The following is a 132,731-nucleotide window of genomic DNA, read 5'->3' as shown; positions in this document are numbered from 1 at the left end:
GGTGTATTAGTCGGCATTGTCACACAGTTATTAGGTAATGGTATTATTGAGAAAACATCATATAAAAGTTTGAAAAATAAAGTTGAAATAAAACTTAATAAAAAGTCAGTTTGAATGACACTGAGGGGCAGTGTTTTTACAGCTAATGCCGGTGTGCCTGAGACTGATGCCGTGCAGGTGTTTGTCCACATGCGTATACACATACTCTCATTCAAATACACACATACACACACACACGTAAATAGTGCCAGACATGCACTCAAACATATACATTTGGCCTTGCTGTTATGATTGTAGTTGTCCTTGATGTCCTTTGTTTTTTTTTGCATTGTTGTTTCCTGTTTTCCTTTGTCTTTTAATTTTTTCTCTTTAGTCAATTTTCTTGGTTGTTGGTGCATTGGTGGGGGGGTTCTTAGGGCTTTTTGTAAAATATTTGTTGTTATTTATTTTTCTTGGGGGTGGGGACTGTGGAAGGGGTCTCAGATGGTTGAGGGGCAGCTATTGGGGAACTGTGGGGGATCTTGGAGGGTTCGGGTCCCCGTGTTTGGCCTTGTGGGAGATCTGTCGACATGCCCTTGAGCAGGGCATTGACCCTGGATACTTCTGTGTGTCGCTCTGAATGGGAGTCTGTTGGATGACTGGTGTGGTGTAGTTGCTGAGCAGTGCAAGTATATTGTATGTTTTGGATTGTCCCACCCTGACCATAGAGAGCCTTTTTATTCTCTATTTTGGTTAGGGTGTGACTAGGGTGGGTAATCTAGGTTGTTTTATTTCTATGTTGGGCTGGTATGGTTCCCAATCAGAGGCAGCTGTTTATCGTTGTCTCTGATAGGGGATCATATTTAGGCAGCCATTTCCCCACTATGTTTTGTGGGATCTTGTTTATGTTGTAGTTGCCTGTGAGCACTCCATAGCTTCACGTGTCGTTTGCGCTTTATAGTTTTTTTTGTGCGATTCACTTCTAATAAAATGTCGAACCGATTTCACGCTGCTCTTTGGTCCGAATGTTATTACGACAACCGTGACATGGATTCAATAAAAAAAGTACCTTACTGTGATTGCTTTCAATAAAAATGGTCAAAAATTAACAAAAATAGCTTCTTAGCAAAGAGCAATTTCTCAAGCAAGAATTTTGCTAGGACTTTCTGAAAGTGGTCTGACTGGAGAGGGGAAAACTAACAACTAACTGTTATTAGCAGAGAAATGTGGAACTCTTTCTTATTGGTCTATTAACTAATTTACTACCTGGTGATGTCACCAGGCAGACCAAAACTCCACCCCACCAAAACAGGCTGAAATTTCAGGCTGTCTTTTTAAACAGCTCTTACACTAAAAGGGCATTATCATAATTTTCACAATTTCACAGTATTATTCCAACCTCATAGTGTGTTTAAAACACAGGAAATCAGGATTTTGACTGCACTGGGCCTTTACCACAGATTTGAACTTTATGCCCACTCTATGGTTTTGTCTCACACAGATGTGGTGCCACTTTAACAGACTTAAAGCAATGTTTGTGATTCTTGAGGTCAAATGTTAACATTATTCCATGTGTAACTCTGTTGTTTGATTCGCGCTGCTTTGCTTTATATTGGCCAGGTCATAGTTGTAAATGAGAACTTGTTCTTAACTAGCCTACCTTGTTAATTAAATAAAATTAAAAAAGCACCATTGCTTGTAAGTGCCCAGCCGTGTTTCGTTGCTGCCTTGGTTAGACAACTCAAGCTTGCAAAGCCAGTGTGGCTCCAAACACCAAATCTATCACTTGCAAATAATAGGCATTCCCAGCAGTACAGTTTGCAGTGCTTATCGGAGCCTGTGAGCCATTGATAGCGCTCGTAGTTGGAACTTTGAAAGTGGCGAACGAACCCATTTTCCGCCTGTGACAGGCTTTGTACCTCTCCTGACAATGTTGAACTTTTCTTGAAAAGTTTGTCTTGAGAATGGCGTTATAATTATATCCTCGACCAAATCGATATCTTCTCCTCCTTCCGCCATTGTGGGTAAAAAAAAAAAACAGCTTAGTAGTACGCAAATTAATTAGTTTATCAAATTCAGTTTCCTAGTTCTGAGGTTTGCACAGACCTGCCCATATAGACCTGCCTCTCGATATTGGTAATCCAATCAAAAGACGTGCACGCACTACGCCTGCTAGCTGGCTCCTGTGTAACAATGGAACCAGCCAGCAGGCGTACAATAGCCAACTCTAAAGCTGATTGGTTGACACTAAATTTTCATCTCCATTCACTTTAAGCTACAAGCGCCCGCACTGTTGATTCTGAAGGCCTGAGGGCAGATTTGAGACCCCTGGCAACACATGATGGCTGAATATGATTGGATAAATGATCTAACATAAAGACCAGCCCTCCAAATCTCAACCTGGGGCTGGAAGCAGTGCAACCAAGAGGAAAGCTATGAAATGAAGAGTATAACTCTTACTCTGGGGAATAATTTAATACATATTTGTGGGAAAATATATTTACAAATTTTTTTTTTTATTCTGATGATGTTTAGGCCAGCAGAGAAGGCCTTGCTGGACCTGACGGCCCACCACTGGGTAGCTGGTAGGGTAGGAAAGACATTTCAACTTATGATATCTACCAGTAAATGCTAACTAAGGTAACAATGAAAAAGTTTATTCTGAAGTGTAGGTTTGTAGGCTATTTGTGATGCGCAATTATCATGATTCGCTGTTTGCATCAGAGGCGCAGATATGGATGGGCCTGGGTGGACACAAGGGAGCCAGGCCCACCCAATCAGATTGATATGGTTTTAACATTGTTGTGGACTTAGACCATCACATTTTTTTTCTATAAAAATAAAGTTGTGATTTTGAGAATGAAAATCAGAAAAATCTATAGGAAGACTCAAGAACGCAGAAATACTGGACATTTTGATCTCTTATTATGGTGGGGATTTGACACAATTACAATCATGGTCTTGAATTGGACTCACACTTTTCTGGTCTCAGTCTTGACTTGGTCTTGACTTGGTCTCTGACCCCTTGGTTTTGTTGTGCTGTCTGGTTTGCATAATATAAGGAATTTTAAATTATTAATACTTTTACTTTTGATATTTAAGTACATTTTAGCAATTCCATTTACTTTTGATACTTAAGTATATTTAAAACCAACTACTTTTAGTCTTTTACTAAAGTAGTATTTTACTGCTTGACATTCACTTTTACTTTAGTCATTTTCTATTAAGGTATCTTTACTTTTACTCAAGTATGACTTTTGAGTACTTTTTCCACCACTTATTGTTTGGTTGTGTTTAATTTATTCAGGTGTTTTAGTGTCATATAAAGATCAAATCTATTGTTGGGATTGAACAACAAATAGTCAACACAGCAGGTTGTCCTATGCCATTGAGGCCTTTGTCCTATACTGTAATGTCCATACATTTCCACCCAATTTATGAATACAGTTCTCAACAAATTATTGATGACCCAATATGAATATGAATAAATGATAACCACTGGAGTATACGGACGTCGTATTGTACAATTTGCGTCTCCCCTTTTCATGGTCATGGCTAGAAGGGATCCAGCTTCTGTAAAATTAACGTCATATATGATATTTCGTAGCAGATTAGGAGAATTTCGGCAGCAGGTTAGGATAATTAGGCAGGTTAGGAGAATTAAGTTAAGGTTGCTAAAATGCAAAAAAAAAAAACTTTAACAATTTGCTAAAAGCTGGATTCCTTTTAGCCAGGAACCCTTTTTCAGAGGCCTAGATTACATGGTTGCATTCAAGACAAGGTCATTTTTATTGTATCTGTTGTCAGTGTCAGAAGAGTAGGCCTAGGCTAACGTAAACTCACTCACTTTTGTACATCACCTTGATCCGTACAATTGACCTTATTTTAGCGCCCCAAAAACGTAATACTTCCAGATCAACTGTAATGTCAATACCATTGTAAAGCACAATTTCCAACAGAATCAATTACATTACCCCCACGCTGCCCGTTTCTGCATGATTCAAGAAGGAAATGAGCTCTTTTTAAAAATGGCTGGTGGGGAAGCGAAACTAATGCGTCATAGTGAGAAGGACAGATCTCGTGTGGGAAAACTTATTTTTTCACTCGATCTTTCCAACTTATCACCTTATCATCCTCTAAAATGTAGATAAAACACTATAAAGAGTTTATATAATGTGTCATTACATACCTATTTGAAGTTTTGTGTCGAATTTAAATCAGGTTTTTAGGGCGGTGCGAAAGTGATCTTCAGAAGTAAACAGCGGCTTTGAGAGTCATGATCGCATGCAGTGATGACGCAAAAAATGACTAGGTATCCCCACCCTACCCCGTCACTGTCCATTTCCTGTTTTTAAACAATGAGAGAAGTGCTACACCTGGTGGAGGAGAGATTGTAAGAGAAATGGTTGCTTTATGCGTGCTGTACGTTACGACATGACACGTCATGATGTAACAGAGGGTCCGTTTTTTCAACTTTTCTCCAATACTATAGAGCCATTACCATGTCGATCAACGCTTGAATAGAAACCGAGTTTACACCCCAGATTTTGAGGTCAACACAGTCGCTACAGTCCCATTAGTTTTCTTTGCAGCCTCGTTTGAATGTCGCGGTTGCGCACATTTGTACGGAATGGGGTGAGTTTACGTTACCATCGTATTAAAAAAGTGTATCATTTAAAGTGTAGCAGAATTGCATTAAATGTTTTTCAAAGGCCATATTTTTCCTGTGCAAAGGAAACATCTTTGATATAGCCTATAAACCTATGTCACTACGCGCTTATTAGTAGCCTAAATTATACTATCCAAACTACTCATAACATTAGGAATATTAGGCTTACATTTGTCTGCAAACGCGATGATGTTATAAAGGTGATTTTTTTTTATGGTGAAAAATAGCTTCCCCAAAACTTTAAACACGCTACACATGCTAATTGCTAGACTACAAGCTATCTAGCTATATAATTTTGGCAAATTTAGTGTTGTTGTTAACACCTGGTTAGCATAACAGCTAAACTAAACTCGAAATCAGACTTTTAAATTATTTATTTTTTTACCAGATAAGTTGACTGAGAACAGATTTTCATTTACAGCAACGACTTTCCAGTGATGAAATGATCATAGCACACACGTTACTGACAGCTGTCTGGGTTCAGGTCTGCACTGGAAAAAGGTTTCTTCGCTTTTTTGACAGTTCTTGAGTCCTATCTTGGTGTCACCAATGGTGTTTCATGATTGCGGGGAATCTGTAAACATATTTTTTTCTTGTTGTCTTTCCTGTCTTGAGCAGACAAATATTCTACAGAAAATTATTGTGGGTGATGAATAACTAGTTTTAGGCAGTTATCATGCAGTTTGGGGTAGCCATTCTGCTGTTGTTGTCAGAAGAATTAATGCGGTGGTCTTCCAACATCAAATCAAATCAAATTTATTTATATAGCCCTTCGTACATCAGCTGATATCTCAAAGTGCTGTACAGAAACCCAGCCTAAAACCCCAAACAGCAAGCAATGCAGGTGTAGAAGCACGGGTGGCTAGGAAAAACTCCCTAGAAAGGCCAAAACCTAGGAAGAAACCTAGAGAGGAACCAGGCTATGTGGGGTGGCCAGTCCTCTTCTGGCTGTGCCGGGTGGAGATTATAACAGAACATGGCCAAGATGTTGAAATGTTCATAAATGACCAGCATGGTCAAATAATAATAATCACAGGCAGAACAATTGAAACTGGAGCAGCAGCACGGCCAGGTGGACTGGGGACAGCAAGGAGTTATCATGCCAGGTAGTCCTGAGGCATGGTCCTAGGGCTCAGGTCCTCGGAGAGAGAGAAAGAAAGAGAGAATTAGAGAGAGCATACTTAAATTCACACAGGACACCGGATAGGACAGGAGAAGTACTCCAGATATAACAAACTGACCCTAGCCCCCCGACACATAAACTACTGCAGCATAAATACTGGAGGCTGAGACAGGAGGGGTCAGTAAGCCAGTGACTCAGCCCCTGTAATAGGGTTAGAGGCAGAGAATCCCAGTGGAAAGAGGGGAACCGGTCAGGCAGAGACAGCAAGGGCGGTTCGTTGCTCCAGAGCCTTTCCGTTCACCTTTACACTCCTGGGCCAGACTACACTCAATCATATGACCCACTGAAGAGATTAGTCTTCAGTAAAGACTTAAAGGTTGAGACCGAGTTTGCGTCTCTCACACGGGTAGGCAGACCATTCCATAAAAGCTCTATAGGAGAAAGCCCTGCCTCCAGCTGTTTGCTTAGAAATTCTTGGGACAATTAGGAGGCCTGCGTCTTGTGACCGTAGCGTACGTGTAGGTATGTACGGTAGGACCAAATCAGAGAGATGGGTAGGAGCAAGCCCATGTAAATGCTTTGTAGGTTAGCAGTAAAACCTTGAAATCAGCCCTTGCCTTGACAGGAAGTGTAGGGAGGCTAGCACTGGAGTAATATGATACATTTTTGGGGTTCTAGTCAGGATTCTAGCAGCCGTATTTAGCACTAACTGAAGTTTATTTAGTGCTTTATCCGGGTAGCCGGAAAGTAGAGCATTGCAGTAGTCTAACCTAGAAGTAACAAAAGCATGGATACATTTTTCTGCATCACTTTTGGACAGAAAGTTTCTGATTTTTGCAATGTTACGTAGATGGAAAAAAGCTGTCATTGAAACAGTCTTGATATGTTCATCAAAAGAGAGATCAGGGTCCAGAGTAACGCCGAGGTCCTTCACAGTTTTATTTGAGACGACTGAACAACCATTAAGATTAATAGTCAGATTCAACATAAGATCTCTTTGTTTCTTGGGACCTAGAACAAGCATCTCTGTTATGTCCGAGTTTAAAAGTAGAAAGTTTGCAGCCGTCCACTTCCTTTTGTCTGAAACACAGGCTTCTAGCGAGGGCAATTTTGGGGCTTCACCATGTTTCATTGAAATGTACAGCTGTGTGTCATCGCATAAAAGTGAAAGTTAACATTATGTTTTCGAATGACATCCCCAAGAGGTAAAATATATAGTGAAAACAATAGTGGTCCTAAAACTGAACCTTGAGGAATACCGAAATGTACAGTTGATTTGTCAGAGGACAAACCATTCACAGAGACAAACTGATATCTTTCCGACAGATAAGATCTAAACCAGGCCAGAACTTGTCCGTGTAGACCAATTTGGGTTTCCAATCTCTCCAAAAGAATTGATGGTATCAAAAGCAGCACTAATAAGGTCTAGGAGCACAAGGACAGATGCAGAGCCTCGGTCTGATGCCATTAAAAGGTCATTTACCACCTTCACAAGTGCAGTCTCAGTGCTATGATGGGGTCTAAAACCAGACTGAAGCATTTCGTATACATTGTTTGTCTTCAGGAAGGCAGTGAGTTGCTGCGCAACAGCCTTTTAAAAAAAAATTGAGAGGAATCGAATATTCGATATAGGCCGATAGTTTTTTATATTTTCTGGGTCAAGGTTTGTCTTTTTCAAGAGAGGCTTTATTACTGCCACTTTTAGTGAGTTTGGTACACATCCGGTGGATAGAGAGCCATTTATTATGTTCAACATAGGAGGGCCAAGCACAGGAAGCAGCTCTTTCAGTAGTTTAGTTGGAATAGGGTCCAGTATGCAGCTTGAAGGTTTTGAGGCCATGATTATTTTCATCATTGTGTCAAGAGATATAGTACTAAAACACTTGAGTCTCTCTCTTGATCCTAGGTCCTGGCAGAGTTGTGCAGACTCAGGACAACTGAGCTTTGAAGGAATAGGCAGATTTAAAGAGGAGTCTGTAATTTGCTATCTAATATTCATGATAATTTCCTCAAAGAAGTTCAGGAATTTATTACTGCTGAAGTGAAAGCCATCCTCTCTTGGGGAATGCTGCTTTTTAGGTATCTTTGCGACAGTATCAAAAAGGAATTTCAATTAAATAGGATGATCGAGCAGCAGTAAGGGCTCTTCGATACTGCACGGTACTGTCTTTCCAAGCTAGTCGGAAGACTTCCAGTTTGGTGTGGCGCCATTTCCGTTTAAATTTTCTGGAAGCTTGCTTCAGAGCTCGGGTATTTTCTGTATACCAGGGAGCTAGTTTCTTATGAGAAATGTTTTTAGTTTTTAGGGGTGCAACTGCATCTAGGGTATTGCGCAAGGTTAAATTGAGTTCCTCAGTTAGGTGGTTAACTGATTTTTGTCCTCTGACATCCTTGGGTAGACAGAGGGAGTCTGGAAGGACATCAAGGAATCTTTGTGTTGTCTGTGAATTTATAGCATGACTTTTGATGTTTCTTGGTTGGGGTCTGAGCAGATTATTTGTTGCAATTGCAAACATAATAAAATGGTGGTCAGATAGTCCAGGATAATGAGGAAAAACATTAAGATCGACAACATTTATTCCATGGGACAAAACTAGATCCAGAGTATGACTGTGACAGTGAGTAGGTCCAGAGACATGTTGGACAAAACCCACTGAGTCGATGATGGCTCCGAAAGCCTTTTGGAGTGGGTCTGTGGACTTTTCCATGTGAATATTAAAGTCACCAAAAATTTGAATATTATCTGCTATGACTACAAGGTCCGATAGGAATTCAGGGAACTCAATGAGGAACGCTGTATATGGCCCAGGATGCCTGTAAACAGTAGCTATAAAAAGTGATTGAGTAGGCTGCATAGATTTCATGACTAGAAGCTCAAAAGACGAAAACGTAATTTTCTGTTTTTGTAAATTGAAATTTGCTATCGTAAATGTTAGCAACACCTCCGCCTTTGCGGGATGCACGGAGGATATGGTCACTAGTGTAGCCAAGAGGTGAGGCCTCATTTAACACAGTAAAATCATCAGGCTGAAGCCATGTTTCAGTCAGGCCAATCACATCAAGATTATGATCAGTGATTAGTTCATTGACTATAATTGCCTTTGAAGTAAGGGATCTAACATTAAGTAGCCCTATTTTGAGATGTGAGGTATCACTATCTCTTTCCATAATGACAGGAATGGCGGAGGTCTTTATCCTAGTGAGATTGCTAAGGCGAACATCGCCATTTTTAGTTTTGCCCAACCTAGGTCGAGGCACAGACACGGTCTCAATGGTGATAACTGAACTGACTACACTGACTGTGCTAGTGGCAGACTCCACTATGCTGGCTGGCTAACAGCCTGCTGCCTGGCCTGCACCCTATTTCATTGTGGAGCAAGAGGAGTTAGAGCCCTGTCTATGTTGGTAGATAAGATGAGAGCACCCCTCCAGCTAGGATGGAGTCCGTCACTCCTCAGCAGGTCAGGCTTGGTCCTGTTTGTGGGTGAGTCCCAGAAAGAGGGCCAATTATCTACAAATTCTATCTTTTGGGAGGGGCAGAAAACAGTTTTCAACCAGCAATTGAGTTGTGAGACTCTGCTGTAGAGCTCATCACTCCCCCTAACTGGGAGGGGGCCAGAGACAATTACTCGATGCCGACACATCTTTCTAGCTGATTTACACGCTGAAGCTATGTTGCGCTTGGTGATCTCTGAATGTTTCATCCTAACATCGTTGCTGCCGACGTGGATAACAATATCTCTATACTCTACACTCGCCAGTTTTAGCTTTAGCCAGCACCATCTTCAGATTAGCCTTAAGGTCGGTAGCCCTGCCCCCTGGTAAACAGTGTATGATCGCTGGATGATTCGTTTGAAGTCTAATACTGCGGGTAATGGAATCGCCAATGACTAGAGTTTTCAATTTGTCAGAGCTAATGGTGGGAAGCTTCGGCGTCTCAGACCCCGTAACGGGAGGAGTGGAGACAAGAGAAGGCTCGGCATCTGACTCCGACTCGTTGCTTAATGGGGAAAACCGGTTGAAAGTTTCTGTCGGCTGAATGAGCGACAACAAAGAGAGAGGCAACAAAGAGATCAAAGATAACCCTGAAGAAGCTGCAAAGCTCCATGGAGGAGATTGGAGCATCTGTCCATAGGACCACTTTAATGCTTTCCGTTTGAGTTATATTAGGTTTTATTTTCATCGTCGGTACAGTCGGTAGTCATTTAGGGAGGTTACCTTGGGCACAGGGACAATGGTGGTCTGCTTGAAACATGTACTGTAGGTATTACAGACTCGGTCAGGGAGAGGTTGAATGTGTTGTCAGTGAAGGCACTTGCCAGTTGGTCAGCACATGCTCTGAGTAGGGGCTCAACTTTCACTGGGGACTGGGGGGAATTACTGTTTGATTACTGTTTGACTGAATAGAAAAAAGTATTTATTCCCAGTGCTGAGCTAGTAGTATAACTGACATGTAATGTTAGCTAGTGTTTCATCCCCTCTCAACAGGAGTTCTGTCTGAAGTGAATGAACCAGCTAGCTAGCTAGTAGCTACCACAGCCAGTTCAGCTCAAGCCTCTAGCTATCTGTTAGGTAGCAGTGTCTAACAGCTGTTGTATGTGAAAATGTTTTGTAGACCCCCCCCCCCCCCCATTTCAACAGAAGTTAATGAACTTGGCTCATTTTCTCCAGTTGATATACCATTAGAGCAGACAAAAGTTGTCTAACAGTAGATATTAGTTTTGCCCCAATTACAGTCAGTATAGAAATGTAACATGTATCTGTCAGCTTCCCTAGCTATTTCCCTACTTTTCACACGGACATGGTATAAACAGCTCTACAGGCTTCACTACACAATTCAGTGCATTCAGTACACAACACTATGCTCATAATGTCCCAGCAGGGTCAGCCAGCCAGTGAAGACCAGTCTCGGAGCACAGGTCAATTTTGCAGTATATTTTAACAATCAGTAAATTAATGCAAAGTTCCATCTTGAGGTGATGGGTAGACCACAGACTGGGATTGATAAATATTGATTCCCTTCTTGGATAAAGAGAGGGGTCTCGGCAGGTCAGGCAGCCAGGAAAGACCAGTCTGTCACGGCACTGAGGTGAACTTTTGCATATGCAACACTTTATTCTATCTGTGCAGCAAACACTGGACAAGCCAGAAGTGTCAAATAACAAATAGTTGTCTTGGAAATGTTGATACTGGAGACTGTTATCAGAAGAAATTGTGTAACCTAGCATTTATAGCGGCTAAGAAATGCATTGCCATTAATGGAACGTTTGTTATCCTCCCACAATGTCACAATGGATGGCAGAAATGTTGAGTTATGTATCACTACAAGATTACGGGTATACTTGGGCAACTTTCATAAGGTCTGGATGCCTATTGAAAAGATGCCCACGTCAGTGGAGATACCTATTTAGGCAATCCCTAGCTGCTATGCTGCTCAGTCCTGACCCTCCCGTACTGTTGGTTGTCACTCTGGCATTGGCCTAACACACCTGAAACCAATAATGAATGCTTCACTAAGACCCTAAAGCTGAGTGGGGTGTGTTGGGTTGGGGCACTGCAGGATGGTGGACCCCTAGGGGCAGCTATATTGTGTGCAAGTAAAAAGAGCTCTAGAGTACTATTAGCCCTATGATATGAAATACAGTGCACTCCGTAATTATTATGACAGTGAATCATTTTTTCATCTTTTGGCTCTGTACTTGAAATCAAACAATGACTATGAAGTTAAGTGCAGACTAGGGGAACTGTTTACAAATGACAGCCCTTGTTGTACATAGTCCAACCATTTTAAGGGGACAAATGTATTGAGACAAATTCACTTGTATGTGTATTAATGTAGTAAAAAGTTAAGTATTTGGTCCCACATACATAGCATGCAATGACTACATCAAGCGTATGACTCTACAAATTTGTTGGATGCATTTGATGTTTGTTTTAGTTGTGTTTCAGATTATGTTGTGCCCAATCGAAGTGAATGGTAAATAATGTATTGTGTAATTTTAGAGTCAATTTTATTGTAAATAAGAATATGATATGTTTCTAAACACTTCTAAATTCATGTGGATGCTCCCATTACAGATGATAAGTGAGAAAGTTACAGACGCACAAATATCATACCCCCAAAGACATGCTAACCTCTCACCATTACAATACCAGGGGAGGTTAGCATTTTATATCATACCATCAAGACATGCTAACCTCTCACCATTACAATTACAGGGGAGGTTATGATATTTGTGCATCTATAACTTTCTCTGTCATCATTATTCACATTTCATTCAGGATTATCCATAATCATGGTAGCATCCACATTCATGTAGAAGTGTTAAGAAACATATTCAACAACATTTTTCAAATCTACCAGCCACTCAGATATTTTACCAGCCAAAATAAAGTTTCCCCACAAAAATAACACCAACAAAAAAATGGATGAGCATGCTTTGCAATGTTTCTTAAACAATAAATGTATTACCAGTAAGAAGTAATATGATATATTGTTTAATTTCATGACATTTTTTCTTTTAACCGAAATATCACAGATGAGACAAAAAATATTCACCTGCCCCTTCAAGGGCGGGATGTTACTGTGGTAACATGACTGAGTCATTTTTGTGCCTGTGAGTACTGGTGCATAACTCCAGGATTATTGGAGTCGACTCCGACTCCTGTGATTGGAGTCGAAAGGAGTCGAGCAAGACGCGACTCCACATGAGTCGGAGTTGAACAAGAGTCGACTCCTTTCGACTCCAATCACAAGAAACGGATGCGCACACACATACACGCCTTCTCATTATTGCAGTCCTACTAGGAAGACGACATTTGCATTCTAGAGGACTAACATGAGCATGATGCTTCCCATTTGCCTATAAAAGGCATTTTTTGTTTGAATATAGAAAGAGGGTGATGTGTAGGAACTAGAATAGTATTTAACCTTTAATATTATTATTAATAATATTAATAATATAATAATTAATATTAATATTATTTTACTAGGCAAGCCAGTTAAGAACAAATTCTTATTTACAATGACAACCTACCCCGGCCAAACCCTAACCCAAACAACGCAGGGCCAATTGTGCGCCACTCTATGGGACTCCCAATCACGACCGGTTGTGATACAGCCTAGAATTGAACCAGGATCTGTAGTGACCCCTTTATCACTGAGATGCAGTGCCTTAGACCGCTGCGCCACTCTATTCTGAAAAAGCCTGTTCTTTGCCATGTTATATCCCTATTCGGACAGATATTACTAGAGAAGTTGGTTTTGTAATTATTATAAAAACGTGGTTTTTATTCTAGGTGTGAAGTTATTTCAACATCATGTCTAGACAATAATAGGCTACACTGATAACTTGTGCATGGCTGCTGAACGTATTGTCTCCCCATCATATTTACATTGATGAAGTGTGATCATAATCATTATTTTAGCGATCCATCCATGGTAGACGTCCTTCCTAATAACAATTCCCCACATTCTGCTGATTTGAGCTGCTGAACCGTATTTGCACTTGACTGTGTTTACTGATGAGAAAGTGAACTTGCCATTTCCCAAAATGTTCACTGGCACTATGAAGAATAGCTTAGCCATACTCATTGATAGCCTAATATATACGTTCATATACTTTTGTTTAAAATTACGAGGCATTGCTGAATAAAGATGACGTAAAAACAGGCCCGCCTGCTCTTCTCCTCTCTACCCAACTTCCCCCCACAGTCCCTTAAGTCCTGTTTGTTTGGCTGCTCAGTTATCCCTCACCCATCACAGACCTGCCATTCCCAAACAATCAGAGCGGGTTGAAATGCGCATCTGGACACTGTACCCACCCACTCAGGTCAGAGTGTTATAGTCGTCCGAAGGGAGACAATGCATGTTTTTGATCATTTTTTGGGACAGTAACACGAATGTCTGAATGTTGTGCGTGCATCGAAATGTAAGTTGCAGGGAGGGTTATTGGGGTTTCCACATTTTGTGTGATAATATGTACTGTGCTTTCGGAAAGTAAAAAAAACCCCATTCTCATCAATCGACACACAATACCCCATAATGACAAAGCAAAAACGGATTTTTAGAAATGTTTGCAAATTCATTACAAATAAATAAACGGGAAAATCACATTTACATAAATATTCAGACCCTTTATTCAGTACTTCGTTGAAGCACTTTTGGCCTTGATTACAGCATCAAGTCTTCTTGGGTATGACGCTACAAGCTTGAAACACCTGTAGTTGGGGAGTTTCTCCCATTCTTCTCTGCAGATCCTCTCAAGCTCTGTCTGGTTGGATGGAGAGCATTGCTGCACAGCTATTTTCAGGTCTCTCCAGAGATGTTCGATGTCCGGGCTCTGGCTGGGCCACTCAAGGACATTCAGAGACTTTTCCCAAAGCCACTCATGCATTGTCTTGGCTGTGTGCTTAGGGTTGTTGTTCTGTTGGAAGGTGAACCTTGTCCTCAGTCACAGGTCCTGAGCACTCTGGAGCAGGTTTTCATCAATGATCTCTCTGTACTTTGCTCCATTCACCTTTGCCTCGATCCTGACTAATCTCCCAGTCCCTGCCTCTGAAATACATCCCCACAGAATGATGCTGCCACCACCATCCTTCACCGTAGGGATGGTGCCAGATTTCCTCCAGACGTGACGCTTGGCATTTAGGCCAAAGAGTTCAATCTTTGTTTCATCAGATAACTGAACAAATAAACCTTTCACACCACCGTGACCTCCGAACTGCATCTTGTTTCTCGTAGTCTGAGAGTCTTTAGGTGACTTTTGGCAAACTCCAAGCGGGCTGTCATGTGCCTTTTACTGGGGAGTGGCTTACGGCTGGCCACTCTACCATAAAGGCCTGATTGGTGGAAGGGTGCAGAGATAGTTGTCCATTTGGAAGGTTCTCACATCTCCACAGAGGAACTCTAGAACTCTGTCAGAGTGACCATTGGATTCTTGGTCACCTCCTTGACCAAATATTTGTCATTATGGGTTATTGTGTGTAGATTTTTTTAAAATCCATTTTATAATAAGGTTGTAACGTAAAACAAAGGGTGGAAAAGTCAAGGGGTCTGAATACTTTCTGAAGGCACTGTAATGACCACTAATTACTTACTGTTACTTTGATAGCTTTCAGACATATGTTCTACTGTATGGCTGTTACAATTCTTTCATGTTAGAGTTGCCAATACTACTTTGCTTATTGTTTATTGTATGTAGTATTATTCCGTATTGCCATAAGTGTTATTGCATTGGTTGCACAAGTACTTTTGCAGAAGTGGTTTAATTGTTGTATTGGTAAACATTGTTTTTTTGCATGCACACGCTACCACAGTGTTTTCCATAGTGGCCTTTATTAAGGTGTTTATTGCGTTGCCATGGGTGGGTTAGAGAGTCATCCCAGACAGCTCTTGGAACTTGCTCATGCGCAGAGTAATTTATGACCCTGTGGCGCCAGGGCAGATCTGATAAGGTCTCAGCCTGGTAGATTCTCACACAAGGCTGGAGAGAGAGGGTGCCATAAATCTTGACCCTTTGTCAATCCAAGTAATTGGTTTCTCTCTCTCTCCAAGAGGTGAATGTTTAAGTTTATGTTTATATTGATGCTGTGTTTATAGCCCCTTATAGACATGTTGTAAGTGTAATGCCATTTGCCATGTACATATATGTGCATTGCACAGTTATAACCCTTAACTAATGCTATTTACATGTGTGTATATCTTTGTTTTATAGAACCACAACAATAAAATTCCAAGTCATTCAGATTACCAAAACCATATCAACCTCTTCAAATGGAAACGGGTGTGTCTGTGTGTGTTGGTGATTATCAAGAGTACCGTGATGGGCCTCAACATCATGTTCTAACCGGACAACACTATTCACCTTATTTAAGAACCCAGAAACAAATCATGTCTGATGTTCTGTTTTGTGGAGGACTTCTGTTGTGGCGTTCTTAACGTTTCCCGAACGCTTGCTAGCTCAAAATGTTGTGCAATTATACCAAGACACCTTTCAAAGTTGAATGGCAAGTCTGTGCCACATCTGGGGATTATTCAAGAGTGGGAGGTCGATATGACAAAATGGCCACATATTACCTACGAAAACAGCTTAAATGATTTTGTCTTGTGTCTCAGTGTGGATAGGTCAGTGATGAGGAGCTTACAAAAGCACAGAGTCATATCAATACCTCCACAGCTGCAAACTTGGGCGGGTGCTTAAATCTTGAGGATGACAACCTGGTGTTCCGCAAAGCAGATGTCCAGCCCAGTCAGAGCAAAACGAATCATCATTCTGCCTGGATTCCTGTATCATCTGTCGACACGGTGCAGGCTGTTCTCGTGTTTCAGGGCAGGTCGAAGTCTTGCAGTCATGCAGCTTGGCTTACTATGGAAGTTGGCTAGCTCACTGGCTTTTTGTTTATCATAACTTGCCCTTTCTATGAGTCATACGTTTGATGTTAGCTAGTTACTTAGATAGCTAATTGGGAAGATACCATATCACAGACCAGAACTGATAACGGTAATTATTACAACATGCACACACGATTCTTGGTTTCAATGGCTCATTGTGTTGGTTTCAATGGCTCCTTGTGTAAGTATATCAGTCTAATCTTATATTGCAATGAGGTAGGTACAGAATCAAGGTGAGTTTTACAATCAAATAGGAAATTACCAACATAACCTAAACCTACTAATTTAAAGGGAACTGCGTAAACTAGTCAATTGTGAACAACATGTAAACTAGTGTTCTGTACTGTAATTGACTATTCAAATAATAGCTTTTTGAAGTTGCAGAATTCTACAATTCTAATAAAATACAGTGCAATTGAAGTAAATAAACCCCTCAACTTGCATTCTGTGACATTTGTATCAATAAAAAAAAATCAGTCCAGGAGACAGGGGTGGCCTGTACAGATGAACAATGCCTGTGGAACTTGGGGACACAGCGGAATTTAGCTCAAAAAAGGTTGAGCGGAATCTGTTGAGTTCTCTGACAGCCCCCGGCCGCTTCTCCATCTCTACCTCCAACTCCTGGGTACCACTCCCACAACGCACATAAGAATAGTTTGGAAGGGGCCAATGTTCCAATGGGGTGCCTTCTGCACAAGTGCATCAAAGCTCAACCAAACAGTCAGCAAGTTCCAGCAGCAGCCACACAGCTACAGCAGCCTCATGGTGAACACGGCATCAACAGTGTCAGAAATGCTTGTCATTTTATAACATTTATGTTAAGCTGGAGGAGTGTACATGTGCCAGCTTGGAGGTTGCAAAAACACAGATTGCCTCCTATGCGTGGTATGACGCACGTAAACTTCGAATCACTGCTAGCTCAGCAAAGAAGGTTCCTGTGTGCACCTCAACAAATCCTGACAACATTGTGCGGGAGCATCTCTTCCCCAGGTTCCATGGGAACTCAGCAACCACATATGGTAAGGAGAACAAGCAGGTGGCCTACACATGGATGGAGAGCTGTGGGTTTAGTCTGGAGGCACAGTAGTGAGTGTCAAGGAGCCATGGAAAACAAATGTCCTGTTCTGAGTAAGAAGTGTGAGTCTCTGACTGAACTGTTCTCTGGCAAACTCACCGATGTGACGCTGGTGGATGGGGGTTCCTCAGCTGCAACCTAATGGAGCCTTTGGGTACTACATGCAAGTGCAAATGGGCATGTTATGCACATGACTGAAAAGATGCAAACTGCTATCTGGGCTCCATCCAAGCAGGTTGTTATTGATATGCTTTTTGATGCGAAGTTCTGTGCTGATGTTATCTCTAAACTAAAGGCATATTATTTCACAGATATGCTGTCAAGGATATTATATGAGTTCCAGTCAGGTAGACTAAATCTATGCTCCAAATATGTTAATTTATGTGGTATCAAGGCTCAGGCCTAATAATTTGTTTGTAAATAGTGATTTTTTTGGTGTCTTGTAAAGTTCACTCTCAGATCTACCTTAATATCTAAGCATAACTCTTGGTGTTGTTTTTGTCTTGCATAGTTCTCTTCATGTGCACATTAACCTGATTATATTTGCATAATTCTTCTTGGTGTTTTTTATGTCTTGCCTTGTACAGCTCTCTTCATACATGTTTAACTCCTTATGATTTATGAATATTATATTGTACCTTGTATAGCTTTTTCTTCTCATATGGCACTTCATGAACTTATCTAAGCATACCGTAACTCATCTTGCTCTTGGCAAATTATGGTGTTAATAAAAACACAATGTAATTCAACTTTGTTGACATTTTCTTTTATACTTAACATTTTGAAATTAAGGATGAGGAGGCATGTCTAAGGGTTTGAAATGTGTTTTCAGCTTGATTCTGGGTTTGGTGTTCAAGGGCACAAATGAACAAAAGTGTGGCACTTGATAAACAGTTGTCTTCCCTCTTGGTCTGTTAGAGACATTTTGGTGTTGAAGAAAAGGTATTTTAAATACATTTAAGAAGGCATGATAGCGGCACCTAGTGGATGCCTGTAATTATCAGGAACAGGCAAAGTTACAGTACATTTCAAATGTAGGAACATTAAAATGATTCAGATTTAACAGGAAACTAATATAATTATATATATATATATATATATATATATATATCATGTGGATGAAATTATAATGTATAAAGTTACATTTCAGATTGATGGGAACAGTCTGGGAGAGGATTTCTAACACCTTGTGTGGTCTGATAACTCTCAACATGTGTACGCACATTAGCCATCCTCCTCGTCAGACAGCTGGCCTCCTTTCTGAGGGAAGGCTGCTACAGTATGGCATGGTTTATCTTCCTCTCATACAGCAGATCTCAGATGGTGAAGCAAGTGCCATAACTTCATTGCGAAGGCCTAATTCCAGGAAGACAGAGTTTTGGGTGATGAACTGGTCACTGCATCTGCCTCTATATGCAGGAGAAATGAACATAATGAGTTCACATGGAGCAAAGACAACCAAATACTGTAGAGTATTGCTGGAATAATAGTGGCTGTATGACCTCCCTCTGGAATCGATAATATGTGCTATCTGAAGAGTGTTTTTATAGCAATCGATGATACAAGTGGTGTTGGGGAACTTCTCTTTGAAGCACTGAGGCATTTTTTCTGGATTGTCTTCAGCCTCCATGGAATGTAGATCCTCATGTGCTCTTCCATTGTGCCAATCCAGTAGGAAAGGACTCTGCTCCCTACTCCCTGGGACACAGCAAAGCGTTCAGCAAGATCACCCTGGAATAGATTCAGCTTCATCAAGGTTATCAGTATTCGATCAGTGATATGCATGTGTCAAATTGCTGCAGAAATGCTACATGGTCAAAGAAACCACTAAGAGGAAGGCCAGTATACAACACAGAGCTAGTGTCATTCTTCAACATGGTGTGGGTCAATGGCTCTGCACCACCACATTGGGTTTGTTTGTGGCAGGTGGGCTTGTTGACTGGTTCTCTTGACACTTAGCTGTGATCAGTCAGTGCTGGAACCTCCCATTGAGTATCAGCCTCTTGATGCTGCGGTGGCATTGGCACACTCAGATCAGACGCTGCATCACCACAGTTGTCAAACAAACATAAGAGAGACCACGAGTTGAACAAAATATCATACACAGACAGCCTACTGGTCATGGTTAGGTAAAAAAAAAAAAAAAAAAACACTTGAACATTTAATCATTTACCTAGTTAGACATTTCATGAGCATCACCAGCAATGATGGGGATAATCATGGCATTGGGGAGACATAGTCAGACAGAAATCGTTGGACAGCTAACAATGTAGGGACTAACTAGCTAGGCTAGTTAGCGAGCAACACTGTATCAGATGGGCTGCCCACATGCTAGCTAGCTAAGTGAGTATGCTAGGCAACAGTTTGTTAGTTACAGTATGTTAGGACTTAGGAGTGGCTACCTACTACTAAACATAGTTAGTAAGCTAGCTAACTTCTGCTTGATTCAGGACAACCCATATGTGATGGTTAAGTAGCGAGTAGCAGCTGTTACTAACAGTAACAGTACCTGTATTTGTTGATGTCCTGATGAGACTTCTATTTCTGGTCTGTACTGGAGTAGGCTGGACAATAGAATGTCCAAATTCACCTAAGGCTGAAAAATGGCAAAATAACGTAGGCTAAACTGGAACACTATAGCGCGAGCCCATAGCAAATTAATCGCCTAAATGGCACAAAAAAATGTATCCTTTGTAATTTTACCACTATAATCTGTTTTTAGGATGAAACTGGTACCAAGTGTGCTTATGTCTGCATAATGAGGAAGTAGGAAAAAAATGGCAACTTCTGACTATTTCTGGTCTAGCAATGGATGACATCAGAGTATGCTGCCCAACCTTATGTAATTAGAAAGAGGAGATTATCCTGACTAAAATGGTGTTCGACTTGAAAAAAAAATCAAAATATACACATTGCAAGATATTTGGCGAAATATACCAGCATGCCTCTCTATAGGAAAACGATGGGGGGTGCTCAGCATTCCAAGGGAAAGGGGTATTTTGGGGCTAGCGTCTGATGACAACGGAGTACGCTGCCCAGCCTTACATAATTATAAAGAGGAGATTCTCATTATTAAAATGGTGTTCTATTTTAAAACATCTAAATATCCACATTGCGAGATATTTGGCGAAACAGACAGACATTCCTACAGTTGAAGTCGGAAGTTTACATACACTTAGGTTGAAGTCATTAAAACTTCAACCACTCCACAAATTTCTTGGGAACAACCTATAGTTTTGGCAAGTCGGTTAGGACATCTACTTTGTGCATGACACAAGTAATTTTTCCAACAATTGTTTACAGACAGATTATTTAATTTATAATTCACTGTATCACAATTCCAGTGGGTCAGAAGTTTACATACACTAAGTGCCTTTAAACAGCTTGGAAAATTCCAGAAAATGATGTCATGGCTTTAGAAGCTTCTGATAGGCTAATTGACATAATGTGAGTCAATTGGAGGTGTATCTGTGGATATATTTCAAGGCCTACCTTCAAACACAGTGCCTCCTTGCTTGACATCATGGGAAAATCACAAGAAATCAGACGGCTGAAGGTACCACGTTCATCTGTATAAACAATAGTACGCAAGTATAAACACCATGGGATCACACAGCCATCATACCGCGCAGGAAGGAGATGCGTTCTGTCTCCTAGAGATGAACGTACTTTGGTGTGAAAAGTGCAAATCAATCCCAGAACAACAGCAAAGGACCTTGTGAAGATGCTGGCAGAAACAGGTACAAAATTATCTATATCCATAGTAAAACAAGTCCTATTTCAGCATAACCTGAAAGGTCCCTCAGCAAGGAAGAAGCCACTGCTCCAAAACCGCATAAAAAAGCCAGACTACGGTTTGCAACTGTGCATGGGGACAAAGATTGTATTTTTTGGAGGAATGTCCTCTGGTCTGATGAAACAAAAATATAACTGTTTGGCCATAATGACCATTGTTATGTTTGGAGGAAAAAGGGGGAGGCTTGCAAGCCAAAGAACACCCTCCCAGCCGTGAAGCACGGGGGTGGCAGCATCATGTTGTGCGGGTGCATTGCTGCAAGAGGGACTGGTGCACTTCACAAAATAGATTGCATCATGAGGCAGGAAAATGATGTGGATATATTGAAGCAAAATCTCAAGACATCAGTCATGAAGTTAAAGCTTGGTCACAAATGGGGAAATGGCTTAAGGACAACAAAGGCAAGGTGTTGGAGTGGCCATCACAAAGCCCTGACCTCAATCCCATAGAAATTGTTTGGGCAGAACTGAAAAAGCGTGTGCGTGCAAGAAGGCCTACAAACCTGACTCAGTTACACCAGCTCTGTCAGGAGGACTGGGCCAAAATTCACCCAATTTATTGTGGGAAGCTTTTGGAAGGCTACCTGAAATGTTTGACCCAAGTCAAACAATTTAAAGGCAATGCTACCAAACATTAATTGAGTGTATGTAAACTTCTGACCCACTGGGATTGTGATGAAGGAAATACAAGCTGAAATAAATACATTTCTCTACTATTATTCTGACATTTCACATTCTTAAAATAAAGTGGTGATCCTAACTGACCTAAGACAGGGGATTTTTATTAGGATTCAATTTCAGAAATTGTGAAAAACTGAGTTTAAATGTATTTGGCTAAGGTGTATGTAAATTTCCGACTTCAACTGTATACAGTGTATATAAACTCAGCAAAAAAAGAAACGTACTCATTGTCAACTGTGTTTATTTTCAGCAAACTTAACGTGTAAATATTTGTATGAACAAGATTCAACAACTGAGACATAAACTGAACCAGTTCCAAAGAAATGTGACTAACAGAAATGGAATAATGTGTCCCTGAACAAGGGGGGGTCAAAAGTATCAAAAGTAACAGTCAGTATCTGGTGTGGCCACCAACTGCATTAAGTACTGCAGTGCATCTCCTCCTCATGGACTGCACCAGATTTGCCAGTTCTTGCTGTAACATTTTACCCCACACTTTCACCAAGGCACCTGCAAGTTCCCGGACATTTCTGGGGGGAATGGCCCTAGCTCTCACCCTCCGATCCAACAGGTCCCAGATGTGCTCAATGGGATTGAGATCCGGGCTCTTCGCTGACCATGGCAGAACACTGATATTCATGTCTTGCAGGAAATCATGCACAGAATGAGCAGTATGGCTGGTGGCATTGTCATGCTTGGATGAGCCTGCAGGAAGTGTACCATGTGAGGGAGGAGGATGTCTTCCTGTAATACACAGCGTTGAGACTGCCTGCAATGACAACAAGCTCAGTCTGATGATGCTGTGACACACCGCCCCAGACTGTGACGGACCCTCCACCTCCAAATTGATCCCGTACAGGCCTCAGTGTAACGCTCATTCCTTTGACGATAAACCTAAATCCGACCATCAACCCTGATGAGACAAAACCGTGACTCGTCAGTGAAGAGCACTGTTTGACAGTCCTGTCTGGTCCAGCGACGGTGGGTTTGTGCCCATAGGCGACGCTGTTGCCGGTGATGTCTGGTGAGGACCTGCCTTACAACAGGCCTACAAACCCTCAGTCCAGCCTCTCTCAGCCAATTGCGGACAGTCTGAGCACTGATGGAGGGATTGTGCGTGGGAAACATAGGAAACCGTGTTTAAACCCTTTACAATGAAGATCTGTGAAGTTACTTGGATTTTTATGAATTATCTTTGAAAGACAGGGTCCTAAAAAAGGGACACTTCTTTTTTTGCTGAGTATTTACAAATTCACCACATTTATGATTTTATATGGGAATCAAAAAGCTTTCATGAATGTTCACCATGTGCTGATGTGCTCAGCACTGTCAACAGACCCCATTATGACATCACAATGTAATAGAAGCCTTGTCATGATATCATTGCTGGTTCCATCTGACAAGCAACATTTCATTTCCACTCATTTCATGATAGATCTCTTACAGAGATCGGTTAAGTTCTTATTTTGAGAGTGTTTGTTAATATTTATCATCAATGGCTTATCGAGGAAGAAAATCAAGTGAGTTTGACAAACTCCAGAAGGAGAACTCTCAGATGAGGAGCGTCATTGAAAACTTGAGGAAGCAAAACATGGCTTTAAACCAACAGGATGACCAGCACAAGTTTTCAACTTTTGTAAGGCTCATCAGTTTTTCAAACATTTTTCAAAAATATCACTGTATTTATATCACTGTCAAAAATATCACTGTCAAAAATATCACTTTATTTTGTGGTTTCATAGACATACAATAGACTACATCCATAAAATCTTTAGCTTAAAAGCTTTTTATGACACACTGTAGAAACTATTTTGCCTACTTCACTTCTGCTATTCATTTCATACTGTCCCATTGTGATCCAGGGCTATCAGGAGAGATACCCAATCCCAGAGGGCCCTCGTGGCTTCATCAGTGATGCCAGACTTCTGCAGATGCAGAGAGCTGAGAGAGAGGCCATGGAAGCAAAGCAAAGAAAGATAAGTGCTATCCATGAGAATTATGTCCGGACTGCTCTCATCGGGGTTGGCAGCACCTTCGCGCACCACTTTGCCCCCTCTATTCAGTGTATTCCACGGCCGAAAGCTTCACCGAGGCCTTTGCCACGAAGGCTTGAACACATAGCTCTGGCCCCACTGAGGAACGTGGTAGGGGTGGACGGAGCCCAAGTTCGACCCGGATCTCACTCTCTGGAGTCCATCCAGGTAAATACGTCATTCAGCAGCAGTAGCGTGTGGCCTGTTCCTGTCCCTCCCAATGCAGCTCCCTCCAAGAGTGGCAAGAAGAAGAAGGGCAGGCAGGGAGTCAAAGCCCTGAAAGTCCAGTCGGACCAGGGCAACAACGGACCCATTGACCTGATGGAGGAGGTGAGGGACATCGAGGCTCATCTGAAGGAGGATAAGGTAAGATGGACTTCGAATTTATTGTAAATGTGAAAATTTGCAGTTCAGAATTATACTTGGACTGATAAATTGCCAAAACAGAGTGGTTCCATGTCTTAAAATCAAATCAAACTTTCTTTGTCACATGCGCCGAACACAAGTGTAGACCTTACCGTGAAACCAACAGTGCAGTTCAAGAAGAGTTAAGAAAATATTTACCAAATAAACTAAAGTAAAAAAAATCATAATTAAAGTAACACAATGACATAACAATAACGAGGCTATAAATAGGGGGTATCGGTACCGAGTCAGTGTGCGGGGGTACAGGTTAGAAAGGATGCTCTTTGACAGCATGATAGAATCTATCCTAGAATACAGGATCTCTCTGTGTATTAGTTTATGTATATACTAGTTCTATATGTATTTCTATGATGGGAGCATTCTTTTCTGGTCTACGCCAAAGGTAGTACATGAGATGAAGGCCATGGGCAGGAGAAGTTTGGGCTCGGCCATGTCCATGGGGGAAATTGCCACCAGCTCTCCGGGAAGCCTGAGCTCAGTGGATATGAACACCCCTGCGGAGCTCCGTGAGTACTTGGATGTCGGGACCCCGGTCAAGTCGCGTGACAGCCCACCCAGGCCTGCTCCCCCACCTACCAAGCCCAGGAGCAAACTGCCTCGGCCTATAAGGTTCCTTAGCCTGCCAAAGGCTGCCACCGACTCAGGTCAGTCCCTCTAATGTACTCACACTAATGTAAATTAGACAGGGAGATGAAGCTAGGTAGAGTGACAGAAAGACAGTAGGAAGGGAAGGGACACAAATGGCTTTAGCCCAGGTCTAAGACATTTTTCCACACCTGCTTTGCCTGTTTCACAGTGAGATAACCTTTACTCAAGGCTAATTGTACCCTGCTTCTGTGCAGGGTGACCACCAAAAAAAATGGTGCTAAATAAAAAATTATATGATATCATAATGAACTAAGATGTTCTAGTGTTTAAAGCTACACACAGATATGGAAATTGGTAAATACATAAATAAGTACATACAGTTCATAGAGATAAATGTCTGCTGTCAACCCATAGACAAGAAGGCAGCCAGTGAGCCAAAGGGCCAAATAAAGAACCAGGCCAGATTGCAGCCCCTGTCCAATCCAGAGCAGGCCCTGACTAAGACCTTCAAGCTGCTCCACTCTGCCTCTGATGACTGGTGAGCATTCACTGTAGACGAGACCAATGGAGCTAGGCTAAAGGAAGCACAGTGTAGTGTCCTTGGAAATATAGATTTGAGCTACAGAGCGTAGAAACTTCTGAAATTAAGAGATCAGAGTCCTAAATGATTAACATCATTATGTTTTCGGAAAATGTTGTGGAAATTGCTTACGTTTCTTTCACTGAATTGCAGGGAGAAGAAGATCGAGGGCTTGACCTCTCTTCGTGTGATGGCTCAGAACCACATGGAAATACTGATGCCTAAACTCCATGATATCTGCCTTGCCATTATAAATGAGGTAGCTGTATTCATTCACTGCCCTATTCATTCATCTGCACAAATCTGCTACATTTGGAGAACAAGTCAAATGATTGTGTCATGTTTCTGATGTTCGTGTGTTGTACTGCTCAACATTAATAGCTGGTCCTGTGTGTGTTATAATGATGATTCAGGTGAAGAACCTGCGTTCTGCAGTGTCCTGTGCTGCCATGGCCACACTGGGTGACATGTACGTTCACCTCCAGAGGGCCATGGACAGTGAGGTGGAGGGGACAGCACGCGTGCTGCTGCACAAAGCCAGCGAGGCCAACACCTTTATCCGGCAGGGCGCCAACTTTGCCCTGGGTCATATGGTGCAGAGCTGCACCCCTACCCGTGTCATGAATTCCCTGCTGGTCGGTGGGCTGAGGTAAAGAGGGAGAGGGGTCAATTAACACTCACTAAGGGTAGATCCGGACTTCCACAAATGTTCACTTTGTCTCACATTGAAAGTTTGACTCGAGTGGAAGTTAGGATTCACTCCAAATATCCATGATGTGACAATACAATAAAATAATTTATATGTAGTGAACTTTCTGGTGCAAAATGGTCACTGCTCACTTAGGCATACTTGTAATGTTCTTTGTCGGGCGAAAGAGAGGAGGACTAAAATGCAGCGTGATGATTATCCGTTTTAATAGAATACTTGAACAAAAAACAATAAACCGACAAAATGAACGAAGACGAAACAGTCCCGTAACGTGAACACTGGAAACAGGAACAATCACCCACACCCCACAATACAAAACAGGTTACCTAAATATGGTTCCCAATCAGAGACAACAACTAACACCTGCCTCTGATTGAGAACCATATCAGGCCAAACACATCGAAACAAACAAACTAGACATACAACATAGAATGCCCACTCATATCACACCCTGACCAACCAAAACATAGAAACAAACAACGCAAACTATGGTCGGAGTGTGACAATACCACACATTAGATTAGATTCAACTTTATTGTCATTGAACAAGCACAAGTACAGTACAACGAAATGCAGTTAGCATCTGACCAGAAGTGCAAATAAAAGAGTGCAAAAAATGTACAAGTAAAACAATTAAGTACAAAGTATGTTATTAAGTGGGATGTATAAATATGCAATGATGGCAAGTGCAAGGAGGCATGCAACTGAAATGCAGGGAAAGCAACAATGAGGTTACCGAGGTAGACATGTACATGTACAACTGAATTATGTCCTTAATCAGATTTTGCAAAGCAATGTCCGAGTCCAGTTGTACCGCGAAGAGTGCAAAGAGAGTAGTGCAACAAGGTCCCTGAGAGGCAGTACTAAGATGTGGGCGGGTGGATATGGCTAGTGCCGTGCCACAGAGTTCAGCAGGGTTACAGTAGCTGGAAAGAAACTGTTCTTGAGCCTGCTAGTGTGGGAATGTAGAGACCTGTACTGCCTGCCTGATGGTAGGAGGGCAAACCGTTTGTGGCATGGATGTGAAGGGTCCCTGATGATGCCGCTTGCGCTGGAGGTCTACGATGGCAGGGAGCTGGGCACCAGTGATGTGCTGGGTGGTTTTCACCACCCGTTGCAGCAGTGGGAAAAGTTCACCAGGATCTTGGGAGACAGGCAGGCCTTCTTCAGCCTCCTCAAAAAGTACAGGCGCTGCTGCGCCTTTTTGACCAGGGTTGACATGTTGAGGGTCCAGGAGAGGTCATCGGAGATGTAGACACCCACTTCATGATCGTGGGGGTGAGTGCAACAGATCGTAGGTCATTCAGGCTTGATGCGGTCGACTGCTGCGGCAGTGACAGATTGAAAATTAGTATTAGGGCCGGGACAATACCAGTATCGCAATATATTTTCAATGCCAAAAATGAAAACGCAAAGCAGATCTTACTCTTTGGTCCTTTAAAAACCTGCTGTATGTAAAATATTGTGTGATATAGCGTGAAAATTAAATGAATATTACTCAGGATGACAACATAATGATATTTGTCTGATTTCCTAAAGAAGTTAAATCCGCTTCGTGTTTTGGATACTGGTATTGTCCCGGAACTAATTAGCAGTGGATGTGTGTCATCTCCACACAAGAACATTTGTTAACACTTTATATGAAAGTGATGCTCCAGAGCAGGGCCGGCTCTAGCCTCTTGGGGAGATTTGGTTGGGGGCCCACCAAGCGGGCAAGAAACAAAAATGATAGCACCCTTTTTAACGGCGGCGAGAAACATGTGCATATTAAAGTTAATTTCCTGTAATTCGACACTATAGTAAATGGTGACCCCGATGTGATATATCATACAGATACTTTGGACTATATTTGAGTTTATTCTATTATATTATTCTATAGGGGCAGCAGGTAGCCTAGTGGTTAGCGCGTTGGACTTGTAACCGAAAGGTTGCAAGATCGAATCCCCGAGCTGACAAGGTAAAAATCTGTCGTTCTGTCCCTGAACAAGGCTGTTCCTAGGCCGTCATTGTAAATAAGTACTAAAATTAACATATATAATGAACATGTGGCCTATGTGAAGGCGAATATGCAAGCAATCTATATTTTTGAATTATGGAAATCAACTCGTATTAATGATTTGATCAAAAAAGGCAAGAATGTTCTCACATTTGATTCGAATAGGGATGAAATTCTTTAGTACTGGCAATATACATTGAGTATACCAAACATAGAGGGCGGGGGCGTCTGGTGAACAAGTCAGGGTTCTATGGCCGCAGGCAGAACAGCAGAAACAGGGTCAGCAGCACGACCAGGTGGACTAGGGACGGGGACAGCCAGGAATCGTCAGGCCAGATAGTTCTGAGGCATGGTCCTAGGGCTCAGGTCCTCCAAGAGGGGAGAGAGATATGGGAGAATTAGAGGGAGCATATATAAGATCACACAGGACACCAGATAAAACAGGAGAATTACACCGGATATAACAGAATGACTCTAGCTCCTCGTTCAAAGGCACTTAAATATTGTCCATATTGTCTCAATACTTAAAAATCCTTATTTAACCTGTCACCGCCCCTTCATTTATACTGATTGAAGTGGATTTAACAAGTGACATCGATGATTGGATTCTCCTGGTCAGTCTGTCATGGAAAGAGAAGGTGTTCTTAATGTTTTGTATACTCAGTGTATTGACATGCATAAGAAACAATACAAGAGAATGTTAATTCCAAAGCTTGCTGTGTTTTTACTCTGGAAAAACTAATAGCAACACAGCAAACTACTGATGAACTTCCCAGAGGACATCAGAGCGCAACATAGAGCAATTGCAAGCAGAACTTCAAACATACATAAAAGAGCATGATCTGACTAGGTCATTTCTACATGACGCGCAGCAAGATTTGTTAGAATAGAGCACAAATAGGCTCCAAAGCGACATGTCTGACTGAGATACAGATAGCTGCACAGTCAGTCCCACCTAGGGTGTGGTGTGAGCGGCCATGCCAGAGTATGTGAGCTGAGTGAGGAGTGGAGCTTGCCCTATTTGACTGGAGCATGGAGTGAGTTTCCCAGAGGCTGGAGCTTCGGTTGGAGCTTCGGCTTTCTCGCCCCCTCCAATTTCTCTCCAGTAGCACTCATTGTACAAGCTCAGGGCATGCCAAGCATGCATTTGTACTCTACTTGTGTGCTGCTGTAGCACCTTGCTTTAGCTACTGTCATCTAATATTCTAAATATCTTCATAAAGAATCTGATAAAACACACAGGTGAAAAATCAAGGTGACTTACAAAGATGAGGAGGACCAAGAGCAAGAGAGGTAGTGTGGTTATGTAGTATCCACAACTAAAGAATGAAAAGACAGGTATCCCGAAAGCATGTACTAACTATGTCTACATGCTAACTAACAGAAAGGAATGAGGTGGGTAGCTAGCTAAGTGTGTCATTTTAGCACATTATTTATAAACAAAAAATAATCTCTAAAAAGTTCAGTTAATTTTCCTTCTATTATCTATACAATAGGCCATCATTGATGGCATGTTAACTAACTCTATTACCTCTTTCAAGGAGCGTTCTGTTTTGATAGGGATATTTTACCTAAACTCCTTTAGGCCTACCTACAGAAAAAAATACAAATAACTATACATCCCTGCCCAGCTTGGCGTTAGTGGCCCAAACGGTGTTTAGCATCCCAAGTGGCTCTGCAAGAGCTGAGAGGGTATTCTCTGTGGCTGGCCTGCTCTCCAGGCACAATCACATGATCCTGAAGACTTTGGCCAAACTCATGTTTCTAAAAATGAATTCAAAGGCACTGTAGACTGAGCCTAATGAGGCATTTTTTCGTTTAATTTGCATTTAATCCTAAGTAAATCAAACAGCATGTATGTGCAGTATATAGACTATAATGATTTAATACAACAAAATGTTGTTCAAATGCCGAGTGCCTAATGTTCCTGCCAGCTTACACAGAACCCAAACTGGCTGCGCGTGTGTGCCATCGTGCGTCAATTTATTTTGTCCCCCTACACCAAAAGCGATCACGACACGCAGGTTAAAATGTGAAAACAAACTCTGAACCAATTACGTTAATTTGGGGACAGGTCGAAAAGCATTAAACATTTATGGCAATTTATCTAGCTAGCTTGCAATTACTAGCTAAATGGTCCTATTTAGCTAGCTTGCTGTTGCTAGCTAATTTGTCCTATTAAGCTAGCTTGCTGTTGCTAGCTAATTTGTCCTGAGATATAAACATTGAGTTGTTATTTTGTGTACAAGGTCCTCTACTACGACAATTAATCCACAAATAAAACGACCAACCGAATAATTTCTAGTCATCTCTCCTCCTTCCAGGCTTTTTCTTCTTTGAACTTATATGGTGATTGGCATCTAAACTTTCATAGTATTACCACCAACGACCGACAACACAGTTTTTCAATCACCCACTCACCTCAGTCTTTCAATCACCCACGTGGGTATAACCAATGAGGAGATGGCACGTGGGTATCTGCTTCTATAAACCAATGAGGAGATGGGAGAGGCAGAACTTGCACCGCGATCTGCGTTACAAATAGAACTGACTTCTATTTTAGCCCTTGGCATCTCAGACGTTTGTGCACACGACGCAAGCTGTGTAGTCAGGGTATCAGTGTGTCGCACTCGCAAATGCTTCACAACTGATTTATTTGTAGGCTATCGACTTGAAATAATTGAAACAATATAGCCTAAATAATACATTTCGTATTAGGCTACATGTCTGACTCCTGACCTATTTAGAGTGTTTATATGCTGTTTAATACGACATGTAGCCTATTTGAAATTATGAGGGCTTCTTACAGTCACCTTTTCCTGTTGTTTACTTAAATACTTAATTCAAATCATATGGTTTGGTTTCAATATTTCAACACCAAATGGTAGGTTATGTACAACGGCTTTCAGCCAATCAGCATTCAGGGCTCGAACCACGCAGTTTATAATTTCAATTATCTTATCAACCCCTTCGTCACCAGTCTGGGTAGCAGAGTTTCAGTTGTGTTTACATCTGCAGGTCTGATATCTGATTGGAAGTTCACTTTTATAGTACTCACAACTCACATTTGATTTACTCTAACAACTCAGAGGCTTTTAAAAGAGTCTTAGATTCATTGTCTCTCTCTTTTTCTTTGTTCCTGACCTGCGCTAGTGAGATACGCTCTCTCTCTCTCTCCACCCCAGCGACTCTTGGGGCATGGCCTTTCAGGCTATGACTTCTCTCCCTCTCTGATCATGCATAAGGTATTGCATTCTAATGTTTGTTCATGCCTTGTAGATGATTTCATAATGTTAAATACCTTTCCACTCTCAGTCCAATTCTTGCTAGTCAATGTTAACTCATTGCCTAATACTTGCTTGCATATTTTAAGTATCTTTATAGCGAAAAGATAAACATTTTAATGTATAAATAGTTATATATGAAATACTACCACACTACAAAGTCAATCAATTTAATATACACCACCACAAATATTCAAATGTTTGCATTTAGGCAGGTCTTAAGAAACATGATATTTAAACCTCTACGGGATCAGTGTCCCCCCCCCCGCGGGATGGTTGAGCTAATGTAGGCCAATGTGATTAGCATGAGGTTGTAAGTAACAAAAACATTTCCCAGGACATAGACATATCTGATGGGCAGAAAGCTTAAATTCTTGTTAATCTAACTGCACTGTCCAATTTACAGTAGGTATTACAGTAAAAGAATACCAATCTATTTGTTTGAGAGTGCACAATGTATTGATAAACCAATTAGGCACATTTGGGCAGTCTTGATACAAAATTTTTAACAGATATGCAATGGTTCATTGGATCAGTCTCAAACGTTGCACTGACACTGCTGCCATCTAGTGGCCAAAATCGAAATTGCCCCTGGGCTGGAATAATACCTTATGGCCTTTCTCTTGCATTTCAAAGATGATGGTACAAAACTCACACAAAAAAAACATTTACCAGATCTAATGTGTTATATTCTCCTACATTAATTTAACATTTCCACACACTACAAAGTGTTTCCTTTCACATGGTATCAAGAATATGCATATCCTTGCTTCAAGTCCTGAGTTACAGGCAGTTAGATTTGGGTATGTCATTTTAGGTTAAAATTTAATGGTCCGATCCTTAAGAGGTTCTTTCAAAACAACAGAGTAGCATATTTAGAGTTTAATTATGTTACTGTGCTTAGTTAGCCAAAGCTTGACTTCAAGTTCCGTCTGCCATCAAGTCGAAACGTTCATATGGCAATATGTTTTCACCGTAGTGAAGGAAAAGGGTTATTGCTTGAAAACGAATTTCAATCCAGGGATGGTAGGTATCGCTGTACTCCTCTTTGTCCCATTATCCAAGCCTCGAAATCGAGAAGATTGAAATACTTCTAGTTTTTAATTAACTGCCTTTTTTCATCAGCATGCTAGGTTATTCCACAACACTTCCGGCAGCAACTCACCCCAACGCTAGACGTCACATTTTAATGGAATCACTTTTTTTTTGTTATGTCTTATACTTCCTCGTGTTATGTACTTCTTATTTTACCATTGCGTTATTTCAATTATTTTTAGCCATTGGTGGAGAGGTACTGTCTACTGATGTATGCTAGCCATTGGGGAGTAACAAGTCATTTATAAACATTTATAAAGTATATATAGTGAACACTTTAGATTAGGGGCTATTTGTGAGGCACTGAGGTATTAGTAAGTGCATGTACTCACATTCATAAATGCACTCATTATTAAATACACCATTCGTGACATATGTAAATACATTTATAAATATTAAAACCGTTAATCAACCATTAACAAATGCCTTGTTAACTTAACTTAACTAACTTCTTCATAACTGGTTTATAGTACATTAGTAGTATTCAATCATTTACAAATTGTGAACATACTATGATCAAACACCTTATTAATTATCTGATAAATCATGAACAAATAATTTAAAATAGCGTTTATAAATGTGTAAATAACTATTTATAGATTTCTTATTGACATTTACAAATGTAGGAATAATGATGAATAAATGGTAAGTAAACTCTTTACAAACAGTTTATAAATGGAATATTAAGGGCCCTTAATACACTGCTCAAAAAAATAAAGGGAACACTAAAATAACACATCCTAGATCTGAATGAATGAAATATTATTAAATACTTTTTTCTTTACATAGTTGAATGTGCTGACAACAAAATCACAGAAAAATTATCAATGGAAATCAAATCTATCAACCCATGGAGGTCTGGATTTGGAGTCACACTCAAAATTAAAGTGGAAAACCACACTACAGGCTGATCCAACTTTGATGTAATGTCCTTAAAACAAGTCAAAATGAGGCTCAGTAGTGTGTGTGGCCTCCACGTGCCTGTATGACCTCCCTACAATGCCTGGGCATGCTCCTGATGAGGTGGCGGATGGTCTCCTGAGGGATCTCCTCCCAGACCTGGACTAAAGCATCCGCCAACTCCTGGACAGTCTGTGGTGCAACGTGGCGTTGGTGGATGGAGCGAGACATGATGTCCCAGATGTGCTCAATTGGATTCAGGTCTGGGGAACGGGTGGTCCATAGCATCAATGCCTTCCTCTTGCAGGAACTGCTGACACACTCCAGCCACATGAGGTCTAGCATTGTCTTTCATTAGGAGGAACTCAGGGCCAACCGCACCAGCATATGGTCTCACAAGGGGTCTGAGGATCTCATCTCGGTACCTAATGACAGTCAGGCTACCTCTGGCGAGCACATGGAGGGCTGTGCGGCCCCCAAAGAAATGCCGCCCCACACCATGACTGACCCACCACAAAACCGGTTATGCTGGAGGATGTTGCAGGCAGCAGAACGTTCTCCACGGCGTCTCCAGACATGTGCTCAGTGTGATGAACCTGCTCTCATCTGTGAAGAGCACAGGAATTTTCCAATCTTGGTGTTCTCTGGCAAATGCCAAACGTCCTGCATGGTGTTTGGCTGTAAGCACAACCCCAACCTGTGGACGTCGGACCCTCATACCACCCTCATGGAGTCTGTTTCTGACCGTTTGAGCAGATACATGCACATTTGTGGACTGCTGGAGGTCATTTTGCAGGGCTCTGGCAGTGCTCCTCCTGCTCCTCCTTGCACAAAGGCGAAGGTAGCGGTCCTACTGCTGGGTTGTTGCCTTCCTACGGCCTCCTCCACGTCTCCTGATGTACTGGCCTGTCTCTTAGTAGCGCCTCCACGCTCTGGACACTACGCTGACAGACACAGCAAACCTTCTTGCCACAGCTCACATTGATGTGCCATCCTGGATGAGCTGCACTACCTGAGCCACTTGTGTGGGTTGTAGACTCCGTCTCATGCTACCACTAGAGTGGAAGCACCGCCAGCATTCAAAAGTGACCAAAACATCAGCCAGGAAGCATAGGAACTGAGAAGTGGTCTGTGGTCACCACCTGCAGAACCACTCCTTTATTGGGGGTGTCTTGCTAATTGCCTATAATTTCCACCTGTTGTCTATTCCATTTGCACAACAGCATGTGAAATGTATTGTCAATCAGTGTTGCTTCCTAAGTGAACAGTTTGATTTCACAGAAGTGTGATTGACTTGGAGTTACATTGTGTTGTTTAAGTGTTCCCTTTATTTTTTTGAGCAGTGTATAAAGTCTTACCAAACATTTTCATTTATCGATGAGACTTCATCAATACAATCCATTATCATTTGTCTCCTAACTCATGTATCTCTATGACATGTAACTGATGTGCTCTGTTTTTCCTTCCTCAGCCACCGAAACGCTGCGGTGAGGAGCTGCACTGCTCGGCACCTGGAGAGACTGGCTGAGGTCATGGGGACGGCTCGTCTCCTGTCGGGGAAGAAAGACCTCACCGACCGTTTCTTGATTGCCGTCAGTAAACTGTCTGTGGACCCTGCACAGGAAGTCAGGTGGGAAGTACCTCCTGTAAAGTAGCTTGCTTCAATATAACAGTTAAGTCCGGGGTTCAATCCATGGCTCGCCATAGCACTAGATCGCCAACAATGCAGCTGTTAAAGGTAATTTACTCTTGAGTCAACATCTGCAGCATTTACCACGAATACAAATTGAAATTGCCTTTAAAAGCCACATTGTCGGATGTCTACAGCATCTATACTAAAGGGTGTCATGGATTGAATTGCGGATATTAGGTATTCCAAAACAACCACAGGTTCTCTTGGAGGGGAATAGTAATTGATAACATAGGAAAATCCAAGTCCAGGCACTCATGTTGGTTTGAAAGTTAAAAAGCCAAAAGCTTAGCCGAAGCCAAAGGCCGTCAGGGATGTTCCTATACCATCGCCAACTAGCGACCTCCTGTGGTGGGCGGGGTGCAATGCACGCTGACATGGTCGCCAGGTGTATGGTGTTTCCTCCGACACATTGGTGCAGCTGGCTTCCAGGTTAAGCGGGCATTGGGTCAAGAAGCAGTGCGTCTTGGCTGGGTTGTGTTTCGGAGGACGCACGGCTCTCGACCTTCGCCTCTCCAGAGTCCTTACGGGAGTTGCAGCGATGGGACAAGATTGTAACTACCAATTGGATACTACGAAATTGGGGTAAAAATGTCAAATGTAAATGAGTCCAAATATACCTGATTCAGTTTCCTTCCTTCTGTTTGGTGCCTAATGAGGACAACCCTACTTGATCACAATGGTCGGCCTGAGCCAAGCGCTGTGCAGATTCGCTAAGATTTTCATAATAACGAACGGTTAATACCCAGTTGTTAGATAGTTTAGATGATTTGTAGATCAGGTAATGCGGTGCATTACTCAAACCGGCCCTCTTGCAAATTCTTCCTCATGTATGTCTTATTTTGATGGGTTATTTTTTCTCAGGTTGCCAGTACTGTTTTTAATCACAGACATCAGAAATGATTTGATATGTTGCACGTTTAAGATGAAATTAATATCTTTGTCCACAGGCATCATGGTCGCAATATCTTGAGAAACGTGGCCACCAATGGCGACTTTGCTCAAATGTGGGACAAATTCGCTCCGAGGAAAGAGCGAGAATCCTTGAGGGAGGTCATCTCAAATGTTAACCTCAAAGAAAGGTACGTTCTCTCTGGATAATTAGAAGAAGTGTGACAAATGAGCTGATATGATTACAGAAATCCAATCCTACTGGGCACAGACCTCAGTTCAATGTCTAGTTTTGATTTAAATTTGGGAACTCAACCAAAATGTGAAATCAACCAAAAAATTTGGTTAAAAGTTCACAGTCATCACATAGATTTTTTGTTGTTGAAATGAGGTGGAAACAATGTTTATTCAACCAGTTTTGTCCCAATGGGATGAATATAATATATGGGATGGATTTAATATAATGTAAGCTTATATATTTCTGTCTATTCTCTTTTTCAACAGGAATATCTGAATAATCCCCAACTTGACTATATATTTGTATCTAAATATTTGCACATTTCCCAACTTGACTATTATCCCCCCCCCCCCCAAGTCCCCAAACTCCAATATTTTCACTAATTCTAAGAAATTTGACACTATCATCCAAACCCCCATGTAAATGCATCTTTAAACTGCATTGACTCCTTGTCCAAGTCCTAAATCCACTATAAGACAATATGAACCACATTCAAAGCACTAAATTACCTTTCCTCGAAGCTCCTATCTGATCTACCAGCTCAATAGTGGTCTACTGAAACCATACTCACCATCTCAGGGGGTGCTCAGATCATCAACCACTGACCTCCACACCATCCTCAAAACCAGCAGTCCTCTTTTGGAGGCAGATTGGTCAGTGCTCCTGTATGGCACCAACATTGTGGATTTTCATCCAATACTTCTGGACTATGAGAACATTCTTTGGACAATAAAATTAGGTGAAATGGAAGCTGGCTACAGTCTCAGTTTTATCCTCCAAGACAGTGTGAGAATGTGTAACAACAATACCTGAGGTTTAACTTGATGATCAGGGCCAGATTACCGAATGGGCACGCAGGGCCCCGACCTCCAGGGAATATCATCATAACATCCAAACCTAAAAGTATTGTGGATGTATATTACAGTACGTGGACGTTTTACAATTTGTGAGGTCGTTTCATAATTTGTAGCCATGTTTTACATACATTTGTGCATATTTTGTAGAAATTCGTGAGCATTTTAAAAAAATGTTGTGGGGATGTTTTATATCAATTTGCTTACTGGTGCTCTTCCATGCCGTCCCTAGGAGGGGTGCGTCACTTGAGTGGGTTGAGTCACTAACGTGATCTTCCTGTCTGGGTTGGCGCCACCCCTTGGGTTGTGCCGTGGCGGAGATCTTTGTGGGCTATACTCGGCCTTGTCTCAGGATGGTAAGTTGGTGGTTGAAGATATCCCTCTAGTGGTGTGGGGGCTGTGCTTTGGAAAAGTGGGTAGGGTTATATCCTGCCTGTTTGGCCCTGTCCGGGGGTATCATCAGACGGGGCCACAGTGTCTCCTGACCCCTCCTGTCTCAGCCTCCAGTATATATGCTGCAGTAGTTTATGTGTCGGGGGGCTAGGGTTAATCTGTTATATCTGGAGTATTTCTCCTGTCTTATCCGGTGTCCTGTGTGAAATTTTGTATGCTCTCGCTAATTCTCTCTTTCTCTCATTCTTTCTTTCTTTCTTTCCCTCTCTCGGAGGACCTGAGCCCTAGGACCATGCCTCAGGACTACCTGGCATGATGACTCCTTGCTGTCCCCAGTCCACCTGGCTGTGCTGCTGCTCCAGTTTCAACTGTTCTGCCTGCGGCTATGGAACCCTGACCTGTTCACCGGACGTGCTCCCTGTCCCAGACCTGCTGTTTTCAACTCCCTAGAGACAGCAGGAGCGGTAGAGACACTCTGAATGATCGGCTATGAAAAGCCAACTGACATTTACTCCTGAGGTGCTGACCTGTTCCATCCTCGACAACCACTGTGATTATTATTATTTGACCCTGTTGGTCATCTATGAACATTTCAACATCTTGGCCATGTTCTGATATAATCTCCACCCGGCACAGCCAGAAGAGGACTGGCCACCTCTCATAGCCTGGTCCCTCTCTAGGTTTCTTCCTAGGTTCTGGCCTTTCTTGGGAGTTTTTCCTAGCCACCGTGCTTCTACACCTGCATTGCTTGCTGTTTGGGGATTTAGGCTGGGTTTCTGTACAGCACTTTGAGATATCAGCTGATGTAAGAAGGGCTTTATAAATAAATTTGATTTGAAATTTGATTTGATGTATGCTCCTTAAAACCAATGAGGAGATGGCACGTGGGTATATGCTCCTAAAAACCAATGAGGAGATGGAAGATGCAGGACGTGCAGCATGTCCAGTGTCACAAATAGAACCAAGTTCTATATTAGCACCTGGCTAAGCAGATGCTCAGTGTGGGTGCAATGATTGAAAAACATATATGTACATTTATTTTGCAACGCACGCGACCCGTCTGGTCTGGTCAGCATGTTACAGAGATAGACAGGACTCCAGTCATGTCATACTGCAAAACAGCACTAGATGCCGGACATACCATTTGCATAGATGGGACTAACCGAGAATTCATGTGAAATCCATTCATGAGAAAATTTAAAGAAAGGAAAAGGGGGATAGCTGAGTTTGAGCACAAGTGGAAAAGCATAGTCACTGTTGGGGACAAAAATAATGTTTGCTTCTTTCCGCCACTGGATTTGGGCTTTGTTGCCCTTGTTTACAGTGACCTAAATAATGCTCAAGTAAAAGATGGTGCCCCACAAACACGACCACCCAGAGTTTATACCATTGGTTTCTACATCCAGCTTCTCATGGTGCATTTACATACAGGATTTACCCCAGTATTTTACCCATGGATAGACTTGCTCTCACTTGGGGCCAAGGCAATGCTCTGTGTTCTTTTCAGCTGTCTTTTACATAACAATGGCTAACTGAACTTTAACACCTTCTCACAAAGCAACAGACTTGAATGAGATTGTTAATGCCCTCGCCATAAGTCTTTAGAGCTGACATTAACATAAAACACTGGCGAAACCCTGGAGTATGGGTAAATCTATATGGAAAAACACCACTAGAGGGAGCCACAACCCAACATATGATCATGGATCCACAAATCTATCAGCCAGAGTCAAAATTCCTGCAAGGTCTAACAGTCTCTCATCAGAATTAGACGTTCATCCATGTTTCTCAAACTTCAAATTTCAAAGTTGTTCCAAATGTAAAATCTCAAAGTGATTAAGGTTAAATGTAGGGATTAACTCTGGATTTTAAGGTTAGGGTTAAGTTTAGGCATTAAACTTGGTTAAGGTAAGGGATAAGGTTTGGGATAGGCTGAAAACAAAACTATCAAAAATGACTTTCTATCGCTGGATTCAACCATGAAACCTTTGGAACCAGAGGCAGATGCTTTTCCACATCAACAATGTCCTAGAAAAAACCAAACTTACTTTAAGGTAACAGCGCTCACTGTTGCCCCTAGTGACCGGTTTCCGCGTCATATCCTGAAATCCTCAGCCATGGATGGATGTTGAATACAGACTTGTATCACGGGTGATCAGCCTGCAAAACTCTGATTCCATTCCAGTCTGGCTCAACCTCAGCAAATTTAGTAATTGGACATTTGAAAACGTAGAAAATCCAATTCAATTATATTGTTGTTTCCTGAACTGAGTGAACTCATGAACTGCATTTTAATTCATTTTCAGAGTTAATGGAGTTGAAATGGAATGAAGGTCAACCCTGCTAACCATGGTCCTTTTCCCTGTAAAGTCTAGACCTTTCCCATCAAAACCCCAAGCCCCCATCCTTGTCTACAGTGCCTTCAGAAAGTATTCATACACCTTGACTTATTCCACATTTCGTTGTGTTGCAGCCTGAATTCAAAATGGATTAAATATGTTTTTCTCTCACCCAGCTACACACAGGACACCATAATGAAAAAATGAAAACATATATGAAGAAATGTTTGCAAATGTATTGAACATTTGATACAGAAATATCTCATTTACATAAGTATTCACACCCTTGAGCCAATACTTTGAACAAGCACCTTTGGCAGCAATTACAGCTGTGAGTTTTCTGGGTAAGTCTCTTTCCACACCTGGATTGTGCAACATTTGCCCATTATTCTTTTCAATATTCTTCAAGCTCTATACCAGGCAGTGTCAGAGGAAGGCCCTAAAAGTTGTCGAAGGCTCCTGTCATTGCCAGATAGGGGAATTGTGGGGGAACCTGGGGTTTGGGGAGAAGAGGCCCTCTGTATGGGGCTAACCTGTCCCGGTGCAGTGCCACCTTTCTACCCCTGGGAGGAAGCTGCACCCGGGAAAAACCACCTCCCCTAGCCTCTCCAGGACACTGCAGGGTCCCACCCAGTGACTGTCCAACCTGGGGCATCTGCCTTTTTTCCTTAGGGGGCTGTAGACCCAGACCAGCTCCCCAGCCACAAAGTGCCTTCCCAGGGTGTGCACGTCATAGTTCCTCTTCTGCCTCCCACCTGCATTCACCAGCTGCTCTCTGGCGAAGGTGTGGGCTGTCTTCAGGCGTTCCTGGAGACTCCGGGCATACTCCGGCCTAGGGGGAACATGAGGGCTATCCAGGGACCGAGCAAACGCCATCTCCGCAGGGGTGCGGATCTCTCTCTCAAGCATGAGGAGGGCAGGCGTGCAGGAGGTGGAGTCTTGGATCTCATGCTGCACCAGATGAGTCTGACCCACATCCTCTTCCTCACTCAGCGCAAAGCTGTCTCTGAATTCAAACAGCAACTGCCACAACCGGGGTCAAGAACAACACAATTCCTCCCCATATCACCCTCACTGCAGACAGTGTCCTCTCCTCTCCCATCTGGGGAAGCTGGGCTGGGGGGGTGCGGCCCGGGCTCACAGAGGGCTGTGTCGTGGAGGTAGCTGGGGGAATGTAACACACAGCCGTAGGTGACTGGGGGGCTGGGGAGAAGTCACACACAGATGTGGGGGAGGGGGAGCAGCCATGAGTCGCTGCTGCTTTAACTGTTGGAGTAAAGGGTTTGGGTTGTGTGAATGTGACATTAGGGGGTGGGTGGGTGGGGGGGGGGGGTGCATGGTGACTGCAGGCCCTCCCTGGAAGCTCAGTGTGTTCCCATTTAGGTCTAACTGGCAGCCTGTGCCCCTAAGAAAGTCCTGTCCCGGTGCAGTGCCACCTTTCTACCCCAGGATACAAGGGCCCTGCACAGCCGCCACCCACACAGGATGACGCACAGTCCTGCTCCCCTACTGTCAGAGTCATTATTCCCTTCCCTTTCATGGGTGCCAGCTCACCTGTGACTGTGCAGAGTTGCGGGTTCACACTGAGTCCAACCTGGCACAATATCCGGCCTCACCAGGGTTACTGTGGACCCAGTGTCCACCAGGGTAGAGCAGGGCACCCCCTCCACAGTGACAGGGACATGACAAAAGTCCCCAACACAGGTCCGGCCCACCACAACAACAGGCTCCATCAGCTTGCCCTCTTCTGCTTCTGGTTGAAGTGGAGCCTTGCTTCGCCGTCTGTGCTGGTGGGCTCCTCTTGAAGATGGTGGTGGTTGGGAAAGAGAGCCAGGGGTCCGCACTACCCGGTCTATGCGGACCCCGAGCCGTTTCCCTGAGCTCTGGGGGACATGGGGCAAACCCGGCGCTGATGGCCTAGCTGGCCACACCCCCAGCAGACCCTGGGACCAGGGCGTGTGTTTCGTGCCGCCTGTAGCGACACAGCACGAATGAGTTCAGTCATTTCAGCCACCCATGGAGGCTTTTCCGGCTCTGGGCTGCTCTGCCGCACAGAGCGTCTGTCTCCCTGCACCCCCACCAAAGCCCCAGCCCACACCAGCTCCCTCTCCAAAGCCATCTCCAAGGCTATCTGCAATAGCCAGCTGGGTCTGTATGCGCAGCTCCGTAGGAGAGAGCGCCTGTATTAACTGGTCCTGTGCTAGCTCACTCTGCACGTAGGGGGGCATGTGAGCATATGCCCACCGAGAGACGCTCTCAATTTCATTAGCTAGCACCCGTAGAGGCTCTCCAGGCTGCCTGCATCTATTACTCAGTTCGGAGCACAGCAGCCCGGGCTGTACACGCTGTCCATAGCGCCTCCTCAGTACTCCCACTAAAGCGCCATAATCACGTCTGTCCTCGGGGCTAATCAATATCAAACCGGCCAGAGCATCATCCGTGAGGCATAAAGCCAACTGTAGTGCCCGATCTTAATTCGACTACCCCCTAAAATGAGCTAACAGTTCAAACTGAGCATGAGAAGCTTCCCAATCCGCCTTACACCCAAAAATTGTAGTCGACACCAGGAGTGGACGGACTCGATTCTTCTGAAGTCGACTCTGTACCACTACCTGTGAGATTGAGAGTCTGACTAGTAGCAGTTTTGTCTTTTCCTCCCTAGCAGTTGAAACTCAAACATTGAAAAACAACTAAATGTGGCTAAATGCCAGAGGTGATGAGCCAATAAGAGGAGTTACTATGAGTGTGACGTAAGAAGGACAAATGTAGAAAACATGTGTGCTGGAAGGCAGTTGTCCGGCTCGGCTTTTATTATGAAGTAATAAAAAGTATATTTGAACTCACATGCTCCGGTATTTGTGATTTGTGAATGAACTTTATGATTTAAAAAAATGCATAATCGTTTGTCTCTACATTAACTAAGATGCGATGGAACGGTTGACGAATTATACTATAGCTGAGATCCCAATACCCATGTAAACATAGCTTACTGTCAGATCTATAAGGTCAGATCCCATGTAAACATAGCTTACTGACAGATCGATAAGGTCAGATCTCAATACCCATGTAGACATAGCTTACTGACAGATCAATGAGGTAAGATCCCAATACCCATGTAAACAGCTTACTGACAGATCAATGAGGTCAGATCCCAATACCCATGTATTCGATGGTGACGTACTTTACACTTATTTCGACCGCGGTGGTTATTGGAGTCGTGGTTTCCTGGAAGGAACCGTTGTTGTGCATCATCTTTCAACGCTCCAATACCTAATAATGTACCAAACCTGTATTTGCTATTTGGGAATTAAACTTGAATTAACCTGAAAGCGTTGCTTCATAGTAGAAACATCTTTTGGGTTGGTAGAATGTGGAAAGACCCACCTCATTGGTTAATATTCCCTGCAGTAGAAACATCTGTTGGGTTGGTAGAATGTAGAAGTAGGTTTTAAATGCATATTTATTACAAATCTGCAGTTGTCTGACCATTGTATTATTATTTAATGAAAGAAATGTAAAAATTCATTTTTTGGTCTGGAAATAAAATAAACATTTATCTGCGTTAACCACTCCAGTCAACAAATGGCGATGTGCGTCTTTCAGGCGACGCGATCAGCGTGACGTATAATTTAGTGGACGGGACGCTTCTTCAATAACATCTAGTCAGCCACCGCGGTAATTTCCTAGCCGAAACATTCAAGCTGTTTAGACTGCATCGGTGCATATTTGCCTCTGTATTTTAAGCATCATTCTGTCATATAACTAATTTCCCCATTTAATGTCATATTTCCGTTTAGTCGGGTAACGGTAGCTGGCTTGATAAATTAGCCTATCACTAGGCTAGTCGCTAACTAGCAAGGTTAGCTGGCTACCACCTCCTACCATGAGCTCACCAATCTACTGCCCTCCTGCTAAAGAAGAGGAGGTCTGCTGGACGGAGAAAGAGGGTCTGTGGCTGAACATTGTCGTGAAAGAGGAGGATATCACAGTAAAACAAGAAGTAGAGGGTGAGGCTGTTACAGTGAAAGAAGAGGAGAAAGACGCGTTCAAAGTGAAAGAGGAGGAGGATGTTACAATAAAAGAGGACGATGCAGTTTTTGGAGTGAAGGAGGGAGAGATAACTGTCACATTGAAGGAGGAGAAGGAAGAACAGGAGGAGGAGGAGGAGACAGGCGATCTGATTAAAACCAGTAAGTACTGTCTTAAAAACAGGAGCACAAACTATTGTTTAACTGATGCATGGTTTTAAAACAGCATTCAGCATACTGAATGTTTATGCTTGAATATGTTATTATTTAATGTAGGAATTGATAACTACACTGTAAGATGTGTATACCACCAAAGAGCGGGTCACCAACAAAACCTTAACAATGGATTAGAAAATTCACAACTTTAATGTCACTCAGAATGGACAAACAAGTTATAAATGATAGGTGATGTGTGTTGCTATAGTAACCAGTGGGGGTGATGTGTGTTGCTATAGTAACCCGTGGGGGAAGTGAACACCCAGACAGTGAACATCTTTCAAAACAAAACCAGGAATGAACTTCTTCGTTACCCAGAAAGAATTTGAGGTTGAGATTTAAAATAGCTGCATTGGCCCTTTAATGTAAGATACGGCTTCTTATGTGTTTTATTTATCCAACATAACTAACTACCTTACTGTGATAGCTTTCAATTAAAATAGTCAACAAGAAACACATAATTATAATAACTTTGACTACATACACACTTCTAGCTAGCTGACCACCGATTTTTATTGCAATTCATGTAAGTTAAATTAGCTTATGAGAGTTTTATTATAACATTTGAATATACAACCTTTAACCTCTGAAATATAGCTGACGGGTTTGCTAATGTTGCTAGTTTAACGTAGTTGCTAAATGTTGATAGAACTGCCTAGTAACCAAAAAGGAAAAAAATTGTAAGTGTTAGATAAAACATATCATGGAAACAGCTGAATGTTGTCAAGCTATAGATATGTTAATAGACTGAGCTCTATTATCTGACATGATCTATTATTATAGAGCTTTGCTCAGCCTATAAACATGGCAGAATATATTATTATAGAGCTCTGCTCAGTCTATAAACATGACATTATCTATTATTATAGAGCTCTGCTCAGCCTATAAACATGACAATATATATTATTATAGAGCTCTGTTCAGCCTAAACATGACATTATCTATTATTATAGAGCTCTGATCAGCCTATAAACATGACATTATCTATTATTCTAGAATTCTGCTCAGCCTAAAATACGACATTATGTAGCCTGGCAGGTAGGAGCGTTGGGCCAGTAACCGAAAGGTTGCTGGATAAAATCCCAGAGCTGACAAGGTAAAAAGCTGTCATTCTGCCCCTGAGCAAGGCAGTTAACCCACTGTTCCCCGTCGCCGATGACATGGATGTCGATTAAGGCAGCGCCCCGCACCTCTCTGATTCAGAGGGGTTGGGTTAAATGCGGGACACACATTTCACTTGAATCCATTCAGTTGTACAACTGACTAGGTATCCCCCTTTCCCTATTTTAGAGCTTTGCTCAGCCTATAAACATGATAGAAAGATTTTATTTTATGTTCTACATTATTATTATTAGGGCGGCCACCAGGTTTTTATTAAAGTATGGAATGTTCTGAAAACTGACTTCAGGTTTTTGAGGAATCTAGCTTCACAGGAAGGCAGTTTTATTTTATGGAGCTTTAATTCAGTTCTCTGTTTAGTATTTAACTAAATACTCTGTTTGTCTTTGGTAGGAGAGGGACCAGACTCTCACTCTGACAGTGGGGAGAGTCCTGCAGGGGAATCGGACCCAGAGACGCCCAAACCAGCGAGACAACACCTCTGTTCCCAGTGTGGAAAGAGTTTTAAGTGGTTAAGGAACCTCAAAGCACATGAGAGAACGCATACAGGAGAAAACCCTTACGATTGCTCCCACTGTGGAAAGAGTTTTACCAAGTTAGGGAACCTAAAAGAGCATGAGAGGACACACACAAGAGAAAAGCGTTTCCAATGTTCCCAGTGTGGAAAGAGGTTTACCCAGTTACGGTACCTGAAACAACATGAAGAAATACACACAGAAGATAGGAAGACCTACCACTGCTCTCAGTGTGGAAAGATATTTACTGGGTTAGGGAACCTGAAAATACACATGAGAATACACTCTGGAGAGAAGCCTTACCACTGTTCCCACTGTGTAAAGAGATTTACTCAGTTAGGGAGCCTGAAAACACATGAGAGGGGACACACTGGAGAGAAGCCTTATCACTGTTCCCACTGTGAAAGGAATTTTAGGTGGTATGCGAGCCTGAAGGAGCATGAGAGAATACACACAGGAGAAAAGCCTTACCAGTGTTCCCGGTGTGAAAAGAGTTTTACCCATCGAGGGAGCCTGAAAGCGCATGAGAGAATACACTCAGGAGAAAAGCCTTACCAATGTTCCCGGTGTGAAAAGAGTTTTACCCGGTTAGGGAGCTTGAAAAGGCATGAGAGAAAACACACTGGAGAAAAGCCTTTCCAACATACTAATACACAGGAGGAGAAGACATACCACTGCTCTCATTGTGAAAAGACATTTTCCCAGTCAAAGGATCTGAAATCACACGAGAGAATAGAGAGGCTGTGTTCTGACTTGTGTTTTTGATTGAGAAATTGTGTTTTTGTTCATGCTACATTAAATCATATTGTATGAATGAAATCATACTGAAAAATAGGTCTACGTTTTCTTTTCCAGCTCAAAACATGATCATGTCGAAAGTCAGATTATAAGAGTTAACAAAAATATATGATGTTTTAATTATGAACTTAAGATTGATTGAATGCAAGTGTAAACCCTGAAATGTTGTTCACTATATAGTTGGGATTTTTCAAACATGTTAATTATTAAATAGATTGATATTAGTATTTATTCATTAAGATTGTCATTGTAAATGTGTATTGGTTCTCAATTGACATATCTGATTAAATAAAGGTGAAATAAAAGGGAAGTCTATTTGATTCTAAGTTCAGACATATAAACTATTTTTAAAGATGCTGCATAGTGATTCTCCAAACTCACTTCAAAAAGAGAGACTTGAGGATGGGACCTGTTTGTGACCTCACTGCTATTTCCAATCTGAGTGTTGCATTCAATCCTTTCCTCTATTTAGAATCTAATAGTGTTCCATTCAAGCCTTTCCTCTATTTAGAATCTAATAGTGTTCCATTCCATCCTTTCCTCTGTTTAGAATCTAATAGTGTCCATTCCATCCTTTCCTCTATATAGAATCAAACTATTCATTCCATCCTTTCCTCTATTTAGAATCTAATAGTGTCCAATCCATTCTTTCCTCTATTTAGAATGTAACAGTGTTCCTTTCCTCTATATAGAATCTAATAGTTTCCGTTCCATACTTTCCTCTATTTAGAATCTAATAGTGTTCCATTCCATCCGTTCCTCTATAAAGAATCTAATAGATTTCCATTCCATCCTTTCTTCTATTTGGAATCTAATAGTCCATTCCATCTTTTCCTCCATTTAGAATCTAATAGTGTTCCATTCCTTCATTTAAGCCACTGTAACAGTTGTGTTTAATCATGTTGACTGGCAAAGGAGACGTTACAGCATGCCTGCCAACTGTTTATAAAGTCAAAAGCTTGATATGTCGAATGTAACCAGGTTTGTGCAGATTGCTTTCAGAGGTATGCTGTACCCAGAGTAATGGAGGACGCTATATGTTTTGTTGAGTGCCCGGAATTATTATAGATAATCAAGGAGCAGGTGAGGATTTGAACTTTTAGTCCGGTTTTATTGTACAATCTTTTCCCAAGAAGTAAATAGAATATTTTCCTTATTTCATCAAAAGTAGATCCATAAAATTGGCACACTTCCAGCAATTTGCATGGGTTTTTTGGCAAAGTGTTTTTTTTTTACCAGGAGACTAAACTTTCGCAAAAGGAGCATGTGTTGGGCAGACCGCATCAGGCGGTATCAGTTGCCGTAACAGGCGGTGAGACAGCCTGACAGGATGCTGTCAATTGTGCATCTGTAAAGGTTTGTGAGGGTTTTAGGTGCCAAGCCAAATTTCTTCAGCCTCCTGGGGTTGAAGAGTCGCTGTTGCGCCTTCTTCACCACGTTTCTGTGTGGGTGGACCATTTCAGTTTGTCAGTGATGTGTACGACGAGGAACTTTAAACTTGCAACCTTCTCCACTGCGTCCCATTGATGTAGGTAGGGGGGTGCACCCTCTGCTGTTTCCTGAAGTCCACGATCATCTCCTTTGTTTTGTTGACGTTGGGCGAGAGGTTATTGTCCTTGCACCACACTCCCAGGGCACTCACCTCCGCCCTGTGGGTTGTCTCATCATTGCTGGTAATCAGGCCTACTACTCTTGTGTCGTCTGCAAACTTGATGATTGAGGCGTGCGTGGCCACGCAGTCATGGGTGAACAGGAAGTACAGGAGGGGGCTGAGCACCCATCCTTGTGGGTATCAGCGACGTGGAGGTGTTTTTTCCTACCTTCACCACCTGGGGGTGGCCCGTCAGGAAGTCGGGCAAGGTTCAGACCCAGGGCTTGGAGGGTACTATGGTGTTGAATGCTGAGCTATAGTCAATGAACAGCATTCTTGCATAGGTATTCTTCTTGTCCAGATGGGATAGGGAGAGATTGAATATGTCCCTAATATGTCTCATAGCAAAGGGTCTGAATACTTATGTAAATAAGGTATTTCTGTTTTTTATTTGTAATAAATTTCCGATAATTTCTAAAAACCTGCTTTTGCTTTGTCATTACGCAGTATTGTGTGTAGATTGATGAGGAACATTTTCTATTTAATCCATTTTAGAATAAGGCTGTAAGGTTACAAAATGTGGAAAAAGACAAGGGGTCTGAATACTTTCCGAATGCGCTGTAAACTAAAGTATTTTATTTATTTATTAAGTACAATTAAAATGAACTTTATCTGAAAATAAAATATTTCTCTCAACTGCGTTTCCCACTCCAGTCTGACCTAGACCTAGTTTGTTCATTATATACATCTACATGATGTATTGGTACATCATGCATTTCACTGTAAGGTCTACACATGTAGTATTCGGCACATGTGACAAATACAATTTGATTTGTTACACATGAAAACATGTTGTGAACCTGGTGTGAGATTATTGAAGCTGTGCGGACACCTAGTGGACATCAAGAAGACCTACACTACACACATATATATATATATACACACACACACACACACTTTAACCTTAACACAGATGGGAAATACTTAACACACCGGAAATAACTAAACCAACGAATGAGAAATGGTGGAGGCTACCAGAACGAAGAGACATTTTTTCCGAATAAACGTGGTGAGTGAAAAACGTAATTACATAGCTCACTCCCTACCCGGTATCTCATTCTACTGTTATACGACTCTGTATGCGTTGTTTGTTGGCAACCTTGATATTTACGAAGTTTTTGGAACGGATTCTTGTTGGAACGTTCCACAAATTATACCCACCCAATTAAATCCCTGATTTCTGATTAGCTGACAGCCATGGTATATCAGGTCGTATACCATGGGTATGACAAAACATGTATTTTTACTGTTCTAATTACATTGGTAACCAGTTTATAATTGCAATAAGTCACCCCGGGTTTGTGATATATGGCCAATACCCCACCGCTATGTTCTGTATCCAGGCACACTGCGTTGTGTTGTGCATAAGAACAGTCTTTAACCATGCTCTATTGGACATATACCACACTTCCTCGGGTCTTATTGCTTAACTGTAACATGTGTATACCATCAGAGCCCCCCCCACACACACACCGCAAAATCACAACTATATTGTCTCACAGAATGGCAAAATGAAACTTTTGACGTGTCTATTGTAGACCTTGCGTGGAGTGTGTATACCCGCAAAAAGCAGATTTCTAAATAATGTTGGAGAAATACTTAAAATAAGAACCGTTATTGACATGAAATGGACACGTGTTATGGGGAGACTGAACATATTAGCAAAAGGACAAGTGTTTTGGGGAGACTGAACATATTAGCAAAAGGACAAGCGTTTTGGGAAGACAACATATTAGCAAAAGGACAAGCGTTTTGGGGAGACTGAACATATTAGCAAAAGGACAAGCGTTTTGGGGAGACTGAACATATTAGCAAAAGTTTGTAAGTCTACAAAAAACATGGCCAAAATAGCCATTTGAAGGAAAGGCTGAACTAAAGAATGATCATTTAGAAAATATAGTAATTATTACTTTAGAGATGAAGTGGGCCACCAACAAAACGTTATTAACATTGGATCAAATGCAGCCTATAACATTGACTGAAATAGTCATATATATTATTATAGAGCTCTGCTCAGCCTAAAACATGACATTATCTATTATTATAGAGCTCTGCTCAGCCTAAAACATGACAGAATATATTATTATAGACCTCTGCTCAGCCTAAAACATGACATTATCTATTATTTTAGAGCTCTGCTCAGCCTATAACATGACATTATCTATTATTATAGAGCTCTGCTCAGCCTAAACATTACATTATATATTATTATAGAGCTCTGCTCAGCCTAAAACATGACATTATCTATTATTATAGTGCTCTGCTCAGCCTAAAATATGACATTATCAATTATTATAGAGCTCTGCTCAGCCTAAACATGACCTATAAACATGACAATCTCACCGTCACCAAGTTTTTGTTTAATGATGTAATGTTGTGGAGACTGACCTCGGGTTATTGAGGTATCTGGATTAAACCTCATAGGAAAACAGTTCTATTATGTGGAGATTTCATTCAGGTCTCTCTTTAGTATAAAACCAATTATTCTGTCTTTGGCAGAAGAGAGACCAGACTCTCACTCTGACAGCAGAAAGAGTCCTTCAGAGGAACCAGACACAGAGATGCCCAAACCAGCGAGACAACACCACTGCCCCTACTGTGGAAATAGTTTTACCCGATTACTACATCTGAAAGCACATGAGAGAATACATACAGGAGAAAAGCCCTTCCACTGTTCCCAGTGTGAAAAGAGGTTTAGGTGGTTAACGAGTCTGAAAAAGCATGAGAGGGGACACACATAAGAAAAGCTCTACCAATCCTCCTTGTGTGGAAAGAGTTTTACCAAGTTAGGGGGCCTGACACACACAGGAGGGGATAAGACGTACCACTGATCCCTGTGTGGAAAGAGATTTAACCGGTTAAGGCATCTGAATAAGCATGAAAGAATACATACACAGGGGGAGAAGACATACCACTGCTCTCATTGTGGAAAGACATTTTCCCACTCAGAGGACCTGACATCACATGAGAGAATAGAGAGACTGTGTTCCGACTTGTGTTTTTGACTGAGAATTAGTGTTTTTGTTTGTCACATTAAATCATATTGTTTAAATGAAATTAGACATGAAAATCTGACCAAAACAACAGGCCTTTTTCTGTTTATTCATCTTGATCTAAAATCAAATTAAATATTTTAACATGTGTATTTCGTTTTCATTATTTTCTTTGATTGGTTGTATACAAGTATAAACCCTCTGATGTAGTTCATAATATGATTTGGATATTGCTAAATGTAAATTATGATATAAGGAAGGAAGTAGCCTTGGCTTGTCTGAGCCAGAACGGCTCATAGTAGCAGGAGCTGTTTCTGCAGTGTGAGGCAGCTTGATGTACAAGTACTTCCCCTGGACAGGACTCTAGCTCCACTACTATACTATGATGGTATCCAGACCTTGTTATTGTACTAGCTCCACTACTATGCTATGATGGTCTCCACACCTTATTGTACTTGCTCCACTACTAGTACCACTACTATACTATGGTGGTCTCCACACCTTGTTATTGTACTAGCTACACTACTATACTATGATGGTCTCCACACCTTGTTATTGTACTAGCTCCACTACTACACGATGATGGTCTCCACACCTTGTTATTGTACTGGCTCCACTACTAGTACCACTACTATACTATGATGGTCTCCACACCTTGTTATGGTACTAGCTCCACTACTATATTTTGACGGTGTCCACACCTTGTTATTGTACAGCTCCACTACTATACTATGATGGTCTCCACACCTTGTTATTGTACTAGCTCCACTAATATACTATGATGGTCTCCACACCTTGTTATTGTACTAGCTCCACTACTATACTATGATGGTCTCCACACCTTGTTATTGTACTAGTACCACTACTATACTATCATGGTCCCACACATTGTTATTGTACTAGCTCCACTACTAGTACCACTACTATACTATGATGGTCTCCACACCTTGTTATTGTACTAGCTCCACTACTATACTATGATGGTCTCCACACCTTGTTATTGTACTAGTACCACTACTATACTATGATGGTCTCCACACCTTGTTATTGTACTAGTACCACTACTATACTATGATGGTCTCCACACCTTGTTATTGTACTGGCTCCACTACTATACTATGATGGTCTCCACACCTTGTGATTGTACTAGCTACACTACTACACTATGATGGTCTCCACACCTTGTTATTGTACTGGCTCCACTACTATACTATGATGGTCTCCACACCTTGTTATTGTCCGAGCTCCACTACTATACTATGATGGTCTCCACACCTTGTTATTGTACTAGCTCCACTACTATACTGTGATGGTCTCCACACCTTATTGTACTAGCTCCACTACTATACTATGATGGTCTCCACACCTTGTAATCAAATGTATCTTTATAAAGCCCTCTTTACATCAGCCGATGTCACAAAGTGATATACATAATCTCAGCCTAAAACCCCAAACAGCAATGCAGATGTAGAAGCACGGTGGCTCCTCAATTAAGGTTCCACCAGCCACCTATAGTTAAGAGGTAGTTCTGTAGTTGTATACATCCAGACTTTATACAACTACAGGGTTCATGTAGATTGTTGGTAGAGAGGTAGTTCTGTAGTATCTAGCCAGACTGGAAGGGTTCATGCAGATTGTTGGTAGAGAGGTAATTCTGTAGTATCTTGCCAGACTGGAAGGGTTCATGCAGATTGTTGGTAGAGGGGTCGTTCTGTAGTATCTAGTCAGACTGGAAGGGTTCATGCAGATTGTTGGTAGAGAGGTAGTTCTGTAGTATCTAGCCAGACTAGAAGGGTTCATGTTGGTTTGATGGAGGCAGTTTTAAGGGAATTAGGCACAGTGCCTGAATTAAGAAAGTGATTTATGATTGTATGAGTCCTGTGGGAACAGGGTTCAAGGGGCAGGTAGTTGACCTCATATTATGGACCATTTCAGAGACAGATGTTGGGGTTGTCAATGAGAATGTGGTGAAACTGCAGCTGGTAGGCTCAGTATGAAGCAGGGGGGCAGGTCTGAATCAAGGGGTAGATTGTACAGTGATGTAAATGCTCTTTATTTCAGATTTGGGGATTTGAAAAATGCATGAAAAATTGTACTTTATTCAATGGAGTGGGTAAAGGAGGAGTTAGCGAGTGGTTGAACTAATTTCTTTAATGCAGAAAATATAATTATGGGGTTCCGGTCAGCTGATGACGACGCTGCCATTGTGACGTATGTTCTAGTGGACGGGACACTTCAACAACAACAGCGAGTCAGTCACTTCAGTAGCTTGCTAGGCGACATAGCCTAAACATTCAAGCTTTTTAGCCTGTTTCAGTGCATATTTGCCTGTGTTTTTTAAACATACTTCTGTTTTACAGCTATTTGCCCCATTTATTTTCATATTTATGCTGTTAGTCAGGCAGATGTTTTACATTTGCATAGCGCTAGGCTAGTCGCTAATGCTAGCTAGCTAACATCCCCGACCATGAGCTCCCTAAACTTCTCCCCTCCTGTTAAAGAAGAAGAGGTCTGCTGGACGGAGAAAGAAGCTCTGGGGCTGAACATTGTCGTGAAAGAGGAGAAGGAAGAGGGGGATGTCACAGTAAAACAAGAGGTAGAGGGTGAGGCTGTTACAGTGAAAGAAGAAGAGAAAGACGTTACAGTGAAAGAAGAGGAAGACTCGTTCAGAGTGAAAGAGGAGGAGGAGGATGTTACAGTAAAAGAAGAGGAGGAAGAGAAAGAGGAGGATGCCATTTTTGGAGTGAAGGAGGGAGAGATAACTGTCACATTGAAGGAAGAACATGAGGAGGAGACAGGCGATCTGATTAACACTAGTAAGTACTGTCTTAAAAACAGGAGCACAAACTATTGTTGAACTGATGGGTAGTTTTAAAGCAGCATTCTACTGAATGTTTATGCTTGAATATGTTATTATTTAATGTAGGAATTGATAACTACACTGTAAGATGTGTATACCACCAAAGAGCGGGTCACCAACAAAACCTTAACAATGGATTAGAAAATTCACAACTTTAATGTCACTCAGAATTGACAAACAAGATATAACTAAAAAAAAATATATATATATATATATATAAAAGATATATATATATCACTGGCTTCCAGTTGAAGCTCGCATCCGCTACAAGACCATGGTGCTTGCCTATGGAGCTGTGAGGGGAACGGCACCTCAGTACCTCCAGGCTCTGATAAGGCCCTACATAACCTGTGGGGGGAGTGAACACCCAGACAGTGGACATCTTTGAAACAAAACCAGGAAGCTACTTCATCATTACCCAGAAAGGATTTGATGTTGAGATTTTTTTTAAACGGCTGCATTGGCCCTTTAATGTAAGATACATACGGCTTCTTATGTGTTTTATTTATCCAACATAACTACCTTACTGTGATAGCTTTCAATTAAAATAGTCAATAAGAAACAAAAATAATATACATACACCCTTCTAGCTAGATGACCACCGATTTTTATTGCAATTCATGTAAGTTAAGTTAGGTTTTAGTTAAGTTGGTTATGAGAGATTTCAAAAAAGTAATATGTACACATTTTGTGCTACATTCTGTATATTGTCAAATTCGACTGTGACACATTTAATATACAACTTTTAACCTCTGAAATATAGCTAACGGGTTTGCTAATGTTGCTAGTTTAACTTAGTTGCTAAATGTTGATATAACTGTTTAGTAACCAAAAAGGATAGAAATTGTAAGTGTTAATACAGATAATACATATCACGAAAACAGCTGAATGTCGTCAAGCTATAGATAGATAATAGAGCTCAGTCTATTAACATGACATTATCTATTATTATAGAGCTCTGCTCAGTCTATTAACATGACATTATCTATTATTATAGAGCTCTGCTCAGCCTATAAACATGACATTATCTATTATTATAGAGCTCTGCTCAGCCTATAAACCTGGCATTATCTATTCTTATGCTCAGCCTAAAACATGACATTATCTATTATTATAGAGCTCTGTTCAGCTTATAAACATGACATTATCTAGTATTATAGAGCTCTTATTATGACATCAAGACATTCCCTGAGAAATTACATTTGGAGCTCTACGTAATTTGTTTTTAAATCTCACTGTCACCAAGTTTATTTTTAATGATGTAATGTTGTGAAAACTGACCTCAGGTTACTGAGGGATCTAGTCTAGATTAAACCTCATAGGAAGACACTTTTATTTAATGCAGGTGTCATTCAGGTCTCTCTGTTTAACTAAAGAATCTGTTTGTCTTTGGCAGGAGAGAGACCAGACTCTGACTGCGGGAAGAGTTCCTCAGAGGAAACAGACCCGGAGACGCCTAACCAACACCACTGCTCCCACTGTGGAAAGAGTTTTAGGTGGTTAGGGAGCCTGAAAATGCATGAGAGAATACATACAGGAGAAAAGCCCTACCACTGTTCCCACTGTGGAAAGAATTTTACTCAGTTAGGGGCCCTGGTTGGGCATGAGAGAACACACACAGGAGAGAAGCCTTATCACTGCTCCCACTGTGGAAAGAGTTTTAGGTGGTTATGGGTCCTGAAAAAGCATGAGAGAATACACACTGGAGAGAAGCCTTATCACTGTTCTCACTGTGGAAATAGTTTTAGGTGGTTAGTGAGCCTGAAAACGCATGAGAGAATACACACAGGAGAAAAGCCTTTTCAATGTTCCCAGTGTGAAAAGAGTTTTAGGTGGTCAGGGAGTTTGAAAAAGCATGAGAGAAAACACACTGGAGAAAAGCCTTTCCAAAATACTAATACACAGGAGGGGAAGACATACCACTGCTCTCATTGTGAAAAGACATTTTCCCAGTCAGAGGATCTGAAATCACACGAGAGAATAGAGAGGCTGTGTTCTGACTTATGTTTTTGACTGAGAATTTGTCCACGGCCAATATTCACAGGGCCAGGGACACCTGAAAAGAAATCAGCAGCGGACACTTCTGAACGTTTATCCAACAGACCTGTACATCCATGAATGGATCTCTATAATGTGTAACTATTTCTGATCTATGTATTGTTTAATTGTACTATGTTCGGTTTATTTATCTGTGGTTTTATTTCAACAGATTTTACTGATGCTATTAGATTGCTGGGTGGGGGGAGGTTTATATATACAGTGCCTTCAGAAAGTATTCATGCCCCTTGACCTGCCCCACATTTTGTTGTGTTACAGCCTGAATTTAAATTGGATTCAATACCCCATAATGTCAAAGTGGAATTACGTTTTTGGAAATGTTTACAAATGTAATTAAAAGCCTAATTAAGTTCAGGAGTAAAGATTTAGCTTAAAATGTCACATGATAAGTTGCATGGACTCACTCTGTGTGCAATAATAGTGTTTAATATGATTTCTGAATGCATACCTCATCTCTGTACCCCATACATACAATTATCTGTAATGCCCCTCAATCGAGCAGTGCATTTCAAACACAGATTCAACCACTAAGACCATGGAGGTTTTTCAATGCCTCGCAAAGTAGGGCACCAATTGGTAGATAGAAGAAAGAAAAAAAAGCAGACATTGAACATCCCTTTGAGCATTATGGAGTTATTAATTACACTTTAGATGGTGTATCAATACACCCAGTCACTACAAAGATACAGGCGTCCTTCCTAACTCAGTTTCTGGAGACAAAGGAAACCGCTCAGGGATTTCATCATGAGGCCAATGGTGACTTTATAATAGTTAGTGTTTAATGGTTGTGACAGGAGAAAACTGAGGATGGATCAACAACATTGTAGTTACTCCACAATACTAACCTAAATTGACAGAGTGAAAAGAAGGAAGCCTGTACAGAAGAAAAAAATACTCCAAAACATGCATCCTGTTTGCAATGAGGCACTAAAGTAAAACTGCAACACACATTCCCAGTCAGAGGACCTGAAATCACATGAGAGAATAGAGAGGCTGTTGGCACTAAAGTAATACTGCAAAAAGAATTGGCAAAGAAATTAACTTTATATCCTGAATACAAAGCGTTATGTTTGGGGCAAATCCAATACATCACTGAGTACCACTCTTCATATTTTCAAGCATGGTGGTGGCTGCATCATGTTATGGGTATGCTTGTCATTGGTGTCACTAGAGGCGTAACTACAGTCCCTGGTTCTGATCCAGGCTGTATCACAACCGGCTGCGATCGGGAGTCTCATAGGGCGGCGCACAATTGGACCAGCATCGTCCAGGCAAGGGGAGGGTTTGGCCGAATGGGACGTCCTTGTCCCATCGCGCTCTAGCAACTCCTTGTGGCGGCCGGACGCATGCATGCATGCTGACTTCGGTTGCCGGTTGGACAGTGTTTCCTCCGACACGCTTCCAGGTTAAGCGAGCAGTGTGTCAAGAAGTACAGTGAGGCTAGGCAGGGTTGTGTTTCGGAGGATGCTTGACTCTCGACCTTTGCCTCTCCTCCGAGTCCGTAGGGGAGTTGTAATTGGATTTCACGAAAAAAGGGGTAAAAGTACAAGAAAATCATAATAATACGCTGGTACTGAAATTAGATGTTCGTTTTTCCACAATAATAAATCCATAATAAACCCCCAGGAAGAGTAGCCGCTGCCTTGGCAGGAACTAATGGGGATCCTTAATAAACCCGAGGAAGAGTAGCTGCTGCCTTGGCAGGAACTAATGGGGATCCGTAAAAAAAACAAGGAAGAGTAGCTGCTGCCTTGGCAGGAACTAATGGGGATCCATAGTAAACCCCAGGAAGAGTAGCTGCTGCCTTGGCAGGAACTAATGGGGATCCATAGTAAACCCCAGGAAGAGTAGCTGCTGCCTTGGCAGGAACCAATGGGGATCCATAATAAACCCCAGGAAGTTCACCGTCTCACCTCATACTGTATTGGAGCAGCAGCTGACTGCCCGGTTCAACGTCAGTTCACCGTCTCACCTCATACTGCATTGGAGGAGCAGCAGCTGACTGCACAGTTCAACATCAGTTCAACGTCTCACCTCATACTGTATTGGAGCAGCATCAGCTGACTGCCCAGTTCAACATCAGTTCACCGTCTCACCTCATACTGTATTGGAGCAGCAGCAGCTGACTGCCCAGTTCAACATCAGTTCACCGTCTCACCTCATACTGTATTGGAGCAGCAGCTGACTGCCCGGTTCAACGTCAGTTCACCGTCTCACCTCATACTGTATTGGAGCAGCAGCAGCTGACTTGATCGTTGATGCTAATCAGCATGTTTGAATCTCAGAGTAAATAGAGCCGACTACAACTCTAAAAATGAAGGGTTCAACTGGAGTTGTTTTCAGATCCCTTTAAGAACCGTAGGGTTGTTGGTCAATGAAAAACAGCCCCAAAAGGTTCTTCAAAGAACTTGTTAGAAGGTGGGTTCATCGAGGAACCTCCGTTGTTGCTGGACTTTGTTAACTAACTAACTAAGAACGGTGACCTGTCCAGACGAGATGTTACAACGAACTGAATCGTCAGTGGAGGTCTTCCTCTTTATATAGCCTGCTACAGCATGTAATACTATTAACTCACAAGGGGGCATAATGTTACATGGACAATACTATCCCATTTTGGAAACGTTATATGGACAATACTATCCCATTTTGGAAACGTTATATAGACAATACTATCCCATTTTGGAAACGTTACATGTACGCCCCCTTGTGGAGGGAAATTAATAGCTTAGATGAAAGCTGTAGATGGGATTCAAATGCATAATGGTATTAATACAGTGTCTAGACTACCTCTTCTGTATAAATGCCCTTCAGCAAAATGTTGCGTATAATCTAAGTCAGCCTGATAAAATATTGAACAATTTGTGTACAAAGATATCTTGAAATGTGACATTAGGCCTGTATGGCAGTACTGTATTGGATAATGCTTTCTCCAATATGTTCTTCTATTTTGCATTCAATTGTATGTCGATGCCATTTATCTTTCAATATTTATTTTATATATATATATATATATATATATTAATGCTTTTAAGACTATTCTTTGACACATTTTCTCGTCCTTTGAAATTCTTATTGGACAGAACATGGACACAATGCAATTGGGATCAAGAAGAAGGTACAGATATGTTGTAGGACAACTGCATTTGAAGTGTACATTTAACTTTCATAGCAGTCAATACTAACTGAAATCTAGTAGCATACAAATGTGTGCAAATGATCTTTTTAGATCTTCTCAGAAATGAATAAAGTCCATAGAATGGATAAAAAGAGAATTCAAGGACTATCAGAGGTAGAGAGGCGAGGCAGGGGTGAGGACATCATCCTGCTATTTTGACAGTCCCTGAAGGACAATACAGAAGAGGTATTTGCTCTTATTCCTTCCCTTTCTCTAATGTATTTTGTAATAGAATTAGCAAATGTAGTAAGATCATTGTCTTACTTTACTAGGACTGGAGACCACAGCAGCGATTCTACTCTTGCCCTACCTCTTCAAAGAGGACCCAAGGTATGCCTATGCACAAATCATATGTTTCTTCATAAACATAAGTGTGCATGCGTATATAAAACTGCAGCTGAACATTTGTTATGTTCTTTGTTAATTGTATGTGTATTAATCTTTCCTTACTTTTGTTGACACAGATTTCACCGCTCTTCACTCCTTTACTGCACATCGGTGGAAATCCATTTCACCATGAGAGTGAAATCCCGCTGGCCTTTGATGGGGAGAACATCAATGTCCTCGAGGACGTCCCCATGGGACTTGGGGCTCTGCTAGGGCTGTATTTGTTATTTTCCCTTAAATTTCCCAAAAATGTCAGAAAAACACTTATGTTCTTAAGTTACTGTGTTCTGGGGAGAAGAGAAGTTGGGGTGAAGTTAGGCCGGTCATAAAGATGGAAAACTTCCTAACATAACTAAGTGGATACGATATACACACTAAAGCTGAAAAATCTGTATTTAGCATAAAGTCTACAATATTGTTAGTTTACCTATGATTCATTTTTAATATATGTTGTTTTTATTGTACATCATCATTTCTATTTGTTTTAAATGTCATGAAAAGCACTATTAATAAATGTATTATTTATTATGGTCTGACATGTCTGCAGAAATGTTGCAATTTTGTAATGTGTTTTGTTTGGTAAATTGTTTTGTAAATATGAATTCACATTTGTGGTGCCACTAAATAAACAATGTTATTATTATTATTATTAAAATATGTTTTTATAATGGAAGGAGGAGGGTGGACAGGGAGTTTAAAAATGAACCCCAAAAGGTTCTTTGAGGAACCATTATAAGGGGTTCTTCAAAGAACTTTTAGGGTTTCAGCCACAGTTTCAATTTGAAGAACCCCTAAAGGATACTCCAGGAACCTTTACATTTTAGTGTGTATATTGATAAAAGTCACCTTGTCTGAGAGACATTTACATAGTTATACACAGCCCAATGTGGGATAACCACTCTAAAGTCCAAGCATCTGCCTCTAACCCTAGGAAGCTCTTTGCCACCTTCTCCTCCCTCCTGAATCCTCCTCCCCCTCCCCCCCCCTCCACCCTCTCTGCAGATGACTTCGTCAACCATTTTGAAAAGAAGGTCGACGACATCCGATCCTCGTTTGCTAAGTCAAACGACACCGCTGGTTCTGCTCACACTGCCCTACCCTGTGCTCTGACCTCTTTCTCCCCTCTCTCTCCAGATGAAATCTCGCGTCTTGTGACGGCCGGCCGCCCAACAACCTGCCCGCTTGACCCTATTCCCTCCTCTCTTCTCCAGACCATTTCCGGAGACCTTCTCCCTTACCTCACCTCGCTCATCAACTCATCCCTGACCGCTGGCTACGTCCCTTCTGTCTTCAAGAGAGCGAGAGTTGCACCCCTTCTGAAAAAACCTACACTCGATCCCTCCGATGTCAACAACTACAGACCAGTATCCCTTCTTTCTTTTCTCTCCAAAACTCTTGAACGTGCCATCCTTGGCCAGCTCTCCCGCTATCTCTCTCAGAATGACCTTCTTGATCCAAATCAGTCAGGTTTCAAGACTAGTCATTCAACTGAGACTGCTCTTCTCTGTATCACGGAGGCCCTCCGCACTGCTAAAGCTAACTCTCTCTCCTCTGCTCTCATCCTTCTAGACCTATCGGCTGCCTTCGATACTGTGAACCATCAGATCCTCCTCTCCACCCTCTCCGAGTTGGGCATCTCCGGCGCGGCCCACGCTTGGATTGCGTCCTACCTGACAGGTCGCTCCTACCAGGTGGCGTGGCGAGAATCTGTCTCCTCACCACGCGCTCTCACCACTGGCGTCCCCCAGGGCTCTGTTCTAGGCCCTCTCCTATTCTCGCTATACACCAAGTCACTTGGCTCTGTCATAACCTCACATGGTCTCTCCTATCATTGCTATGCAGACGACACACAATTAATCTTCTCCTTTCCCCCTTCTGATGACCAGGTGGCGAATCGCATCTCTGCATGTCTGGCAGACATATCAGTGTGGATGACGGATCACCACCTCAAGCTGAACCTCGGCAAGACGGAGCTGCTCTTCCTCCCGGGAAGGACTGCCCGTTCCATGATCTCGCCATCACGGTTGACAACTCCATTGTGTCCTCCTCCCAGAGCGCTAAGAACCTTGGCGTGATCCTGGACAACACCCTGTCGTTCTCAACTAACATCAAGGCGGTGGCCCGTTCCTGTAGGTTCATGCTCTACAACATCCGCAGAGTACGACCCTGCCTCACACAGGAAGCGGCGCAGGTCCTAATCCAGGCACTTGTCATCTCCCGTCTGGATTACTGCAACTCGCTGTTGGCTGGGCTCCCTGCCTGTGCCATTAAACCCCTACAACTCATCCAGAACGCCGCAGCCCGTCTGGTGTTCAACCTTCCCAAGTTCTCTCACGTCACCCCGCTCCTCCGCTCTCTCCACTGGCTTCCAGTTGAAGCTCGCATCCGCTACAAGACCATGGTGCTTGCCTACGGAGCTGTGAGGGGAACGGCACCTCAGTACCTCCAGGCTCTGATCAGGCCCTACACCCAAACAAGGGCACTGCGTTCATCCACCTCTGGCCTGCTCGCCTCCCTACCACTGAGGAAGTACAGTTCCCGCGCAGCCCAGTCAAAACTGTTCGCTGCTCTGGCCCCCCAATGGTGGAACAAACTCCCTCACGACGCCAGGACAGCGGAGTCAATCACCACCTTCCGGAGACACCTGAAACCCCACCTCTTTCAGGAATACCTAGGATAGGATAAAGTAATCCTTCTCACCCCCCTTAAAATATTTAGATGCACTATTGTAAAGTGGCTGTTCCACTGGATGTCTTAAGGTGAACGCACCAATTTGTAAGTCGCTCTGGATAAGAGCGTCTGCTAAATGACTTAAATGTAAATGTAATGTAATGTAAATAGTCTTCACTAGTTAACTAGAATCTGTGTTTTCATCCAGCTCGCGCAGATAGGGGCGGCAGGGTAGCCTAGTGGTTAGAGCGTTGGACTAGTAACCGAAAGGTTGCAAGTTCGAATCCCTGAGCTGACAAGGTACAAATCTGTCGTTCTGCCCCTGAACAGGCAGTTAACTCACTGTTCCTAGGCCGTCATTGAAAATAAGAATTTGTTCTTAACTGACTTGCCTAGTAAAATAAAGGTAAAAAAAAATAAAAAATAGCTGGCCCGGACCTCGTTACACCTCCAAGCTGCCCCCCTCATTCAGGAAAACACAGTCAGAGCCTACTCCCTCAGCCCGGTTTACACCTCCAAGGTGCCCCCTTCACAAAGGAATACACACTCATAGCCTACTGCCTCGGCCCTGTTTACACCTCCCTCACACAGAAATACATACTCAGAGCTGAAAATGGAATTTATATGTTTAAAGTAATGACTAAGGACTCCACCCTGAAATCATATAATTGTATGAAATGTGATAGAGTCATAATTCCATAATGTGTGTGACTAGACCATTGTGTCACTATGTGAGAGTTGAGACAACAAAGGACAACAGGAAAGAGGCCCCTTCAAAGGTCCCTCTAATCTAGGGAGGAAAGGAACGGCTAGAAACTGCCAGGCTGGTAGAAAAGTGATTAACTGTGTGTGTGTGTGTGGGTGGGAGTTATAATATGACTGTTTGCATGTTTTACTTCAGAGCTCTCTGAATAAAGAATTAACATTTTGCAGTATCTGAGACTTTGCCTAATTCTTATTTTGAATCCGGGATTTACAACCTCGGGTGAAATGGTCAAAGCTATAAAATAGTTTGGTTAGAACATCGGGAGAAAATTCTCATGACAAGAGCCTACGAGGCTTTTCTAAAAACTCCACTTGTTTCGCTCACCTTTCTTTTTTTTTAAACTACGCTTGAGATGTGGTATCCACTCTGCTCGCTGCCTCTCAGATCAAAGGTGGGTCCATTTGCTCCGTTCCAGAATTGTCTCCCTGGGACACCAAATTAGAGGGATCCCTCGTGCACCGTGCACCATTCACCATCAGGAGTCATTTACCAGGTCGTCAGTCACCAAGTGAAGATTCACATCCCCATCGCGAAATGTGGTTGTTAATTTCTTTAATATCAATTGAGACAAACTTATCACACAAGTCAGAGTTATTCTTAAACTAAATCTTTATTCATTTAATATGGGAGCAGGGCAATACAACGCACACATATAAAGTGAATCAATTGAGTCTCTGCGATAATGATGGCTGGTCGACAAATCACCCCCAGATGAAAGTACAAAGGTCTTTTACAGCCAAGAAACACCCCTTTCAACCTACACGAAAAACAGATGTATAGAACGGGTCACAAGGTTAAGATTTGTATGAAAGAGTTATAATTCTCAGCAGACAGTATCTGCTATAAAAACAGTACTCTTTGTGTAGAGACCAGGGGTCTGGCCCTGGGATCATCTCTCCCTGGCACCATATAGAATATTAACTCATGCTCTGGAATGTGGTATTTTTAGGTTTTAACACCCAAAAGACATTGTAAATCTCCTGTCAGTGTTTTCTCCCAGAGGCCCATCCTCAGTAGAACACAGACCCAATTGTTATAAGAACCCTCTATTCTGTTGCATAAAACAACAATTTGACGCAATAAAAGTATTAGAACATAATCTTGCAATTTTTGCTATCAGTGTCCACTGAAAGTTGACTAGTAATAACAACTGGGACATAAAAGTCCCCCACCATGAGACCCACTAAATCTGCCCAAGAAGAGGCAAACAAAAGAACTGGTGTAACACATACTGACTAACGAGGTGACACCAATCAGTGCGCCCTACGTGCTAATGAGCGAAATGTGCTAACGAGCTAGACGTGCTAAAGTCCAACCTCAAAACATAAATGGAAAAACCAAAGCCAGTAACACATTCCCCTTAAGACAACAACAAATATATCCTACATTTTTGATGGATAGGTTTGCACACCACCAACAGAAAACAACTTCCATTTCACATTATAATCAACTACAATGCTTCACCTTCTACAATATTAACATGGTGTCTACTGGCTGTCAACAATTAAAAACAATCAAATGTATTTCTAAATAATAATATACTATAGTATTATTTCTGACCTTTTTCTTTCTATAGAATCCTAAAGCTAATTTAGAAAAAAACTCCACTGTCTTCTAGAACTCTCGTCTTCCTAAAACTCACTAGCTTCTTGAACTCTCGTCTTCCTAAAACTCACTAGCTTCTAGAACTCTCGTCCCCTTGGAACGAGCTCAAACAAAAATAATCTCCAATAAGGAAAAACTTGCAGTCAAAATAAATTGTGATCCATGGCAATGCACATGCTAAACACAAAACTTTTTGACTACACCCCCCTGAAGACAATCAACAACCAAGTTGTCCTTACCACGGACATATCTGATTTCAAGAGGAAACTCATGCAATATAGTAGTAACTTTCCACCTCACCGTGGAGCTTCTCTCTCTTTTCAGGGTTCACGAGGTAGGCATGTTGTTGGATCTGGGCCCAGTCCCCAATGTCATGCTCTGGTACATTTGGGTTGGCACATCTGAGAATGAACCCTGATATTATAAAAGCAGGATAACAATGTCAATATAATTGTACCGAAAAAGTCGTATAAATAATTATGATTACGAAATGTAAATATGAACACCAAATGTACACCCCTTTGTTAATATGTATTGGCAATACATTCACTTAGTGGTGAGGGATGGAATAATAAAACATGTATATTTTGTCAGGCTGGATGTTTGAAATATGAGGTGATTTGAGTCATACTTCTTCAGTAGTGGAATAAAGACAATTAGCATTTAAATGTTGTCAAGAAATACTGGAGTGATGTAGGATTGTTAATAAAATTGATTATAGACCAATTTATTATACTGTGTCCATGTGTATAGGCTGCAAGTACATTGAAATTAAGTTGTTTTCAAGTCATTGAAAAACTACAATTTTACTAGGTGGGATAGCCCAATGTCAAAACACAGTTTTAACATGTCCCAATCAATAACCAATATGCAGAAACAGTTTGTGATATATTCAAAACCTAAACGTAAAATGTGCTATATACACAAACATCTGCCACAATAATCATATTACTTGTATTTATTTAAACAAGCTCCTTATAAACTGCACAAGCACCAAAAACGCTGTTGTTTTGACAAGTAGCAATAAATCACTGATATCGATTAGGGGGGAAATCAGGTTGTACATGCTGTTGAAACTAACACAACTAAAAAAAACACATAGAAATGGGAGATATCTTTTACCTCACTAGTTAGAGGACAACCTGCCGAAGACAGTCAGCTACATTTTGGAGATGCATTTAAATGTAGGGGTCGCTAAACAAAGGAACACAACACTTATTTGTCATAACTCATCAATATCATGTTGAAATCAATTGTGCAGAGAGGAGGGAGATGAGGTTGCACGTCCTGTTAAAACTAACAGCTCATAAACCACACGGAATTTGGGAATAATTGGAACATCCCTGGTTAGAGGCCAAATTAGCTACATTTTGATTCAAGTTGGTCACCAACATGGTAAGTGTAACGCAACACTTTTTTTGTTAGTCACTTTCTGTTAAATCATATAAATAGTACTCTTTCAATTGGCTGTTTAGCCAAGTAACACCATTCACATATTGATTACAGCTAAGAGATTTTTCTCCTGTGTGTGTTCTCTGGTGCAGCTTCAAAGTGTTTCATGTTGAAAAGCTTTTCCCACAATCTGAAGTGGTGAAGCTTCTCTACTGTGTGTGTGTTCTCTCATGTACTATTAGGCTGCTTGACTGAGTAAAACTCTTCCCACATTGATTACAGCTATAAGGTTTCTCTCCTGTGTGTGTTCTCTGGTGTACAATCAGATTGCCAGATGTAACAAAACATTTCCCACATTGATCACAGCTAAAAGGTTTCTCTCCAGTGTGTGTTCTCTGGTGCACTATCAGGCAGCTTGACAAAGTAAAACTCTTCCCACATTGATCACAGCCATAAGGTTTCTCCCCAGTGTGTATTCTCTGGTGTGATTTCAGGTTACTTTGCTGAGAAAAACGCTTTCCACATTGATCACAGCCATAAGGTTTCTCTCCTGTGTGTATTCTCTGGTGTGATTTTAGGTTGCTTTGCTGAGTAAAACTATTCCCACAGTGATCACAGCCAAAAGGTTTCTCTCCTGTGTGAATTCTTTGATGCATTTTAAGGTCTACTGAAGAGTTGAATCTCTTCCCACATTCAGAGCAGCAGTGAGATTTCCCTCCAGTGTGTATTCTCAGGTGAACTTTTAGTGAATCTGATCTTGAGAAACATTTCCCGCAGTCAGAGCAGCAGTAAGGTTTCTCTCCCGTGTGATTTCTCAGGTGTATAATAAGTTCTGATGAAGATTTGCAACATTTCCCACAATCAGAGCAGCAGTGAGATTTATCACATGTGTGAATTCTCTGGTGCAGTTTTAGTGAATCTGATCTTGAGAAACGTTTCCCACAGTCAGAGCAGCAGTAAGGTTTCTCTCCTGTGTGATTTCTCAGATGTATTTTAAGTTCTGATGAAGATTTGCAACATTTCCCACAATCAGAGCAGCAGTGAGATTTATCACCTGTGTGAATTCTCTGGTGTAGTTTAAGTGAATCTGATCTTGAGTAACTCTTCCCACAGTCAGAGCAGCAGTGAGATTTATTCCCTGTGGATCTCTGCAGGTGTTTCTTGAGATGTTTTGATGTGGAGAGACTCTGCTCTGCATCGTGATGTTGTTGAGGCTCCCCAGAGGATCCACAATAGTCCAGTCTCTCTCCTGTGTGAACAACAAAGTCAGACAGATGGTTAAAGGCCTACAACAACAGAAATCCACTGAGGTAAAAAGTGATGCCCAGAGCGTACCCATGAAGTTGTACAACAATTGACATCTGTTAAATTATTTGACAATTGTCTGAAGACAGGCAAGTGAGCAACAATATATTTGTCATATATAGTCATATTTTGTATCCCTTTACATTAGTAGTAAAATCGATGATTGTAAGGCTAGAAAAAAAGTTAAAGTTGTTGAAATCCTAAGCGGTGTGCCAGATTACTTTTGGTCCACAATATAGGCCCCTTTCTGTGTATGATAAAATTGGCACACGAGGGCGATGCCCACGCAATTTGTTTGCAGAAACTCCTCCATGCTAATGAGGAAACCAATAGCTATGGATGTAGTATATCTGCCTAGTTATACCAATACCATAAACATACAGTAGGACCCATAACTTCACCTAACAACAACATAGACATTGGACTATATAGCATTTAATATTTCAGGTAAAACATGGAAACTAAAATGTCTTTGTCATGACATTTCATAATCTGATCAGCAGATAATGTTGTGAATAATCCCACAACTCTGTAATGGGTTGTCATTCTAAATGTCCTGAATAAAGGAAAATAGCTCTGTGTGTTGTAAAATAGCCTAACCATCAAGGAACAGTTCTCTACACATTATGAGCTAAATATCTCTGTGTCCAAACAGTCTAACGAGACCCTACTGTAAATCAAGCAGACAATAACACATTATAAACATCCATTTGTTAGGGATGTTGGCTCCAACATGGATCACGGCATTACGGTCTTTACTGACGTAATGAATGAAGAGGCACTTTGGTTGTTGTTACATGTTGTGATGTTTGTCATTTGACTGTCATTCAGAAAATGATTTCCTGGATCAGCTGATCAATTTCAGATTTCCCCTTTTAACACCACACACACATCAGTCAAACACATGCCTCTGTTTTTAACATAGTAACGGTACCTACAGTTGAAGTCGGAAGTTTACATACACTTTAGCTAACTACATTTAAACTCAGTTATTCACAATTCCTGACATTTAATCCTAGTAAAAATTCCCTGTCTTAGGTCAGTTAGGATCACCACTGTCACGCCCTGGTCTTAGTATTTTGTGTTTTCTTTATTATTTTGGTTAGGCCAGGGTGTGACATGGGTTTATTATGTGGTGTGTTTTGTCTTGTTTTTTTTGTAGGTATTGGGATTGTGGTATAGTGGGGTTGTCTAGAATTGAGTGGTTCTCAATCAGAGGCAGGTGTTTATCGTTGTCTCTGATTGGGAACCATATTTAGGCAGCCATATTCTTTGAGTGTTTCGTGGGTGATTGTTCATGTCTCTGTGTTTGTTTGCACCAGATTAGGCTGTTTAGGTTTTCACGTTACGTTTATTGTTTTGTATCGTTCATGTTTATCTTTTTATTAAACATGTATCGAAATAACCACGCTGCATTTTGGTCCGCCTCTCCTTCATCGGAAGAAAGCCGTAACAACCACTTTATTTTAAGGATGTGAAATGTCAGAATAATAGCAGAGAGAATTATTTATTTCAGCTTTATTTCTTTCATCACATTCCCAGTGAGTCAGAAAATTACATACTCAATTAGTATTTGGTAGCATTTCCTTTAAATTGTTTAACTTGGATCAAACGTTTCGGGTAGCCTTCCACAGGCTTCCCACAATAAGTTGGGTGAATTTAGTCCCATTCCTCCTGACAGAGCTGGTGTAACTGAGTCAGGTTTGTAGGCCTCCTTGCTTTCAGTTCTGCCCACAAAGTTTCTATAGGATTGAGGTCGGGGCTTTGTGATGGCCACTCCAATACCTTGACTTTGTTGTCCTTAAGCCATTTTGCCACAACTTTGGAAGTATGCTTGGGGCCAGCTGACATCAGCTATTTAGCCAACTAGCTATGGTCAGCGAGCTGGAGCACTAACTACCGGAGACCAGTTAGAACCCAACTAAAACATGACTGCAGATCAAAAGAGCATATACATACAGAATGATGGCAGGGGTAATCCCCAACATCCAAAATAGATAGATTCCAGATGTCAGTCAGCTAGCGCGCTAGCAGTAAGCAAAGGTGGAAAAACATACAAAACTCCCGTAGTCTACTTCACAGAGAAAATGCTGAAAAGTAGTGATGGGGAACAACTTCCTGAAGCATTGACGCTTTCCAACCAATAGTGTCAAAAATTGTTTTTTTACTCAAAGCTTTAAGAATCACAGAATTCATAACAGCCAAATTATACCATTATTATAGATGACGTGCCACACCGTAGCAGCATAGCTTTTATGTCTTCTACTAAACCACTGGCTGTGTTCGAGAGCGTCAAAGTCCATGTTGCATTTTGGGTAAATGGTGACTGGCTGACTGATTTATAAATAATAATGAGTAGTTATTTATGATGCAAGGTGATTTGTAGATCAGTTAGTCTGCAGTTGCCTGCACTGTTCTGTTCTGAAATGAAGCTTCAGAAATCATTGATCACGTGCTGCTGATAAAGTGTTACAGGCATCGGCACACTGCTTTGAAGTATACTGCTTAGCGATTTTGCCACATGCCTCGTAGCTGTCGGTATCAAATGTAACATCCCTACCGAAAAGGTTTTAAAAAGAAAGGAGCAAACCGGTATGATTTTCTCTTTTGTTTTGAGCTCACAGCAAGAAGGCGCCCGAGCCTACCGTGCTAATGAGTTCCCTCTAGATAACACAACCGTCGAGTTAGTTATCCGATTTCATTTCATATTTACGGTGTTGCTGTTAATAGTCAGCTAGCGGGCTGGTTAAGTTAGCATTAGCCTAGCTAGCTAACATCTCCGACCATGAGGTCACTAAGCTTGCTTCAGAGTTCAAGTAACAGACACATTTCAACATCAACAGTTCAGAGGACCATCAGGCCTTCATGGTCGATATTGCTGCAAAGAAACCACTTCTAAAGAACACCAATAATAAGAAGAGACTTGCTTGGGACAAGAAACACGAACAATGGACATTAGACCGGTGGAAATCTGTCCTTTGGTCTGATGACCTGGCCTCCACAATCACCCGATGAGTTGGACCGCAGAATGAAGGGGAAAAAAGCCAACAAGTGCTTAGCATATGTAGTAACTCCTTCAAGACTATTGAAAAAGCATTCCAGGTAAAGCTGGTTGAGAGAATGCAAAGCTGTCATCAAGGCAAAGGGTGGCACCATTGAAGAAGTACCATTATTTTCTCATGCAATCACAGTAGGTTGTATCCAATTGGTTTTATCTCTCTAGGTCATGCCAGTAGGTTACAGTAGGTTGTATCTCTCTAGGTCATGTCGGTAGGTTACAAGTAGGTTGTATCTCTCTAGGTCATGCCAGTAAGTTACAGTAGGTTGTAACCAAGTGAGAACAATTGTCAACGCATTGTGGAAAGTGTCGAATTTGGTCAACAACAAAATGAATGGCTTATTTGCTACGTGAGGTTTACTTGATCTAACAGAAGTTTCGTAATTCTTAAGTTGTTATGTAGACACGTGATATACCGACAACTTTGATAAAAACACTATAGGAGTTGTCTCCAGATCGCGATGCATATTCATGCTAGTAGCTTAGCATCTCTCTCCATTGAATACAGGTGGTTGACAACAACAACCCTCGAGAATATAAACAATATATTACAATAATATGATGAATCCACCAATCCAAAGAAAGGATAGGTGGGAGCTAGACAACCCGCAGTGCCGCTTTGTGGACAACGACTCCCCTCCTTAGGACGGACAGACATCTTGTCACTATATTCATAATATTTGGTGTAGCCAACCCAACTCTCGCATGGCACTATTGGGGGGCACGGTGCGTAGTAAATCATCACTACATGAAAATCACAACATGCCGTGGACCCCAGTCTGCTGTCAGCAGATAGACCCTTCTCAAATATATATATGTTAAGTCACTTTTTGGAAACGGAACGGAGAAAACAAGGGGTCGCTTGTTCTCTACGTCGTCTGATTCTAGACATATCAGTCATCATCCTAGGACCCTCCGTTGAAGAGGTATTGATGAGCCAACTCCGAATATCCAAAGTTAAAAACAAATTTAAGGCGGTACTTACTGGTTTTAATCAGATCTCCTATCTCCACCTCTTCATCTTCATCTTTCAATGTGACAGTAATCTCCCCTTCCTTCTTCACTCCAAAAACGGCATCCTCGTCTTTCTCTTCCTCCTCTTTCACTCTGAACGCGTCTTCCTCTTTCTCTGTAACAGCATCACCCTCTACTTCTTGTTTAACTGTGATATCCTCCTCTTCCTTCTCCTCTTTCACGACAATGTTCAGCCCCAGAGCTTCTTTCTCCGTCCAGCAGACCTCCTCTTCTTTAACAGGAGGAGAGTAGTTTAGGGAGCTCATGTTCGGGGATGTTAGCTAGCTAGCTATCATTAGCGACTAGGCTAGTGCTAACTTAAACAGCCAACTACTATAGCTGACTAATACAAAATAACGTAATATTAAATTAAATAGGTTAACAAGTAGATACGACAGAAGTGTGTCTAAAACACAGTAGCTAATATACACCGAAAGCGTATAAATAGCTTGAATCTTTCGGCTATGTTGGCTAGCAAGCTACCGAGGTGGTTGACGAGCTGTTTCTGAAGAACCGTTCACTAGATTATACGTCACGCTGGCAGCATCGCCTGAAAGACGCACATCGCTGTCTGCTGACTGGAGGGGAAACGCATTTGAGGATCATATTTTATTTTCAGACAAAGATGATTTTAAATGGATTGAATTATATAATACTATTATATTGACACATACAAAGACAAGAACGTATTGATTGATTAGTGCGAATAAACAAATGTTTACTACAGCACATTTAAGGCAGTTTCATTAAGTCATACTAAATCTAAATAAGTAGCTAGCTACTGTAGGCCTATACTGCTCATACATGGTGTAACAATACATCATGTAGATGTATATAATGAACAGACTAGGTCTATACTGCTCCTACATTTTTGTATTATTTTTAAACATTTATTTCACCTTTATTTAACCAGGTAGGCAGTTTAGAACAAGTTCTCATTTACAACTGCAATCTGGCCAAGATAAATGTATTTGCTTTGTGTGGCATTGCCCGGCTATTAAAAGGGACAGGTGACTATTTGAGACACAGCCTCAGGAATGTTTGGTCACGTGGAATCAAGTGGTCACTAGATGTCTACGGTGCCAAAGAGATTGATAGTTGGGGGTGTTGGGAGTGTGTTGTTATAACCGTAATAATGTAAAAATTCCACTTTTAACAAACATCAGAATTGGTTAAAAAAGGTTATGCCCGGGTGGCACAGCATCACAGTGTTAGAGGTGTCACTATAGACCCGAGTGGTGCAGCAGTCTAAGGTACTGCACCGCAGTGCTAGAGGCGTCACTAGAGACCCGGGTTCGATCCCGGACTGTACCACAACCTGCTGTGATCGGGAGTCCCATAGGGCGGCACACAATTTGCCAAGCATCGTCCGGGTTAGGGGAGAGTTTGGCCGAGGGGGCGGCTTTACTTGGCTCATCTCGCTCTAGCGCCTCCTTGTGGCGCCTGCAGGCTGACCTCGGTCGTCAGGTGAACGAACGGTGTTTCCTCCGACATATTGGTGAGGCTTGCTTCCGGGTTAAGCGGGCGGGTGTGAAGAAGCTCGGTTTGGCGGGTCATGTTTCGGAGGACGTATGACTTGACCTTCGCCTCCCCAGCCCGTTGGAGAGTTGCAAAGATGAGACAAGTTTGAAATTGGGGAGAAAAAACGGCGGTAATTTTTTGTTTTTAAATATATAAAAAAGGTTATTAAAAAAAGGTTGCATCCCAACGTGGTAATAAACAGCGGGCAAAGTGACCGTGTCAGAACAAAATGAACTCAAACGTTTTTCCATTTGAACACTTGATGTAATTAAATCAAACGTTTTACCATTGGGACGCTTGATGTAATTAAGTAATTATTATTTTCGGATATAAAGACGACGCTGTATCAACAAAAAACGGATTGCAACTTGCAAAACATCTGGGAAGAAAATTACAGACGGAGGCGCACCAACTTCCAACTTTGTTCGACATTTGAAGCTGCACAAAGAACGGTAAGTCGTGGCTAATATAGCCGACAGCTATATAAAAAAAATATAGTATAGCATGTAGGCTAACGTAACATTAAATCAATGTGCCTCCACACAGTCAGTCAGTGCGGGAACGTGAACATTACACCCAAGATTGAGCTACAACTGTGGTAGCCTGGGCGATTGCGCCCCATAGCTTGTCTTGACTTGGGACTTGAGTGCTAAGACTTGAGACTTACTTGGGACTTGTAAAACAATGACTTGGTCCCACCTCTGGTATATACTGTATTCTATCCTATTCTACTGTATCTTAGTCTATGTATTACTCATCTCATATGTATATATTGTATTCTGTCCTATTCTACTGTATCTTAGTCTATGTATTACTCATCTCATATGTATATATTGTATTCTGTCCTATTCTACTGTATCTTAGTCTATGTATTACTCAACTCATATGTCTATACTGTATTTTATCCAATTCTACCTTATCTTAGTCTATGCCCCTCTGACATCACTCATCCAAATATTTATACATTATTAATTCCATTCCTTTAGATTTTGTGTATTGTTAGATATTACTTGTTAGATATTACTGGACTGTTTGAGCTAGAAACACAAGCATTTTGCTACACCCACAATAACATCTGCTAAACAAGTGTATGTGACAAATAAAATGTGATTTGATGTATATAGGTCTGGTGTTGGTCATTCTACACTCTGTGTTCTACTACCCAGGTCTGGTGTTGGTCATTCTACACTTTGTGGATCTCCTGCATGTATTTTCTGATGTTTAATCAGACCACTTGAATGAGAGTATCTCTTGTCACATTGATCACAGCTATAAGGCTTCTCTCCTGTGTGGCTAAGCTCAAGTTGGGTACTGAGGTACCGTAGTAACCTCTTAGCTGAAAGTCGAAGGCCGGAGGCCGGTAAAAAAGTTTTTGGGGGGCTAACGATTCTCAGACGTTTTTGCTTTTCTTTTCAGTTTTACATTTTTTGGAAGAGAGCGGGAATGTAGATGGCGCAAAATTCTTCAAATATGTTGGTCCCAGGGATCGGGCTGGCGAATACGGTTCGCTTTGTGTGGCAGGACAAGGAGATGCAGCCATTCGGACGTGAAACTTTTGGAAGGACTATCTTGATGTGGATCCTTAAACTGACAGGGAAGGATGGGAAATTATGATGTGGCTTTACACACAGAAGAAAAACACGACGAGATCCTGAAAGAGGTGAGAGAAGTGGGAGGTGCGAGGCCAATGTGCCACTACGAGGTAACCAGCTTGGCAAAAAACAAAAACAATTTCAGGATTGTAAATGAACATGTATAGCCCGTACGTCAAGGACAAGGAGGTGAGGGCCTTTCTGGGGAGATACATGGATGACATCTCATCTCCTCAACCCTGGGGGGAGCCCAGAGGGGATGGCCTCACGGAAGGAGGAGGAGCAAAGAGCATCAGCAGGAGGAGAGGGGGACAGAGAAGGCACGGGAGCAGCAGAACCGGGAGGAGAGGAGGGAAAAGAGGCAGAAGGAAGCAAGGGACAGGAGGAGCCAGAGAGAGCAGCAATGGAGGGAGAGGTGGTGGAGAAGGAGTCAGTGGCAGGACCAGTGGAGGAGGGGGAGAGGGAGTGGGGGACAGCAGAATGTTGAGTGTCCTCGTGGAAGAGATGGGGAATGGTGGAGGAGCTTGCGGGGGAGGGGGGTGGTGTCTCCCTGTTACCGGCATTGCCAAAGAAGAGAGGGAAGAGGAAGGGGCTCTCGACAGACAGCGAGAGAGAAGGGGGTATGGGGGGGGAGAAACTTCTGTGTCCTCGCTGGCTTCCCCAGCCCCTCAACTCCTGGTGGAGCTTGATACACCAGGCACGGTTCAGGGCTGGTCAACTGAGGGGGGGGGTCGCAGTTCCTGTTTGGGGACACGTGCTCCCCCACTCTCTACCCAACCAGATATGGGGCTGGGGAAGAGGAGGAGTTTGGTGGTCAACCCAGGATGCAGGGCACTCAGGAGCCAAACACCATTCCTGCATCCTGGGTTGGGAAGAAGGGGGGGCGTCCCTGCCGGTGGAGATGGAGCAGGGGAGCATCGGGTGAGACTCCTGTTTTTTTTGTGGGGAGGTGGGTTAGTAGTTGGGTGATGGTTGTTTTTTATTTGATATTATAATTTTTTAAATGGAGCCTACTATAACTTTTGTTAGTTTAAATGTAAGCGTTTAAGGGATTTTGTTAAGAGGAGGGCGTTTTTTTGGTATTTAGAGGGTGTGGGTTTTGACTTTTGTTTTTTAAAGGAGGTTCACCTGAGGGATGGAGGGGATGTTAATAGATTTAGGAGGGAGTTGGACAAGGGGGAGGTTTAGGGTACTCATCGGGGGTAGGGATTTTGTGTGGGCACAGGGAGGTAAATATTGAGGGTTCATTTGGGGGTATGCAGGGGAGGATTTTGGGGGTGAATGTCACCTTAAGGGATTGCAGATATAGATTAGTGGGGGTGTACGGGCCACAGGTGGCGGCAGACAGGAAGGAGATGGTGGACTGTCTGGTACCCCTGTGCGCTACAAATAGGCAAGTGGTGATGGGGGGGGATTTTAATATAGATTTAGGGGTAGGGGGATAGCAGTGCATCACCGGGCTAATGGATTGCCATGGTCTGGTTGATGGAGAACTGCACACTACTCCGACAACGGCTGGTTCCACTTGGTGCAACTCCCGGGGGGTTACGTAGAGGCTTGACTATATTTTTCTGTCTAGGTCCATGGGTCAGTTGTCTAGGCAGCTGTTGCCTGTTTTTTTTTGTTGTATCACGACGGTGTGCTCCTGCAGGTGAAGTCACCAGTCTGCCTCTTCGGATAGGTGGTACTGGAAATTAGATCAGTATGTGCTGGATGAGCTTTCATTGAATCCTTTACTGGTTTGTTTCGGGGGATTGAAGGCCTCCGGTCCATGTGTGAGGGGGTGGTAAGAGTGGCGGGATTTAGTTAAGGTAAGGATTAGAGTCTTTATTATAGGATATTGTAGGAGGAGAAAAAGGGAGCAAAGGAGGAAGGTGGATCATATCCAAAGGATGCTCGAACTCGAGTATGAGGCAGGCAACCTCGGCTGGTCGGTCGACTGGGAGAGATCCACAGCCCTGAAGGCGCAACTCAGGGAGCTGTAGGAGCGGAAGGCTCGAGCTTTCCTGGAGCGTGCGCATAGTGGGGTTTTAGAACACAACAAGACTTGTTGCGTTAAGTTGACACAGTACGCAGATGACATGTCCTTTCTGCTTTGCAAGGACTCGTGCCTGACAAGGTCTCTTGCCATTTTTGGGGACTTCACCCGAGTATCGGGAGCTGTGCTTAACCACGCTAAGTCTTCTGTGAAGTTTTTGGGATGATGGCGTGGTAGGACGGATGTGCCCGGGGGGTTCTCTCTCTAATGGGGCCCTGAGGATTCTGAGACCATTGCTCAGCCAGTAATACACCCGTCTGGTTACTTCCTGCGGCTGTTCTTCTCATATCAGGTGAGAAGCGTGTGGTCTAACACGGGTCCTCGGATGGAGCAGCTGCCGTGGCACTTTGGTCATGCAGCCAAGTGGCTGTGTGCTCACCCTGAGGTTGAAGTTGCCCGAGTAGGTTTAGACCACAGACACCTGTACGGGGAGGTCAGACAGGGAGGGTGTACGGCGCCTGTAGTGGGCAGCTAGTCAGACACCTCGGTAGCTTTCTAGCAAACACAGCTACAACATTCACGCTCTTTACACTGTTTTGGTGTATATTAGTCGCTGTGTATTAAACACACTTATGTCGTATGTACTTGTTGACCCATTTAATTATATATTTACGTTCTTTGCCAGCTAGCTGGTTTGCTAAGTTAGCTTAGGACCAGGCCAGTAGCTAACATCCCCGACCATGAGTTCACTAAGCTAATCTCCTCCTGATAAAGAAGAGGCGGTCTGCTGGACGGAGAAAGAAGCTCTCGTCAAAGAGGAGGAGGAAGAGAAATATGTTACAATACAAAAACAAGTTCAGGCTGTTACAGTGAAAGAAGAAGAGGAAGACGCGTTCAGAGTGAAAGAGGAGGAATATGTTACAGTGAAAGACGAGGAGGCAGAGAAAGAGGAGGATGCAGTTTTTGGAGTGAAAGAGGAAGAGGGGAAGATGACTGTCACATTGAAGGAGGAAGAGGAGGTTGGAAATCTGTTTGACAACAGTAAGTACCGTCTCTGCAGTCGTTGAACCAATATGCAGTAAAGGGGTTCTACACTTGAATGTTGTTCTGTAGGAATGGCTGAAGCTACACTGTAACGTGTAGAACATCAAGAGTGGACCATCAACAAAATGTTACCAATTGATCAAATGCATCCAATGACAATGCCTGAAATACTGTAGTCCTCAATATCTCCTATTAGATTGTCCCAATACTCTTAAAGGGGCAATCAGCAGTTGTTACATCTATTTTGGGACTTCTACATTAATGATATGTACCCATCTGTTCCTTGAAGATTTCACTTATAAATGCCCCATAAGCTTAGTTCAACTGTCGTACCCCATTAGAACCCAAAATATAAGCTTTTTGTTTTACTCCAATGTTATCAGTAAATATAAACAAACACTGTATATCCTCAAAACATGGTTACAACTATAATGTTGATATCATGGATTGTTGCATTTCTCCAGCTTTTTACCGAAACAGGCAGGGAGTTATTGTTTCTACTAGAGGTCGACCGATACCGGTTATTTGGCCGATTTAAAAAAATATATATATATATATATTTATATATATACACACACATTTTTGTAATAATGACAATTGCAACAATACTAAATGAACAATGAACACTTATTTTAACTTAATATAATCCATAAATGAAATCAATTTAGTCTCAAATAACATGAGAACATATGTTCAAAGGAACCACCAGCTTTCATGGGTCTTCAATATTCCCAGTTCAGAAGTTTTAGGTTGTAGTGCAGAAAGCAGAGCTTGTCTGCATGTTCCCCTGTCAGTCAGCTCCTCTGCTTATCATAAATGTTCCCCACCTCACTGAACACTCTCTCTGCTTGGGACCGAAGCAGGTGGGGGACAGAGAAACTTGTTTGCCAGTGGAGCGAGTGATTGAAGTCTGTCCTCATTTGGGGCGGCAAGGTAGCCTAGTGGTTAGAGCGTTGGACTAGTAACCGGAAGGTTGCAAGTTCAAACCCCCAAGCTGACAAGGTACAAATCTGTCGTTCGACCCCAGGCAGTTAACCCACTGTTCCTAGGCTGTCATTGAAAATAAGAATTTGTTCTTAACTTACTTGCCTAGTTAATTAAATATTTTTTAAATACAAATTCTGCTTCCACCACTCCAAAGGCAAGCCACTCTTTCTGTCAATGACAGGCTCTGTGAGGTAACGCTCAAATTCAATTTCAAAACTGCGCTGGACTTCAGCCCTGCCCTCTTGGCTTCCAAGGATTCTAGCGTAGAGGCTGTCCACCAGACTGGGTGGCTGATCTACCTGGACTCTTCGCCTTTTTGCACCTGGATCTGGGTCCTCCTCTTCACTTGTCCCTTCCGCTGTGGCTCTGGGATTTGGTTTCCTTAGTAGGTCAGACTCCTCCTTCAACCACTCGTGCTTTCTCTAGTGCTGTCCCTGAGCTGAAGGCATAGCTCTTGTAACGTGGATCCAGGACAATTGCCAGCACCAGGCACTTTGTCTCCTCGGCCTTGGAGAACCTCCTTGTCAGACTGTCCAACATGGTCTCCCGTAAAGTTTTGATGCCTTGAGTAGAAGAACCCTCCTGCTGCAGCATCAGCTTCAGCACCGTCACACTGGGGATGCTTCAATGCTGCTGTAGAGTTGGAGTGGCTCATCTCCAGTGTCACCTCCTCCATAGGTGGCCAGTCTCAATTAGGTTAGAGACAATGTCCCACTGTGCAGCAGACAAACTGCTGATGTGTCCGTATTCACCTGCATACACATTCAGTGCACGCCTCTGTTCAAACATCCTCTGCAACATGTGTAGTGTTGAGTTCCAGCGAGTTTGAACTGCTTGGATGATGCTGTGTTTGGGGAGGCCAAGCTCTTCCTGAATGGCCCTCAGCCTCTGTTTGGCCAGTACAGAGTGGTCAAAGTGAGTTGCACAGCTCTTCAACATGGCAATAATGTCTAGCACAGCTCTCTGACTGGATAGGCCATCATTGATTACAATCTGTAGGGTGTGCTCTGTAGCTGAAGTCTGGAAGCTCTGCCAGTCTCATACCTTTCACCATGTTTGCCCCACTGTCCCTGTGGACCAGCACTACACGTTCTGTGTGGATTTCCCAGTATTCCAACATGGTCAAAAACATTTCTCTGATGTAATTTCCTGTGTGTGATCCAGTCATAGTCTTGACATTCAGCACAACCTGCTTTCTTGTCCAGACATTATCAATAAAATGTCCAGTAAGGTTCATCAGGGACTCAGTAGTGCCTGACCAGCAGTCAGTTGTGAATGCCATGTGTGGAGCGTTCACTGGTGCCACCAGATTCTTCACAACTCTTTCACATGTTTTATTTAGCATTCAGCTTTGATCCTGTACCGGGGTTCAGCAAGAGTAATCAGCCACTGAAAGCCAACATCAGACACCACTGTCAATGGCTGGTTGTCAGTGGCAATCATCTCAATAATTGCTACATCTTCTTGGCCCTTGGGTCTTTGTCCTGCCATTTTGCTTGTTTATTAAAAAGATGTAAGATTGTAGCCTGCGATGTCTGTGACGTGTCTGTTTCACTTTTTCCTTGTGAAGAATTTGCATTTGCTTTTTTCATCATTGCTTCCTTATGGGCTTCTGGGTGGGTGTTCTTAAGGTGATTCCACAGGTTGATGGTATTTGTTTATTTAACCGTTGCTGACCCCATGCTTACATCTTTATCACAAATAAGACACCTTGCTTTCCCTGGTGTCAATTCCATGTAATAGTCCCACACTGGTGCACTGCTTTTCTCTGCCATCTGTAAAACACAAACACACACACACACACAGCTCTGAAGTGACAATGATACTGAATAGTCTGCTTTGGAGACCAATACTCTCAACTGTTTGAATAATAAAAATAGAGTTTAAGTTACCTGTGATGAATGTTGAAAACAAAAACTGTAATTTATATATGCAGGAAATACCTATTTTAATAATGGACATGGTAAGAATTGACTACCAAAGTGTGAGTCATAATCCTCATGACACCTTCTAGCAAAATCTGAAAAGCGGTTCCTTAATTAATTTATTCCATGGGATATTTTTAGATTCACTTAAAATAAGGTCTGTGTTTCGTGTAGGCTTACACCACCTTGCCAATTTTATAACTGTGTAGATATCCATAGGACAAGGTAACTCTGATCAATATAAGCGAAGATAAAAATAATTGTAGAGTGGATTTCTGATAATATGTTGACAAACGTTACCTTATCCTATTGAGATTTACACGGGTATCAAAACGCTGAGGCGGTTTAAGCCTGAATGAAACACAGACCTTATTTGAAGTAGATCAAGACATTCTCTATGGAAACATGAACGGTAAAATAACGAAGGAACCCCTTTCAAGTTCAGCCACATGTTATTGGAATTATGACGCGTCGACTATTTATCTCTAAACCATATACCTTTGACTATTACGAACCTGCTGCTTCCTACCACCGCTCAGTCAGACTGCTATATTAAATCATAGACTTAACTATAATATAATAAATACACAAATACGAGCCTTAAGTCATTATGGTCAAATCCGGAAACTATAATTTCGAAAACAAAACGTTTATTCTATCAGTGAAATACAGAACCGTTCCGTATTTTATCTAACGGGTGGCATCCATAAGTCTAAATATTGTTGTTACATTGTAAAACCTTCAATGTTATGTCATAATTATGTAAAATTCTGGCAAATTAGTTCGCAACAAGCCAGGCGGCCCAAACTGTTGCATATACCCTGACTCTGCGTGCGATGAACGCAAGAGAAGTGACTTAATTTGCCTAGTTAATATTGCCTGCTAACATGAATTTCTTTTAACTAAATATGCAGGTTAAAAAATACATACTTTGTGTATTGATTTTAAGAAAGGCATTGATGTTTATGGTTAGGTACATTCGTGTGTAACAGTACTCTTCTTGCGTTGTGTACAATCAGTCATCGACACGGAACTCCAACATGTAGCACCAGTCATGTAGATTTATTCTGATAGGAACGGCACAAAATTGCACGTCATGCAATGCACATCTCACCATCCAACTCTGCACTCACGCACGCTGGTTTGGTGCTTCTTCACTGGGCTAGTTACCAAAATAATACAAATACAATATACAATATAATATCTTTAACAATGTACCTGATAGGAACGACACAAAATTGCACGTCATGCAATGCACGTCTCACCCTCCAACTCTGCACTCAGACACTGTACAAAATATATGACCCCCCCCCCCCCACCGGACACAGTAAGTTGCTAGCTAGTACTGGCGGGAATTCTTTACAACAAAATGCACAACAAATATTCTCCAAAAACCGCTGCATCTTATGTGTGATGTTCGAATAACATTTACAAACAATTTGATATAAATTGTACATTTAAATCATCACTTGAGAGTATAAAAATCACTTTTGATGTACAGTGCTTGGCAACCAACAACTTACCGCTGGTTTGGTGCTTGTTCACTGGGACGATTCTAACTGGAACATCCCCCCTCGTAAGCAAGCTACGCAAACCAGCCAATAAGATGCCATGTTGAGTAGGTGAAGGCAAGACAAACTCAAACCAAAAACCCATTGGCTTAACAATAAAGTGGCAAGGGGAATCACCAATATAACCCTGTTACACTCCCCCCCTACTGAATTCCACTTGCCAAGAAAAATAACAAAATACAAAACGGCACTGTGCAAACATACCAGATACAGAGACACTCAACATATGTACAGAATAATCCAGAGAATAAAAAAATATACTACCTAATAGAGAACTAAAAGGTAAAGCTGTGTATATCAAGGATGCAGACCCTGCTTTAAATCAGTCACTAAATATTCCAGTCATTAGACTATTCTCCTTGAGAATTAGAGTGAAAAGCGGTTGATCAAACCCCTTAGCCCTCATAGGTAAACATGCCTGTCACATGTTAAGCACACTCGGTGACTTTAAAACATCCAATTAATAAAATAAACCACCATGAGACTTTATCATATGTCACATTACCATCCTGCAACCTCTAATCATGGTCACAATGATGTAAAAGCAAAACAAATAAAATATGTCAATACCATTGACCCTCTATTCACATATTTAACCTTCAAGAGCTAACTTTCTGCTGATTCATAATCTCAATCAGTCTTGACACTGGTTTAAATATCCTTCCTGCCCTTGACCTAATATGACCCCGACTACCTTCAACTGCATAAGGGGTAACAGTGTTGTGTACTGTTGCAATAGTGTGTCCGTCAACACAGTCAGTACGTAACTGATCAGGTAAGGAATGGTCCGTGTTTGGTAGGTCAGTACGGATATCGTAAGCAGACTGGTTAATTATCTCACTCACTACACTGTTACAGTCTCGGTCAGATTCTTGAAGACTCTCTGATCGAGGCAGACCTTCCAGCTGCAGTATATCATCCACGGAATCCAAAGGTGGAATATCCTGAGCATCCAAGGATCGCACATCACCCTCCAGGCTTATGTCACCTGTTCCTTCAGAAGACAACTCTGACACCCACACTCTGGTTCTGTACTCAGCACCATCATCCACTGCAGTGTCCATGGCAGCTGAGACCACAAGGCTGTCATTCATGTCCTCAGACTCTGTTAATCCAGACATGTCTGTTTCCTCCTCAACAGCAGCATGGGGAAGAGGAAGAAAGTTGACTGGCATTATCAGGTTGCGATGTACCGTCTTCTCCCGTCCATTGGAGCTGTTCTGAATCTTAAAAGTGTGACTGTCAGCATTCAATCCAGTGACAAGGTAGACCGTATCCTCCCAACGGTCAGCGAGCTTCCGCTTTCCCCGCTCCCCCTTGTTAGCCAGCAATACTCGATCCCCAATCTCCACTGGTGCTCCTCTGACTCTTCTGTCATAAAGGTCAGCATGCCTCTTCAACTGCTTCGCTGCAGATGCCTGTGCTGCATTCATGGCTTCTTTCAGATCTCTCCTCAAAGACTGAACAAACTGGTCATTGTCGACAACTTCTGGGTTCTCTATGACAGAGCCAAAGACGATGTCAACAGGCAGTCTTGGCGTCCTCCCAAACATTAGCAGGAAAGGGGCAAAGCCTGTGGTCTTGTGGATTGTACAATTGTATGCAAACTTAAGGGACTTCAGCGCCTGAGGCCATCTGTGCTTTGCTCTCGTTGGCAGGGCCCGGATCATGTTTCCCAAAGTCCTATTCATCCTTTCGCAGGACCCGTTCCCCATCGGATGGTACGGCGTGGTGTGAGACTTCTGAACGCCTGCAACACTCAACAGTTCGGCTATTAAAGCGCTCTCAAAGTTGGCTCCCTGGTCTGAGTGTATACGGCTAGGCATCCCGTAGACACAGAAATAGTTGTTCCACAACTGATGAGCTACTGATTTAGCAGACTGGTTCGGACACAAGAAGGCAGGAGCCAATTTGGTAAAGTGGTCAGTAACAACGAGCACATCCAAGGATTTGTTTGAAGAGTCTTCTGCAGACCAGAAGTCTATGCACACTAGTTCAAGAGGCTCAGTTGTCATTATGCTCTCAAGAGGAGCACTTGCTTCCGGATCAGGAGTCTTGCTCACCACGCATCTCCTGCAGCACTTCACATAAGCTTTTACCTCCCTCTCCAGGCCATGCCAGAAGAACCTCTGTCTTGTCAGGTAGACTGTTCTCTGTTGGCCCTGGTGGCCAGCTTCATCATGGACACCCTTCAACACCATTGCTTTCATGGAGGCTGGAACCACATACAGATACATTTTCCTCTTTGTAACCACATTCTTCGAAACACGATACAGTACACCCATCTTCATGATCAACTTGTCCCAACATCTGAGAAGACACAAAACCTCAACACTCTCATGGGCACGCTCTCTCTGGGATGGTCTTCTCCCCCTCTCCACAAAGAAGATGACTTTGCTGATCACGTTGTCATAACGCTGCTTACTCATCAGTAGGTCGTGTGGCAGAACATCGACATCGGTCTGCTCTGATGGCATAACAGCCTGTGGGAGCTGTGGCAACAGCAGTGCATGTGAGCCCACTTCACCCACCCAGCACCTGTGTGAATGAAGAACAGCTGCAACTTAATGTCTTGATAAAGCACCAGATGGGGGGTCAACAGTAGCCTGACAGCTAATGACCACTTCGTTGGAGTCAGAGGCTTTGTCAAAGGGGTGGCTGGACCAGCGAAACACATCTTGCACTCTGTCTGTGCGCACAGCGTCGGCTTCAGCTAGTAAGGTCTCGTACAGGACCCTTGTCAGGCGATGGAGTGCACTGGGTCATACGAAGGGCTCTCTGCTCAAAGCATCTGGAACAACATTTATTTTTCCAGGGATGGATTTGATGTCAAACTCGTACGGTGCCAGCTTGGCGACCCATCTCTGTTCACAAGCATCAAGCTTTGCTTTGGTCAGAATGTATGTCAAGGGATTATTACCCGTCCATACCGTGAACTGCTGTCCCCGTAGCCAGTGGTGGAACTTGTCACAGATAGCCCATTTCATGGCAAAGAACTCGAGCCTGTGTGCAGGATACCTCGACTGTGCATAACTGAGGGACTTGCTCGCGAAGGCTATAGGTCTCGCTGTAGCTCCCGGTTCCTGCACCTGAGATAGCACAGCACCTAAGCCATTGCTGGATGCATCCACCGAGAGTAGAAAGGGTTTTTCGAAGTTGGGGTGGGCCAACAAAACCTGGTCCAGTAAGGCTTGCTTTAGCTGGAATAAGGCCTGTCTGCATTCTGTTGTCCAGTCGGCAGCTGTCAACTTCCTGACAGGGGAGCTTCGCTTCTTTTTCCAGCCTGGAGCCTTGTGTCCAGTAGTCAATCCAAAGAGAGGCTTTGCAATGGTCGAGCAACCTTCAATGAACTGTTGATAATACACCACTATCCCAAGGAATGACCTCAATTTCTTCTGAGATGGAATGTCAGTGCCATCTTTCATCAGATCAGCTTCTGTTACTCCTGTAATGGCCCTCACCTTCTCAGGGTCTGTAGCTACACCATCCGCACTAATGATATGCCCCAGAAACTTCACAGACCTCTGCAGAAAGTTACACTTTTTTGGCGCCAACTTCAGGTTGTGAGCCTTGAGTCGCTCGAAAACCAATTCCAGGCGCTGTATAGCCAGATCTTCAGTGGGCGCATAGACCAAGACATCGTCAAGGTAACACAGCAGGCTAAGAAAGTTCTGATCCCCAAAGATGTTTAGCATCATCCTCATAAAGGTTGCAGGACTATTACATAACCCCTGTGGCATTCAATTGTATTCGTACAATCCAAATGGCGACGTAAAAGCTGTGAATCTCCAGTCATCCTCATGCACTTCCACATTGTAGTAGCCAGAGGTAAGGTCCATTGTTCGAGAAAAAGGCATTTCCACCTAACGCAGCCAGCGCGTCAGCCTGGTGAGGGAGTGGGTGGGCGTCTTTGATGGTGCGAGCATTGAGCAAACGAAAATCAGTACAGAGTCTCAGGTCTCCAGACTTCTTCCGTACAAGGACAAGGGGAGAGGCGAACTCACTACTAGACTTCCTTATGATATCACGTTCTTCCATCTCATTCAATGCTTGTTTGAGCTTCTCATAATTATTTGGCGAAAGGCGTCGGTAGGGCATTCGAAAGGGCTTCTCATCACTCAGTTGAATGCGGTGAAGACATCCGGAAGCTTTTCCACAATCCAACTTGTGCCTGGAAAAAATAGACTGGTACTCAGCTATGAGCTGGATGAGTTTCTTCTTACCAGCAGGAGACGCTTGACAGGAGGCGACATCAATATCAGTCAAACCTAAGTCACGTAAGACCTCAGGATCGCTTGAACTGTCAGGTCCGTCAGTATCGTGAAGTTGGCTGGAACCGTCAGTCAGTGTCAAGTCATCTTGGCAGTCAGTGAGTATATCAGCCGTTCTCTGCACTTGCTGCTGTAAAGCTGCTGATGAACCATCATTCACACACGAACAGTCAAAGTCCTCTAGAGCAATGCAAGGAAAGATATCGGCTAGAGTGGCGTTTCGTCTCAATGTCACTGTCTTCTGAGAAGGGTTTATCACTCTAACAGGGAGCCACCCACACCCCCGCAATAGAGCTACTGTCCTCCCTACCAGTATTGACCTTGGTGTTGACCTTGAGCTGCTGGGCTCAATGACAACAGCACTGCCAGCTGATAGATTCTGAGTGTTTCGTAGTCTGCCCCAGACTAAGTGCTCCTGCATAGGCTCTAGAGTCACAGCCCCTTTTAGTCTCACAGTTCCAACTTTGCCAGATACTTCACTGTCTCTCCATCTCTCCACATTAGCCATCATATCGATTAGCTTGCTCTCCTCACCCCCGTCACATACAGGAGTATAAACCCTCTTCCAGAGATCTCCATCCATCTTCAGGTGGCGAATAAAGTGCTTTAGGAGATTGCTGCCCAAGATGAGGTCATCACTCTGGCCTTCAACCACCAGTGTAGGCACAGCAACTCTACATCCGTACACCTCCATCTCCAGCTCACATACTCCCAAAGGCCTCGTCTTCAACCCACCACAACCAACCAAGACTACCTCTGTAGGACTCAATGATGGACTTTTCAACACTCCTGCATGCAACAGTTCAGGTAAGACCCTAGAGCTCAAGGTACAAGCCATGGATCCACTGTCAAGCATAGCTCTCACTTCCACTTCTCCTCCTATTAACACCTTGGCATAGAATAAATCATCATACGGGGAAAGTCTCTGTGTGTTCTGCATTATGATACTCTTCTCAGTCTCCATTTCGTCACAAACACTTTTATATACAGACTCCAAATCAACAGCTCTCACTGATGGGGACTCTACAAAAGGCCCAACACTCTCCCCTTCTACATGCAGGCCTACTAGTTTTCCGGAAGCTGAGCAGTGATTACTGTAGGGACTCCACTAGCTGTGCTCAGAGCTGCAGCCTTGGGGCACTGAGAGCATGCGTGGCCAGCTACATGACAAAGAAAGCAGAGGTGATTGGCCCTGCAGTGAAAGTAAGTATTATGTCCAGCATCCCCGCACACTTTACATGGCCCATTAGACTTCACTTTGCTCCCATTCCCTTTTTAGAACTTATGGTCAGACTGTTGTGGCCTCTGCTCCAGCACACGCTCCAGCATTGCAAGGATTACGTTCCATCGGCTCAGCTGAGCCCTGAATAGTCTGGGCTGGGTAAGGCAACGTATTGGGTACTTCCATGTGGGGCCTCACAGCAGGCATGGTGATCGGCATGACAGCGCCAACTTCCTGCTTCATTGTTGCGATGGCTGGGGTCAACTTCGATAAGTGAGAGTACCTCCGCTCCCTCCTGTATTCATCCAGCCTCTCATGAACATCTGCAGCAGTCCACTGCTGTAATGGCTTGCACTTAAAGATAAGCGACAGTTCAGCATTAGGGCAATGTCTGATGAACATGACTGTGAGCTCACGAGATGGGTCTTCAACACTTTTTTTCTGTCTCTTTAGACAATCTTCAAACAAACTTGTTCAGTCTGAGCCAATATTCAAATGGTTGTTCATCAGTCAGAGGTAATGTGGCATAAAAGTCAGCAAGGGGCATGCTTGAAAAAACTGTCACTAAAATGTTGTTTCAGTATGTCAAAGATGGGACTCGGGCCTTTAGATAAATCAATGGAGGGATTGCTGCGTATGCCAACTTTAACAACATCGCGGGCCCTTCCCATAAGCCTGCCCATAACCTCAACTGCTTGGTCCATCACAGACACGCCCCTCTTACGCATGTAACCCATTACCATATCCTCACACTCATGCACTGTGCACTTTTCAGAGCCAACCCCCCCGAAAGTACACCGGTTCCCTGATATCAGACTTCAATACCAGGTTCAGGCTTGACACATCCATACCCCTCGAGCTGCATACACTCCCCATAACATTGTCCCCAACTTGTCCAACATTTGCCTTTGACTCCAAATAGGAGGCAATGTTCTCCCCAATGGAATGACCAATCTGCTGTACTATGTCTGCTATGAAATCCATGGAGACCTCCCCACTCCCTGTATTTGGCAAAACTCTTTCATACACATCCTTGGGCATGTCCATGGGTAAACTATCGTCAAAACCCTCCAGTTTGGGCATAGGTGTAGAAGTAACTGGAATTTTGGCTGAACCCCTACCAACAGATGGTGACAGATTAAATGACAGGAAACCCCTACCTCTCCCAACACCTTCCATTTTAACAATGGGAAATCAACACCCTAATAAAAATGTAAATAGCTAAATGTATATATATATATATATATATATATATATTTAAACCTCATGTCAAAATCTAACCTATATCTAGTACACTGGTAAAACTCACCCTACTTATATCAGATATACATTAGAATTGCAAATAAACAAGTAACACAAAAGTTATCGTTTATCTGTGAAGAGCCTCAGCCAGAGAAATCATCAATTTCGATAATAAAACGGTCTAGTGGCGCCCTCTTTTGGCGAAATGCGATATCGCCATAAACTGCACCAGCAACGTCTTATCTGATTCTTCAACAGCAACCACGGCGAAGTTCTGAGATGGAAATCCAGCAAAGGATGATCCGATCCAGAAGAACGGTCACGGCACCACTGTAACAGTACTCTTCTTGCGTTGTGTACAATCAGTCATCGGCACGGAACTCCAACATGTAGCACCAGTCATGTAGATTTATTCTGATAGGAACGGCACAAAATTGCACGTCATGCAATGCACATCTCACCATCCAACTCTGCACTCACGCACGCTGGTTTGGTGCTTGTTCACTGGGCTAGTTACCAAAAGAATACAATTACAATATACAATATAATATCTTTAACAATGTACCTGATAGGAACGACACAAAATTGCACGTCATGCAATGCACGTCTCAGCATCCAACTCTGCACTCACGCACTGTACAAAATATATGAACCCCCCCCCACCAGACACAGTAAGTTGCTAGCTAGTACTGGTGGGAATTCTTTACAAAAAAATGCACAACAAATATTCTCCAAAAACCGCTGCATCTTATGTGTGATGTTCGAATAACATTTACAAGCAATTTGATATAAATTGTACATTTAAATCCTCACTTGAGAGTATAAAAATCACTTTTGATGTACAGTGCTTGGCAACCAACAACTTACCGCTGGTTTGGTGCTTGTTCACTGGGACGATTCTAACTGGAACATCCCCCCTTGTAAGCAAGCTACGCAAACCAGCCAATAAGATGCCATGTTGAGTAGGTGAAGGCAAGACAAACTCAAACCAAAAACCCATTGGCTTAACAATAAAGTGGCAAGGGGAATTACCAATATAACCCTGTTACACGTGCAATGATTATGCTTTTTTTTTGACAAATGCGCTTTTGTTAAATCATCCCCCGTTTGGCAACCTTGGCTGTTTCTTTATGAAGAAATAGTCTTCACACAGTTCGCAACGAGCCAGGCGGCCCAAACTGCTGCATACACCCTGTCGTGTCTTTACTATCATTAAATGAAGACTTCTCTATAATTAGTATTACGCGAATTAAACTGATTAATCATGTAACTGTAATTAACTAGGAAGTCGGGGCACCAAGGAAAATATTCAGATTACAAAGTTATAATTTCCTAATATATCTTCACTATGAGTCATCCATACATCAATTGTCTTAAATAATTTATTTACTAACTAAGTAATTCACAGAAATGCATAAACAAACAAAGTAAAAATGGTTACAAGAAATGACAGGGGAATATGCCCTAGTGGGCTAAACCGGCATGGCGGCTTGTTGTACAAAAGGGAAGTGGGGGTCGACTGAGAAGACAACAGACAGTTGATAATTATAACAATTGAAATGATAATCCTTTGCACATGAACACTCACTCATTCGGGAACAATTGCAATCAATATATATATTTACGCTCAGTGTGTCGTCTTGATTGCTATTGAAATGTAAGTTTCTGTTGGGGAGTTTCCGTTTTCGCTCTCTGTCGTGGTTAGGATGGATTGTTCAGAGTGACATTCATTCATCTCGTTATAGAACGGCTGTTTCGGCGGTTGTCGTTCTTCGCGTTCAATGATTCCGAATTCCTAGCTGCAGACTAGTAATTAATATCAAAGACTTGTTCTTATTCTGTCGGTATTGATAGTCTGAGTTTAACTACGTGGTATGGTTAAAAGATTCAGCAATGGTCTGCAACCTTTGTCCTCTCTTGATTGAGAGAAAACATGGTCTGTAACCTTTGTCCTCTCGTAATGGAGAAAAACATGGTCTAGTGAGAATTTCTCAAAGTTGGGGTTTTATTCAGGAGTTGCAGAAAAGGGCCTGTCCCAGGATGCCCGACCCTAACTGGGCTCCTGGGCAGTCCTCTGATTTAGTTAAACTCAAAAGGGAATTGGAGTTTCCTTCATTAAAAAGTCCAAAATCACATTACACAATTTTACAAACAGTATCATACTCACTCATTCATCTTATACAACAATTAGATGTAAACCTCATATCTGAGGCTATTATATAAACAGCGTTATTTTTTTAATATATTTTTTTATTTTACCTTTATTTAACCAGGCAAGTCAGTTAAGAACAAATTCTTATTTTCAATGACGGCCTGGGAACAGTGGGTTAACTGCCTGTTCAGGGGCAGAACGACAGATTTGTACCTTGTCAGCTCGGGGGTTTGAACTCGCAACCTTCTGGTTCCTAGTCCAACACTTTAACCACCATGTGGCCGCACCGTCTCCCATGAGCCTCGCCAAAATGTAACAAACGGACCCGTTCGTAGCTGGATTCTTCACCGATCTTTTAAACCTTCTCCGGAACATAAATGTTGTTCGGACCTCATGTTCTGTGAGGTGGAAGAAATTCCTTTGTTCTCTATGAAACTTCACTTCACTTGTCTCTATACTGTGTCAATGAGGAGACAATCTTTTCCAGGAATTTACGACCTCTCTGACCACAGCAGCCTAGTTGAAGGAGGCAGGGGGAGGCAAGGAGGGGGATAAGGCTTACCGTACCCAAAGAGGGCAACATCATGACAACCCTGACTCTGTTGCACAGAACGCAAGAGAAGTGACACAATTGCCCTAGTTAAAATAAATTAATGTTAGCAGGCAATACTAACTAAATATGCAGGTTTAAAAATATATACTTGTGTATTGATTTTAAGAATGGCGTTGATGTTTATGGTTAGGTACACATTGGTGCAATGACACTGCTTTTTTCACGAATCGCTTTTGTTAAATCATCACCCGTTTGGCGAAGTAGGCTGTGATTCAATGATAAATTAACAGGCACCGCATCGATTATACGCAGGACAAGCTAGATAAACTAGTAATATCATCAACCATGTGTAGTTAACTAGTGATTATATTAAGATTGATTGTTTTTTTGTAAGATAAGTTTAACGCTAACTAGCACCTTACCATGGCTCCTTGCTACATTCATATAACAGGTAGTCAGCCTGCCACGCAGTCTCCTCGTGGAGTGCAATGTAATCGGCGAATTGGTGTCCAAAATGCCGATCACCGATTGTAATGAAAACTTGAAATCGGCCCTAATTAATCGGCCGACCTCAAGTCTGCACAGAGCGATATCAACCCTGAGCATATCAGACAGTTTTTGTTTTTCTCCACTACATCACTGTATTCCTGCCGTAAGCTCTGGACCATTACAGCGGATAATCGCAGCTAGCTAGCTGCTACCGCGTGGCCCAGCCCCGAAGCTAGCCTTGAGCCAGGCCCATCTCCCGGCCTGCTCAGTGGACCCTATGATCACTCGGCTACACAGCTGATGCCTCCCAGACTCTTCACTAACATGACTAGAAACCACTACATCACCGGATTCTTGCCGTAAGCTCTGGCCCTTTGCACCGGATGCACTGGAGTGGCTATAGTGGCTAATGCCCTTGTCCCAAAGCTAGCACCAGTTAGCCTCGAGCCAGGTGCATCTCCCGGCTAGCAAACAAAATTACTCAAGCTCTTTTGCCAATTGGCCTGGACCCTTTGTCGACACGGAACCCCGCTGATCCATCACGTCTGGTCTGCCGACGTAATTCCGCCCGATGTGCCCTCAACCGGCCTTTGCCGGACGTCGGTGACGCCCTTATCCCGACGCTAGCACCAGTTAGCCTCGAGCCAGGCCTCGAGCCAGGCTAGCGTAGTAACGACTACCTAACGGCTTCCCTGTTTCATACAGTTGAAGTCGGAAGTTTAGATACACTTAGGTTGGAGACATTAAAACTCGTTTTTCAACCACTCCACAAATGTCTTGTTAATTAACAAACTATATTTTCTGCATGACACAAGTCATTTTTCCAACAATTGTTTACAGACAGATTATTTCACTTATAATTCACTGTTTCACAATTCCAGTGGGTCAGAAGTTTACATACACTAAGTTGACTGCCTTTAACTTCTCTAAGTTATTTGGGACGCTACCGTCCCAACCGGCCAACATCCGGTGAAATTGCAGAGCGCAAAATTCAAAAATACTCTATTCAAATATTTAACATTCTTGAAAATGTGTGTCATACATCAAAATAAAGCTTTAATTCTTGTTAATCCAGCAAAAGTGTCAGATTTCAAAAAGGCTTTACAGCGAAAGCACACCATGCGATTATCTGAGGACAGCGCCCACATACAAACACATGAAAATCATTTTTCAACCAGGCAGGTGCAACACAAAAGTCAGAAATAGCGATTTAATTAATGTCTTACCTTTCAAGATCTTCTTCTGTTGGCACTCCAAAATGTCCCCAAAAACATCACAAATGGTCCTTTTGTTCGATAATGTTCTTCTTTATGTCCCAAGAATGTCCATTTATTTGGCGCGTTTGATTCAGAAATCCACTGGTTTCAACTCGCCCAACATGCCTACAAAGTATCTAATAAGTTACCTGTAAACTAATCCAATCTTAGGTACCCTGAAACGTAAATAATCGATCAAATTTAAGATGGAATAAACTGTTTCTAATACCGGATAAAAACAACTTGGAGCGCTTTCCTGTTCACGCTTTCCTGTTCACAGTAGAGTCCACCTTGAGTGACACATACAATGAATAGGACTACTTCGTAATTTCTCAAAAGAAAAACATCGAACAATTTGTAAAGACTGTTGACATCTTGTGGAAGCCATAGGAACTGCAACCAGGTTCCTAATAATAAGGTTATCCCATAGAAACCTATTGGAAAATCCTATGACATCAATATTTTTCTGCTTTGGGTTTCACCCTCCAAATCAGTTCTGTTATACTCACAGACATTATTTGAACAGTTTTAGACACTGTAGCGTGCTTTCTATCTAAATCTACCAATTATATGCATATCCTAGCTTCTGGGCCTGAGTAACAGGCAGTTTACTTTGGGAACGCTTTTCATTCAAATACTGCCCCCATCAAAATACTGCCCCCTACCCCAAATAAGTTAAAATAAAATGTCCTCACCATCTTAAATAAACATGCCCCTTTCAAAAAATTTAGAACTAAGAACAGATATAGCCTTTGGTTCACTCCAGAACTGACTGCCCTCGAACAGCACAAAAATATCCTGTGGCGTACTTGCACTAGCATCAAATAGTCCCCACGATATACATCTTTTCAGAGAAGTCGGGAACCAATACACACAGTCAGTTAGGAAAGCAAAGGCTAGCTTTTTCAAACAGACATTTGCATTCTGTAGCTTTAACTCCAAAAAGTGCTGGGACACTGTAAAGTCCATGGAGAATAAGAGCACCTCCTCCCAGCTGCCCACTGCACTGAGGCTAGGAAACACTGTCACCACCGATAAATACACGATTATCAAGAATTTCAATAAGCATTTCTCTACAGCTGGCCATGCTTTCCTCCTGGCTACCCCAACCCCGGCCAACAGCTCTGCACCCCCCACAGCTACTTGCTCAAGCCTCCCCAGATTCTCTTTCACCCAAATCCAGATAGCTGATGTTTTAAACGAGCTGCAAAACCTGGACCCGTACAAATCAGCTGGGCTAGACAATCTGGACCCTCTCTTCCTAAAATTATCTGCCGCCATTGTGGAAACCCCTATTACTAGTCTGTTCAACCTCTCTTTTGTATCGTCCAAGATTCCTAAAGATTGGAAAACTGCCGCAGTCATCCCCCTCTTCAAAGGAGGTGACACTCTAGACCCAAACTATTACAGACCTATTTCCATCCTGCCCTGCCTTTCTAAAGTCTTCGAAAGTGAAGTTAACAAACAGATCACTGACAATTTTGAATCACACCGTACCATCTCCGCTGTGCCATCCAGTTTCCGAGCTGGTCACGGGTGCACCTCAGCCACACTCAAGGTACTAAGCGATATCATAACCGCCATTGATAAAAGACAGTACTGTGCAGTCGTCTTCATCAACCTGGCCAAGGCTTTTGACTCTGTCAATCACTGTATTCTTATCGGCAGACTCAACAGCCTTCGTTTCTCAAATGACTGACTCGCCTGGTTCCCGAACTACTTCTCATACAGAGTTCAGTGTGTCAAATCGGAGTGCCTGTTGTCCGGACCTCTGGCAGTCTCTATGGAGGTACCACAGGGTTCAATTCTCGGACAGACCCTTTTCTCTGTATAACGATGTTGTTCTTGCTGCGTGTGATTCCTTTATCCACCTCTACACAGACAACACCATTCTGTATACATCTGGCCCTTCATTGGACACTGTTAACAAACCTCCAAACGAGCTTCAATGCCATACAACACTCCATCCGTGGCCTCCAACTGCTCTTAAACGCTAGTAAAACTAAATGTATGCTCTTCAACCTTTCGCTGCCCGCACCCGCCGTCCAGCATCACTACTCTGAGCGGTTCTGACTTAGATTATGTGGACAAACTATAAATACCTAGGTGTCTGGCTAGACTGTAAACTCTCCTTCCAGGTTAATTTTAAGCATTTCCAATCCAAAAATGTAATCTAGAATCAGCTTCATATTTCGCAACAAAGCCTCTTTCACTCACGCTGCCAAACACCCTCGTAAAGCTGACTATCCTGCCGATCCTTGACTTCGGCGATGTAATTTTCAAAATAGCCTCTAACACTCTACTCAGCAAACTGGATGCAGTCTATCACAGTGCCATCCGTTTTGTCACCAAAGCCCCATATACTACCCACCACTAGGACCTGTATGCTCTCGTCAGCTGGCCCTCGCTACATATTCGTCGCCAAACCCACTGGCTACAGGTCATCTATAAGTATTTGCTAGGCCGCCTTCACTCAGCTCACTGGTCACCACAGCAACACCCACCCATAGCACACGCTCCAGGAGGTATATCTCACTGGTCATCCCCAAAGCCAACACCTACTTTGGCCTCATTTCCTTCCAGTTCTCTGCTGCCAATGACTGGAACGAATTGCAAAAATCGCTGAAGTTGGAGACTTTAAGCATCAGCATCTCCCTCACTAACTTTAAGCATCAGCTATCTGAGCAGCTTACCGATCGCTGCAGCTGTACACAGCTCATCTGTAAATAGCCCATCCAACTGCCTACCTCATCCCCATGTTTTTATTGACTTTTTTTGCTGTTTTGCACACCAGTATTTTTACTTGCACATCATCTGCACATCTATCACTCCAGTGTTAATTTGCTAAATTGTAATTACTCCGCTGCTATGGCCTATTTATTGCCTTACCTCCATTCTTCATTTGCACACACTGTATATATATATATATTTCTATTGTATCATTGACTGTACGTTTGTTTATCCCACGTGTAACTCGGTGTTGTTGTCTTTGTCACACTGCTTTTCTTTATCTTGGCCAGATCGCAGGTGTAAATGAGAACTTGTTCTCAACTAGCCTACCTGGTTAAATAAAGGTGAAATAAAAAAAAATCATAACTATATTGACAACACCCAAATGGATACTGTCATTAATGCGGTTCTTCAATAATTACACATAATTCTTAATATTTTAGCTGTTTTGTTAGTCACATGTTCAACTATCATCAGCTGATCCAGGAAATCATTTTCTGAATGACAGTCAAATGAGAAACATCACGACATGCAACAACAACCAAAGTGCTTCTTCATTCATTACTTTGGTAAAGACAGTTATGCCGTGCTCCACGTTGGATCCAACATCCCTAACAAATTGATGTTTATAATGTGTTATTGTCTGCTTGATTTACAGTAGGGTCTCGTTAGTCTGTTTGGAGACAAAGATACTTAGCTCATAATGTGTAGAGAACTGTTCCTTGATGGTTAGGCTATTTTACAACACACAGAGCTATTTTCCTATTTTTGTTGTTAGGTGAAGTTATGGGTCCTACAGTAGGTTAATGTTATTGTTATGGGTCCTGGAGTACACGATGTGTGTCATGCAACAACAACCAAAGTGCTTCTTCATTCATTACATAGGTCTATGTTATTGTTAGGTAAAGTTATGGGCCAATTTGGCAAACAGTGTACAAACCCTCATTGTCAGGCTGATGGAAAAGCCAAAGAGCATTTTACTGGTTGAAGTGTTTAAGTATAAAGCGGTTGATTTGCGATGACGACACAAACATTATATTAAGCAGGACATTCAAACGAGCCTTACAATTATAATCCAAAGTAGTGTGAAATGCACTAATAAGCAACCTGGAAATGGAGGTTACTCCCCTGAGTTTTCCCCCATTCACATTCAGAATACATTGTGAAAAACTAAAATCTTTTCTCACCATTTTTGCTCCAGGCAGATATAGTACATCCATAACTATCGGTTTCCTCATTAGCAGGGAGGTGTTTCTGCAATCAAATTGTGTGGGCATCACCCTTGTGCTACAATTTTATTAAACACAGAAAGGGGCCCATATTGGAGAGCAAACGTCGTCTGGCACGCTGCTTAGAGTTTCAACAACATGAATAACTTATTTCTAGTCTACAATCTTAGATGTTACTACTAATGTGAAAACAAGACAATATGACTATTCTTGCTCGTTGTAAGTCAAATAATCATTACATTCATTACAGGCGTCAATTGTTATACAACATCATGGCTACGCTGTTGGTAGCCACCTTTCACAGTAGATTTCTGCTGTTGTGGGCCTTTAACCATCTGTATGACTTTGTCATTCACACAGGAGAGAGACGGGACTACCGGGGATCCTCTGGGGAGCCTCAACAACCTCATGATGCTGACGAGGCAGAGAAGAGTCTCTCCACATTAGAACACCTCAAGATACACCCGCAGAGATCCACAGGGAAGAGAACTCACTGTTGCTCTGACTGTGGGAAGAGATTCACCTCATCAGGTATTAAAATTAATCAGAGAATCCACACAGGAGAGAAACCTTATAGCTGTGGTCAATGTGGGAAGAGTTTTATTGCATCTAGCATTCTGACAGTACACCAGAGAACACACACAGGAGAGAAATATTATAGCTGTAATCAATGTGGGAAGAGTTTTATTACATTTCGCCATCTGCCAGTACACCAGAGAGAAATCTTATAGCTGTGGTCAATGTGGGAAGAGTTTTGATCAATCTATTGAACTGACAGTGCACCAGAGAATACACACAGGAGATAAACCTTATAGCTGTGATCAATGTGGGAAGAGTTTTATTGCATCTAGCCATCTGACAGTACACCAGAGAACACACACAGGAGAGAAATCTTATAGCTGTGACCAGAGATAATCTGATAAAAGATCTCTGATCAAATATCAGAAAATACATACAGTGGGGCAAAAAACTATTTAGTCAGCCACCAATTGTGCAAGTTCTCTCACTTAAAAAGATGAGAGAGGCCTGTAATTTTCATCATAGGTACAATTCAACTATGACAGACAAAATGAGAAAAAAAATCCAGAAAATCACATTGTAGGATTTTTAATGAATTTATTTTCAAATCATGGTGGAAAATAAATAAAATGCAAATTAATTACTTAAAAATCATACAATGTGATTTTCTGGATTTTTGTTTTAGAATCCGTCTTTCACAGTTGAAGTGTACCTATGATGAAAATTACAGACCTCTACATGCTTTGTAAGTAGGAAAACCTGCAAAATCGGCAGTGTATCAAATACTTGTTCTCCCCACTGTAAGTGTTGCGTTCCTTTGTTTAGCGACCCCTACATTTAAATGCATCTCTCCAAATTGTAGCTGACTGTCTTCTGCAGGTTGTCCTCTAACCAGTGAGGTAAAAGATATCTCCCATTTCCATGTGTTTTTTTAGTTGTGTTCGTTTCAACAGCACATACAACCTGATTTCCCCCCCCCTAATCAATATCAGTGATTTATTGCTACCTTTCAAAACAACAGCGTTTTTGGTGCGTGTGCAGTTTATAAGAAGCTTGTTTAAAAAAATGCTCTGCAGTGAGGTGAAAAGTTACTTCGGATATCGCAGGAGTTTCCTTTTGAAATCTTACATGTCCGTGGTTAAGGACAACTTGGTTACTGATTGTCTCAAGTGTGGGCAGTCAAAAAGTTGTTTTGCGTTTAGGTAGTGAGTTGCCATGGATCACAATTTATTTTGACTGTATGGTTTTCCATATCGGAGATAAGTTTTGTTTGGGCTCGTTCCAAGGGGACTAGAGTTCTAGAAGCTAATGGGGGAAAAATATGTTTTTTTCTTGTTTTTAATTGTTGACAGCCAGTAGACGCCATATTTATAATGTGAAATGGAAGTTGTTTTCTGTTGGTGGTAAGCATTCTCTTAGTGTTAGTCTTTGGTTTTTCCATTTATGGTTTGAGGTTGAACTTTAGCACCTGTAGCTCGTTAGCACATCTAGCTCGTTAGCACATAGGACGCACTGATTGGTGTCACCTCGTTAGTCAGTATGTGTTACACCTGTGCTGGCTTGTCCATCTCGTTTGTGGGAAGGTGTTTTGCCTGATCTGGTCCAGGTTCTATTTAAGAGTGTCTGGCCCAGTGCTCCAGTTGTCTTGATAGATGTGGCGAATCAACAACTTTAGTTGGGTCTCATGGCGGGTGACTTATGTCCCAGTTGTTGTTACTAGTCAACTTTCAGTGGACACTGTGAGAGCAAGATTGTTATAATATTTTTATTGCATCGAATGTTTGTTTCATGCAACAGAATAGAGTTCTTATAACTATTGTGTCTGTGTTCTACTGACGATGGTCCTCTGAGAGGTAACACTGACAAGAGATTTACAATGCCTTTTGGGTGATAAAACCTAAAGAAACCGCATTCCAGAGCATGAATAACTAGACGACAGACGTGGTTTTAAAACACAGTGGCTAATATACACTAAAGCGTCTAAAGAGCTTTATCGGTTCGGCTATTTTGTCTAGCAAGCTACCGAGGTGGCTGACTAACTGTTGCTGCTGTTGAAAGAAGCGTTCTGTCCACTAGATTATACGTCACACCAACAGCATTGCCTTAAAGTTGCACATCGTCATCTGCTGACTGGAGTGGGTAACGCAGTTGAGTAAAATGTATATTTTATTTTCAGACAACAAGTTAAAGTGTAGGAAGCATGAGTTTTTACTCACCAGTGTAACGACACAGTGTGGTTAGACTTAGTAACCTAGTTGTATTGAAGATCTGGTTACCTATAAGTACAAACAGTTATGTTTCTGCGTTATTACGTACACTACCGGTCAAAAGATTTAGAACACCTACTCATTCAAGGGTTTTTCTTTATTTTTACTATTTTCTACATTGTAGAATAATAGTGAAGACATCAACACTATAAAATAACACATATGGAATCATGTAGTAACCAAAGTGTTAAACAAAGTGTTAAACAAATCAAAATATATTTTATATTTGAGATTCAAATGTAATGTAAATGTAATTCTTCAAATAGCCACAGTTTGCGTTATTGGCAGCTTTGCACACTCTTGGCATTCTCTTAACCAGCTTCACCTGGAATGCTTTTCCAACAGTCTTGAAGGAGTTCCCACATATGCTGAGCACTTGTTGGCTGCTTTTCCTTCACTCTGTGGTCTGGTTCAGGGAACCGTCAGTTGGACTCATTCCTCAATATGTCCACCTGACCCATGAAATAGTCATTAAAGTAATTTGCAATGTCAGGTGGTTTTGAAATTGAATGTTACAATGGGTAGGAATTCAAACATGTCTGCCACTTGTGTTGAATCAAAGTTGTCAATAGATGTTTTCCATCAGCCTAGATTTAGTGATGATAATATCCTTTATTTTGACCTTGGTCACAAGAAGTATTCATTTACAATAACTGGTCTAGCTTGGTCACTAGTTGTATTTATTTACAATAACTGGTCTAGCTTGGTCACTAGATGTATTTATTTACAATAACTGGTCTAGCTTGGTCACTAGATGTATTCATTTACAATAACTGGTCTAGCTTGGTCACTAGATGTATTCATTTACAATAACTGGTCTAGCTTGGTCACTAGATGTATTCATTTACAATAACTGGTCTAGCTTGGTCACTAGATGTATTCATTTACAATAACTGGTCTAGCTTGGTCACTAGATGTATTTACTTACAATAACTGGTCTAGCTTGGTCACTAGATGTATTCATCTACAATAACTGGTCTAGCTTGGTCACTAGATGTATTCATCTACAATAACTTTGCTAATCAGACAGATCTGCCCGCTACCTTGGTATCATTACGTTGATTCATTACATTTCTCAGCTCATCAATCCCTGGGGCATAGTTTGACCTCAGTCTGTTTTCTTAATGGGGCCTTGCTTATCAACAAAACGTATAAAATAATTTCATAAAAACACTCAGTGCCCTTTCAGGATCATCCTCACTACACACTTCCAGCCATCGCACATTCTGAACCTCATCCATAACTGATCCTCTTGTAGGGCCTTGGGTAGGTTACCTTAGGATCAGCCTTTGGTATTTGTGTTTTTCTCTTGAGTGTCACCAAGTTCTGATCACCACTGATACAGCTTTAGAATAATGCTCAGCCATGTTGGTAAAAATATGAACACAGGTTAATGATGTGGTATCAGACTTAGTAAACATTCTGGTTGGTAGTGTCTCCTTGGGTTATGTTACAACCATTGGCTACAGAAATAAGCTTTTTCCTCAGGTTCATGTCTACTATGTAGATCAGATGAGGACCAGTCCTCTAGGTTCATGTCTACTATGTAGATCAGGTGAGGACCAGTCCTCCAGGTACATGTCTACTATGTAGATCAGGTGAGGACCAGTCATCCAGGTTCATGTCTGCTATGTAGATCAGGTGAGGACCAGTCCTCCAGGTTCATGTCTACTATGTAGATCAGATGAGGACCAGTCCTCTAGGTTCATGTCTATTATGTAGACCAGGCCAGGTGAGGAGCAGTTCTCCAGGTTCATGTCTACTATGTAGATCAGGTGAGGACCAATTCTCCAGGTTCATGTCTACTATGTAGATCAGGTGAGGTCTTCACTTCAAAGCACAAGTCATCCATCCGTGAAGCGTTGACTAACAAATACCTAGCTAGCTAGCGAGCTAGTGACTAGTTCACTCTGTAACCTAGCATTGAACAATAAATAGCTAGCTAGCTAGCTAGTGACTCATTCACTCTGTAACCTAGCTGTGAATAACAAATAGCTAGCTAGTGACTCATTCACTCTAACCTAGTGTTGAATAACAAATACCTGGCTAGCTAGTGTTAGATTTGCGTCAATTCGAATCTGGTATCAGGATAAATATGACAATGAGTCACAGATTGTATACTATGTATTTTTTATTAGCTAAGCAATAAGTGGTAAATGCAATTTTCGTATATACGGGCTCTCTGTCCCACCTCGCAGGGCAAACAGAGAACTGACTTGTTCTTGACAAAGATATTATAAATATACCCTGACAGAAATAGTTCCTGCTTCTGAGCCGGCCTGTCAGAGTAGAGACTGGGCGTGGTTTAGACTCACCCAGCCTGTTGTTGATTGTTGGCGTAGAGCTGGTCCCGGCCCCCTAAGCGCTTCAGTTGATAGATGTAACTGTTGCTGTGAAGAATATCTATGCGCTAATGCTCGATACCGTTATCTTGCACCTGGCTCCTGTTATCTAACAAAATACTGTTTGTTCTCACAACACTACATTCTGAATGTGCCCCCCAATTCATTGCACAGTTCCTTTCTTCATGTTATTCTGTATTTTTCCATCATGAGAAAGGCCCATGGCTCTGAAACTGTTAACAATGTTTCAAGTCAGCTATGTTGCAAAACACATACATACATCCACACAAGCCAACAGCAGATAATATTCAATCACATATATGGTAACGGACTAGAGTGCATAACACAGAAACCTCATACTAGCCAACTAGTTTACCAAAACAGAAAATAGGACTCAGAGGATATATCAACATTGTGACCTTGTCTGTGTCCTGCATCTTCACCAGCTGATGGGGAAACCATCTGAAGTACCTCTGGTCAGTTTCACTCTGATTTCAGGACGCAGACTGACCATCTGTAACAGTATAGCTTCCGTCCCTCTCCTCGCCCCAATCTGGGCTTGAACCAGGGACCCTCTGCACAGACAACTGCCTCCCCCGAAGCATCGAACCACTACTTCAAGGGCTCAGAGCGAGTGACGTCACCGATTGAACCGCTATCAGCGCGCACCATCGCTAACTAGCTAGCCTAAAGACAAAAACAACTTTGTCATATTTTTAAAAATAAAGTGGTGATCTGCACTTGCTACATCAGTTTGTTCCACTCATGAATGCATTATATGTACCCATTGATTATTGAAGAATATAACTTGTTTCTTGAGTTTTGTTCAACCGCCGTACCCCGTCAGAACCCAAACTATAAACTACTCGGTCGGGGCGTTGGGTTTGAGCCTGAAGGTAGGGAGGGGCAGTTCCCCTTGCTGCTCCGTAGGCAAACACCTTGTAGTGTGAGTGTGCATAGGAGCAGGATGACATGGGAGAACTTGGGAAGGTTGAACACCAGGCGGGCTGCGGCGTTCTGGATAAATTGATGGCACAAACGGGGAGCCCAGCAAACAATGTTATTCTGGTTAAACAGTGAGAGACTAGTTTATTATGGACGAACAGTTTGAATGACACAACTCCTGTTATTCTGGTTAAATAGTGAGAGACTAGTTGATTAAGGAGTGGGGATTTTTTGACAATTAGGAAATAATATGTCATGTTTTACTCGTACCTCAGCCAGTATTGTGAATGGTTAGGAAACAATATGTAATGTTTTACTCATACCTCAGCCAGCATTGTGAATGGTTAGGAAATAATATGTCATGTTTTATTCGTACCTCAGCCAGCATTGTGAATGGACATATTAGACCATGGCAGTAAACCTGGTCATGCATGAAAGGGCTGGGGTGGTTCTGTGGTTATAAGTTAATGACCTTGGAATACATTTCTGGCCATGCTGGCAGGGTCTGAAGCAAACCCAATGTCCACCTGGCAACACTGGCAGGGTCTGAATAAAACCCAATGTCCACCTAGCACACTGGCAGGGTCTGAATCAAACCCCAATGTCCACCTGGCACACTGACAGGGTCTGAATCAAACCCAATGTCCACCTGGCACACTGGCAGGGTCTGAATAAAACCCAATGTCCACCTGGCACACTGACAGGGTCTGAATCAAACCCAATGTCCACCTGGCACACTGGTAGGGACGGAATCAAACCCAATGATAACCTGGCACACTGACAGGGTCTGAATTAAACCCAATGTCCACCTGCTACACTCTGGGCTTAACTTTGCTGTCTCTTTCCATGAAACATGGACACCAAGTGCTTGGGAACCTAACAAGTCTTCAGGCAAGGTTACTCATGTGGTTAACTAAACCACCTCAGTGAGTTTAGGTTGAGGAAACCGCGGAGGAGAGGGATTTGGACCTCATCTCAGTGAGTTTAGGGAAACTGTGGAGGAGAGGGCTTTGGACCTCATCTCAGTGAGTTTAGGTTGAGCTTTGGACCTAGTTCATGTCATTGAGGAGGAGAGAGCAGCTGTAACACAGTACCTGGTCTAGTTCATGACATTGAGGAGGAGGGAGCAGCTGTAACACAGTACCTGGTCTAGTACATGGCATTGAGTAGGAAAGCAGCTGTAACACAGTGTCGTGTCTTTGGCTATGCCAGATTAAGTGATATGACATGCTATTCTATAAAATAATTTCTCCGTAATTAATATCACCTGATTGAGCTAATCATGTAAATGTAATTAACTAGAGCGTCGGGCACCACAAAATAATATTTATAGAGCTGCTATCTTCAGAATAAACTCTTAAAGACCTAGTAATATTTTACATTAATCTTCAGTCTCATAATCTGAAAGAACCCTGGATAACAAATTGAATCAGCAATACAAATTTGGGTTTAATCATTTATCTACTAAATACCTAACTATTCACACATAATTAAATAACTTAATTACAAATTACGTCATAGGAAAACGTCCCTAGCGGACGGAACAGATATGACGGCTTGTTACACAAAGGAAAAGGGGCTGGGTTGAGTGAAAGAGAAGGAAGACAGGAACAAAGGCGAAGCTGTGTTATCGTAAATACAGTATCTTATGCATTCTAAATTACCGCCCATTTGGAAAAGGAAAATGCAATAAATATTTACTCTGAGCTGCGCTTCAGTAGGTTGGTGGTAGATGGAAGGCCGTGTTGCCAAACCGAGTCCTCTGTCCTTTGAAGAATGTCTCTGGTTGTCAATTGGATACGTTGTAGTAACTTCGTTGTGTGATAGACGGAATACTCTGTCTGTTCCTTCTTAACCTGCGGTCGCTAACCCAACAGCTAGGAGGTATCACTTCTGTAGTGAATAAGAGTTCAAAGTTCATACCATTCGCAACCAAAGCTCCTGCTGATGTTGGCTTTGTCCTGTAGTTATTTTCTGAACCATAGGATCGTCATCCTACCTCATTGGAACAGGAAGTTCTGTTGTCAGGGCTTTATATAGGAAGGGAGAGGAGGATGTGTTTGAATAGTTTTATAGCCCTTGTCCCTTCACAGGGGAGGGCCACTGATTGCATATTCAAACATTTAAATTGAACAACAATTCCATGTGAATCCGATAACTCTGACGTGTAGACTTTCCACTGTAGAGTTTGTCATCTTGTCATTGGTGAGAATGTCTCAGATGACATCATATTCATTAAGTACCACCGCATATTTTCAACTGTTCGGATTACCAGAATATAGTTCATTTCCCCCCACATTCTGACGTTTTGTTTTCTTTCAAGTTATTAACTAATGATGAACACAAGTTCACAGATGTGTGAGTGCTTTACCCATTTCTAACAGTATCATTTCAAATGGAGAAAACATCTCAGCAAAATGGATACAGTATGGGAGGATTAGCCAATCCTGTTTCAGTATCAAAATTACAAACCACATGAACAAGTGCAATGGACATGTCTATGAAGCCAATACGAATCCATCATGTCTGCAATGGACACACCTATGGGCCAGCAGGTCGCCTAGTGGTTAGAGCATTGGGCCAGAAACCAAAAGGTTTGTGGATCGAATCCCGAGCTGACAAGGTAAAAATCTGTCGTTCTGCCCCTGAACAAGGCAGTTAACCCAATGTTCCGTGGTAGGCTGTCCTTGTAAATAAGAATTTGTTCTTAACTGCCTTGCCTAGTAAAAATAAAGCTTAAAATAAGCAGAATTAAATATCCACAACATTCATTCTGTGGGTTCTAGATTGACTCAGACTGTCAGCCAGACAGTGATTGTGCAAAATCAAAGTAACAACCACATGAAACAGACAAACAGGGAATGTTCAATGACCCACTATACTTCATTCTGTGAATCACCACTTTATTTCCTATCATAAAGAACACCTGTGGAAATGGGTAGTGGATTTAGACATCCATCTGACTCCAAAACAAGACATGATTGAATAGTTGGATAGTGTCTAATCCAAATAATCAACACAATGTCAGGTGATAGGGCAGGGCTGGAACAGAAACCTGCACACCCAGTAGCTAGATCTCTAGCAGGATCTCTAGGTCTGTGAATCGTTGCTTTAACAGTATTGGTGTAGTCATACAACTTATTCTAACAGTAAACCAATAAAGTATTCAGACCCCTTGACTTTTTCCACATTTTGTTACGTTACAGCCTTATTCTAAAATGGATTAAATAATATTTTCCTCATCAATCTACAAACAATACCCCATAATGACAAAGCGAAAAACAGAAATACCTTATTTACATACGTATTCAGACCCTTTGCTATGAGACTCGAAATTGAGCTCAGGTGCATATTGTTTCCATTGATCATCCTTGTGATGTTTCTACAACTTAATTGGAGTCCACCTGTGGTAAATTCAATTGATTGTACATGATTTCTTAAGGCACACACCTGTCTATATAAGGTCCCACAGTTAATTTCAGAGCAAAAACCAAGCCGTGAGATCAAAGGAATTGTCCTTAGAGCTCTGAGACAGGATTGTGTCGAGGCACCAAAAAATGTCTGCAGCATTGAAGGTCCTCAAGAACACAGTGGCCTCCATCATTCTTAAATGTAAGAGGTTTGGAACCACCAAGGCTCTTCAAACCGAGCAATCAGGGGAGAAGGGATGTTCAATGACCAAGAACCCGCTGGTCACAATGACAGAGCTCCAGAGTTTCTCTGTGGAGATGGGAGACCCTTCCAGAAGGACAACCATCTATACAGCAATCCACAAATCAGGCCTTTATGATAGATTGGCCAGATGGAAGCCACTCCTCAGTAAAAGGCATATGACAGCCCACTTGGAGTTTGCCAAAAGGCACCTAAAGGACTCGCAGACCATGAGAAACAAGATTCTCTGGTCTGATGAAACCAAGATTGAACTCTTTGGCCTGAATGCAAAGCATCACGTCTGGAGGAAACCAGGCACCATCCCTACGGTGAAGCACGGTGGTGGCAGCATCATGCTGTGGGGATGTTTTTCAGTGGCAGGGACTGGTAGACTAGTCAAGATTGAGGGAAAGATGAACGGAGCAAAGTACAAAGATGTTTCTACTGATGAAGCTCATATCACGCTGAAATCAATAGAACAGGGGGCAAACAATTAGGGTTCTCCATTGTGACATAATTAAAATACTCCTACTACAATGTTAAAACATTCTACACTGTGACATTTCATTGATATCATGAAACAACTCCTTCATGTATGTATTTTCTGATGTTTGATCAGCGATCTTTTATCAGAGTATCTCTTGTCACATTGATCACAGCTATGAGGTTTCTCTCCTGTGTGTGTTCTCTGGTGTTCAATAAGACGGCTAGATGTAACAAAACTCTTCCCACATTGATCACAGCTATGAGGTTTCTCTCCTGTGTGTATTCTCTTGTGTACAATAAGACTGCTCGATTTAGTAAAACTCTTCCCACATTGATCACAGCTATAAGGTTTCTCTCCTGTGTGTGTTCTCTGGTGTGATACCAGGTTGCTTGACTGAGTAAAAGTCTTCCCACATTGATCACAGTTATAATATTTCTCTCCTGTGTGTTTTCTCTGGTGTGATAACAGGCTGCCTAAGTGAGTGAAACTCTTCCCACATTGAGTACAGCTAAGAGGTTTCTTTCCTGTGTGTGTTCTCTGGTGTACAATCCATTGGCTAGATGTAGTGAAACTCTTCCCACATTGAGTACAGCTATATGGTTTTTCTCCTGTATGTGTTCTCCGATGTATAGTCAGACAGCTAGATATAGTAAAACTCTTCCCACATTGATCACATCTATAAGGTTTCTCTCCCGTGTGAATTCTCATGTGTACTTTTAGTGATTTTAATCTTAAGTAACTTTTCCCACAATCAAAACAGTGGTGAGATTTCTCTCCAGTGTGAATTCTCAGGTGTACTTTTAGTGAATTTGATCTTGAGAAACGTTTCCCGCAGTCAGAGCAGCAGTATGATTTCTCTCCTGTGTGGACTTGCTGGTGTATTTTAAGTTCTGATGAAGATTTGCAACATTTCCCACAGGCAGAGCAGCAAATAGATTTCTTCCCTGTGGGTCTCTGCTGGTGTTTCTTGAGGTGTTCTGATGCGGAGAGACACTGCTCTGCCTCGTCAGTATCATGATGTTGTTGAGGCTCCCCAGAGGATCCACGATAGTCCCGTATCTCTCCTGTGTGAACAAGAAGTCAGACAGATGGTTTAAGGCCCATAACAGCAGAAACCCACTGTAAAACGTGATGCCAACAGCGTAGCCATGTTGTTGTTCAAACAGTTGACGAAATGATTTGACAAATGTCTTAAAATGAGCAAAAAGTCATCATTTGTCTTGTTTTCACATTAGCAGTAACATCGATGATTGTAAGCTAGAAATAAGTTATTGTTGAAATCCTAAGCAGTGTGCCAGACAACTTTTGGTCTCCAATATAGACCCCTTACTGTGTTTGCTAAAATTGGCACACGAGGGCGATGCACACGCAATTTGTTTGCAGAAACTCCTCCATGCTAATGCGGAAACACCAACATAGACCCACTGTAGGATCCATAACTTCACCTAACAACAACATTGACCTAGTGTAGGACCCATAACTTCACCTAACAATAACATAGACCTACTGTAGGACCCATCACTTCCCCTAACAACAACATAGACCTACTGTAGGACCCATAACTTCACCTAACAATAACATAGACCTACTGTAGGATCCATAACTTCACATAACAATAACATAGACCTAGGACTACAAATAATTTAATATTTCAGGTGAAACATGGAAACTAAAATGTCTTTGTCATAAAACTGTCTTTACTGACGTAAATGAATGAAGAAGCACTTTGGTTGTTGTTGCATGTCGTGATGTTTGTCATGTGACTGGCATTCAGAAAATTATTTCCTGGATCAGCTGATGATAGTTGAACATGTGTCTGTAACTAAACAGCTACAGTATTAAGAATGATGTGTAATTATTGAAGAACCGCGTTAATGACAGTATCCATTTGGGTGTTGTCAATAAAGTTAAGGTGACTCGGTTAGAACCATTGAATTTTGCAAACTCTGAAATTGTTTAGGATTTCTGTGCCCATGAAAACTGTTTCCCCAGCGTAACACAAGGAGACACTAAATGGCACGTAGTTAGAGAGCATTTCAGAGATCTGAATACAAAAAAAACTGTCCGACAGCAAGATCCAGTATTTAAGTTGAAGTTCATCATATGACAAGCTTAACGTTATGACTATGACTACTGTTCCCTGAAGGAGGGAAACTAGGTACAACATACTATGGGGAAATAAAATCATTCCCAAACGGATACTAAATTAAATGGCCCATAGCAGACCACCCAGACCTGACCCCACAAGATGTGTCAGTTTTGTAAATGTATTCACTGTCTTTTGTTTGAAACACTCCTGTCAATGTTGAGTAAGGACGCACACCTGATTATGCATATAGAAGTATGGCAATAAAAGTTACTTTTAGATTTGTACAATTTTCATATTGATTTAGATAGAATGTAGATTAATCACAGACAATGATTTTGAGATACTATTATAAATTAAATGAAACTGTTCCACAAAAATGTGCATATTAAAATCATAACTGGTACGCAAGTTGGTAGAAAAGGTAAGACACATTTGCACTCCAAATGTTGGTTCAGGAAGAGTTTCTTCTCTTCTGGTGAAATGAAAATAAATTGGCTGAATATTATACAATGACAGCTCTAACAATTTGACCCCCACAGGAAATCTTCACTGGCAATTCTAGAATATACTATATATCCTAGAAACCTGGTTAAACTGTCATTATGACATCATGGATGAATTCTAGAATATACTATATATCCTAAAAACCTGGTTAAACTGTCATTATGACATCATGGATGAATTCTAGAATATACTATATATCCTAAAAACCTGGTTAAACTATAATTATGACATCATGGGTGGCCAGTCCTTGTACTCATAGTGTAGTGAATACAGGGGGAGCCCTGAGCTGGACTCAAACCTGGGTCCAGTGACTGTCAAGCCAACACCTTATAACAGTTAAGCCAAGATGTCTTAACTTCTTGACGAGGTCCCTATGAACTTGAGAGTGGTTACATGTCTCCAGTCCCATCACTCAGCTGTTTACCAAACCAAGTCTCTTGGCAGCCATTTTGTTGCTGTTTAAACACTAGGTTGTCCCTGCAGTTGAAACAATAACAAAGCAGTCATTCCACAACTGTTTTGGTAATAAGATGATGATGGGCCTGGAGAAATTGAACAGACCTATGGATGCAAGGACTGACCATCCATGATATCAACATTATAGTTTTGACCATGTTGAGGCTGTTGATTTACATTGTTTCTAAACATTGGAGTAAAAAAAACTTATTTGGGGTTCTGATGGGGTACAACAGTTGAACTAAGCTCATGAGGCATGTGTTATATTCTTCAAGAATCATTGGCTATAAATAGATAAAATAAAAAATAAGGATGTAGCAATTGCAGATTTCCCCTTTAACACCAAACATCAGTTCAACAACTGCAGAGTTTGTACCTCTGTATTTAAGGCAGTACTTACCAGTGGTAATCACGGCCCGGTTTCTCAAAACCATCTTATGGCTAAGTTCATCGTTAGAACCACTGGATGCCTTAAATTGCGTTTGGGAAATCGGGCCCAGATATCCAGTTTCCTCCTCTTCCGATGTGGCCGTAATCTCCCCCCTTTTCACTTCAAAAACTGCATCCACCTCTTCTTTTACTGTAACATCCTCCCCCTCCTTCACTCTGAACGCGTCTTCCTCTTCTTTCACCGAAACGTCTTTCTCTTCTTCTTTCCCTGTAACAGCCTCACTCTCTACTTGTTTTTGTATTGTAACATCCTTCTCTTCCTCCTCTTCTTTTACTGTAACATCCTCCTCTTTCACTGAATCGTCTTTCTCTTCTTTAACTATAACAGCCTCACTCTCAACTTCTTGTTTTACTGTGACATCCTTCTCTTCCTCCTCCTCTTTGACGAGAGCTTCTTTCTCCGTCCAGCAGACATCCTCTTCTTTAGCAGAAGGAGAGTAGCTTAGTGAACTCATGGTCGGAGATGTTAGCTAGCTAGGCTAATGCTAACTTAACCAGCCCGCTAGCTGAATAATAACAACATAAATCGGATAACTTTAAAACACAGTGGCTAATACCCACGAAAGCGTCTAAAGAGCTTTATTGGTTCGGCTATTTTGTCTAACAAGCTACCGAGGTGGCTGACTAACTGTTGCTGCTGTTGAAAGAAGCGTTCCGTCCACTAGATTATACGTCACACTAGCAGCATTGCCTTAAATTCTCACACCGCCATCTGCTGACTGGAGTGGGTAACGCAGTTGAGTAAAATGTAAACGCAGGATGCATGAGTTTTTACTCACCAGTGTAACAACACAGTGTGGTTAAGTATTTAGTAAGCTAGTTGTAGTCACGATCTGGTTACCTATAAGTACAAACTGTTATGTTTTTGCGTTATTACACATGTATTAACTTATTTTGTGAACTCTTCCAAACTACCTACAATGCAGTATTTCTCAACGTCATATGGATGATCAACTCAGTAGCATGCCAGTGTAACGGTGTAATGAAGTTACATTTTTTTATTTATTTTATTTATTACCTTTATTTAACTAGGCAAGTCAGTTAAGAACAAATTCGTATTTACATTGACGGCCTGCCCCTGCCAAACCCCAACCCAGACGATGCTGGGCCAATTGTGCGCTGCCCTATGCGACTCCAAATCACAGCTTGTTATGAAACAGCCTGGATTGGAACTAGGGTCTGTAGTGACGCCTCTAGCACTGAAATGCAGTGCCTTATAGACCGCTGCGCTGCTCATGTGTTTGCATTACACTCAGTGTTATACACTCAGTGATAAAGGTATGGGGTTCTGGGTAATCCACAGCAGACTTTTGGAAAATTTGACATTTGAGTGGTCCTGGGATAGAAATGTATAAAGTTGACATTACATCATACAATCCACCTTTTAAATCATACATTAGCAATTTATGTTTTTAGTAACTACTGTTGTTGGTTTGGCGTCAAAAAAGCCTCTTTATATGTTATTTTCCGAATCTCAGATTTTCATTTGGGTTTTATGTGAAAGTTCCCTCTTTCAAATTGGAAATTGACTGGAAAATGCATCATCTTTAGGAGTGCTATTTTTACCCTGTCGACTACTGATCATTCATCCACACTGTGTGTCTCATCAATGCAGGTAATTATGACAAATGTATAAAGTATATGTTTTATAAACTCATGAAACACCAGCCAGTTTATTATCCCGGTTGTTAGTTTAGGTGTATTATACCTCTTCGCCACCAACATCGAGTAATTTTCCAAGTTAATTTGATATATTTTGATACTAAAATGGAAGACAGTTTATTCTGATGTAGTGAATATGAGCCACATAGAAACAATGTATTTATTTGTATTTGTGCTGCCATCCTGTTAGAAGGTAACAGATTATTTTATTACAATGGTTAAATTGGATTTTCATTGTGTTCAATGGTGTTATTTGCCCCCTAGTGTCGCTTTCTGGTACTTAGAAAGACAACGCAAACGGGAAGTTCAGAATTTGTTTTGCACGCATAGAAGCAGCTACAAACAACGCTACGGTGCAGGTCTTTCAGTGTAGTTATTTCTTGTCACGCTTCAGCATTGGAAAAATATTTGTTTGTAAGTTCGATTCAAGCATTTAGCTAATGATGATAATCTTGTTATTGATAAGGGTTTCTTACATATCAATGTTGGTTGCATTTACTCACAAATTGCAATGCCTTTAATGTATGTCGTTAGCTGTATTACTTTGCTCATGCGTCATGCAAACGAATTGTAAAATATACAATACTGTAGTTTTGTTACTGTTTCTAGTGTAATATGCTTTGTTATTCTACATAGATGGTTATACATTATTAGAGTAATGAAAGGAGCAATTACCATATGGTTAACAATTAGCTATATGGTTTGGCATCGTGCAAGATGCATGGTACCTTAGCGCGTGCTTTGTATTTATGCAACTTCAAATGTTTAATATACAGCTACAGTATGTCGGTGTGAATTGAACACTAAAGTATATTCTTTTCTGTATTTTGCAGTTTCACAACATAAACGTTTGCAATATATTCATTCAAGAAAAGTCACGCCTTGGGAGTTTTATTGAAGATTTAGTTGTTAGCTATCTGTCTAGTTTTGCATGGGAACGCAACTCAAGGGCAGAATAGTATTATAGTCAATTAGGAATTAGTAGGAATTGTTAAATCCACTATACGATCACAATAACTTTGATAGACATTTAGATTGTTTTTTTGTTATAGTATATATTAGGGCAGATTTATGGAGAATTGCTGTATGAGTGCTATTTATATCCCGTCACTACTGAACATTCATCCATACTGTGTGTGTCCCATCATTGCAGCTTTGGAAATAAAGGAACTATCCATTCATTGCTCCTTCCTGTTTTGAGTGCAAATGAAACCAATCGTTATGAGTGCAAACGATTGGTTTAATTTGAAGTTCTACATTTGAAGTTATTGCTGTTGTAGTTTACATCATAGGGAATCGGCTGGTCCTCGGTATTACATCACACCTGACTTCATCATTCTGAATTCTGATTGGTTTTATGTTTAGCTCCAAAAATAGAGCAGTGAGGTGTGACTTTGCAATGGGACTTTTAAAAAAATTGGGGAAAAATATTGTATTTGATCTTTTATAAACTTAACCATTCTATTACCCTCTGTCACTCACTTTCAATTTTTAGATAATAAAGCATTTGACCTTTTCACTGCGTTAACAATGGAGGATTGGTTGATTTCCGGTTTTTAAGTATAGTATGTAAGATGATTGACGAGAAAAGTATCGTCCAACCATCGGGTAACTTGTTTCATGCGCATCAACGGTGAGGGTGAATTTAAGATGTTCACTGCTTGTATTGATGAAGGAGTGGAATTGATGAAGTTCCTCTGCTGTCCCCTGGAATAGAAGAAACACGTAAAAATGAAGTCTTTTTCAGAGCCTGATGAGGTGCTAGAATGGGATTGACATTCACATTCTTCTCAAAAAACCTAACAGTAGTTAGTAGCTAGTAATGACGGCCTACAGCTATATAGAGTATTCTATTTATCTTAAGGACTTATAAACACATGTGGTTGGCATAATTAGATACAATTTTTTAAACTACAATGACCATAATGACTTGCGTGCCTACTTGTCTTGTCTGTGTTTCTTTTACATGTAAAAGAGACATAACACTTCTACAGCCAGAGAGCTGAGAGGTAACACATGGTTTAGATGGTAAATATTTATGTCCCCTTAGCGGTTCATCATGTAAGCAAAAGGGAATATGTTCCATCATCTGTTTATTTACATTAGTGCAAATTCTCCACTGATATTGGTTAAATTTCTCACCCTTTTGGCTGTATGAAAATTAATTTCCCCTCAGACACAAACATTTGTTCTGTGATATTATGAAGGTCATATGTAAAAATGTACTTTTACCCCTACCCCACACATTCACCCCATGACTTTACATTGCTGATATTCAGTGGCCTGGCTGCATCCAGACTGTCAAAGGCCCATCCTGGTAGATCTGAACCTAATGCAGCTTGGAGTGATCCGATGACAAGTCACATTTAGGTGCCCGGTGTAAATGAGGCCATAGATGCTCCATATCCATTACTTTGAATGTTTTATATAATATGACAATATGTTTATTTCTGTGTTGCAGGGGCAGTCAAGAAATGGAACGACAAGGCCACAGGACATGACATAAGCAGAGCTGTGGGAGACCACCTCAAGCCCCTGGTTTACCACTCCACCATGCCTTCAGCAGGCTGGAAAAGTGGGATTAATCTGGTTGATCCATTTCTTTGTTTACGTTTTCAGTAGTTGAATCCTTTGACATGGGATTGATACTGATTTTCATACTAACCGGGACCAAGAGTCTGTTGGTTGGTCGGTCGGTCATCGTGTTCATTTGTTGAAATCAAGCTTTATTTGTACAGCACATTTCAGACATAAATGCAACAAAATGACTTCACAGGAAAATCCAATTAAAATAAACAGAAATATTTAGTACACAAACAGAAGACTAACTGAAAGACTATAATGAGCACCCTAAGGAAATGCCATTGATTAAAATATTCATTGGATGCAAAATCCAATCCAAATTATAGGCTTGCTTTTTAGGAGGGGCTCTGAAAGACACTATGGGGGTGTCCACTGAAAGTTGACTAGTAACAACAACTGGGACCTAAAAGACACCCACCATGAGACCCACTAAATCTGCCCAAGAAAAGACAAACAAAAGAAAAACCAACACCAAACATAAAGACAGGACGCAAACCAAAAAGGTGGTTAAAATAATTTATTTACAATCAATATCATTCACACTTTACAAAATCATATCTATCATTCATTCTTAATTACTTACTTTTATTTACAAAACCAAATCACCAAACACCAAACAAAAACAAACCTCAGGGGAGCATCGTCCCTCCCCGTCATACCTAACCAATACCTAACCCTTTCCCTATCTCCCCTTCCCTAATCTATCCCCTTACCAAACTCACTCTAACACTCCCAGCCCTAAACCCCCTTTCCACCTCTCCCGTGCCGCATGCTTCCCCCACTTCCTCTCCTCCCTCTTCATCCTCCCCCTCAAATCACCTTCCACCCTTCTCACTATCCCTTCCACCCCCCAATCTCTCCCTGTCTTGACAAAATTCTTCCTGGCTTCCCACAGTCCCTTTTTAAAGAGACTCATGAGAAGCCAGAGCAGAAACCTGTCCCTATCCGTTCCCTTTGCTCTCCCTACGCCTCTCTCTAGCCTAGCCCATGTCAAAACAAAATCACTCCTAACCACACCTAGCATCACCCGTGCCCTAGCCCAGACTAGTCCGGCAAAGGCACAGTCCCAAAGACATGGCGCACAGTCTCCTCCCTGCCACAAGAAGATCTTGGACAGGTGGGGATTGCACCAAACTATACCGGTACAAGATGGAACGTACCGGCAAGCGCTTATGAAGGCTCAACCAATTCAGGTCCTTGAGCCCGTTGTCCAGGCCCCGCGCCTGCACTCCCTCCCAGACCACTGACGAGATGCCCGCTACAGGCGCAGGACTCCCTGCCTGCCTGACCTCCTCGTACAGGTGCCTGTGGTCTAAACCTACTCGGGCAACTTCAACCTCGGGGTGCGCACGCAGCCACTTGGCCGCATGGCCAAAGTGCCACGGCAGCTGTTCCGCCCGAGGACCCGCGTTAGACCACACCATTACGCTTCTCGCCTGGTACGAGAAGAACACCCGCAGGAGGTAACCGGACGGGTGTATCACTGGCTGAGCAAGCTCCGCTAACAAGAAAGAAACAAAAATTGAGTCCAGCTTGAGGGGGAAATGTGGTACCCCCCCTACCTCCCTCCCCGATGGGACAGATCATGCGTGCCCTGGCGACCCACTCGCACCTGCCACTCCACATAAACTGAAACACAAGCCTCACTAGAGGCCTCCTCAGACAAGCCGGCAATGGGTAGATGTATGCCAAATACAAAAGAGACGGCAACACATCCACCTTTAGGACCAGGACTTTGCCCATAAAAGACAAATACCTAGCCTTCCACATTGCTAGCTTCCTCTGTACCACTGCGATACGCATGTTCCAGTTTAGCGTCGCTGAGCCGGAGGTCTCAAAATGAACCCCGAGAATCCTCTGGGCCCCTACACAGAGAGATAACCCCCCCAGGCACATCCGTTCTACCGCGCCATCTTCCGAAAAACTTGACGGAAGACTTTGCATGGTTCAGAACTGCTCCCGACGCTCGGGTAAAATCCCCAAAGATGGCAAGGGACCTTGTCAGGCACGAGTCCTTGCACAACAGCAAGGAAGTGTCGTCGGCGTACTGCGTCATCTTAACACGCAGCCCACCACTTCCAGGGATCAACAAGCCTTCCACCCCTGTGTCTGCCCTAATGGCAGCCCCCAGAGGCTCCATGTACAGTATGAAGAGGAGAGCCGAGAGTGGGCATCCCTGCCTGACCCCAGACGAGAGGTCAAAACGTCACCTAAGTGACTATTTACACTAACTCGACACCCCGCTCCGACATATAAAGTACGGATCCATCCTATAAACTTCTCCCCAAATCCTAATCTACCTAACACCCTGAATAGAAAAGATCTATTCACGCGATCAAAAGCTTTCGCCTGATCTAGCGCTGCTACCATTAAAGGCAGCCCTCTATCTTCGACCCAAGCGATGGAATCCCTGATCAACTGTAGGTTCCATCTTATAGAGCGGCCCTCTACCCCGCACGTCTGATCCTCGTGGACGACGTAGGGAAGGGCTGTGCGCAACCGGTCTGCTAAAACCTTTGCAAGAATCTTGTAATCTACGCACAGCATGGTCAATGGCCGCCAGTTGCCAAGGTCAGTTGCTTCCCCCTTCTTATAAAGAAGTGACAGCACACCAACAGCCATTGATCCCCCGGGACCCCCGTCTCAAGGATGGCCTTCAAGACTTCGAGAACCACTGGTCCAAGTATACCCCAAAACTTGAGGTAAAACTCAGCCGGCAGCCCATCCATCCCAGGCACCTTCCCTTTTCCCATCCTCCTAAGAGCGCTCTCAACCTCTTCTAGTGAGATCTGGGCCTCCATCACGTCTCTAATGTCCTCTGGCAACCGCCGGGACAAGTGTTCTAAAACACATTTCCCTGCTCTACATCTATTTCCCTTTCCTTAAATAAACCTTGGAAATGATCAGTTGTCACCCTGACCATTTCCTCTGGTTTACTTACTATACTACCATTTTCTTCCCTAACTCCATGCATTACCTTCCTACTCTGCCTGGCCCTAACCGACTTAAAGAACATCGCGGAACAAGTCTCATTATGTTCTAGAAAGCCACTATGCGCACGCTCCAGGAAAGCTCGAGCCTTCTGCTCCTGCAGCTCCCTGAGCTGCGCCTTTAGGGCTGCGAATCTCTCCCAGTCAATCGACCCGCCGAGGTTGCCTGCCTCGTACTCGAGTTCAATTAACCTTTGGATACGATCCACCTCCCTCCTTTCCTCCCTTTTTTCCTTCTACAATATCCTATTATAAAAGCCCTTATCCTCCCCTTAACTAAATCCCACCACTCTAACACCCCCTCGCACATAGACCGGAGGCCGTCAAGCCTCCGAAAGAAACATAAAAAAAATGCGTCAACGAAAGCCTGCTCCTCCAGTATATCCCGATCTAACTTCCAGTACCCCCTACCGAAGAGGCAGACTGGCGACCCCACCTGCAGGAACACCCCGTCGTGATCCGTGAAGAAAACAGGCAACAGCCGCCCAGACAACTGACCCAAAGACCTGGATACAAAAATGTAGTCGAGCCTCCGCGCAACCCCCCTGGAGTTGCGCCATGTAGGACCGACCATTGCCGGAGTAGTGTGCAGGCCACCATCAACCAGACCATGGCAAGCCATTAGCCCAGAGATGGCACCTGCACTGCTATCACCGCCTACCCCTAAATCTATATTAAAGTCTCCTCCTATCACCAAGTGCCTGTTTGTAACACACAGGGGCGCCAGACAGTCCACCATCTCCCTCCTGTCTGCCGCCACCTGTGGCCCATACACCCCAATTAACCTATATCTAGCTTCTCTAAACTTAACATCTATCCCCAAAACTCTACCCTGCATTATTACAAAAGTGTTCTCTATTTTAACCTCTCTATGCCCACACAAAATCCCTACTCCTGTTGAGTGCACCCCTCCTATGCCCCAAAAAGATTCCCCCTTAAATCTACACACATCCCCACCATCCCTCATGTGAACCTCCTGTAAAAAACAGAAATCAAACCCCACACCCTCTAAATAACAAAAAACCGCCCTCCTTTTAACATTATTCCTTATCCCCCTAACATTTAGACTAAAAAAAGAAACAGAACTATTCATTTAATTATTAACAACAAATAAAACCCCAAAAACCAAAGAAAAAACAGGAGACTCACCCAATGCTCCCCTGGTCCATCTCCACCGGCGGGGACGTCCTCTCCACTCCTGACGCCCCCCGTCCTCCATCCCAACCCATGACCCAGGCAGTGTGTTGGGTCCTCCCTCCCCACCCACCATCCCCCTCCCTGTTTGCCTCGGGGCTGCATGTAGGGGACCCCATCTCCTCAAAGAGGAGTTGGGATCCTTCTAGCAAACAGCCCACCGACCCCTCACTGGAGTCATCCACTAAAATGCAAGGGGCTGAGGCAAACAGGGAGGACAAATTACCCTCCCCTCCCCGCCACTCTCTTAGCCCCCCCCCCCTCCACACCCCCTCCCTCTCACTACCTGCCAAACTTCCCTCTTCTTCCCCTTCTTCTTTGGTGTAGGAGGTAGCGGGGAGACACAACGTCCCATCCCCGCTAACCCCCCATCAATTCCCTTGTCTCGTCCTCGAGGAAGCCTGGCAGGCTGTCCCCCACTCCTTCCCCCATCTCCCCCTCCCACCCCCTCCCCTCCCACCTCCACACCTCCCTCCGTCCCAGTCACTGTCACCGTTCCCTCTTCCACTCCTTCTCGCACCACTGTCCCCTTCTCCCTCTTCTCTGCTCCTTCCCGTTCTTCCGCCTTCTTTTTCTTCTCTCCTTCTTTTTCCTTCGGTCCATCTTCTCTCCTCTTTCTTGTCTCCTCTTCATTCTTCCCTTCTTCGTCCTTCTCCGTCCTTTCCCCTGTGCCATCCGTACAATCCGCATGCGTCCTCTCTTTCCTCCCCCATCCCCCGCTCCCCCAGCTGCAGACGCGTATGACCTGTGACGAGCCGGGCAATCACGCCACAGGTGTGCTCTTGAGCCACACCCGTGGCAAGCCTTGGGCTCATCACACTCCCTGGCCTCGTGCTCTTCCGACCCACAAAACCGACATTTCTTGTTACTGCACGAGGCCAGGGTATGGCCGTAGGCCATACAACGCCTGCAGAACGGGGGCTGACGTGCATAGTATAGGGTTCCCCTGTCAGCCCCCAGGGAGAACATTGCCGGAGGATGGAGGTAGCCATCCACACTCTTCGGGACTCCTGAGTAACGCCTGGAAGCCTCTCTTCCCATTCCAGAAACCCAGGAGTCCCTGAGGTACCTCGCTGAGGAGACATTGTCCATGTATCTCCCCAGAAAGGCCCTCACTTCTTCATCCTTCACATGCGGATTGTACATGGTTACGGTGACCACCCTGAAGTTGTTTCTTGCCAGGCTGGTCACCGTGTAATGACACAGGGGACCTTCTTCTTTCCCTTCCATCACCGTCTTCATAATCTCATTGTGTTTTTCTTCCAAATATAGGGTTACATCAAACCCCTTCTCCATTGGGTTCCCCTGAAGGCATAGAACATCTTTAACCTTCAATTTTAGGTGCCCCATTAGGATGTTCCTCCAAAGGTTTCTCTCCCCAAGGCTCCATCTCTTTTCCCCGCCAAGAAAAGCGCACCGTGTTGGCCAGTCCAATCCCCGGAACCGACGGTCCATATGTACTTTGCGCCATCTCCTCACGGACGATGGCGCACCCGTCCCACCACCTCAAACTTAGAAACAGGAAGCAAATCAAAAACAGGAATAAACAGCAAGCCAAAAAGGTGGTTAAAATAATTTATTTACAATCAATATCATTCACACTTTACAAAATCATATCTATCATTCATTCTTAATTACTTACTTTTATTTACAAAACCAAATCACCAAACACCAAACAAAAACAAACCTCAGGGGAGCATCGTCCCTCCCCGTCATACCTAACCAATACCTAACCCTTTCCCTATCTCCCCTTCCCTAATCTATCCCCTTACCAAACTCACTCTAACACTCCCAGCCCTAAACCCCCTTTCCACCTCTCCCGTGCCGCATGCTTCCCCCACTTCCTCTCCTCCCTCTTCATCCTCCCCTCAAATCACCTTCCACCCTTCTCACTATCCCTTCCACCCCCAATCTCTCCCTGTCTTGACAAAATTCTTCCTGGCTTCCCACAGTCCCTTTTAAAGAGACTCATGAGAAGCCAGAGCAGAAACCTGTCCCTATCCGTTCCCTTTGCTCTCCCTACGCCTCTCTCTAGCCTAGCCCATGTCAAAACAAAATCACTCCTAACCACACCTAGCATCACCCGTGCCCTAGCCCAGACTAGTCCGGCAAAGGCACAGTCCCAAAAGACATGGCGCACAGTCTCCTCCCTGCCACAAGAGGATCTTGGACAGGTGGGGGATTGCACCAAACTATACCGGTACAAGATGGAACGTACCGGCAAGCGCTTATGAAGGCTCAACCAATTCAGGTCCTTGAGCCCGTTGTCCAGGCCCCGCGCCTGCACTCCCTCCCAGACCACTGACGAGATGCCCGCTACAGGCGCAGGACTCCCTGCCTGCCTGACCTCCTCGTACAGGTGCCTGTGGTCTAAACCTACTGTGCCACTTGGCCGCATGGCCAAAGTGCCACGGCAGCTGTTCCGCCCGAGGACCCGCGTTAGACCACACCATTACGCTTCTCGCCTGGTACGAGAAGAACACCCGCAGGAGGTAACCGGACGGGTGTATCACTGGCTGAGCAAGCTCCGCTAACAAGAAAGAAACAAAAATTGAGTCCAGCTTGAGGGGGAAATGTGGTACCCCCCTACCTCCCTCCCCGATGGGACAGATCATGCGTGCCCTGGCGACCCACTCGCACCTGCCACTCCACATAAACTGAAACACAAGCCTCACTAGAGGCCTCCTCAGACAAGCCGGCAATGGGTAGATGTATGCCAAATACAAAAGAGACGGCAACACATCCACCTTTAGGACCAGGACTTTGCCCATAAAAGACAAATACCTAGCCTTCCACATTGCTAGCTTCCTCTGTACCACTGCGATACGCATGTTCCAGTTTAGCGTCGCTGAGCCGGAGGTCTCAAAATGAACCCCGAGAATCCTCTGGGCCCCTACACAGAGAGATAACCCCCCAGGCACATCCGTTCTACCGCGCCATCTTCCGAAAAACTTGACGGAAGACTTTGCATGGTTCAGAACTGCTCCCGACGCTCGGGTAAAATCCCCAAAGATGGCAAGGGACCTTGTCAGGCACGAGTCCTTGCACAACAGCAAGGAAGTGTCGTCGGCGTACTGCGTCATCTTAACACGCAGCCCACCACTTCCAGGGATCAACAAGCCTTCCACCCCTGTGTCTGCCCTAATGGCAGCCCCCAGAGGCTCCATGTACAGTATGAAGAGGAGAGCCGAGAGTGGGCATCCCTGCCTGACCCCAGACGAGAGGTCAAAAACGTCACCTAAGTGACTATTTACACTAACTCGACACCCCGCTCCGACATATAAAGTACGGATCCATCCTATAAACTTCTCCCCAAATCCTAATCTACCTAACACCCTGAATAGAAAAGATCTATTCACGCGATCAAAAGCTTTCGCCTGATCTAGCGCTGCTACCATTAAAGGCAGCCCTCTATCTTCGACCCAAGCGATGGAATCCCTGATCAACTGTAGGTTCCATCTTATAGAGCGGCCCTCTACCCCGCACGTCTGATCCTCGTGGACGACGTAGGGAAGGGCTGTGCGCAACCGGTCTGCTAAAACCTTTGCAAGAATCTTGTAATCTACGCACAGCATGGTCAATGGCCGCCAGTTGCCAAGGTCAGTTGCTTCCCCCTTCTTATAAAGAAGTGACAGCACACCAACAGCCATTGATCCCCCGGGACCCCCGTCTCAAGGATGGCCTTCAAGACTTCGAGAACCACTGGTCCAAGTATACCCCAAAACTTGAGGTAAAACTCAGCCGGCAGCCCATCCATCCCAGGCACCTTCCCTTTTCCCATCCTCCTAAGAGCGCTCTCAACCTCTTCTAGTGAGATCTGGGCCTCCATCACGTCTCTAATGTCCTCTGGCAACCGCCGGGACAAGTGTTCTAAAACACATTTCCCTGCTCTACATCTATTTCCCTTTCCTTAAATAAACCTTGGAAATGATCAGTTGTCACCCTGACCATTTCCTCTGGTTTACTTACTATACTACCATTTTCTTCCCTAACTCCATGCATTACCTTCCTACTCTGCCTGGCCCTAACCGACTTAAAGAACATCGCGGAACAAGTCTCATTATGTTCTAGAAAGCCACTATGCGCACGCTCCAGGAAAGCTCGAGCCTTCTGCTCCTGCAGCTCCCTGAGCTGCGCCTTTAGGGCTGCGAATCTCTCCCAGTCAATCGACCCGCCGAGGTTGCCTGCCTCGTACTCGAGTTCAATTAACCTTGGATACGATCCACCTCCCTCCTTTCCTCCCTTTTTTTCCTTCTACAATATCCTATTATAAAAGCCCTTATCCTCCCCTTAACTAAATCCCACCACTCTAACACCCCTCGCACATAGACCGGAGGCCGTCAAGCCTCCGAAAGAAACAAAAAATGCGTCAACGAAAGCCTGCTCCTCCAGTATATCCCGATCTAACTTCCAGTACCCCCTACCGAAGAGGCAGACTGGCGACCCCACCTGCAGGAACACCCCGTCGTGATCCGTGAAGAAAACAGGCAACAGCCGCCCAGACAACTGACCCAAAGACCTGGATACAAAAATGTAGTCGAGCCTCCGCGCAACCCCCTGGAGTTGCGCCATGTAGGACCGACCATTGCCGGAGTAGTGTGCAGGCCACCATCAACCAGACCATGGCAAGCCATTAGCCCAGAGATGGCACCTGCACTGCTATCACCGCCTACCCCTAAATCTATATTAAAGTCTCCTCCTATCACCAAGTGCCTGTTTGTAACACACAGGGGCGCCAGACAGTCCACCATCTCCCTCCTGTCTGCCGCCACCTGTGGCCCATACACCCCAATTAACCTATATCTAGCTTCTCTAAACTTAACATCTATCCCCAAAACTCTACCCTGCATTATTACAAAAGTGTTCTCTATTTTAACCTCTCTATGCCCACACAAAATCCCTACTCCTGTTGAGTGCACCCCTCCTATGCCCCAAAAAGATTCCCCCTTATCCCACTCCCTCTTAAATCTACACACATCCCCACCATCCCTCAGGTGAACCTCCTGTAAAAAACAGAAATCAAACCCCACACCCTCTAAATAACAAAAACCGCCCTCCTTTTAACATTATTCCTTATCCCCCTAACATTTAGACTAAAAAAGAAACAGAACTATTCATTTAATTATTAACAACAAATAAAACCCCAAAAACCAAAGAAAAACAGGAGACTCACCCAATGCTCCCTGGTCCATCTCCACCGGCGGGGACGTCCTCTCCACTCCTGACGCCCCCGTCCTCCATCCCAACCCATGACCCAGGCAGTGTGTTGGGTCCTCCCTCCCCACCCACCATCCCCCTCCCTGTTTGCCTCGGGGCTGCATGTAGGGGACCCCATCTCCTCAAAGAGGAGTTGGGATCCTTCTAGCAAACAGCCCACCGACCCCTCACTGGAGTCATCCACTAAAATGCAAGGGGCTGAGGCAAACAGGGAGGACAAATTACCCTCCCCTCCCCCGCCACTCTCTTAGCCCCCCTCCCCCTCCACACCCCCTCCCTCTCACTACCTGCCAAACTTCCCCTCTTCTTCCCCTTCTTCTTTGGTGTAGGAGGTAGCGGGAGACACAACGTCCCATCCCCGCTAACCCCCCATCAATTCCCTTGTCTCGTCCTCGAGGAAGCCTGGCAGGCTGTCCCCCACTCCTTCCCCCATCTCCCCTCCCACCCCCTCCCCTCCCACCTCCACACCTCCCTCCGTCCCAGTCACTGTCACCGTTCCCTCTTCCACTCCTTCTCGCACCACTGTCCCCTTCTCCCTCTTCTCTGCTCCTTCCCGTTCTTCCGCCTTCTTTTTCTTCTCTCCTTCTTTTTCCTTCGGTCCATCTTCTCTCCTCTTTCTTTTCGCCTCTTCATTCTTCCCTTCTTCGTCCTTCTCCGTCCTTTCCCCTGTGCCATCCGTACAATCCGCATGCGTCCTCTCTTTCCTCCCCCATCCCCCGCTCCCCCAGCTGCAGACGCGTATGACCTGTGACGAGCCGGGCAATCACGCCACAGGTGTGCTCTTGAGCCACACCCGTGGCAAGCCTTGGGCTCGTCACACTCCCTGGCCTCGTGCTCTTCCGACCCACAAAACCGACATTTCTTGTTACTGCACGAGGCCAGGGTATGGCCGTAGGCCATACAACGCCTGCAGAACGGGGGCTGACGTGCATAGTATAGGGTTCCCCTGTCAGCCCCCAGGGAGAACATTGCCGGAGGATGGAGGTAGCCATCCACACTCTTCGGGGACTCCCTGAGTAACGCCTGGAAGCCTCTCTTCCCATTCCAGAAACCCAGGGAGTCCCTGAGGTACCTCGCTGAGGAGACATTGTCCATGTACCTCCCCAGAAAGGCCCTCACTTCTTCGTCCTTCACGTGCGGATTGTACATGGTTACGGTGACCACCCTGAAGTTGTTTCTTGCCAGGCTGGTCACCGTGTAATGACACAGGGGACCTTCTTCTTTCCCTTCCATCACCGTCTTCATAATCTCATTGTGTTTTTCTTCCAAATATAGGGTTACATCAAACCCCTTCTCCATTGGGTTCCCCTGAAGGCATAGAACATCTTTAACCTTCAATTTTAGGTGCCCCATTAGGATGTTCCTCCCGAAGGTTTCTCTCCCCCAAGGCTCCATCTCTTTTCCCCGCCAAGAAAAGCGCACCGTGTTGGCCAGTCCAATCCCCGGAACCGACGGTCCATATGTACTTTGCGCCATCTCCTCACGGACGATGGCGCACCCGTCCCACCACCTCAAACTTAGAAACAGGAAGCAAATCAAAAACAGGAATAAACAGCAAGCCAAAAAGGTGGAGCAAACAAAAGGTGTTGACTCTCCACATCTATCAAGACTACTGGAGCACTGGGCCAGACACTCTTAAATAGAACCTGGACCAGCTCAGGTGAAACACCTTCCCACTAACGAGATGGATACGCCAGCACAGGTGTAACACATACTGACTAACGAGGTGACACCGATCAGTGCGTGCTAACAAGCTAGACGTGCACCAAAGACACATTTCAGTTGTACAACTGACGATGTTTCTCCCTTTCCTACATGCTAACGTCCAACCTCAAAACATAAATGGAAAAACTAAAGCCTGTGACACCTTTCCACTGAAGAAAACCAATATATCCTATATTTTTGTTGGACAAGTTTACTCACCACCAACATTTAACTACTGCCATTTCACATTATAAATCAACTACAAAGCTTCACCTTCACCAATATAAACATGGTGTTCACTGTCAACAAGAAAAACACATTTCTAAATAATACATTTTGGGGAAAAACTCAGAGCTTCTAGAACTCTAGTCCCCTTGGAACGAGCCCAAACAAAACTCATCTCTAATATGGAAAAACGGGCAGTCAAAATAAATTGTGATCCATGGTAACACATTGGCTGAACGCAAAACACAAATCTTTCTAACTGCCCACCTTTGAGACAATCAGCAACCAAGTTGTCCTTACCACGGACAACTCCTGCAATATCCTTAGTTACTTTCCACCTCACTGCAGAGCTTCTCTCTCTTTTCAGAGTTCACTAGATAGGCATGTTGTTGGATCGGGGCCCAGTTCCCAATGTCATCCTCTAGTACATTTGGGTTGGCACATCTGAGAATTAACCCTGATATTCTAAAAGCTGGGCAACAATGTCAATATAATTGTACCCAAAAATTGTCAGTTGGTTGCATAAATAATTATTACTAAATGTTACATGAATTGTAAATATGAAATATCAAAACCAAATATACACCCTTTTGTTAATATGTATTGTCAATTAATCACTTAATGGTGAGGCATGGAATAATAAAACATGTATCTTTTGTCAGGCTGAATGTTTGAAGGTGATATGAGGTGATTTGTGTCATGCTTCTTCAGTAGTGTAATAAAGACAATTAGCACTTCAATGTTGTCAAGAAATACTGGAGTGATGTAGGATTGTTAATTAAATTGATTATAGACCAATTGCCGATGTGTATAGGCTGCAAGTACGTTGAAATTAAGTCGTTTTCAAGTCATTGAAAAAAAGAACGACCTGAGAAGACATCTGTTCAATTACATTTTGCTGAATGGGAATAGCGCAATGTCAAAACACAGTTTTAACGTGTCCAAATCACCAATATGTCGAAACAGTTTGGGATATATTGAAAACCTAAACATTTTGAAGTGTTGTATTTTGATTCAAGTGGGTCACCAACGTGGTAAGTGTACCACAGCTCTATTTTTGTTTGTCACTTTTAGTTAAATCTCATAAATAGTAACTCTTTCAATTCAGAGCCTGGATTTTTCCCCTGAGGCTAATATCACCTGAACAGGGGGGCAAACGTTTACATTCTGACATTCATTTTAAAAACATTCTACATTTTGACATTATTTTATTGATATCATGAAACAACTCCATGTATTTTCTGATGTTTAATCAGAGATCTTTTAACAGAGTATCTCTTCCCACATTGATCACAGCCACAAGGTTTCTCTCCTGTGTGTGTCCGCTGGTGTACTATTAGGCTGCTTTGCTGAGTAAAACTCTTCCCACATTGAGCACAGCTATAAGGTTTCTCTCCTGTGTGTATTCTCTGGTGTATAGTTAGATAACTAGATGTAGTAAAACTCTTCCCACATTGAGCACAGCTAAAAGGTTTCTCTCCTGTATGTCCCCGCTGGTGTACTATCAGGTTGCATCGCTGAGTAAAACTCTTCCCACATTGTTCACAGCCGTAAGGTTTCTCTCCTGTGTGAATTCTTTGATGTATTTTAAGGTCCGATGAAGAGTTCAATCTTTTCCCACAGTCAGAGCAGCAGATAGATTTCTTCCTTGTGCGTCTCCGCTGGTGTTTCTTGGGGAGTTCTGATCCGGAGAGACTTGTCTTTGCCTCGTCAGCGTCATGATGTTGTTGAGGCTCCCCAGAGGATCCACGATTGTCCAATCTCTCTCCTGTGTGAACGACAAAGTCAGACAGATGGTTAAAGGCCCACAACAGCAGAAATCCACTGTTTATTTGAGGTAAAAGGTGATTTCCAGAGTGTACCCATGAAGTTGTACAACAATTGACGTCTGTTAAATTTGACAATTAAGACAGTCAAGTTAGCAACAAGTCATTTTGTCTTGTTTTCACATAAGTCGGAACATCGATGATTGCAAGGCTAGAAATAAGTTATTCAAGTTGTTGAAATCCTAAGCATTGCGCCAGACAACTTTTGGTCTCCAATATAGGCCCCTTCTGTGTTTGCTAAAATTGGCGCACAAGGGCGATGCACACACAATTTGGTTGTAGAAACTCCTCCCTGCTAATGAGGAAACCACTAGTTATGGATGTAGTACATCTGCCTGCAGCAAAAATGGCGAACAAAGATTCGTTTTCCACAATGTATTCTGAATATTACAGCGCACTATCAGCGCAATATCAGGAGTACTCTAGGAAACTCACATTATGCTCTGTGTCTATTCACTAATTCAACACCGTGTGGGAAAACTCAGGGGAGTTCTCATAGGCTGACAGCAAAAATAGCCTCCATTTACAGGTTGCTTATGAGTGCATTTCACATTACTATTGGAATATAATTGTAAGGCTCGTTTGAATTTCCTGCTTGTCGCAAATCAACTGCTTTACACTTGCAAAACACTTCAACCAGTAAAATGCTCTTTGGCTAGCTTTGCCATCAGCCTGACAATGAGGGTTCGTACAGTAAGTGTTTAACAAATTGGCCCATAACTTCACCTAACAATAACATAGACCTACTATAGGACCCATAACTTCACCTAACAACAACATAGACCTACTGTAGTACCCATAATGTCACCTATCATAGACCCACTGTAGGACCCATAACTTCACCAAACAATAACATAGACCTACTATAGGACCCATAACTTCACCTAACAACAACATTGACCTACTGTAGTACCCATAATGTCACCGAACATAGACCTACTGTAGGACCCATAACTTCACCAAACAATAAGATAGACCTACTGTAGGACCCATAACTTCACCTTACAATAACATAGACCTACTGTAGGACCCATAACTTCACCTAACAATAACATCGACCTAGGACTACAAATCATTTAATATTTCAGGTGAAACATGGAATCTAAACTGTATTTGTCATGACATTTCATAACCTGATCACCAGATAATTTTGTGAATAATCCCACTAGGCTACTCTGTAATGTGTTGTCATTATAAATGTCCTGAATAAAGGAAAATAGCGCTGTGTGTTGTACAATAGCCTATCCATCAAGGAACAGTTCTCTACACATTATGAGCTAAGTATCTCTGTTTCCAAACAGACTAACAAGACCCTCCTGTAAATCAAGCAGACAATAACACATTATAAACATAAATTTGTTAGGGATGTTGGATACAATGTGGAGCACGACATAACTGTCTTTACCAGAGTAATGAATGAAGAAGCACTTTGGTTGTTGTTGCATGTCGTGATGTTTGTCATTTGACTGCCATTCAGAAAATGATTTCCTGGACCTTCTGATGCTAGTTGAACATGTGACTGTAACTAAACAACTACAGTATTAAGTATTATGTGTAATTATTGAAGAACCACGTTAATGACAGTATCCATTTGGGTGTTTTCAATAAAGTTAAGGTGACTCTCGTTGAGAACCATTGGATTTCGCATACTCTGAAATTATTTTAGGATTTCTGTGCCTATGAAAACTGTTTTCCCAGTGTAATATAAGGAAACACTAAATGTTACAATTCAGAGAGTGCAATTCAGAGATCTGAATACAAAAAACTGTACTAATAGGAAAATAACCTAAACCACAAGGCCAAATACACACTGGAGGAACTTACCAAGATGACATTGAATGTTCCTGAGTGGCCTAGTTACAGTTTGGACTTAAATCGTCTTGAAGGTCTATAGCAAGACTTGAAAATGGCATTCTAGCAATGATCAACAACCAACTTGACATGACATCATGACTCCCCATCAAGCCAACTCCTTGAAGGCCTTACTACTATCCTTCTAGTTTGCAGTTGTCTAAAAAAACACCTTTTCTCAAAATATTTATTTGTTTCCCTTTAGTGTGTTTATACTTTGCTGTATTTATATATCACTTTTCAACAGGAAAAGTTAAAAATCACTGGAGGACGTCATGAACAATTCATACAGTACAAAAACATATTTTAAGTGTAGAACACCCTTTTAAAAATCACACATTAGTTCAACAACTGCAGAGTTTGTGTCCCTGTTTAATAAGATAGTACTCACTGTATTTACTGGTGTTAATCAGAACGATGTCCCTGTTTTATAAGTTAGTACTCACTGTATTTACTGGTGTTAATCAGAACGATGTCCCTGTTTTATAAGTTAGTACTCACTGTATTTACTGGTGTTAATCAGTTCTCCAGTCTTCTCTTCTTCGTCCTCCTCTAATGTGACAGTAATCTCCCCCTCTTCATCCTCCACTCCAAAAACTGCATCTTCTTCCTCTTCTTTCACAGTAACATCCTCCTCTTTCACTCTGAAGGAGTCTTCCTCTTCTTTCATTGAAACGTCTTTCTCTTCTTTCACGGCAACAGCCTCACCCTCTACTTGTTTTTGTATTGTAACAGACTCCTCTTCCTCCTCCTCTTTCACGAGAGTTTCTTTCTCCGTCCAGCAGACCCCCTCTTCTATAGCAGGAGGAGAGTAGCTTAGTGAACTCATGGTCGGGGATGTTAGCTACTTAGCATTAGCGACGAAACTAGTGCTAACTTAACCAGCCAGCTAGTTGACTTACAACGTAAATATTACATTAAATGGGGTATCTAGTTGTTTCCACATAAGTATATTTAACTCATAGTGGCAAATAAACCACGAAATTGCCTAAATAACTTGAATGTTCCGACTTTGTTGTCCAGCGAGCTACCGAGGTGGCTGCAGTTGTTGAAGAAGCGTTCCGTCCACTAGATTATACGTCACACTAGAAACGTCACCTGAAAGACGCATATCGCCATCTGCTGTCTGGAGGGAGGAAACGCAGTTGAGGAGGGAAAACTATTTTTATTCTTCATTGAATTATAATATTATAAAGCAGTTTAGGGAAACGTTTTTTTTCTCTCTCCATTAAATAAGAATATTATATCAAGGAGGTCTGGGAAGGTGTGATGTAGTTAATGGAGATGGAGGTGTGTTCTAGTGGGTCTGGGCAGGTGTGGTGTATTTAATGGAGATGGGAATGTGTTCTAGTGGGTCTGGGCAGGTGTGATGTAGTTGATGGAGATGTGTTCTAGTGGGTCTGGGAAGGTGGGATGTAGTTAATGGAGATAGGGGTGTGATCTAGTGGGTCTGGGCAGGTGTGATGTAGTTAATGGAGATGTGTTCTAGTGGGTCTGGGTAGGTGTGATGTAGTTGGTGTTCCGGAGTTCTAAATTGAGCAGCTGCTGAAAAATGAGCTCCTGTATATATTGAGATTTAAATGGTTTTTTAGAGTGAAGTACATCGAAAAAATCAAGAGAAAACTGCAAGACTCAATAGAAGACAAAACAAGGAACAAACCAAAAAGACAGGCTTTTGAAGAAGTAACTATTTTTCATAAAATTGTACAGTTATCTTAGCTAGCTGAATTGCTAGCTGAATTGTTTACTTGTTGCTAAGCAGTTGCTAGGGACTCTCCTGGAAGAAGCTAGCTAGCTTACTGTAGTGTCTTAACACTTAGTACTTATTTATGTAATAAGAAAGACTCGGAATACAAGCAATTGAACTGGAGCTTCACATTTACTCAAACTAGTTAGTACCAGAATAACATAGAACAATACTGCGCATGACCAAGGGTGCTCCATCCTTAAAGGGGACATCAGTAATTAACAGAACATAACATTCCTTCTCTTATACAATCAGAGTTACTTTTACCAAACCACAACTGAAACATTTCCCAGAACTTCTTGTAGTTATTTTGCATCTTTTAATTTGAACTTGAACAGTTCGTTTTTGTTTGTTTGTTTATAAGTCTAGTCTGTCTGGTGGACGGTGCCTTCGTTCTGGGTAGCGCCTCGGATTGTCTGGAGGCTCCTGAACATCCTCAGTGTGTGCTTGTTCCATTATAGCGTCTGCTATAGCAGCACCTTCATCAACACGTTCCCTTCTTTCAGCCTGGGGTCTCTCTACTGCCCCACCGTCCTCTACAGTTCCCTGTGTGTCACTCTCAGGAGCTCTCTGTGCCTGTTCTCTCTCGATTGTTGTGCTGTTTTCCGTGGAATGCATTTGGTTAATGTGACGCCGCCACATTATGTCTGGGCTCACTTGAACCTGGTAAGTTCTGGGTCCCGTTTGTGTGTGTACGGTCCCTCTTGTCCATTTCCCTCCTCTTCTGTAGTCTCGCACCATCACTTCCTGTCCTGTTTGGAGATGGCGCTCCCGGCCACCGGAGAGCATCTTGGCTTGTTTGTTCAGCACTTCATTACGCCTGTTTGGCTTCATGATGTCCAGCTGTGTGCGGAGAGGCCTCCCGAACATCAGTGCGGCTGGGCTTTCATTTGTCGTGGCATGTGGGGTGTTTCGGTAG

The 132,731-nt window shown here is 42.7% G+C and overlaps 5 protein-coding genes, 2 long non-coding RNA genes and 1 pseudogene across 9 annotated transcripts; 3 read left to right on the top strand and 5 right to left on the bottom strand.

The window, feature by feature from the left end:
- Positions 1-17,989: 17,989 nt before the first annotated feature.
- Positions 17,990-20,011, bottom strand: LOC115103579 (uncharacterized). The gene is made up of 2 exons (XR_003859611.2): positions 19,749-20,011; positions 17,990-19,280 (listed from the first exon to the last, which is right to left on the bottom strand). It is a non-coding gene; the product is annotated as an uncharacterized LOC115103579 (long non-coding RNA).
- Positions 20,012-27,090: 7,079 nt separating this feature from the next.
- On the top strand, positions 27,091-36,981 carry LOC135563642 (TOG array regulator of axonemal microtubules protein 1-like). The gene is made up of 4 exons (XM_065006717.1): positions 27,091-27,302; positions 34,798-34,956; positions 35,967-36,098; positions 36,412-36,981. Exons 1-4 carry the CDS (start codon positions 27,091-27,093, stop codon positions 36,419-36,421), a joined length of 513 nt encoding a protein of 170 aa, XP_064862789.1. The 3' UTR covers positions 36,422-36,981.
- A 6,379-nt stretch (positions 36,982-43,360) lies between these two features.
- Positions 43,361-46,734, top strand: LOC115103945 (zinc finger protein 391-like). The gene is made up of 2 exons (XM_029625015.2): positions 43,361-43,921; positions 45,488-46,734. Exons 1-2 carry the CDS (start codon positions 43,615-43,617, stop codon positions 46,372-46,374), a joined length of 1,194 nt encoding a protein of 397 aa, XP_029480875.2. The 5' UTR covers positions 43,361-43,614; the 3' UTR covers positions 46,375-46,734.
- A 6,539-nt stretch (positions 46,735-53,273) lies between these two features.
- On the top strand, positions 53,274-56,350 carry LOC115103950 (zinc finger protein 271-like). Its single transcript, XM_029625019.2, has 2 exons — positions 53,274-53,867; positions 55,308-56,350. Exons 1-2 carry the CDS (start codon positions 53,519-53,521, stop codon positions 55,922-55,924), a joined length of 966 nt encoding a protein of 321 aa, XP_029480879.1. The 5' UTR covers positions 53,274-53,518; the 3' UTR covers positions 55,925-56,350.
- Positions 56,351-63,558: 7,208 nt separating this feature from the next.
- On the bottom strand, positions 63,559-71,890 carry LOC115103943 (zinc finger protein with KRAB and SCAN domains 3-like). 3 transcript variants are annotated; one of them, XM_065006355.1, is made up of 4 exons: positions 71,313-71,890; positions 67,019-67,213; positions 64,873-64,986; positions 63,559-63,724 (listed from the first exon to the last, which is right to left on the bottom strand). In XM_065006355.1, exons 1-4 carry the CDS (start codon positions 71,605-71,607, stop codon positions 63,720-63,722), a joined length of 609 nt encoding a protein of 202 aa, XP_064862427.1. In that variant the 5' UTR covers positions 71,608-71,890; the 3' UTR covers positions 63,559-63,719. The 3 variants fall into 3 exon arrangements, 2 of the variants coding, with proteins under 2 accessions (XP_064862427.1, XP_029480874.2); XR_010460375.1 differs by having other exon boundaries at positions 64,873-67,213; XM_029625014.2 differs by having other exon boundaries at positions 63,559-64,986.
- Positions 71,891-78,602: 6,712 nt separating this feature from the next.
- On the bottom strand, positions 78,603-79,954 carry LOC115103483 (zinc finger BED domain-containing protein 4-like; annotated as a pseudogene).
- Positions 79,955-102,002: 22,048 nt separating this feature from the next.
- On the bottom strand, positions 102,003-111,472 carry LOC115103948 (zinc finger protein 664-like). Its single transcript, XM_029625017.2, has 2 exons — positions 110,764-111,472; positions 102,003-108,378 (listed from the first exon to the last, which is right to left on the bottom strand). The coding sequence occupies exons 1-2, from the start codon at positions 111,266-111,268 to the stop codon at positions 107,417-107,419; spliced, it is 1,467 nt and encodes a 488-aa protein (XP_029480877.2). The 5' UTR covers positions 111,269-111,472; the 3' UTR covers positions 102,003-107,416.
- A 16,104-nt stretch (positions 111,473-127,576) lies between these two features.
- Positions 127,577-131,121, bottom strand: LOC115115742 (uncharacterized). Its single transcript, XR_003861436.2, has 2 exons — positions 130,567-131,121; positions 127,577-128,156 (listed from the first exon to the last, which is right to left on the bottom strand). It is a non-coding gene; the product is annotated as an uncharacterized LOC115115742 (long non-coding RNA).
- Positions 131,122-132,731: the final 1,610 nt, after the last annotated feature.

This window comes from Oncorhynchus nerka, linkage group LG21, assembly GCF_034236695.1.
Source record: "Oncorhynchus nerka isolate Pitt River linkage group LG21, Oner_Uvic_2.0, whole genome shotgun sequence".
In the NCBI taxonomy this organism is placed as follows: Eukaryota; Metazoa; Chordata; class Actinopteri; order Salmoniformes; family Salmonidae; genus Oncorhynchus; species Oncorhynchus nerka.
Note: the sequence above shows the minus strand (reverse complement) of the source record. Positions and strands in the feature narration are given on the sequence as shown.

Excerpts from the sequence above, each read along its gene's own strand:
- LOC135563642 (XM_065006717.1), top strand. The coding sequence starts at position 27,091 with ATGCCGCTTGCGCTGGAGGTCTACGATGGCAGGGAGCTGGGCACCAGT. Across the intron at positions 27,303-34,797 it reads CAGGAGAGGTCATCGGAGAT|CCACCGAAACGCTGCGGTGA; the intron begins GTAGACACCCAC and ends TTCCTTCCTCAG. Across the intron at positions 34,957-35,966 it reads GACCCTGCACAGGAAGTCAG|GCATCATGGTCGCAATATCT; the intron begins GTGGGAAGTACC and ends CTTTGTCCACAG.
- LOC115103945 (XM_029625015.2), top strand. The coding sequence starts at position 43,615 with ATGAGCTCACCAATCTACTGCCCTCCTGCTAAAGAAGAGGAGGTCTGC. Across the intron at positions 43,922-45,487 it reads AGGCGATCTGATTAAAACCA|GAGAGGGACCAGACTCTCAC; the intron begins GTAAGTACTGTC and ends TGTCTTTGGTAG.
- LOC115103950 (XM_029625019.2), top strand. The coding sequence starts at position 53,519 with ATGAGCTCCCTAAACTTCTCCCCTCCTGTTAAAGAAGAAGAGGTCTGC. Across the intron at positions 53,868-55,307 it reads AGGCGATCTGATTAACACTA|GAGAGAGACCAGACTCTGAC; the intron begins GTAAGTACTGTC and ends TGTCTTTGGCAG.
- LOC115103943 (XM_029625014.2), bottom strand. The coding sequence starts at position 71,607 with ATGAGCTCCCTAAACTACTCTCCTCCTGTTAAAGAAGAGGAGGTCTGC. Across the intron at positions 67,214-71,312 it reads AGGAGATCTGATTAAAACCA|GAGAGAGACTGGACTATTGT; the intron begins GTAAGTACCGCC and ends TTGTTCACACAG. Across the intron at positions 64,987-67,018 it reads ACACCAGAGAATTCACACAG|GGTTCATTCTCAGATGTGCC; the intron begins GTGATAAATCTC and ends TTATAATATCAG.
- LOC115103948 (XM_029625017.2), bottom strand. The coding sequence starts at position 111,268 with ATGAGTTCACTAAGCTACTCTCCTTCTGCTAAAGAAGAGGATGTCTGC. Across the intron at positions 108,379-110,763 it reads CCGGGCCGTGATTACCACTG|GAGAGATACGGGACTATCGT; the intron begins GTAAGTACTGCC and ends TTGTTCACACAG.